General features: G+C 41.8%; 1 protein-coding gene and 2 pseudogenes across 4 annotated transcripts; 1 reads left to right on the top strand and 2 right to left on the bottom strand.

Moving 5' to 3' along the window:
• Positions 1-20202: 20202 nt before the first annotated feature.
• Positions 20203-21822, bottom strand: LOC308513781 (putative E3 ubiquitin-protein ligase UBR7; annotated as a pseudogene). Its single transcript has 2 exons — positions 20964-21822; positions 20203-20653 (listed from the first exon to the last, which is right to left on the bottom strand). The product of its transcript is annotated as a putative E3 ubiquitin-protein ligase UBR7 (transcript).
• Positions 21823-23678: 1856 nt separating this feature from the next.
• LOC308510756 lies at positions 23679-24379 on the bottom strand (annotated as a pseudogene). Its single transcript has 2 exons — positions 24061-24379; positions 23679-23982 (listed from the first exon to the last, which is right to left on the bottom strand). The product of its transcript is annotated as an uncharacterized misc_RNA (transcript).
• Positions 24380-30171: 5792 nt separating this feature from the next.
• SUCLA2 (succinate-CoA ligase ADP-forming subunit beta) lies at positions 30172-105581 on the top strand. Of its 2 annotated transcripts, XR_013995513.1 has the most exons (12): positions 30172-30285; positions 34956-35136; positions 45747-45846; positions 46033-46195; positions 63434-63562; positions 64435-64573; positions 91282-91443; positions 91539-91681; positions 98468-98588; positions 100362-100450; positions 104554-105014; positions 105256-105580. XR_013995513.1 is itself a non-coding variant. In XM_081083005.1 (11 exons), exons 1-11 carry the CDS (start codon positions 30196-30198, stop codon positions 104626-104628), a joined length of 1392 nt encoding a protein of 463 aa, XP_080939131.1. In that variant the 5' UTR covers positions 30172-30195; the 3' UTR covers positions 104629-105581. The 2 variants fall into 2 exon arrangements, 1 of the variants encoding a protein (XP_080939131.1); XM_081083005.1 differs by having other exon boundaries at positions 104554-105581.
• The last annotated feature ends 3052 nt before the right edge of the window (positions 105582-108633 follow it).

The raw sequence follows: 108633 nt of genomic DNA on the forward strand, positions 1-108633 counted from the left end.
AGAGGACTGCAACGTTCCCCGCCTGCCTTGCCGGCCTCTGAGCTTGCAGTTTAAGAAACATTGTAACAAATATAGAAGCTAAATAAAACCCCAGAAACCTGCTTTCAGCAAGCCCGGGATCTCAGAGCTGGAGTTATACATTGTTTCGATTATAGAACCGAAACAAACCAGATACCTGCTTTCAGCAGCAGAGGCCTCAGAGCTGGAGCCAGAGCTAAACCTGGCCCAGAATTAAAAAAAAAAAAAGAAAAAAAGAAGCAGTTGGGAGCTTCAGTCCCAACCTGAAAACAGCCCTCAGCCCCTCACCCAGACTGGCCAGGCACCCCAGTGGGGACCCCCACCCTAAAGGGTGTGTGACCAGCTGCAAACAGCCATCATCCCCTCACCCAGGCTGGCCAGGCCCCCCAGTGGGGACCCACACCATGATCCGGGACAGCCTTCAGGGCAAACCAGCCAGCCCCACCCATGCACCAGGCCTCTATCCTATACAGTAAAAGGGTAATATGCCTCCCAGCACCAGGATCAGCAGAGCTGCGAGGCCTCCCAGCACGGAGATCAGTGGAGCCAAGAGGCCTCCCGGCACCGGGATCAGCGTGACAGGGGGCAGCGCCCAAACCCCCTGATCGCCCTGCAGTTCTGTGTGTGACAGGGTGCAGCGCCCCAACCCCCTGATTGGCCCTGCTCGGTGTGTGGCAGGTTGCGGCGCCCCAACGCCCCCCTCCACACGGGCCCTGCTCTGTGTGTGATGGGGTAGAGCCATAACGTCCCCATCTGCCCTGCCCTGAGTGTGAGAGTGGCGGCGCCCCAACCCCCTGGTGGGCCCTGTCCTGAGTGTGACAGGGGGTGGCACCCCAACTCCCCTATCTGCCCTACTCTGTTAGTGACGGGGGGGGGGGGAGCTCCTCAACCCCCTGATGGGCCCTGCTCTGTGCGTGACAGGGGGTGGCGCCGCAACCTCCCCATCCACCCTGCCTTGAGTGTGACAGGGGGTGGTGCCCCAACCCCCCAATCGGCCCTACCCTGAGCGTGACTGAGGGTAGCATCACAACCTCCCAATCCGCCCTGCTCTGTGCATGACAGGAGGTGGCGCCCCAAATCCCCAATTGGCACTGCTCTGAGCCCGACCAGGGGCTGCACCTAGGGATTGGGCCTGCCCTCTGCCACCCGGGAGCGGGCCTAAGCCAGCGGGTCTTTATCTCCCAAGGGGTCCCAGACTGCGAGAGGGCACAGGCCGGGCTGAGGGACCCCCCCTCCCCCCCCCAGTGCACAAATTTTTGTGCACCGGGCCTCTAGTCCTTTCTAATAATAGAGAAACATGGTAATTAGCGTTTGTCCGCTACCCTTTTCATTGGCTAATCAGGGCGATATGCAAATTAACCACCAGCCAAGATGGCGACTAATTTGCATACTGCAGGCAAGGCGGGACAGTGCCAACGCCAGCTCGCCTCTATCAGGGGGTGGTGGCAGAGGTCCCTGCCCTCATCCGGGCCTCCTGCGGGGGACCCAGGGCTGGCGGGTGGGACCCAGTGATCTGGCACCCACCCCGCCCTCATCTGGCCCTCCCGCGTTGGACCCGGGGTTGGCGGGTGGGATCCCGGTGATCAGGCACCTGCCCCGCCCTCATCAGGCCCTCCCACAGGCGACCCGGGGTTGGCGGGTGGGACCGCAGTGATCGGGTACCCGACCTGGTATCCCCTGTGTGAAGGGACACGGGACGGCAGCAGCAATCTGCCGGCCAGCGCATCCTATGTGCCACCCAACCCGGGGTGGGTAGGTCGCCAGCAGCCTCCGTCAGCAGCAGCAGCAGCAGTGGCAGTGCCCTCGACCTGCCCGCCCAGGTGTGAGCGGCCCCAAGCGGGCAGTGCGTTCCATCAGCCCGCCGGGCGTACATGCATGCAGTTGAAGTCACCGGCGCCTGTTTTCCCACAGGCCTGAGAGCCTCAGGCCTGTGGGAAAGCAGGTGCTGTGAGCTGGTGATCCCAAAGGCCTGATAGCCCGGCAGTGGAGGCGGTGTTGGGACTGGGGAGTGGTGAGCGGGCAGAACTTGGCCCTGATTGGGCCAGTTGCTATGACACCCACTGTAGCCAGCACACGGCCTGATCAGGTGGTGGGGCCAGCAGCCAACTTCGCAGCCCCTCCCCGCTGCAGGCCTTCCCCTGATCAGATTCTCCCATCTACATCAAGAGCAGGGTGAACAGAGCCTGGACCCTTCCTGGCAGCCCTGAGTCCCTGGGGTTGAGAATTCTGATGGCCCTGCCCAGAGAGTAGAGGTGCCTGAGGGGCAGGGACAGGGACCACAGGCCTCCAGGGAGCACTGCAGAGTTGGTGATGAGAGGAGAGGGCCTGTGAAGGGGGAGAAGGTGAAGCCAGTGGACATCAGCCCAGAATCCAGCACTTCCCGTCCAGAGGCAGCAGGATCTAAACCCAGAACCCCAGCCCAAATTGGAAGAGCCTGAGGGAGCTTCAGGAAGCTCTATGCAAAGCTGCACATTGAGAACGAGAGACTTCGTGAGGCCCTGACCCAGACCATGCTGGGGCTGGCGCAGCTCAAGGTAGAGCTGGAGCGCACCATGCAGAGGCAAGAGCGCTTTGCAGAGAGGCTGGCTATCCTGGAGCTGGAGAGATTTGAGTGCAGGGCCCTGGAGTGCAAGGCCGCTGAACTGGAAGAGGAGCTAAAGGGCCTGTCCAGTCTCCGAGCTGACAACCAGCGCCTCAAGGATGAGAATGTGGCCCTGATCTGCGCCATCAGCAAACTGTCCAAGTGACCCCAGAGGACTTGCCCCTGCACTCGCATTTATACAGCTTCTTTTGCCACATGCACCCCTTACCTGTGTGAACATGAGTGACAGGGCTGTCGAGGAGTCTCTGAGAAGCCATAACCTTCCTTGAGATCTCCAGGTTAGGAGGGGAGGACAGAGCCCCCAGGAGCCAAGGGGGCCATCTGAGTCCAGGATGGAGACAGGAGGCTGATCCAGGTAGGGGAACCAGGGCTGCAGGAGGGACCAGAAAGGAACTGGGGACCAGGAAGTGCCAAGACCAGTAGCCAGGACCAGAGTGGTCACCCAGAGGTCCCCTCTCACGTGTGCTGCCACCAGTCACCCCTCCAGCCCCTGAGCAGGGATCCTAGAATGTGCCAAGCATCCTGCCGGCCTGGGCCAGGTGAGCCTGTATATAGGGCCCGTGTGCAATAGGAAGGGATGTCTTCTATTTTTTGCTGCACCCTTCCCATCGTTGTCCCGGGAAGGGGGAGAAGGTATTTTTCAGACATAGCACAGGCACCACAAGTAAAAGTTGTGAAGTTGCCAAAAAAAAAAAAAAAAAAAAAAAGAGCAGGCCGGCTGGCCAAATACCCCCTCTCTTCCCACCACCACCCCCCCACCAGCCCCGCCCTTGATCAACCTGCCCCACCACAATAGGCCCACAGCCCCTCCCCGTGGCTGTCTGCCCCTGATTGCACCCCCCCACCCCAAGAGGGGGCAGGGCTGGGGGCCAATGTCCGGCAGCCCCTCCCCTTGCCCAGCCTGACCCCAGATTGCCCCCCCCACCACCACAATCAGGGGCAGGGCTGGCTGGCCAACCACCCATGGCTCCTCCCCCAGGCCACTGGCCCTGATCGCCACCCCCCAACCCATTTGGGGGGGGTGGCTGCCCAGCCCACCAACCACAGCCCCTCCCCATGGCCAGCCCCTCCCCCAATTGGCCCCCCAACCCCAATTAGGCTGGCGAGGGGGGGCAGTTGGGAGCAATCAGGCCAGTGACAGGGGGTAGTTGGGGGCAAACAGGCTGGCAGGGGAGGCAGTTGGGGGGGATCAGGACGGCAGTTGGGGGTGGTCAGGCTGGCAAACAGAGTGGTTAGGGGCAATCAGGCAGGCAGGCAGGCAGGTGAGTGGTTAAGAGCCAGTGGTCCTGAATTGCGAGAGGGATGTCCGACTACTGGTGCAGGATCGGGCCTAAACCGGCAGTCTGACATCCCCCAAGGAGTCCCAGATTGGAGAGGGTGCAGGCCAGGCTGAGGGACACCCCCCCCCGCCCCCCAGTGCACGAATTTCGTGCACCGGGCCTCTAGTCCTATATAATAAAAACCTAATATGCAAATTGACCAATACTGGTAGAATAAGCAGTCGCTATGACACACACTGACCACCAGGGGGAAGATGCTCAACACAGGAGCTGTCCCCAGCCCATAGGCCCCAGGCCAGCCAAGGTGGGTGCCAGCGGGGGCCCAATTGCCCCGCTGGTTGCCCCACAGATTGGCTCTGATCGCCGGCCAGGCCTAGCGACCCTACCCATGCATGAATTTCATGCATCGGACCTCTAGTATGGTATCAGTTTCAAAGTCTAAAGCCCATGTGGTGTCTTCACATATCCATCTTATCTGTTCAGGTTAGAGTTGCCTTTGATCTCCCTAATGGTTGCTTTAACTGCTCAGGCCAGAGATACCTCTGTCCTTGATGTAAGGTTGTTTTAATTGCTCAGGCCTCCTGGACCCACCCCCCAACCCCTTCCTGTCTGCCTAATTAAGCTAGTTAGTTAACCCTTATCAGTAGTAAATAAAGATTAAGCTTTCTTACATCATCTCTTTCTACTCCCAAACACATCTTCAGTGTGTGGTGCACCACAAAGGCATTTTATAATAATTTTCCAAATAAAAATTGGCAACAGGTAAAAAAAATAAATAAATAAGATAATATATAATGACTGAATGGATTATTCTCAGAAATACAAGTTTGGCTCAAATTTTGAAAAATCAATTAGTATAATTTACCATATTAACAGATGAAAAAAGGGAAACACATATAATCATCTTAATAGATGCAGAAAATATTTGACAACAGTAAGTACGCATCCATGATTTTTTTTAAATTTTAAGCAAACTAGAAATAAAGGGAATTTTAATAACCTGATACAGGGCATCTATGAAGGTCTGCAGTTGACTTCATATTTAATTATTGTTATGGGCTGAATCATGTCCTGCCCCAAATTCATATGTTGAAATTCTAACCACCAGAGAGCATAATGTGACTGTTTTTATAGATAGGATCTATAGAGGTAATTAAATAATTAAATTAAAATGAGGTCTTTAGGGTGGGTCTTAATCCAATAAGACTGGTATCCTTAAAGAAGAGGACATTAGGACACAGACACAGAAGAAAATACCATGTGAAGACACAGGGAGAATACAGTCATCTGCAAGCCAAGGAGGCAGATCAGAAAAAAACAACCCTGCTGACACTTTGTCTTAGACTTTTAGACTCCAACATTGTGAAACGAAATTTTTGGACTGGAACATGCGGTGTTCTCCTGGACTGGAACCCAGATTCTTTGTCCACCGTAATCGAAGAATGAATCCATGGATAGAGGGTGGTATAGCAAAGGTGGAAATTTGCTAAAGAACAAGTACAGACTCCCACGTGGAGAGGGGGAAAGGGTCCACTGAGTTCCTTTTCCTATGATTTATAAAAGCTGCAGTATTACTCTGAGATTATTTGACAAGAATAGTTCTTTAGCTATTTCCACTTTAGTAACTTGTCATACTGATTTCTTAAAATGTGTATCTTTCTTCTATTATTGGTAGCAAACTTTCTTGTAGCCTTGAATTTTTCCTCATATTATGGTATACTAGAGGCCTGTTGCACGAAGAGATTCGTGCAATAGGCCTTCCCTTCTCCTGGCTGCTGGCACTGGTTTTCCTCCGGCACCCGGGACCCAGGCCTTCGGTGTTCATTGCGGATGTCAAGGCCAACAAGCTCCAGATCAAACAGGCTGTGAAGAAGCTCTATGACACTGATGTGGTCAAGGTCAACATCCTGATCAGGCCTGAGGGTGAGAGAAGGCATATGTTCGACTGGCTCCTGACTATGATGCTTTGGATGTTGCCAACAAAATTGGGATCATCTAAACTGAGTCCAGCTGCCTAATTCTAAATATAAAAATTTTACACTGGAAACAACAACAAAAAAAACCCCACAAAGTTACATATATTAAATATAGAAGATGCAAACATGAAAAAATGTATAGTAAAAAAGAAGGAGCTCTGTCTGGCCAGTGTTGCTCAGTGGCTGAGCATCGACCTATGAACCAGGTGGCCATGGTTCGATTCCCACTCAGGGCACATGCACAGGCTGCAGGTTCAATCTCCAATAAGGGGTGTGCAGAAGACAGCCAATCAATGGTTCTCTCTCATCATTGATGTTCCTATCTTTTCTCCCTCTCCCTTCCTCTCTCTGAAATCAAGAAAAAAATATTTTTAAAGAAAAAAGGAGTTCTTAGCTGTTGATACAGCATTGATGGACCTATAGACTATTATGCTAAATGAAATAAGCCAGATAGAAAAATACAGATATCACATGATCTCACTAATATGTGGAATCTAATGAACAAAATAAACTGACCAACAAAATAGGGCCCAAGGTATGGATGCATGGAACAGAATAAACAGATCTGTTATTCTGGGGGACAGGAAGAGACTAACCAAAGAGCATATAGGAATGTATACATAACCCATGGACACAGATAATAGTATGGGGAAGACCTGGGGTGGAGAGAGGGTTGGGTGGAGAGGGGCTAAAAGTGAGGAAATGGGAGACATCTGTAATACTGTCAACAATTTTTAAAAAAATGCTGTGATCACAAAAGTAAGCAACCCTCCATAAATATCTAAAATGTCATAAACATTTCTAACTTTAAAAAAAAAAAAAAGAGCCCAGCTGGCATGGCTCAGTGGTTGAGCTATGGTTCGATTCCTGGTCAGGGCATATGCCTGGGCTGCGGGTTAGATCCCCAGTAGAGAGCATGCAGGAGGCAGCCAATCAGTGATTCTCTCTCATCATTGATGTTCCTATCTTTCACTCCCTTTCCCTTCCTCTCTCTTAAATCAATAAGACTTTTTTTTTAAAGAAATGTACAAAGAGGAAACAAGTTTACCAGCCTAAGATAACTAATGTTAACATTTGCATATTTCCCTGAGTCCTTTCCTAAGACACCAGAAAATTAATAAATGTCTTTTCTACTGCTTCTTCTTCCTTCATATAAAACCTAGAATACAGTTAATTGGGGCCTGAGTTTCTACCTTTGCATTTAGGTGAATACTAGTTGTACCTTCTTCTAACAGAAACAATCTCTCTCTCTCTCTCTCTCTCTCTCTCTCTCTCTCTCTCTCTCTCTCTCTCTCTCTCTCTCTCCTTTCCCCCTTCCCTCCATCCCTTTATTTCAGCTACTGCTCAGCCTCTACTGTAATGTTGAGAATTCACCTTAGGAGAAGGCATTCTAGGTCACACTCCATTTCTCGAACAATGACTTTAGAAGGACAAGGGCACTTTGGAAAGCTGCTCTTTAGGGCATAGACTTTCAATTACTTTTGTGCTTTATGTCCACCTTTTTTCCACTAATGGAGGTTTGAAGTGCATATCACTGTTTCCTTCACTCACTGTCCTTCTATATTACAACTCTAGCAACAGGATATTCATTCCCACTTTTAACAAATGTACTTCAAGAACTTGCTATCTGCTAGGGTCATAGAGCTGGACCCTAGGGATACAATGGTGAACAAGACGTCTAGTCCCTGCCTTCACGCAGCTTTCAATCCAGAGAGCAGATAACCTCAGTTTTCTCTTAAATGAATGCTCATTGCTTCTGTACCCTTGGCTAATCCATAACCAGCCTTTCTCTATTACCCTTTCCACCTCCTTGTCTTAACTAAAATCTGACTCTTGCTGGTGTTAGCACTTTTTCAGCCAAGTTAACAGGTAGCCTGTAGGGTACATTTGACAAATTTGAATGACAAACCTTTTGGGTTGATGCAATTCATTGGGGCACAGCATATGGAAAGATTCTTCTAATGTGTCCCTTCCTCTAAGTTAAATTTTGGCTGTCAATGCCCTTATACTGACTTAACCTCAGGAACCAGCATTAGTTTGTGTCCACCTGGCTTATCATTTCTTCCGAACTGTTACTCCCTCACACTTGCAAAAACTTCTCCATTACTAAGGGTCATGCCTTTTGACCAGCTATGTTTTCCCTCTCCAAGTCCCTGTCATATACCCACCTTATGGTTACACTTCATCATTCAATAAAGACAGATGCACAGCCTTCTCTACCAAGTGAGCCATCACCCTCAATGTACTAGTATGACCCTCCAAAACTCTCTGACTTCTGCATCTCCACTGGCTTTCTCTTTACTTCTGCTACCCACTCCCACAGCCACATCCTGGATCTTGTCATCATTTAAAACTGCCATCTCCAAAAAAAAAAAAAATGTAAGCATTTTTATCTATAGTTGAGTAGGTAGGATATGGATTGAGGTTTGGGGCTTATGCTAATGGTTGGTGGAGAAGCAAAGATGATGCTAAAAAGGTGCAACCCTTTACTACTTTATGTGTATTAACTCTCACTCCATTGATTTCATGCTCTTCACCTTTTCATTATAATTTAAAAAAAAAAAATTGTACTGGCCTGTGTGGCTCAGTTGGTTGGGTATTGTCCCATGCACCAGAAGGTCATGAATTCCTGTCAGAGCAAATGCCTGGGTTGCAGGTTTGATTCACAGTAGGGGTGTGCAGGAGGCAGTTTATCAATGTTTCTCTTTCACATCGATATTTCTCTCTCTCAATAAAAACATAGTACTCCCAAATACATTACAGTTTTTACAATATTATTGACTATATTGCCTATGCTGTACTTTACATCCCATGAGACTATTTTATTACTTCCAATTTGTAAATCTTAATCTCTTCATCTTTTCATACAGCCCCCAAACCCCTCTCCCTCTGGCAACCATCATTATGTTCTCTGTATATATGGGTTGTTTCTTCATTTATGTCATTTTTAAGATTTTATGTTTAAGTGAAATCATCTGCTATTTGTCTTTCTCTGTCTGACTTATTTGCTTAGCATAATGACCTCTAGGTCCATCCATGTTGTTACAAATGGTAAGATTTCATTCTTTTTATGGCCAAGTAATATTCCATTGAATATGTGTATCATTTATTCTTCTTTTATTTTAATCCTCACTGGAGGAGATGCTTAGAGAGACAGAGAGAGGGAGAGAAGGAAATGTCAATGTGAGAGAGAAACATTGATCTGTTGCCTTCCATATGTGCCCTGACCAGGGATCAAACCTGAAACCCAGGTATGTGCCCTGACCAGGAATCCAAATGGCAACCTTGTGTATGGGACGACACTCCATCCAACTGAACCACTATAGCCTGGCTGTACCATTTATTCTTTATCCAATTATCTAGGTACTAGAGGCCCGGTGCACAAAAATTTGTGCACTCGGGTGAGGGGGGGGGGGTCGCTCAGCCTGGCAGTCTGGGACCCCTCAGGGGATGACCACCTGCTGGCTTAGGCCTGATCCCCGGGGGATTAGGCCTAAGCTGGCAGTCAGACATCCCTCTGGCAGCCCAGGAGCCCTCGGGGGATGTCCACTTGCCAGCGGGGAGCAGACCTAAGCTGCAGTCGGACATCCTTAGCACTGCTGAGGAGGCAGGAGAGGGTCCCACCACCACCGCTGTACTGACAGCCATCAGCCTGGCTTGTGGCTGAGCAGAGCTCCCCCTGTGGGAGTGCACTGACCACCAGGGGGCAGCACCTGCATTGAGAGTCTGCCCCCTTGTGGTCAGTGTATGTCATAGTGACCAGTCATTCCCAGTCTTTCTGCTGTTAGGGTCAATTTGAATATTACCCTTTTATCATATAGGATAGAGGCCTGGTGCATGAGTTGGGGATGGCTGGTTTGCCCTGAACGGTGTCCTGAATCAGGGAGGAGGGTCCCACTGGGGTGCCTGGCCAGCCTGGGTGAGGGGCTGATGGCTGTTTTCAGACTGGCCACACCCCCTTCAGGGTGGGGGTCTCTGCTGGAGTGCCTGGCCAGCCTGGGTGAGGGGCTGAGGGCCGTTTTCAGGTTGGCCACACCCCATTCAGGGAGGGGGGTCCTGCTGGGGTCCCTGGCCAGCCTGGGTGAAGAGCTGATGGCTGTTTGAAGGCTGGCCACAGCCCCTTCAAGGTGGGGGGTCCAGCTGGGGTGCCTGGCCAGTCTGGGAGAGGGGCTGATGGCTGTTTGCAGGCTGGCCAAGCCCCACAGTGGGGACCCTCACCTCATGAGGGTGTGGCCAGCCTGGGTGAGGGGCTGATGGCTGTTTGCAGGCTGGCCACCGTCCCCAGGCACCCAAGCTCCCAGTGGAGGCTGGCTGGAAGCAGGTATCTGGGATTTATTTATCTTCTATAACTGAAACTTTGTTGCCTTGAGTGGAGGCCACAGCTGGTCAGGGCAGGCAGGAAGCTTGGCTTCCTTCATCGCTGGGGCAACCAAGCCTCCTGCTTGCTCCAGCTCCATGGCTACCGGCCGCCATCTTGGTTGGGTTAATTTGCATATAGTCACTCTGATTGGCTGGTGGACGTGGCTTGGGGCATAGCAGAGGTGCAGTCAATTTGCATGTTTCTCTTTTATTAGATTAGATGGACATTTCGAATACTTCCATATCTTAGCTATTGTAAGTAAGGCTGCAATGAACATAGGGATGCATATATTCTTTAGAATTAGTGTTTTTGATTTCCTCAGAATGCTCAGAAATGGGATTGCTGGGTCATTTGGAAGTTCTATTTTTAATTTTTGGAAAAACTTCTATAGTGGCTGTACCAATTTGCAATCCCACCAATAGTGCATGAGGATTCTCTTCACATCTTCACCAACACTTTTTGTTTGTTGATTTTTTAATGATAGCCATACTGACAGGTGTAAGGTGATATCTCATTGTGGTGTTACTTTGCATTTCTCTGATGATTAGTGATGTTGAGCATCTTTTCATATATTTATTTGCCATTCATATATGTTCTCTTTGGAGAAATGTCTATTCAGGACCGCTGCCCCTTGTTTAATCAGATTGTCATTTTGTTGTTAAGCTGTGTAAGCTCCTTATATATTTTGATATAACCTTTATCAGATGTATCATTGGCCAGTATCTTCCTCCATTCAGTAGATTGTCTTATCAATTTGTTGATGGTTTCTTTTGCTGTACAAAAACGTTTTAGTTTGATATAGTACCATTTGTTTATTTTTTTCTTTTGTTTGCTTTGCCTTTAGGGGACATATCCAAAAAGATATTACTAAAAGCAATGTAGGAGAGTTTACTGCCTATGTTTTCTTCTAGGAGTTTTATAGTTTTGGGTTTCACACTTAAGTCTTTATATTATTACTATTATTACAGTGTTTTAAGGAAAAACAAGGTATGGTTAGAACAGGAATGAGATGGCCTATTTAAGCACATAGCCTACTTGATCCTTAACAAGTCTAGTTGATCTGAACTGGCAACAGTAGAGTAGCTTCTCTCCAGGCCAGATAGTTAGTGAGGGAGAACCAAATGACTGAAAAGCAGGCTGCTTGGGGTGACCAGGCCAGCAGGGGGGTTAGTGAGGGACGACCAAACGACTGAAAAGCAGGCTGCACGGGGCAACCATGCCAGCAGGGGGGTCAGTGAGGGACATTATCACTTATGTCTTGACTAAGTTTCTTTCTTTCTGCAGAGTTCAATCTAGTGGTTCTCAAATTTGATCAAAAGGCCCCTGGGGGTCACAAGACCCTTTCAGAGGATCTGTGATGCCAAGACAATTTTCATAATACAAAGACTTTTCTTTTAAACATTGTGTTGATATCAGCACTTAGGATCAAAAGCAATGGTGGGTAAACTGCTAGAACTTAGCAAGAATCAAGGCTGTGGCACCAAACCATAATGATAATCATTGAATTATTCACCAACACACACATGCACACACACACACACACACACACAAGCCCAAGCCAACTTTATTTAAGAATGTTCTTGATGAATCAGTATAAATTATTAATTTCATAAAACTCAACCCATAAGTACCTCTTTTTAATATTCTGTGTGACGAAATGGGATGTGTTCATAAAGTATTTTGTGCTGCAGTTGAACGAGGCTGGTTGTCTTGAGGAAAACAACTGTGTGATTGAGTTGTGAGCTGAACTAGCTGCTTTTTTTTCATGAGTCACCATTTTTTTTTTATTTCAAATGACTGATAGACAAGTTATGGTTTTCTGACTTGGGTATTTGATAAACACTGTCTCAAAAAAAGGAACAAAACAAGCTTGTCTTTTCAAGGTAAAAAATTTACACTATTTATTGCTAAAATGATACAAATCAAGCTTTTAATTGGAAGTGAGAATTATGGAAAACTTATGACAGCACCCTGAGCTGGACAGCTTCCCAGTACTCAACGGTTTTTCTTATGAAATAAGCAGTGATATTAACAAATGTCATTGTAAAAGTGTTTTATAATAATTATGTCAACATTTAGAATTGCTACATAACTCAGAGAACCGGTACTTTTTTTTTTTCAAATGATCAACACATGCTAGTACAAAATTATTCCTGGGTAAAGACTCATTCAACATTCAAAGTAGATGAATGGATTTCAAAGTAACAGGATGAAAAGTTCATTGATATGGTTTCAGATTCAACATTGCAGCAAATCTTTTTTAGAAAATATATTTTTATTGATTTCAGAGAGGAAGGAAGAGGGAGAGAGAGATAGAAACATCAATAATGAGAATCATCAATCAGCTGTCTCCTGCACAACCCCTACTGAGGATTGAGCCACCAACCTGGGCATGCGCCCTGACCAGGAATTGAATCATTACCTCCTAGTTCATAGGTTGATGCTCAACCACTAGCCACACTGGCCAGGCTGCAGCAAATCTTTAAGAAACTACCACTGATTGAGTTTTAGTACAGTATCAAAGACAAATATCTATAACTAGTGGCCTAGTGCACAGATTTGTGCACATTGAAAGGAAATTAATTAGAAGAAATATTCCACCCATGGCCAAAGGTGGAATCGCGGGGCCCCATGAGGAATTGGGCTCCCTCCTCTCTGATTCTGGGATGCATCACCCGAGAAACACTACTGCCAAGTCACTGCAGCTTGGCAGCTCCTGCATTGAGCATCTGCCCCCTGGTGGTCAGTGCGCATCATACCTATTGGCCAGTTGGACGGTTGGACGGTTGCTTAGCCTTTTACATATATAGATTATCTGAAAAGGCCAATAAAACACTCCCCTCTTTCCTGAGTATGTATCCACACATATTTTCCTCATATACTTCAACCAAAACACATATTCCAACAGATTCAATGTGGAAACAGATATGACAATCTTGCTGTCTTCTATTAAGCCAGACATTAAACAGATTTTCAAAAATGTAAAACAATGCCACTCATCTCACTAATGTTTTTTGTTTTGTTTTAGTGAAGAAGTATATTTATGCTAACATGTAATATGTTATTGTTATTTTATATGTTTTTAATGATTTTCATAAAAACATATAAAAAGTATATATACATTAACATGTAATATGTTATTATTATTTCTATATGTTTTTATTGATTTTAGAGAGAGAGGAAGGAAGAGGGAGAGAAAAAGAGAGAAACATTGATCGGTTGCCTCTTGTACGCGCCCTGCCTGGGGACTGAACCCGAAACCTGGGCATGTGCCCTGACCAGGAATCAAACCAGAGACCTTTTACTGCACAAGATGATGCTCAACCAACCACACCAGCCAGGGCTTATGTTATTTTTAAAGTAAGTAGCTAGATCTAAATTTTCTCAGGTTAAATGAAAATTAAGATGGTATATTGATAGATATAACCACATAAACCAAAGCTTTTGGGGGTCCTTGACAACTTCAAGGGTGTACTAGTAAAAACATCCTGAGGTAAAAAGTTTGAGAATTGCTGGTGTAACCTGCTTTATATATGTAACCCAGATTCTTTTAGGGATTATGACCTTATCTCGTTTGGAATTCTTAGTGCTTACCAGGACCTGGGCAAAGGAGTCACAGCTCACACCAGCTGACAGCTACTATTCATAGAAGATAGAGTGGACATTGGGCAAAGGAGTCACAGCTCACACCAGCTGACAGCTACTATTCATAGAAGATAGAGTGGACATTGGGCAAAGGAGTCACAGCTCACACCAGCTGACAGTTACTATTCATAGAAGATAGAGTGGACATTGGGCAAAGGAGTTACAGCTCACACCAGCTGACAGCTACTATTCATAGAAGATAGAGTGGACATTGGGCAAAGGAGTCACAGCTCACACCAGCTGACAGCTACTATTCATAGAAGATAGAGTGGATATTGAAGGATACATCACTTTTTTTATCTTTCTCTTAGGGTGCTATGGGCCAAAGAGTGCAACAGCCAGTCACCATGGCCCATAAGCCAAAGGGAAACCATTTTTTCACATTAACAAGATAGATTTCAAATCATAAACCCAGCTGGAACTGTCCTATGGAACTATTTTAGATGAGCCTTTCTAAACAAAGGAAGAATTTAAAGGCTTACTTAGAGTTAGGATTTAGGATAGTTTTGATATCCATATTACAGTGACAGTTAAATAAACCTCATTTTGTCCTTTTGTGGTTGTTGTTGAGTTGTTTGCCTTTTTATTTCCTTTTGGTGAACTTATAATATATATACTTAATATTTATAACAAAATGCACCTTTATAGTTTATTATTGAAAAGGGTAAGATTTCGCCCTGGCCAGTGTGGCTCAGTTGGTTGGACATCATCCAGTATACCGAAAGGTTGCCATTTGATTCCCAGTCAGGGCATATGTCCAGGTTGCAGGCTCGATTCCTGGTAGGAGGCATGCAGGAGGCAGCCGATTAACATTTCACTATCACATTGATGTTTCTCTCTCCCTCTTTCTCCCTCTCTCTCTAAAAATAATAAAAAGGATTAGATTTATACATGTTAGTCTATAATAATTAAATCAAATTTTAAGTTTGAATGGATTTATTTTCATTGTTTAGGAAACAAATTAATTCATCAAGTAAGCTACAGCTTCAAAAAAAAAAAGATAGAAACACAGAAGATGCCCAATTAATTCAGGCATATTTTATCCTCTAGATCTGTTATAGAAATGATACTTCTCTTTCATTTGATGCATACATTCTATATACAATTCCTGAGCAATATTTAAGATGGCTGTAAACCATTTCTTTTTTAAAAAATGTTTTTATTAATATTTTGAGAGAGAGAAAGAGAGGGAGAGAGAAACATTGATAAGAGAGCAGTTGGCTGCTTCTTGCACACCCCTAATGGGCATGTGCCAGACCAGGAATTAAACCAGTGACCTCTTGGTTCTTGGGTCGACACTCAACCGCTGAGCCACATCAGCTGGGCTGAAAACCCTTTCTTGAAAATTTTCGTAATACTTGGATCAAACACACTTTGGTTATAATGCATACATCAAAGGTTTTGTAATGCCATGATGAAATGTTCTGATATTTATCAAAATAATCTTTATAAAATTCTTGCTCAGTTAATAAAAAGACAAGAAATAAAAACAAAAAGTTTTCTTTACCAATTAGTTTCAAGGTAATATTTTTAAACCAAAAATTGATACATTCAAATCAACAATCTGGGAATTATCCATGTGCCTGGCTAACTTGCTGACTAGTTTTAGATTAATTTCATTCATTAATTCATTAAATCATTTAGCGAACACTTACCGAGTGTCCAAAATATGTCATTGACTGTTAAAGGTCTTGAGTGATTACAAAGGCAAAAATATTTGCACTTTTTGTTTTATATTCTAAGCATAATCATGTAATTCCTAAGTGGCTTATTTATTTGGAAACTTAGTACCTAGCAAATAAGAATAATGACAACAATGATAAGGAATACATTTTGAGAGATATGTTCCAGGCACTGTTCTAAATGCTACATATTTAGGAACTCATTTGATTCTCACAACACTTTGAAGTAAGTTATTTATCAATTACCCTCAGTTTGCCAATGAAGCACAGAGAAGTTAAGTAATTTTCCCAATGTCACATGTATTTCATGTGGTAGAGTGGAGATTGCTGCCCACGTTGTTTGGCTTTGTAGCCCATGTATTTACCACTATATTGCACTGTTTGCTTTGGTGGGCATTGAATAGAATGAATGAATGAATGAATGAATGAATGAATGAATATCTAGTTTAGCTCTGCTTCCTAGCCACAGATTGTATACTTAAAACTGGCTGGCAATCTTTCAAATGTATACCTCAAGAATAAGGGCCTCAAGGTATAGAGACTAGCATCACCACCAGAGGATGGGCAGTATGCTCTATTTTCATTAGGCAATGTCATGTTTGCATAGGAAAGAGAACTCATTTTCTGTATGCAACTACTTCACTTAGATATGCCATTCTCCTAGAAAGGCGACATTGTTCTCTCTGCCAGATCACAGGATAGGCTGGTCAGGAAAGAAATGGTCAGTTGTAACGTAATATTCTGGTGTAACTTTTCTGAATTTGTTACAGAAACAAATGAGAGGAGTTTGGAAAACCTTGTATTTGAGGACACAATTGTAGTTTATCCTGTGCTGATTGTTGAGGGAATAGGAAATAATTTATGGGGGTTTATAAATTGATAGCACTTTAGCATAGAAAGAGACCCCAGAGGTCTCTCATATTACAGATTAGAATCTGAACAGAAATTGATCCATGCCATTATGGTCAATTACTATTTGACAAAGGAGGCAAGAACATATAATGGAATAAAGACAGTCTCTTCACAAATGATGTTGGGAAAATTGGACAGCCACATGCAAAAAAATGAAACTAGACCACCAATTAACACCACACACAAGAATAAACTCAAAATGGATAAAAGGCTTAAATGTAAGTAGTGAAGCCATAAAAATCTTAGCAGAAAGCATAGGCAACAAAATCTCAGACATCTCTCATAGCAATATGTTTGCAGATACATCTCCTAGAGCAAGAGAAACAAAAGAAAAAATAAACAAATGGGACTACATCAAACTAAAAAGTTTCTGCACAGCGAAAGAAACCATCATCAAAATGAAAAGGGAACCCACTGTAGGAAGAACTTATTTACCAATGATACTACTCATAAAGGGTTAATTTCCAAAATATATAAAGAACTTATACAATTTAACAAAAGGAAGACAAACAATCCAATTAAAAAATGGTCAAAGGATCTGAACAGACACTTCTCCAAAAAGGACACACTAGTGGCCCATAGACATAGGAAAAAAATGTGCAATGTTACTGATCATCAGAGAGATGCAAATTAAAACTACAGTGAGTTATCACCTCACACCTGACAGATGGCTACCAAAAAAAAGTCAACAAACAACAAGTGCTAGTGAGGATGTGGAGAAAAAGGGAACCCTACTACACTGCTGGTGGGAATGCAGACTTGTGCAGCTACTATGGGAAACAGTGTGGAGTTTCCTCAAAAAATTAAAAATAGCCCTAGCGGGTTTGGCTCAGTGGATAGAGCATTGGCCTGTAGACTGAAGGTTCTGGGGTTCAATTCTGGTCAAGGGCACATGCCCAGGTTATGGGCTCGATCTCCAGCTGGGGGTGTGCAGGAGGCAGCCAGTCAGTGATTCTCTCTCATCATTGATGTTTCTATCTCTCTCCCCCTCTTCCTTCATTTCAATTAAAATATAAACATATACCAGTATTTTAATTAAAAATGGAACTGCCATTTGACCCACTGATCCCACTTGTAGGAATATATCCTAAGAATACCAAAACACCAATCAGAAAGAATATATGCACCTCTATGTTCAAAGCAGCATTGTTTACAATAGCTAAAATTTGGAAACAGCGCGTGCCCATCAGTAGATGAGTGGACAAAAAGGCTGTAAGACATTTACAGTATGGAATACTATGCAGCTGTAAAAAAAAGAAGGGCCACTTATCCTTTAAGACAGCATGGAGGGACCTGGAAAATATTATGCTAAGCAAAATAAGACAGTCAGAAAAAGACAAATATCACATGATCTTACTTACTTGTGGAATCTAAGGAACAAAATAAACTGACCAAGAAAAAGGTTCAGAGGCATAGAAGCATGGAAGAGACTGAGTGATCTCAGAGACAAGGGGGACCGGGAAGGAAGAGAGGTTAACCAAAGAACTTGTATACTTATATGCATAGCCCACGGACACAGACAATATTGTGATGAAGGCCTGGAGTGGAGTAGGGGCTGGGTGGAGGGTTGCAAAAGGGAGAAATCGGGGACATTTGTAACACTGTCAACAATAAAAATATATATTTAAAAAAGAATCTGAAGCATAAAGTGGTTATTTGACTGCTCGATGGTTATATTGCTAGATAATAGAAAAAATGTGTTAGCGTTGCCACACACACACACACCCATTTCCTGAATCTTAAAAAAATTACTATTTCCTCTTTAGACTCCTGGTATAATTTAACAGAAGACAAAGATCAACATGGAAGGAGATCTCCTGGAAGATTTCATTTTCCTATAGTCAAAGAATATGAAAAAGAGCCATTCTGGATAGCTGAGCTGGTTTCAAATGTATGTATTTGTGGCAAACACATTCAGCTCACAAGGAAACCCTTCTCCTAACACATCACTGTACACTGTTATAGCTTAAGCCTCCTCCCAATGCCATGCCCTCATTATATCAGCGTGGGGGATGGAGGAAAGACCTTAACCCTTCTTGCTGTGACTTCTACCCTTTAGAGTGTGTGTGTGTGTGTGTGTGTGTGTGTGTGTGTCTGTGTGTGTGAATTTTTGACATTGTATTCTCTTAATTACTAACTCACATATCTGGTTTTACCAGTCATCTTGCTTCTTGGGTTTCTCTACTATGTTCCATGTAAATCCCCAAATTAACTTGCTTTTAACTTTGCCTAGGACAGCGATTTAAACAGTGTGCCACTGTACATTGATGTGCTGCAAGAATTTTAAAACATGCAAGACCTATTTAGTCAGGGGCATTGACCTCTTTTCCCTTAGATTGTCAAACACAACAATCGTTGTTTGGTGTGAATGAGTCAAAATTATACCTTTTTGGGGGTCAGACTGGCAAAAACTTTATTTTTTGGTGTGCCACAGAATTATAGTAATTAGTTTGTGGACCATGAAATGAAAAAGACTGAAAATTGGTGGCCTAGGAGAAGGACAAAGAGCAGTAAAGACAATAAGAGTGGAGTTATTTTTAACAGGCAGCTCTGTTTAATAACTAAACATGATTTTGTGACTACTAATTTGTACTTCTTAATTCTTTCACCTTTGTGAAAGAACCAGCCTCCTTCACTCTGGCAATCATCAGTCTGATTTCTATATCTATGAGACTTTTTCTATTTTGTTTGTTCATTTATTTTACCCTTTAGATTTCATATTTAAGTGAGAGCATATGGTATTTGTCTTCTTCTGACTTATTTCACTTAGCATAATATCCTCTAGGTTCATCCATTGGTAAGATTTCATTTTTATAGCTGAGTAATATTCCATTGTATATCTGTACCACTTCTTTTTTATATACTGGTCTAGTGATGTGGATTGCTTCCATATCTTGGCTATTGTAAACAATGCTGCAATAAACATAGAGATGCATATATCCTTTTGAATTACTATTTTGGGTTATTTCCCCACTATTTTGAATTGGTTTTATTTAATTTTATAGGGGCCTGGTTGGAGTTTAGTATGTAATTATAAGTCCAGTAACAATTCTACAAAAATGGACATACAATGACAGAATTTCTTCAAAGCAACTAATACTTTTGCATAAAACAGGCATTAACTGCCACATGTTGGCCACAATCAGTCTCTACAAGAAGAGATAGTCCAATACAGTCAATAAGAAAACTAGTTGTGAACAAAAGGTTTTTAAAAAGAGAGATTTTCTGGTTAATATAAAAGAAGGAAGAGCACCTTTCATCAAACTAGCCCTTGAGCACTGGATGATTTGTATTATTGTGTTGCACAGTATTGCGTCATCTCTGAGACCTGATCCTGACCTGTTATAAGAAGTAAGTAACTTTCTGGTAGTTAAATAAAACATTTGAGAGGTTATAAACTTTCAGGACACAAAGGTCCACTACTTGTGTAACCTTGTAAAGAGGGTGCAGAAATCTTGACTTGGAAGAGTTCCCAAGCTGGGGATTGCAAACATCCTCTAAGATACCCTGAGCTTTCCAACCTAGCCTGTTTACCATTTTTCTAGAAGGCCAGTCCAGGCCACACATGCATCTCCTGTGACCGTAAGACCTTCCAGCTCCATACATCACTCTTCAGGAGGATCTGTAATTAGGTGTGAGGCAGAAAAACACTGGATGGACCATTTCTTTGAGGCCTTGACTTCCTGTAGTTCTCATTCATCTCATCCAGAAATCAGTGGACACTTGTCTAAGTGGCGGCCTGTGTGAGAACGCTCCATACTCCACTCTGGCTGTAATAATACTGCATACCATCCACTCTTCTCTTTTTTTACTGAAATTCGTCAAAAAACTGTGGGATATCCTTTCTCTTTACAACCATGCCTTCATTAGCAAATCTCTTGAGATAGTCCTTAAGTTTAGTCTTAAGTCATTATATTCACAAATAAGTTCCACTTGTTAAACTCTGTTAATGCTGTTAAGGGTACCATTAAAGGATTTGCCTTGTCAGCTGCCTGGTCAACCTTGCCCTTATTTTCATAAGCCAGAACTGTATCATACTCATCTGTCAGGAATAGGACATCTAGATCTCCATACATTTTCATGTGCCTTTGCAGGAACATAACTTGCTATGCCAGTTTAGAGGCCAATAGGTGGCAGTGTCTCTCTTTATAAAACATGGTTTTTTCCCCACATTTAACCTAATTTTATTCATGCTTGCCTTGGGATGGGGACTAGATCATTCAGTAAAAATAAAATATGTCATATCATATACAACTTTTAAAGTACAATAATGATATGCCTTACTTCCATGCACATTTGTCTAACATTACAGTTGTTTTTGTGTTTTGTTTTTTTATTGTTGAGGTAATTACAGATGTTCCTCTCCCTAACCCCTCTCTTTGCTCCCCTCCACCTGGGTCCTACCCCACCCCAGGCCTTCCCCTCACTATTGCCTGTGTCCATGGGCTATGCATATGTACATATAAGTTCTTTGGTTAATTAAAACACTTAGTTTTAAGCTCCTGAAGTCTGCAGCCATGCTGTGATTCTGTGTTGAGACATTGATTCTCAAACACTGTCTGGAGGTCAGCTTCAGAAGTGGAGCTGGTCCGTGGTTTATTAGTCTGCTCTGCTTTAACTTCCTTCACAGCATCCTTTGTATGTTATGGAACACCCTCTTTGAACGTAATATCTTGATGATCTTCATTTTCAGGTTTGATAACTTCCTGATCTCCTGTTCCATCGACATTCAGCACTAACCCACCATTCTCAGCAGGTACTTTGGTTACTGCCAATTGTGCAGCATAAGCCCATGAGAAAGAGCAGCGTTTCACACAAGCCTGGCAAACCATTTCTTAGAAATAACCTACTCTCAGGGGGAATGGCACTTCCATGGAACCAGTCTTCATAGACTACATCCTGGATCATCTCATCTGGAATTTCATCTTCACGATACGGTTTCTTACAAATGCAGTACAATCCAAAAAAGTTGTCATTATACTTATTGCCAGAATTTATCTTTGCATTGTCAGGAAATAATTTGCATTCTAAATTTTTAAACTTTCTGTTTCCACAATCACAAGGAAAATTTATTTTTGTGAATAGCTCAAATAGTTTATGACTTCCATGACATTCAAGACTGCAAGGTAGGCAAATTCCGGCTTGTTTCTTCTCTCTCAGGGGTGCAGGTACTAACTACAGGTGTATAGTGCTTGTCTCTTTATTGAGCTGCAAGTAGGAACACTTCTTGGGGTCGCTGCCGCCCAGTATGGTGCATCCCTCATTTTCAAACTCTTCCTCGACCAGCCATCAATACCACGGGCTCCAGCTCCCACTGCTGTCCAGCGTGACCCTCAGCTCCAGCCATCCTCAGCTGTCACGGGACTGCAGCTTTGCTCTAGTGGAGGCAGGAAAAGAGACAACGAGAGGCTTTGAGTTTCTCTTATCTAGAAGTGGAATTGGTGGGCCATAAGGCAATTCTAATTTTAATTTTTTTGAGGAATCTCCATGCTGTAGAGGCTGCATCAATCTGCATTCCCACCAACAGTACACAAAGGTACACATTGTATTTACCCATAGCTTTGCTTGCCATGGTCTTCTTTCCTTCCTGATGTTCCAAGGTTTCTTCTTTGATCTTTTCCCTTATGTTTAGAGACCTTCTTTTAGGTATTAAGTTCTCTGATGACCAATTCTCTTAGTTTTCATTCATTTGAAAATGTCTTGATTTCTCCTTATTCTTGAAGAATATTTTCATTACATTTAAGATTCTGGGTTGCCAGTTCTTTTCTAATCAGGACTTGAAATTTATTGTGCTATTTTCTTCTGGCCTCAAAGATCACTGATGAGAAAATTTAGGTCACTTGAATGTTCTAGCCCCTACAGGTAAAAGTCATTGTTCTCTGATTGTTGTCAAGATTTTTTCTTTGTCTTGGTTTTCAGAAATTTAGTTATGTGTCTACAGGAAGCCACCACTTGCCAACACTGTCATGAGTGTGCACCAAGGAACACGGGAGGCCAGTGAACCTTGAGCGTCATCAGGGCTGACAGTAGGCACTGATTGTTCACGTTGAGATAGTGGTGGCTCGAAGCAATCTCCTGACCTTATTGCCTCCAAGTAAATGTTTACTGGACTCACTGATCTTTACTGACCTTTGAGACGGTCTGTCTGCTACCTGTTTGCCATGCTTTACTGAGGGCAAGATGTGTATCTAAAACTAAATAAAAAGCGGATAAGGCTAGGTCTCGGTGTGTCTCTTCAAGAAAGAGACTCCACCTGGCCCCCAATGCCTTCTAAATTGATATTTCTTGTATAGTATTTTCATTTGTGAGTCGGCCCCTCCTTCAGATCCTGAACCTCGCTGTGAAGGTCGCGGTGTGTGTCTTCTGTGAATTTCTTTTTTTTTTTTTCTTTGTTTTTATTTTTTTTTTCTTTAGAGGAAAGGACTACATCTATGTTCTTTTATCAATCTTGAATATACAATATAGTAATGACACAAAGTGATGTCACACACAAAAAAAAATTATGTAATTTAAAAAGCTGGCTTTAAAATATGATTCTAATATCTGTGATAAAAAATCACAAATATATGCAAAATATAAAATACATCCTAACATATTTTTATATAAGAATTGAAGTTTACCACTTTTAACATAAAAATTGAGATGAATTAATAAAAAACAATTTTCATATATACCACAGAGCAATAAGTTTAAATCAGACTATTTTGAGTTGTGTAGCCCTTTATTAGCAACTAAAATAGAAGGCATCTTTTGTACAACACGGGTAGTAATTGACTATAACTGGAGAATTATTATATTCTAATACAGATCATTTATAAATGCAATTTCTTTATTAAAAAGCTTCCACCTTTTTTGTCTGTGTACAATTTGCAAAACTATTCTGAAAGTGGAATATATGTGCACAAGTCTTCAAAGAGTGCAAATTTAGAATATGGTAAATGCTTTACAAGTTACTTTCAAAACACTGCCACAACTGGGCCATTACATTGCCATCTTCTTTGATCAAAATATTTGATGCCAGCCTTCCTTCCACTGCCCTAAACTATAAAGCATTTTTTAATGAGTTGAAATTAAGGAAGGACTACACCTACTAGAAAAGAAGAGAAGAAAGTTCTATTTGTTTGAGGTTTCAGAATCCCCCCAAACCAGGATCTGGGTCTTGGTAAGGTCTAGGCTGGGACCCCGAACAGAGTATGAGTATGTGCAGGTGGCATCCCTGAGGATTCAGAGCGTCAGTGGACCGTGAGTGCTCCAGCAGCGTAACTCACTGAACTGTCTTGCCAGTTTCTGCACTGGCTTGACTGAGCATAATTCAAAAAGGAAAAGCTCATATTCATTCCATTCTTCTGGAGCTCTGTAATAGCATTTAATAACACTCCGATGGGATGTCTTCCACATATAGTATTATGGTATTTCTTCAAGTAATTACTAAAAGATACAGGATCTAATTGTTCTATAATACTCATACCCCCAATGGCAGAAATCAGAAGAAACCACAAAGAGATTACTAGGATCCGCTAGATATTTACTGAAGAGTTTTCCGAATTCCTGTTTTTTTTGACTCACTCAGAGCTCCAACCAGTACAGGAATAATGGTAAACTCATCCTTATGACTTTCCATGGCTTTAGCTGTATAAGGCAAATGCATTTCAATACTGTGTTCATCTTCATCTGTCTGCAGAGACATGCGTTCAAACATTCCTGTCTTACATAGTTCTCCGTAAATCTTTTGGTCAATACAAGGTCATACAGAGGTGTTCTATATATACCCACACTGGAAAGTGCACATTGAGAGGGGGGCACATGATGAGAAGGCCCAAGGATGAAAATTCTCTGGGTAATAGATGGGTCCACTTGTTTGTAAGCATGAGCAGCACAAGACCCACAGTATGTATATCCTGCATGGCTTAACTCAATAGAAGTCATAAAAGATGCTGCTGTGAGAAGAAACTCCACAAACTCCAACTTTTACTCTTCTCAGAAAAATGTTAACATGTGGGTGCAATTATGGCTCTAGCAGGTCTTTTTGTAGACTGTACTTGTGAAAGCCAACTTTCCAGCTGTGCATTCAGCTGCGGTCCTGAGGCTGTGTACCACCTCCCGGTGTGGCTGGCTTCCCGGCAGACCACTCAGTTAGACATCTTGGTGCCTGTGCCGCTTGCTGCTCTAACGGGTGCTGCCCACTGAGCATGCCCAGCTCCGCGGCCAGGCCCGCCGGGGACTCGCGTGTGAATTTCTTTGACCTGCTTATAGTTTGCCCAACTTCTTGATATATAAGTTTATGTCTTTTGTCAAGTATGGAAAGTTTTCAGCCATTATTTCTTTGAGAACTCTTTCAGCCTTGTCTTCGTCATTCTCTTCTTCTGGGATTCTGATGACATGAATATTGAATCTTTTTGTTATAGTTCCATAGATTTCTGAGTTTATTTTACTTTTCAGTTTATTTCCTCTCTATCTTTATTTCTATTCTTCTATCTTCCAGTTCATGGATTCTTTGCTCTGTTTTCCATTCTGTTATTTAGCCCATCATTGAGCTTTCTTATTTCAGTCATTATATATTTTTCAGTCCTAAAATTTCTATTTGTTTCAAGCATGTTCATAATTGCTCATTGAAACATATTTATCTTATTTAGCATTAAAGTCTTTGGCAGATAATCTAGCATCTGTATGGACTCTGTGTTGGCAGGTATTGATTTTCTTTTTTATTCAGTTTGAGATTCTGGTTCTTGGTATGATGAATATTTTTAAAATGAAACCTGGAAATTTTTGTATTATGTTGTGAGAATCTGTTTTAGCCTGATACATTTTTTTTTTTTACACTGCTTTAACAAGGAAAAGGGGGAAGTGCTGCTTAGGTACAGTCAGGTAGAGGTGGAAGTCCAGTTTCTCCTCGTGGCCTTCATTAACCCCCAAGGTGGTTAATGCAGGTTAGGGGTGGGAGTTCCCATTCTCACTGACACCACAGTGGTGGTTTTGTTATCACTGAACAATAGTGAAAGTAATGACTATTAGGCCTCTCCATTAGGCCTCTTCTGGCACTACCCCAGTGGGGAAGAGGAGAAGTGCCTCATTACTTCTGGGTTGGGGCAGAAGTCCAGGCTCCCCATGTGGTTTTCACTAAGACTGTGGGAGGAGGGGCACTCATTGACAGTCTCTGGGAATAAGATTTTCAGTGTCCTTCTCTGACACCACCCTTCCTTAAAAAATTATTTCTATATCTATCACTACATATTGAAAACCATGAGTTTATACCAATAAATTGTAATTAAGAGAAAATTCTAACTTTCTCTTTTTTCATATTTTAACTCCTTCCTTAATATAGAGAAATCTAGTTCCCACTATTTTTAATGTATTTACTTATTTGCTCAATATCCCTTACAAGGTTTTGAGAGATGGTAGAATATATGTTGTTAATTTTCTACAGAAAGAAGTGTCCTGAGGATAGAGTCACTTCCCGTTCTAATTCTCACAAGGGCCTGTATAAACTTAGGGTAGCCCTGGCTCTGCCTCAGAGGAAATTTTCTGGGCAAACCTATGGGAAGCTGCTAGGGTTGCCAGGGTTACAGTACATGTCACTGCGGGGGGGTGGGGGGGGGCGGGGATTTAATAGGTGAGTCATGGAAAGTGGCAATGATGATTATAGCTTACACTTGCATAATATTTTCAGGTGCTTTCACTTACTTACCTTACTTGTTCCTAACTATAACTCTGTCAGATGGTCAGGGGATTCATTATTAGCTGTATTGTGATAGGCTCAATTATGCCCCTCTGAAAGATATTTAGTTCCTAATCCCTGGAACTTGTGAATGTTAGCTTAGATAGCAAAAGAACTTTGTAGATGTAATTAAACCGAGGACCTGGAGATGGGGTGATTATTCTGGATTATGTTGGACCCTAATGTACATGTATCCTTATAAGAGAAAAGATTTGACGGAGAAGAGAAGGAGGCAGAAATTAGAGTAAAGTGGCCACAGCCTAAGGAGTACCAGTAGCCACCAGAAGCTGGAAAAGGAAAGGAACAGATTTTCCCATAAAGCTTCCAGAGGAGTGTAGCTGTACTTATACCTTGAATTTGGCCAGGTGATAACAATTCAATTTTGGGGCTCCAAAACTGAGATTTTTGAAGATGGCGGCATAGGTAAACACCGGAGTTTGCTGCCTCGAACAACCACTTCAAAAATACAACTAAAAGATGGAACAGACATCATCCAGAACCACAGGAAGGCTGGCTGAGTGGAAATTCTACAACTAGAAGGAAAGAGAAAAGCATACCGAGACTCAGAGGAGGCGCAGTGTGGAAGTAAAATACTAAGGTGCGGAGGTGCATGCGGAGTGGGCTGGCGGTTGAGGGCGCGGTTGTCGTTTTCAATCGGGAGGGAGTCTCAGGCTCTGAGCTCCAGTTCCGGGCGCATCTCTAGGGACCCAGACTCAAATGGGAGAAGCGGGACTGTCCGGCATCAGTCGGAACTCGAGGGAAGCTTCCTCTCTGAGGGGCTTGCAGTGATTACCGGGACACTGAGAAGCAGAGCCTCTGAGGGCTGGACTGAGAGCAGCCATAACTGCTAGCCCCGCCCTGTTGATCCCATGGGACCCACCCCGCCCAAGCACTGCAGGGAGGCTTTTGCTGGATAGCCTCAGGCAAAGGCTAGATTAGCACCTCCCTAGAGATCCAGGAGCCAGGAAACCCAGAGGTCAGAGTGGAACCATCCAGTTAGCAGCTCCGTGGAACCATAAAGTACACACTCAGGGGGCAGACTCAGTGAGCACCAAAGCCCCATTGAAGCAAGTCTTGCTACAGAGGGGTGTCTCCAGCACAGAAGTTCTCCCACTGCAGACACAGCTGATTCTCACAGCCAATTGGCCTGGAGGTCAATTCCTCCCAGTGATAACTACTACAGTCAAGGCTTAACTACAACAAGACTGTGCACAATGACCACAAGGGGGTGCACCAAGCGTGTCCTCCTCAGGTAATTGGGGAGGCTGAACCACTGGGCCCTAGAGGACACTCAGCACAGAAAACCACTTTATCAACACAGGGAAGCATAAAAAATGCGGAGACAAAGAAACAGGACACAAATGACAGAAATGGAGGAAAGCAAACTACTGGATATAGAGTTCAAAACCACACTTTTAAGGTTTTCCAAGAATTTTCTAGGAAATGCCGATAAACTTAATGAGACCTACAAGAAATCTAATGAGACCCTCGAGGTTCTGATAAAGGACCAACTAGAAATTAAGCATACACTGACTGAAATAAAGAATATTATACAGACTCCCAACAGCAGACTAAAGGATCGCAAGAATCAAGTCAAAGATTTGAAATACGAAGAAGAAAAACACCCAACCGGAAAAGCAAAATGAAAAAAGAATCCAAAAATACGAAGATCGTGTAAGGAGCCTCTGGGCCAGCTTCAAGCGTACCAACATCCAAATTATAGGGGTGCCAGAAGAAGAGAGAGCAAGATATTGAAAACCTATTTGAAGAAATAATGACAGAAAACTTCCCCTACCTGGTGAACGAAATAGACGTACAAGTCCAGGAAGCACAGAGAACCCCAAACAAAAGGAATCCAAAGAGGATCACACCAAGACACATCATAATTCAAATGCCAAGAGCAAAAGACAAAGAGAGAATCTTAAAAGCAGCAAGAGAAAGAAACTCAGTTACCTACAAGGGAGTACCCATACAACTGTCAGCTGATTTCTCAAGAGAAACTTTGCAGGCCAGAGGGAGTGGCAAGAAATATTCGAAGTGATGAATGCCAAGAACCTACAACCAAGATTACTTTATCCAGCAAAGCTATCATTCAGAATTGAAGGTCAGATAATGAGCTTCACAGATAAGAAAAAGCTAAAGGAGTTCATCACCACCAAACCAATATTATATGAAATGCTCAAAGGTATCCTTTAAGAAGAGGAAGAAGAAGAAAAAGGTAAAGATACAAATTATGAACAACAAATACACATCTATCAACAAGTGAACCTGAAAATCAAGTGAATCTGATGAACAGAATGAACTGGTGATTATAATAGAATCAGGGGCATAGAAAGGGAGTGGACTGACTATTCTTGGGGGGGAAAGAGGTGAGGGGGATGCGGGAAGAGACTGGACAAAAATCGTGCACCTATGGATGAGGACAGTGGGTGGAGAGTGAGGGGGGAGGGTGGGGTGGGAACTGGGTGGAGGGGAGCTATGAGGGGAAAAAAGAGGAACTAATGTAATAATCTGAATAATAAAGATTTAATTAATAAAAAAAAAACAGAAAAAAACCTGAGATTTTTAAAGCCACCAAATTTAACACCAATTTTCACAAATGTGGAACTTGAAATTTCAGACCATACAGCTAGCAGGTGGCAGAGCTAGAATTCAAATCCAAGTTCATTGACTTTAAATCCAATGCTCAGTCATGGTGACTGCCTCCTCCCTTACTGAACCACCACTTCCCCCACTCCCTAACACCCCACTCTCCCTTGAAACAGAGAGGATAGTAGAAAGAGTAAGACAGGAGTAGTTGTCATCTTTGGGTGTTCATTAAAAACAGGGGAACTTGTACAAAACACCACTCTAAGTTCCATCCCAGACAAAACTGAATTATATTCTTCGGTGGTGGGGCCCATGCAAAGGTATTTTTAAAAGCTCTCCAGTAGTTCTAGGGTGCAGCCAAGGTTGAGGACCAACGGTGCACTGATGCCAAGTTCATTCATATGTTCATGTGTATGAGAACCATGACTATTTTCCTAGTCCACCTCTTCCTAGATTAAGGTCTTGCCCACTAACACATTTTGAAGCCCTATGTTTAGGGCAGAGTGGGCGTCTAGTCATTTGTCCAGTGGTCAGGTCCTTGGTGGGGCACACATCATATCAGGGTTTTCAATGCAGTGTGTGCATCTGATTAATCTACAGAACCCCAAGAAATACCGATGTCCTGACTCCTCTCCTCAGACAGAGTCTGGTAAAGGTGTTTTTTAGAGAAGCTACCCAAGTCACTCCGGCGTGCGTTCTGCATTGATAACTAGTGGCGACCCTCTTTTCTTCTAGCTCAGGAATCGCTGTTTGTGCGTGTTTTTTCCCCTCACCTGACGATATGTTTTTATTGATTTGAGAAAGAGAGGCAAGGAGAGAGACATCGATCTGAGAAACATCCACCCGTTGCCTCTAGTTCCCGCCTAAGGAGGATGAACCCGCAAACTGGGTATGCGCCCCAACCAGAATAGAAACCTCAACCTTTTGGGCGTAGAGGACGATGCTGGGACCAACTCAGAATTGTGCTGTTTTACTCACCATTGTATCCCAAGGGCTCAACTTAGTGTTTGGCTCAAAGTAGAAATTCAGTACTCATTTTTTGAATGCAGCCCACCTTACATATGAAACAACTGAGGCTCAGAGGAGTGAAGATTGCACAGGTGGAGACGCTGGTTGTCCTTCCATTACATTTCACTAGGAAATATACAGGTGCTTGCTGGCCGCAAGTCGGATATTGAGGCTGCGGTGCCCAGTTCCAAAGGTCAAAGGGTGCTGCACACCCGCCCAGTCCCGCTTCTGCAGCGCAAGCAGATCCTGCATTTGCCCTCTGCAGGGCGTGCGGCAGCGGGCGGGTTAACTCCGGGCCCGCCCCGAAGGAGGGCCGGAGGGCGGGGACGCGGCCCGAGCAGCGGCGTCGCCGGCCGCCTCGCTCCGCTGCGCCTGCGCAGGCGCCGAGGGGTCGGGTCGGACTCAGAAATGGCGGCCTCCATATTCTCCAGCCGGCTGCTGGCCGCCGCCACCCTGAGGAGCCACCCGCCCCGGACGGCGCTGCGGGCCGCCGCCCAGGTATGGAGCCCCGGCCTGCTCTGGCCGTGGAGGGTCGGTAGGAGGAAGGGCGAGGCGGGCGACTCGGCTCCTGTGGGCGAGGCGGGCAGGGATCCGAGGCCCGGCTCGGGGTCACTTCTCCGTCGGTGACATTGGTTGACACGGGGCGCCCGCCGGGGAGCGCTGGCTGCCAGGACGGCGAGCCGGCTCAGTCCGTGAGGAGCCCGGCGCCCCGGCGGCAGCCGCGCCCCCCGTCTCCGAGGGTCTGCAGCCGCGTCTCCCGCCTCCCGACCCGCGCGGGGCCCCGGCGCCGGCGGCCGGCTTCGCGGCGGGACGCGCCCTTGAGACGAACTTTGTGTTCCTTGGGGCGCCGTGGGCTGCGTGCCCTCGCCAGGGCCGCGGCGCTCGCTGACTGGGCTTTTCTGGACGCGGCCGGGAAGTGTCCTCCCTCCCCCGTCGCCGCGTTTGTTCACCGTGGTAATAAGATGGTGTGTGCTGGGTTTCCAATTGGGGAAGGGATCTTTGGAGCACTTCAGCTTTGGGTAGATGATAGCACAATGGCCTCAGGTTTTGTTTGGCTTTTTGAGTGTTTACCGTGTGCCAGGCAGTTTTACCAGGCTTTTCAGCAACACAGTAAGGGAGCCGGCTACATTTGCATCATTGATGAGGAAACTGTTGCCAAGAGAGCAGGTGATTTGGGTTGGGCCAGGACGTCAGGGAAGGTCAAAGCTTAGCTTTAATTCCAGAACCGAATGGCTCCAGAGCTTGTGTGCTTGAATCTGCTCTACAGGGTTTTCCAGAACATAGGAATTGGCCGATTCTTTTCAAGGATAAAACTCGGGGAAGGGCATCATTGGCTTTGTAAGCCAGCTATGTTCTGAAGTAACTCTTCAGACGTGCCATAAATGAATCGATTTTAACCATTATTTTTCTTTTAAAAGCTATTCACACTTAAAACCTACAGGTAGTGAGTTCCATGAGTTTGCTTCCTAATAAAAGTGTTGTTGTTTGGTCTTGAACTTTCTTGTGAGTTGTAAAGGGTGCTGTCTAGTTTTTAGAATATATTTTCATTCTAATCATAACCTTTAGCCTTTTGGAAATTCCTTTGTCAGCCTTGGTGTCTCCATATGGAGATGCCTAATCTGTTGTCTTAATAGCATCTCTTCTACTCTCACATTAAGTAATGTAGCTTTAGAGTTTGGAAGGACCTCAGTAGTCTGTCCCCTTGCTTTTGTAGATGAGGACACAGAGGTGCAGTCAGGGTCTTAGGAAACTTTTTCAAGATCACACATTGAATTTAGTTGGAAAGGATTATCAAAGTATTTTAGAGTGGTATAAATACTTAAAGTGGTATAAAAGCTATCAGCAGTATCCTATGTGTACTACTAATTCTTTGTAAATATGTGTTTGAAAGAAACCATACAAGTATACAGAAGTCTCCTCTTATCCATGAGCAATACGTTCCAAGACCCTCAGTGGACACCTGAAACAATGGATAGTACCAAACCCTTATATATATATATATTGTTTTTTCTTTTATACATACACTAGAGGCCCAGTGCATGAAATTCAAGCACGGGTGGGGTCTCTAGGCCTGGCTGGTGATCAGGGCCTATTGGGGCTGTCTCACCCAGGCCCTTTGGGGGGTGGGGGGGGAGGGGTCCTGTGAGCTGGGAGGGAGGGACTGGGGGAGGTTGGCCGTGGGAACGCACTGACCACCAGGGGGCAGCTCCTGCATTGAGCATCTGCGCCCTGGTGGTTAGTGTGTGCCATATTGACTGGTCGTTCAGTCGTAATGGTTGTTTAGGCTTTTATATATATAGATACCTACGATAAGTTAATTTATAAATAGGCACAATAAGATTGACAACAATAACTAATAGAACAATAGAACGGTTATTAAAAAAAAACACTTAATAGCAGTTAGGTGAGAGGTTTTGGAGCCAGTATTAAGTAAAATAGGAGCTACTTGAATGTAAATGCTCTGATACCATGGCAGATTTGATAACCGAGATGTCTACTAAATGACTAATGGGCAGGCACTGTATGCAGCATGGATATGCGGGACAAAGGGATGATTCACATCCCAGGCTGGATGGAGCTGGACAGTGTGAGATTCATCTTGCTACTCAGGATGGCAAGCAATTTATTTATTCATTTATTTTATTTTAGAGGAAGGGAGAGAGACATAAATTTGTTGTTCCACTAACTTATGGTTTCATTGGTTGATTCTTGTATGTGCCGTGACAAGGGATGAACTTGAAACCTTCGGGGAATTGGGAAAATGCTCTAACCAATTGAGCTACCCAGCCAGGGCTGAATGGCGAGCAATTTAAAACTTAAATTGTTTGTTTCTGGAATTTGCCATTTAATATTTTCAGACTGAGCTTGACCATTAGTTTCTAACTGAAACTACAGAAGGTGAAACCACCGTGGATAAGGGTTGACTGCTGTGCCAGTTAAGGGAATTGTTTAGAAAGTATGTATTACAGTTGATGTTGCAGATCAGTTCTCTGATATGATACTTGTAGGCTATTAGATGGAGAGATCCTTGGAGAAAGTCTACTGGAGAGTGATCTCTGGGCCAACTCCTTTGGGAGAGTGAAGAAAAAAGGGTTGAATAAAAGGAGAAGTAAATTTGTGCAATTGCAGTAGGGGCCTCTGCTGTTACCACAGGAGATCTGCAACTAAGATGATCTTTCTGCATTGTCACAAATTGGGGTGAGGTATCAGATTTTTTATATCCCGCCTTTAATCCCCATTGACCAGTGATTGGATGCAGGCTGACATTATAAAGGAGGTGTGACTTTGGGTTAGGATGCTCCAATGACAGGACTCATCAGAGAGCTGCCACAACCAGCACTCCCAGCAGCTGGGGCAGTGAATGCCTTCGTGCTGAAGGGAGGATCTGGACAATACACCACAATATCTAATACATGGCTTTGACTCTTTTAAAAAACAAAACAAAAACAACCACATATTTTTTATTGATTTCAGAGAGGAAGGGGGAGGGAGAGAGGGATAGAAACATCAATGATGAGAGAGAATCATTGATCGGCTGCCTCCTGCACATCCCACATTGGGGATCGAGCATGCAACTCAGGCATGTGCCCTGACCAGGAATCGAACTGTGACCTCCTAGTTCATAGGTCGATGCTCAACCACTGAGCCATGCTGGCCAGGTGGCTTTGACTCTGCAGTGTATAAAAGAGTAATGGTACCAAGTCATTCAATTAATCACATATCTAGTGCCAGGTACTTTGTTAGGTGCTAGAGCTGTGGTTCTCAACCTTCCTAATGCCGCGACCCTTTAATACAGTTCCTCATGTTGTGGTGACCCTCAACCATAAAATTATTTTCATTTCTACTTCATAACTGTAATTTTGCTACTGTTATGAATCATAATGTAAATGCCTGATGTGCAGGATGTATTTTCATTGTTACAAATTGAACATAATTAAAGCATAGTGATTAATCACAAAAGCAATATGTAATTATATATGTGTCTTCTGATGGTCTTAGGCGACCCCTGTGAAAGGGCTGTTCGACCCCTAAAGGGGTCGCGACCCACAGGTTGAGAACCGCTGTGCTAGAGGAATGGTGGAGAGAAGAAAGTTGGGAAGGATTTTTGGTTTGTTGGGAAGATAAGATTGGTTTTACATCTACTGAATTTGGCCTTGAGGTAGAAATGCTTTGAATATCTTTAGAGATATGATAGTAAAACTCAAATGAAAGGTAAGGACTAGAGATGATGAGGAAATAGTTAAAACTACAAGGGTAACATTTGACATTTAGCTGGCAGATTAGCTTTTAATTTTAAATTGTAATTTAGGTACTGTGAATGTTATATTTTATTTAGTGTAGTGTTATGCCCAGATTTCAAGGTTCCCAAGAGGCCACCAGGGAGCCAGCCAGTCTGATGCAAAAGCAAAGAGTCCTTTAATTCAAGCTAGCTTGTGCTCCCCGTTCACCACACTCACCGACACAGCAGCAAGCCCAGTGGCCAAGAGAGCGAGGTCTGATGGGATTGTGGGTTTTATGGTAAGGGCAGGGGAGGGGACCGTGGGCCCCGCCGATTGGCCAGGTGCGAGTCGGGTCTTGTTACACAGGATGTGGTCATCTCTATGGCACGCACGTCCCTTGATTGTCATTGGTTAGTTTAAAGAAATCCCGGGTGTGGCCAGCAGGGGCCTGGGCTTCCGGGAAGAAGGTACTCTCCTGAGCACATGGCGGCTGCCCCCAAAATGGAGGACCCAGGGCAAGATGGAGGGCGCAGTCCCAACCCCCCCCCCCCCCCCCCCAGGCGAGCTGAGCCCGGGCTCCAGGAGCCAGTCCAGTTTCCGGGGGTCCAGCAGATCGACCAGTTCCAGCCCAGACAGGAAGTCCACGTCCTCTGTCTCGTTCCCGGGGGCACCGGCGATCGCCTCCTCCTCCATCTCCTCAGGCGAGGGCATGCTCCCCGCCCCGCCGCCGTCGGTGCCCGAGGCCGCCAGCAGCGTGGTCAGGCTGTGCCTCATGGGGCCCGGTGGCCGGCCCACGTAGGCCCCGCGATGACTCGCCCTTTCAGTAGTAGGTTTATTGCAGTTATGAAGAACCAAGTACTATATAGAGACAAAGAATTTTGAGAAGGTGTTTTTAATAAGAATAACTGCCAATTTAGTATCATATAATTATATCCCCAATTTCTTTAGGTTCTGGGAAGTTCTGGATTGTTTAACAACCATGGACTCCAAGTACAGCAACAACAACAAAGGAATCTCTCACTACATGAATACATGAGTATGGAATTGTTGCAAGAAGCTGGAGTCGCCATTCCCAAAGGACAAGTGGCTAAGTCACCAGATGAAGCTTATGCAATTGCCAAAAAATTAGGTACTAATTTTAAAAAACTCATGCTACCTTGACATGGCAGTTCTGATAAGATGTGAACTGTACTTTTGGTTTAATAACAACTTTTAGTTTTTATTTTGTTAATAAAATAAAAAATAAATTTTATTTACTTAAAAGAGAAGGCAGAACTTTATGATTCTTGACATTCTAAAATTATTATGAACTCCCATAGTGCTAGTGACTTAAGAATCACTTATGTTGGCATTTGGAAGCTGAAGTCCTATTTTAAGTTGGAATATAATGTATTGAGAAGGAAATTATACTTCTCCATAGTTTAAAAGTATTGTGGCTGTGATGATTCTTCAGGGAATTGGTGAAGGATAATCTTGCTGTTTATGTGATAGTAAAGAGTGGTCCAATATCCTCCCTCCCTTTTTTGACATTAAAAAAGAAGGGAGCCAAAAGGGAAAAAAAGCCGAGCCCTAGAATGTAAACTCTATGAGGGCTGCTTTGTCTAATTTTGTTTACTGATATCTCCCAAACTCAGAGAAGAGTAAGAATACCTGACACTTAGGTAATCAGTAAATATTAACATTTGTTAAATGAATTAGGCAGTTACCTATGTTTATTAGTAGGTCCTTTTATTGATAACAGAAATCTTCGTAGCTTATATTATTTGAATTTAATCTCTGAATTAAAAAATAATTTTTGACTAGAAAATATGCTTCAGTTTACATTTTTTATAATTTAATATGAGAACTTAATAATAAGTAAAATACTAGCTATATAATGCATTTTCTTTTTAGCAGTATTTAAAATTCCACCAATATCTTAGTGGGTTAACACAATTGATTACTCTTTTATGTGCCTTTGATTAATATGGCTTACAACATGCTTTGGTGAAGCCTTTGTTTTTATTAATTTCTTAAGATGTGGAACATTAAAAAAAAATTTTTTTAAGTTAAAGTTTTATCTAGGTTTGTACTTATTTGTTTCTAGAATGGGTTTTGTTTTTTTCAAAAGTGAGGGCATGTACAAGTTTCTAATGTTGTATATTATAAACTATGTTTTTTAAATGTGATTTCTTTGACTTGAAAGCATGATTTTTTATTTACAGTATTTTTTTGTTAATCTGAAAAAAATTCTTTATATTCATATTACAAGCAAACTTCTTTTTATTTAGCAGAAGCCTTTATAAAAGTTCATACTGATTTTGGTGAAATTTTTATTAATTAATGGTGACCTGTAGTTTGAACTTGCACATGGTAAATGATGTTCCTCATTTTTACCTTTGAAACAATCTATGCTAATTAGACTGGGAGACCTTCTGGACGTCCTTCTGGACAAAGCCATCGTGGTGGGGCTGAGGCAGAGGCAGTTAGGGGCGATCAGGCCAGGAGGGGAGGGCAGTTGGGGGGGTGCTGTTGGGGGCAAGCAGGCCGGTGGGGGCGCCAGTTGGGGGCGAGCAGGCCGGCAAGGGGAGGCAGTTGGGGGCAAGCAGGCCGGCAAGGGGGGGCAGTTGAGGGCGAGAAGGCCGGTAGGGGGTGGGGGCAGTTGGGGGCAGTCAGGCTGGCAGGCAGAGTGGTTAAGGGCCAGCAGTCCCGGATTGCGAGTCAGACATCCCCCGAGGGGTCCCAAATTGGAGAGGGTGCAGGCCGGGCTGAGGGACACCCCCCTTCCTCCATGCACGAATTTCGTGCACCGGGCCACTAATAAATATATATATGTCTCTTAAGGGTCAAGGCTTAAAGAAAACTAATGATTGTACTTCGTATGTCTATAGTATTTCTTGCAAGGATTACTTTTTAAAAATATATGTATATTTTATTGATTTCAGAGAGGAAGGGAAAGGGAGAGAGAGTGATAGAAACATCAGTGATGAGAGAGAATCATTGTTCAGCTGCCTCCTGCACACCCCCTACTGGGGATCAAGCCCGCAACCCAGGCATGTGCCCTCGACTGGAATTGAACCTGGGACCGACCCTTCAGTCTGCAGGCTGATGCTCTATCCACTGAGCCAGGCCAGCCAGGGGGCAAAGGTTACTTTTTAATAACTACTTTGAGATTCAATCTTATATGTATAACCTAAATGTTAATTTCTAAAGAAGACCTAGCTAAGAAAGAAGGAAAACTTAGAAATGTAATTGAAAAAGTGTAAGTTTTTCTAATTCTATCCTGTGTCCTTAAGGATGACTTTCCAATCATTTGATTTTATTTTTCTATTTTTGTTAGTCTAATTTCTTGAGTGATTTTGTTGTTGTTGTTGTTTCTTTGTTTGTTTTACCAATGTTTTCCTTCATAATAATGCTGAATGTTTCCCACATCAATATTATTAGGGCCTGGTTTATATACAGTGAAGTCAGTAAAAGTTATTTCTTTTTCTGTTTCTAAATTATTATAATTGGTTTTCTGTAGTTTTCCATATACTTTCACATTTAGTCTAATTTCACTGTTTTGTTAGAAAAAATAATTTGTATAAACTTGAAATGAATAGGATTTATTCAAATGCCAATCTTTTTATTTTTTTATTCTTTGTAAACATCTTTAATGATTCCTACCTATGGAAAAAAGAATAGTTATGTTTAAGATATAATAAAACTATGATTATTTCTGGAAAGTTCTCTTGGACTAGGACTTATAAGTAGTAAGGAGTAGGTAGGCTGCTCTAATTTTGATCCCCCCTTGCTACAGAAAGCATCTTGTTCATCTAGAGAGTGTGCTTTTTAAAAAAAAAATATATATATATATATATTTTTTATTGATATTTTACAGAGAGGAAGGGAGAGGGACAGAGTTAGAAACATCGATGAGAGAGAAACATCCATCAGCTGCCTCCTGCACACCCCCCACTGGGGATGTGCCCGCAACCAAGGTACATGCGCCCTTGACTGGAATCAAACCCGGGACCCTTGAGTCCGCAGACTGACGCTCTATCCACTGAGCCAAACCAGCCAGGGCGAGAGTGTGCTTTTTGTTGTTAATTTTCACCCAAGGATATGTTTTCTGTTGATTTTTCAGAAAGAGTAGAAGGAAAGGAGAGAGAGAGAGCAAGAAAGAAACAATTGATGTGAGAGACATATCAATTGGTTGATTCCCGCATGGGCCCCAGCTGGGCCCAGGGATCGGTGTGTGGGCTGACGCTCTAACCAATGAGCCATGCCAGCCAGGGCTAGAAAGTGAGTTGTTCTTAAAGAACACTACAAATGAAGATTATAGTGGGATTAGTAACTAATAAGGACCTTTAAACCTAGAGGAACAGAAGCTACTTTTTTTAAATCATCACCTGAGGATATTTTTATTGATTTAAGAGAGAGAGGAAGGGAGAGAGAGTGAGAGAAACACCTATCAGTTGCCTCCCATACGCAACCTGACGGGATCAAACCCAAAACCTGGGTGAATTGAATTGAACCCACCTTGGAGTGCCACCTTTCGATGTATGGGGTAACACTCCAACCAACTGAGCCACACCGGCCAGGGCTAAGGGGTAGAGACTTTTAATAGTATACAGTAGGATTTTGCCTTCTTTTTTCTTGTTTTTAAAATAATTTTTAATTCTTCAATTACAGTTGACATACAATAGTATATTCATTTCAGCTTTATAGCACAGTAATTATGCATTTATATAGCTTACAAAGTGATCTTCCTGATAAGTCTATCATCCATCTGACACTATACTTAGTTATAACAATATTGACTATATTTGCTGTACTTTACATTCCCATGACTTGTTTTTATAATTGGCAATATGCACATCTTAATTCCTTTCCCCTTTTCACCCATCCTGCAAACCCCCTCCCATATGGCAACCATCAAAATGTTCTCTATGAGTTCATTTCTATTTTGTTTTTTTTTGTTTTTAGTTTCTGTATATAAATAAAATTATATAGCATTTGTCTGTCTCTGACTTATTTCACTTAGTATAATACCCTCTAGGTCCATCCACATTGAAAATGGCAAAATGTCATTAGTTTTTTATGGCTGAGTAATATTTCATTGTATATATGTATCACGTCTTCTTTGCCTATTCATCTATTGATGGCCGTTGAGATTGCTTCCATACCTTGCCTATTATAAATAACTAGAGGCCCGGTGCACGAATCGTGCATGGGTGGGGTCCCTAGGCCTGGTCAGTGATCAGGGCCGATCGGGGCCATCTTGTTCACTCCCAATTGGGGCCGGGCTGATCGGAGCCTGCTAGCCAGAGGGAGGGACTGCGGGAGGTTGGCCGACCGAGGGAGGGACTGCAGGAGGTTGGCCAGCCGACTATGGGGAGGGAAGGCTGGGGGGAGGGACTGCAGGAGGTTTGCTGGCCAGACCCAATCAGGGAGGAGGGGCTGGTTGGGGAGGAGGGACTGTGGGAGGTTGGCCAGGTGGCCTGGGGGAGGGACCAGAGGAGGTTGGCCGACTGGAGGAGGTTGGCTGTGGGAGCGCACTGACCACCAGGGAGCAGCTCCTGCATTGAGCGTCCACTCCCTCGTGGTCAGTGTATGTCATAGTGACTGTTTGACTGGTCATTCAGTCATAACAGTCGCTTGGGCTTTTATATATATGTACTAGGGACCCGGTGCACAAATTTGTGCACTTGGTGGGGGGGGGCGCAGTCCCTCAGCCCGGCCTGTGCCCTCTTGCAGTCTGGGACCCCTCGGGGGATGACCACCTGCTGGCTTAGGCCCACTCCCCAGGAGATTGGGCCTAAGTTGGCAATCAGACATCCCTCTGGCAGCCCGGAAGCCCTCAGGGGATGTCCACTTGCCAGTGGGGAGCAGGCCTAAGCTGCAGTTGGACATCCTTAGTGCTGCTGAGGAGGTGGCAGAGGCTCCCACCACCACCGCTGTACTGGCAGCTGTCAGCCTGTCTTGTGGCTGAGCAGAGCTCCCCCATGTGGGAGCACACTGACCACCAGAGGGCAGTTCCTGCATTGAGTGTCTGCCCCCTAGTGGTCAGTGTGTGTCAAGTGACCAGTCATTCCCAGTCTTTCTGCTGTTAGGGTCAGTTTGCATATTACCCTTTTATTATATAGGATAGAGGCCTGGTGCATGGGTGGGGGCCGGTTGGTTTGCTCTGAAGGGTGTCCCGGATCAGGGTGGGGGTCCCTCTTGGGTGCCTGGCCAGCCTGGGTGAGGGGCTGATGGCTGTTTGCAGGCTGGTCACACCCCCTTCAGGGTGGGGGTCCCCACTGGGGTGCCTGGCCAGCCTGGGTAAGGGGCTGATGGCTGTTTGCAGGTTGGTCAAGCCCCCCCCCCCCCCCAGTGGGAACCATCACCCCATGGAGGTTTGGCCAGCCTGGATGAGGGGCTGATGTCTGGCCACACCCCCTTTAGGGTGGGGGGGTCCCCACTGGGGTGCCTGGACAGTCTGGGTGAGGGGCTGAGGACCATTTTCAGCCTGGCCAAGCCCCTCCCCCCCCGGCGACGGAAGCTCCCAGCCTCTCCTTTTTTTCTTTTTCCTGTTTTTATTCTGGGATTTATTTACCTTCTATAGTTGAAACTTTGTAGCCTTGAGAGGAGCTCAGAGCCGGCCAGGGCGGGCGGGAGGGAAGCTTGGCTTCCTCCATCGCCAGGGGCAACCCAGGCCTCCTGCTGGCTCCAGCTCCTTGGCTGAAAGCAGGTATCTGGGGTTTATTTACCTTCTATAATTGAAACTTTGTTGCTTTGAGTGGAGCTCAGAGCTGCCGCGGCAGGCAGGAAGCTTGGCTTCCTCCATCATTGGGGCAACCAAGCCTCCTGCTTGCTCCAGCTCCATGGCTGCCGGCCACCATCTTGGTTGGGTTAATTTGCATGTACCCACTCTGATTGGCTGGTGGACGTGGCTTAAGTGTAGCGAAGGTACGGTCAATTTGCATGTTTGCCTTTTATTAGTGTAGACTAGAGGCATGGTGGGGTCTTACTGGCCCGGCCCCAGTTGGGGCGGATCAGGGCTGGGCCTGTCGGGAGGAGACAGTGGGAGGTTGGCTGGCTGGCCGCCCCAATCGGGGCCCAATCAGGGCTGGGCTGGCGGGGGAGGGGGGAGTCCATGGGCAGTTGATTGACCAGCAAGCTTCACCCTCAATTGGGGTAGGGGGGCCAATTGGGGGCAGGGCCAGCTGAGGGGAGGGGCTGTGTGTGGTGGGCCAGCCAGCCCCACACCTAATTGGTGTGTGTGTGGGCGGTTGGGGGCGGAGCTGGAGGGGGGAGGGGCTGTGGGCCAATCGGGGTGGTGGGGGCTAATCGGGGGTAGAGCCGTATGGGGTTGCAGGGCCGATCGGGAGCCAGCAGCCAGAGGGAAGGGCTGTGGGTGTTGACTGGCCAGCCCTGCCCCCGAATGGTGGTGGTGGGGGCGGTGGGGAGGCAGGGTCAGCCATGGGGAAAGGCTGCAGGCAGTTGGCCAGCCGGCTCTGCCCCTGATCAGAGTGGGGGGGGTGGGCAATCAGGGGTGGAGCTGGCTGGGAGAGGGGCCGCAGGCAGTTGGCTATCTGGCCCCGATTGGGGTGGGGCCAGCTGGGGGAGGGGCTGCAGGCCAATCGCGGTGGTGGGGGCCCATCAGGGGTGGGGCTGGCTGGGGGGAGGGGCCGCAGGAGGTTGGCCCCCAGTCCCACCTATAGTTGGGCTGGTTCGCTGGCCACAGTGGGCATCATGGCAACCGGTCATTCCTGTCATTACAGTGTTCCGGTCCCTTAGCCTGACCTGCACCCTCTCCAATCTGGGAGCCCTCAGGGGAGCCCTTTCCAATTGGGACTTTCTGTCTGTCTTTGCAATCATATGAGCGAATTGTCTGAGACCCCCCAACCCAGTTTGGTTTGTTGCTCACAGAATAATAGAGGCATTTTTTTTCTCTTTGCTTCATTGGTGGAGATTTCCTGAAAGTTTTTGGATATCTTCCCTTTAATTTTTGCTAGACACTCTGATTTTATGTCTCTCACCTTGGCTTTCCCTCCATCCCCCACTGCAACTGTAACTTGCTCCAGGCTCACTTTGCTCTAGTGTCTAGGACAGGGGTGGGCAAACTTTTTGACTCGAGGGCCACAATGGGTTCTTAAACTGGACCGGCGGGCTGGAACAAAAGCATGGATGGAGTGTTTGTGTGAACTAATATAAATTCAAAGTAAACATCATTACATGAAAGGGTACGGTCTTTTTTTTTTTAGTTTTATTCATTTCAAACGGGCTGGGTCCGGCCCGCGGTCCGTAGTTTGCCCACGGCTGGTCTAGGAGATCCGACATTCCTAGATTCCCAGCATTCCTGGTGCTCCCTGTGCTCTGGGCTTCAGCTTCTGATCCTGGGGCTGCCACCAGAACTACTATTCCCAGAATTCCTGGTGCTCCCTGCGCTCTTGGTTTTCCCTTCTTGCTTTGTCTCCGTCCCGCAGCCTCCCACTCTGCCAAGTCCTCCAAGCCGCCAGCTCTCCCTCTCTGCTCTTGGTCTAGTGGCTTGTCTCTGCCGGCCCTCCCACTCTGCTCTCCACCTGGCGCCTGTGTATGCAAATTAACCCACCATCTTTGTCGGGTTAATTTGCATACTCCTGATTGGCTGGTAAGCGTAGTGGAGGGATGGTCAATTTACATGTATATCTTTTATTATATAGATCCTAGTAGATCCTGCAGTGAACATAGGGATGTATATGTCTTTTTGAATCAGTGTTTTTGGTTTCTTTGGGTAAATATCCAGAAGTGGAATTGCTGAGTCCTTCTTTGTCTCTTGCTATAGCTTGTTTTGTAATCTAATTTTTTTGTGGTATAAGTATTGCTACTCCAGCTTTTATTCCATTTTCATTTGCATGAAATGTCTTTTTCCATCTTTTTACTTCCAGTCAGTGCATTGTTTTTTTTTTTATTTAATCTGAAGTGGGTCTCTTGTAGGCAGAGTGAGCGTGGGTCTTGTTTTCTTATCCATTCAGACACCCCATGTCTTTTGATTGGAGCATTTAACCCAAATACATTTAAAGTAATTGTTAATAGACATGTAGAAATTGCCATTTTAATATTCATATTTTGTAATCTTTTTTTTCTTCTTAAAGAAGTTCCTTCAACATTTCTTGTACTACAGGTTTAGTGGTGGTAAACTCCTTTAGCTTTTTCTTGTCTGGGAAGCTCTTTATTTGTCCTTTCATTCTAAATGATGCTTTGCTGGGTAGAGTAATCTTGGTTACAGGTCTTTACTTTTCATCACTTTGAATATTTCATGCCAATCCCTTCTGGCCTGCAAATTTTCTGATGAGAAATCAGTTGACAGTCTTATGGGAACTCCCTTGTAGATAACTAAGTTATTTTTCTCTTGCTGTTTTTTAAGATTCACTCTTTGTATTTAACCTTTGGCATTTAAATTATGCTGTCTTGGTGTGGGCCTCTTTAGGTTCATCTTGTTTGGGACTCTGCTTTCTGGGCTTGTATATCTATTGACTTCGCCAGGTTAGAGAAGTTTTCTGTCATTATTTCTTTAAATATGTTTTCAACATTTAGCTCTCTCCTCCTCCTGGCACACCTACAACATGAATGTTTTTACACTTAATGTTGTCCCAGAGTTTCCTTGAACCAGGGATTGCCAACCTTTCGGACCTCACGGCCACCAGTGCTCCGTGGACCACCGGTTGGCAACTGCTGCTCCAAAGGTTTCCTTAAACCAGCGGTTGCCAACCTTTTGGACCTCACGGACTACCAGTGGTCTGCAGACCACCAGTCGGCGACTGCTGCCTTTAACTATCCTCATTTTATTTGGATTCTTTTTTTTTCTCTCCCCTGTTCTGATTGGGTGTTTTCTGCAACCTTGTCTTCCAAATCACTGATTTGATTCTGTGCTTCACATAATCTGTTGATTCCCTCTAATATAGTCTTTATTTCAGTTATTGTATTCTTAATTTTTGACTGGCTCTTTTTTATGTTTTCCATCTCCATTTTTATGTTTTCTGTCTCTTTGTTAAAGTTCTCATTGAGTTCATCTGTTCTTCTCCTAAGTTCATTGAGCATCCTTATGACCACTGATTTGAATTCTGCATCTGGTAGATTGTTTGTTTTGGTTTTGTTTAGTTCTTTTTCTGGAGTTTTGTTCTATTTGTCTCCTCCTTCCCTGTGTTTGTTTTTATGTATTAGGCAGATCTGCCATATCTCCTGATTTGGGCAGGTTGGCCTTATGTAGTAGGTGTCCTATGTGGCCCAGTGGCGCCATATCCCTGGTCACCTGGGCTGGGTGCTCTGGGGTGTCCCTTGTGTGGGTTCTTGGGCCCTCTTGTTGTTGAGCCTTGATTGCTATTGTCAGGTCAGTGGGTTGGATAGACCCTCAGGCTAACTTGCTGTGAGGACTGGCCATGAGTATAATGGACAAGCTGTTGTTTGGGGCATTGGTGTCTGCTGAGTCTGCCCTTTGGAAGTGTTGTTTGTGGAGCCAATTGTGGGGGTGCTCTGGACACTTGAATTTGCTCTGGGGCCTCTTGGAAGGGGCTCTGATGCAATCTAAGGTCAGCCACTGCCTGTGCCTGGCTCAGGGCCACCTGGTATGAGCTACAAAATGATCTGTAGATAATTGCCTTGTACTTGGAGGTGCCTAGGAGAGGTTAAGCTGCCAACTGAGGCCAGCTGCCATTAGTACTTGTCTTTGGGCTGCTTAGAAAGAGGTATGGGGCATGCCATAGCCAGTTGCTGCTTGTTTGGAGTTGGGAACATTTGAGAGGTTTTGGGAAAGTTTGCAGCAGAATGGAGACAGGCTGTATTAAAAAGTTGCTGGAAGTCACTTGGTTGGGCCTGCAAGTTGGGTTGGATGGAGTCTCTGAGAATCAGCAAGGTAGTGCAAGTGGTGTTAGCCAGTTTAGACTCAGATTTGGTGCCTGTCCGTGCCTGCAGGCTAGGTGGACGAATTGCTTACCTAGGAACAACAGGGTCTGCATTTCTGTCAGGGAGAAAGCTGTTAATCCAGTCCTCACCTTGAAGCCAGACAATTCATTTCTTACCTGGGTCGCCCTGGCACTTTTTGAGCTGCTGCCCCATTGCCGGAGCTCAGAATGAGTGAGTCCAGCAAATAATCCTTGTGCCTAGGACTTCAGCAGCCCTCTGTGGAGCCCTGGGCTGGGGAGCCTTGTTGGGAGGCGTGGGGACTCCTCAACGAGGATGTGGATGGTGAGGAGATTCTGCAGCCAAGCTATCCCTCCTGATTTTTAATCACCACACCATGGATGTGGGGCCTTCCTGATTCATCTTTTTGCCCCTCCTACCAGTCTCTGTGGCTTCTTCTGTACTTCTTCATTCCTTTCCTTCCCCTTCCCTTTTCCCTTTCCCCGCCCCGCCCCTCCTTTCCCTTCCCTCCCTTTCTTTTTTTCTTTCTTTCTTTCATTATTTATTTATTTGATTGATTAGAGAGAGAGATGGATTTTGTTGTTCCACTTATGTATTTATTGGTTGCTTCTTGCTCGTGTCCTGACTGGAGATCGAACCCACAACATTGATGTATGGAGACGACGCTCTAACCAACTGAGCTACCTGATCAGGGCCTGCATATCCTTAGTTACAGGACTTCCCTTCAGCTAAGAGTTAGGCATTCTCATACATGGAATGGCTATTTTTTGACATTGTGGATAAATGACTTTACTGCATTTTTAACACCACTTAATATGTATGCTTAAATAACAAAATATTGTGTCTTGCATGCTCCCCCATGCTTTTTATCTAATAGAAGTGTTTTTCTTCTAGGTTCAAAAGATGTTGTGGTAAAGGCACAGGTTTTAGCTGGTGGTAGAGGAAAAGGAACATTTGAAAGTGGTCTCAAAGGAGGAGTGAAGATAGTTTTCTCGTAAGTCATGTTTTTTGAAGAAAAACCATTAATGAAAAAAAAATCATTGTAAAAAATTCCCCTATTTATTGAATTGATGAAAATACTGAGATTTAAGTATTAGATGAGATGAGATTTTGTCTATCATGTGCTTTTGTTTTACTCATTTGGAGGAAAAAAGAATTTGAGTTGTTTTTCTTATTTCAGTCCAGAAGAAGCAAAAGCTGTTTCCTCACAAATGATTGGGAAAAAGTTGTTTACCAAGCAAACAGGAGAAAAGGGCAGAATTTGCAATCAAGTGTTGGTTTGTGAGCGAAGATATCCCAGGAGAGAATACTACTTTGCAATAACAATGGAAAGGTCATTTCAAGTGAGTAACTGTAGTCATGATATATTTAGGACGATTTTAATACATTCAGTTTCAGAAGTTGATTATTCTGTTTATATGTATCATAAGCACAATACTTATTTAAAGTGTCATTTTTTGAAAATAGCATGGTTAATGCTATAAAGTTTAATATATATTATCGTGGCAAAAAAAAGTTATAGGCAAAACCCTGCTGTAATAAAATCCACAGGATTTTTAAATTGTTAATTTGCTAAGAACACCTTAAATCATCTCTAGATTTTATAGACTGAGAAAATAATTTCTAACAGAGAAAAATATCTAACCAAAGAGAAAATCCCAGTAAGAGAATGTGTATCCCTGGCTTCATCATTTTCTTTTTCATCCTGTTGGTATTTTTTATAGTTTGGGGTTTCTTTCACTAGATAATTTGGTACTTGGTAGGTTGGAAGGTAACATTCAATAACAAACGATATGATTCTAAGGAGCATAACCCTAGTTATGCTTCCCTCTCTTACTGGAACCTAAAATGTTAATTGTGAACTTAAGTCATCAGATGAAGAGAAAGCTTTTCATAGACCTGGTGCTTAAAGAAGGCATTGGTAATCATTTTGTACTGTAAATATTTGGCTTTTTGCATGCATTGGTTAAGTTTTATGAGCTGAGTCTGTGTAGCTAGCTTGTCTTCTGGTATAAGCTAGATATGTATTTGGAAGCCCTGGTAAGGATTTGCTATAATCAAAATTTTAAGTCATGAAAATATTTTTCTTATATAAAACAGCTTTTTAAAAAATAGTTATTTTCTATATTGTGATTTTTGTTCCTATAGTTAATTAAATCTCCTATTAATGTTTGAATGATATTTTCAAGTGTTTTTGTAACTTTTAAAGGAGTATTTCTTAAAGTGACATTAGACAGTAGTAAAAACTACTCCGGATCTGGTATAATAAAAGGCTAATATGCAAATCGACCGAACGGCAGAACGACCGGTTGCTATGACACACACTGACCACCAGGGGGCAGATGCTCAACACAGAAGCTGCCCCCTGGTGATCAGTGCGCTCCCACAGCAGGGAGCGCCACTCAGCCAGAAGCCCTGAGCCGGGCTCACAGCTGGCAAGCGCAGTGGCGATGTTGGGAGCCTCTCCTGCCTCTGCGGCAGCGCTAAGCCATCAGTCAGACATCCCCCGAGGGCTCCCAGACTGCAAGAGGGTGCAGGCCTGGCTGAGGGACCCCTCCCCCTTGCGCCCCCCCCCCCCGTGAACGAATTTTATGCACCAGGCCTCTAGTATAAGATAAAAATCACTGATGTCTTTACCTCTATAGGTGTCTCTATATAGGAGAATTTAGTTTTGTAAGTTATTTTAGAAATCTCATGACAATATCCTTATATATTACACACATTTGCAAAAATTGTATTCACTACATTTTCATTTCCTTTTTATATCAACATCTATCATTTTGCTACTTATTATGTTTTCACTTTTGGTTATAGCCAGAAACAAGGTATAAATGCCTGAACAAATTGAGATATGAGTCCCATTATGTTGTACATTCAGAGTAGCTCATATTGATTTCAGTAACTGTAGCAAATTGAATCTGCATTATTAAAGATATTATAATACTCTTAATTGTATTTTATTAAAGACATTAACATTAGGGGAAAGGATGACATTTGAATTCATTTTAAGAACTTGAATAATCAGAGAACTATTTTAGTCTCATTAAGGAAATATGTTTTTATTTCATTTGCAAAAGTATTGCATAGTTGTAATAATCCAGACTAAAAATTTCATCATACTAGTGACACCATTTGGCCAAAGATATTATAATGTTAAAATAATGTGGAGTTGGTTGGTGTTACTTTTGGGGATATAGTGAATTGTTTTTTTGAATCCCTGTGGACAGGTCCTTATTAAACAACAAAAAAATTAGCTATTGATAAAAAGAGCATTTTTTATTGAATTAAATTCCTGTACATAGGAGTTAACTGATTATTAAAAGTTGCTTTTGTTGTTTATCTGTTTTTAGGCGATGAATCATAGGTTTCTTTAGTGTGTATTCCGTCAGGAAGCCGGGGGCAGATACTACCATTGAATTGGTGTTCTAAGAAAAATCAATTTAAGTACCTACTCTATCTTGGCACTTTTTAAAAGTCAGATTTCTTAACATTTGCTCAGTGCCTGTTGTATACATTTCTAATTTAAAAGGTCACATTTGCTACTTTATTTTTCTAGTAGAACATTATAATTTGCTGCAAATTGGTGGTACTATATCAATTTTCTATTTTGCCTGGGATAAATATTAAATGTGTTATAAGAATTATATATTTTATTTTTCATGTTTTTACTTTTTAAAAAGAGATCTTTATTAAGTGGCTTCTCTGTCATGTTATTTTAAAGTAATTTATTTTAAGGCAAACCTTTCTGCAAGCTAAAAGAGAAGGGAAATGTAGACCAAGAAGGTGAAAATAGCATTATTAATTTATTTGAAATTATAACTGTTTGCTACAACTTACATTGTTCTGAAAGTTTATTACTAAAATTTAAAAATCAGATTGTTTAAACAAAAACAGCTATTCACTCAGCAGTCATGATAGAATTCAGAACTGTAGTAATTTTTTAACTGATCTCTATTTAACCCATGTAAGCTTTCTTCTGACCAGCTGGCTACAAATTTTGGGGTTTCTTTCTAATTTGTCAGGGAATTAGTACATTAAAGCCTATTTATTCATTTTTTTATATATTATTATTTCATATGTTTTTTTTTAGCTTTTTCTTTAACTTATAGCCAACTCTTAGAGATCTAATCATTACTTTAGTGAGAATTTTATCTTTTTTCCCCTAGAAGTGTTTCCTTCTGTATAGATATAAGTATATATTTTTATTGTTGATAATATTACAGATGTCTCCCATTTCCCCCCATTGATCCCCCTCCTTCCAGCCTCTACACACACTCCCAGGTTTTCACTACCCTGTTGCCCGTGTCCATGGGCTATGCATATAAGTATATAAGTTCTTTGGTTTATCTCTTCTCATTCCTCCATCCCCACATCAATGTATGTCAATTTGTCCCATGCTTCCATGCTTTGGGTCTTATATTGTTGGTCAGTTCATTTTGTTCATTAGATCTACAAATAAGTGAGATCATGTGATATTTGTCTTTCTCAGACTGGCTTATTTCACTTAACATAATATTTTCCAGGTCCATCCATGCTGTCCCAAAGGGTAAGAGATCCCTCTTTTTTACAGCTGCATAACATTTCATTGTGTAAATGTCCCACAGCATTTTTATCCACTCATCTACTGATGGGCACTTGGACTGTTTCCAAATCTTAGCTATTGTAAATTGTGCTATGAACATAGGGGTGCATACATTCTTTCTTATTGGTGTTTTGGAATTTTTAGGCTAAATTCCCAGAAGTGGGATTGCTGGGACAAATGGCAGTTGCATATTTAATATTTTGAGGAAACTCCGTACTGTTTTCCATAATGGCTGCACCAGTCTGCTTTACAGCCAGCAGTGTACTAAAGTTCCCTTTTCTCCACATCCTTGCCCACACTTGTCATTTTTTAATTTGTAATGCCCATCTTTGAATTGGATTGTTTGTCTTCTTTTTGTTGAGTTGTATGAATACTTTATATATTTTGGGTAGTAATTCCTTATCAGATGTATTATAGGTAAATATGTTCTCCCATTCAGTGGGTTCCCTTTTCATTTTGATAGTGCTTTCTTTTGCTGTTCAGAATCTCTTTATTTTGATGTACTCCCATTTGTTTATTTTCTCCTTAGTTTTCCTTTGCCCTAGACCAGTGGTTCTCAACCTTCCTAATGCCGCGACCCTTTTATACAGTTCCTCATGTGGTGACCCCCAATTTCATTGTTACAAATTGAACATAATTAAAGCATAGTGATTAATCACAAAAACAATATGTAATATATATGTGTTTTCCGATGGTCTTAGGCGACCCCTGTGAAAGAGTCATTTGACCCCCAAAGGGGTCGCGACCCACAGGTTGAGAACCTCTGCCCTAGGAGATGTGTTGTCAAATATTCTGCTACTTGAGATGTCTGAGATTTTACCACCGACGTTTTCTTCTAAGATTTTTATGGTTTCATGACTTAAACATTTTAAGTCTTTTATCCATTTTGAGTTTATTCTTGGGTGTGGTGTAAGTTGGTGGTATAGTTTCATCATTTGCATGTGGCTGTCCAATTTTCCCAACACCATTTGTTGAAGAGACTATCTTTACTCCATTGTAGGTTCTTGCCTCCTTTGTCAAATATTAATTGAGCCCTGACCGGTTGGGCTAAGTGGATAGAGCATCAGCCTGCAGACTGAAAGGTCCCAGGTTCGATTCCGGCCAAGGGCATGTACCTTGCTTGCGGGCACATCCCCAGTAGGAGGTGTGCAAGAGGCAGCTGATCGATGTTTCTCTCTCATCGATGTTTCTAACTCTCTATCCCTCTCTTCCTCTCTGTACAAAATCAATAAATATATTTTTTTAAAAATTAATTGACCGTAATGGTGTGGGTCATTTTCTGGGGGGGGGTCTCTGTTCTGATCCATTGCTCTATATACCTGTTCTTGTGCCGGTACCGGGCTGTTTTGGTTACAATGGCTTTATAGTATAGTTTAATATCTGGTATTGTGATCATTCTAACTTTGTTCTTCTTTCTTAAGTTTGCTGCAGCTATTCAGGGTCCTTTATTGTTCCATATAAAGTTTTGGAGTATTTGTTCTAGTTCTGTGAAGTATGCCATTATTATTTTAATAGATTGAGTTGAATTTGTAGATTACTTTGGATAGTATAGACATTTTGATGATGTTAATTCTTCCAATCCATGAACATGGTATACGCTTCCATTTGTTTGTATCTTCCTCTATTTCTTTATCCAATGTCCTATAGTTTTCTAAGTACAGGTCTTTTACCTCCTTGTTTAAGTTTATTCCTTGCTATCTTATTTTTGTTGTTGCAATGGTAAATGGGATTTTTTTTAAGTTTCTCTTTCTGAGGGTTCATTATTGGTGTATAAAAATGAAATTGTAGCCCTAACTGGTTTGGCTCAGTGGATAGAGCGTCGGCCTGCAGACTGAAAGGTTCCACGTTCGATTCCGGTCAAGGGCATGTACCTTGGTTGCAGCTACATCCCTAGTAGGAGGTGTGCAGGAGGCAGCTGATTAATGTTTCTCTCTCATCGATGTTTCTAACTCTCTATCCCTCTCCCTTCTTCTCTATAAAAAATCAATAAAATATATTAAAAAAATAAAAATGCCATTGTATCCTGCTACCTTGCTGAATTCATTCATTTATTTATTTATTTTAATCTAAATTCTTTACTGTTTAAAGTATTACATGAATCTCCTTTTTCTCCCATTGACCTCTCCCTGGCCACTCCCACCTCCCAGCACTTGCCCTCACCATCCTACTGTCTGTGTCCATTGGTTATGCTCATATGCATGCATACAAGTCTTTTGGTTGATCTCTTACCTCACCTCCCCTCCCCTGCCCTGTTGGTCACTTAATAGCAATCTTGGTTATCAGATTGACTGTTCAGGGTATCACAGTACTTGTGTTCAAGTAACCCTTATTTTATGTATTAACCCTGTAAACTGCAAGAGTACTGATGTATATTAGCAGTTTGGATATGCCAGGGAGAAGTTATAAAATGCTTCCTTTACGTGAAAAATATGTTTTTATAGAAAAAAAATATAGTATATGTAGGGTTTGATACTATCTGCATTTTCAGGTGTCTATTTGGGGACTTGGAATGTATCCCTGCAAATAAGGGGGGACAACTATATTGCAAAAAATTAGAAAGCTATTTCTAATGTAGGGTGTGGACAAACAACCATTTAATAAGGAGATTAGTATGCGTGTGAAGCATGAACTACGAGAAATGTCTGTTAGTTAAGCCACAAGGTTTATGGTATTTTGTTATAGCATCCTAAGCTGACTAAGACATATCTCCTTTGGGAAAATGTCTATTCAAGTTTTTTACCCATTTTTAAATTGGATTGTTTGCTTTGTTGTTGCGTTGTAGTTTTTTATATATTCTGAATATTAATCTCTTTTTTAAAAAATATATTTTATTGATTTTTTACAGAGAGGAAGGGAGAGGGATAGAGAGTTAGAAACATCGATGAGAGAGAAACATCGATCAGCTGCCTCCTGCACACCCCCAATTGGGGATGTGCCCACAACCAAGGTACATGCCCTTGACTGGAATCGAACTTGGGACCCTTCAGTCCGCTGGCCGACGCTCTATCCACTGAGCCAAACGAGCCAGGGCTGAATATTAATCTCATTAGATATATGGTTTGCAGATATTTTCTACTCTGTAGGTTACCTTTTCACTCTGTTGATTTTTCTTCCGTTGTATAGAAGTTTTTGTTTGATATAGTCCTATCTACTTATTTTTGCTTTTGTCACCTGTGCTTTGCTATCTTATCCAAGAAATTACTGTAAAATCAATGTCATGAAGCTCTTCCCCTATGTTTTATTTTAGGAATTTTATAGTTTCAGGTCTTACATATCTTTAATCCATTTTGACTTAATTTTTGAATATGGTATAAGGTAAAGGTCCTACTTCATTATTTTACACGCGAATATCCAGCTTTTCCAAGACCATTTGTTGAAGAGACTATCTTTTACCCATTGTGCAGCCTTTGTCACCTTTGTTCAAGACCAGTTGACATGACCAGTACATGAGGGTTTATTTCTGGGTTCTCTACTCTGTTTTATTGTTCTGTATATCTGTTTTTATGGCAGAACTGTACTCTTTTGATTGCTATAGTTTTGTAATATATTTTGAGATGAGGAAAGATGAGACCTCCAGCTTAGTTTTCTTTCTCAAGATTATTTTGGCTATGCAGGGTCCTCTGAGAGTGAGTTTTAGGATTTTTTTTCCTTTCTGTTTTTTCAAAAACAACAACAACAACAAAAAACCGAAGGAGGGGGAATGGAAAAAGATTTTATTGGGGAAAAATACCATTGGGGTTATAGTGGGGATTGCATTGAATCTGTAAATTGCTTTAGGTAGTATTGGACATTTTAACAAAATTAGACCTCTCAATCAATGAACACAGGATGTCTTTCTATTTGTATCTTCTTCAGTTTCATTCAGCAATGTTTCATAGTTTTCAGTGTATAAGTCTTTCATTTCCTTGGTTAAGTTTATTCCTAATATTCTAGTCTTATTTATGCTATTGTAAATGGATCATTTTCTTAATTTCCTTTTTGGATTATTTATTGTTAGTGTATAGAAAGCAAAACATTTTTATGTTGATTTTGTATCCTGTAACTGCTGAATTCATTTATTAGTTCTTAAATGGATTTTTTTGATTCTTTAGGGTTTTCTATATGTACTAATAGATCATGTCATCTATAAATAGTAATTTTTCTTTTTCCTTTCCTGTTTGGATGCGTTTTACTTTCTTTCTTGCTTGGTAGCCCTGGTTAAGACTTTTAGTACTGTGTTGAATAAAGTGGAAAGAGTGGACATCCTTGCCTTTTTCTTGACCTGGGAAGGCAAGCTTTCAGTTATTCACCTTTGAGTATGATGTTTATTGTGAGGTTTTGTATATGGCCTTTCTTATATTGAGGTAATTTCTTTCTAGTTTAAGTGTTTTTATGAAAGGGTGTTGAATTTTTTCTAATTATTTTCTGTATCAGTTAAGATTAACAGACTCAAGGTCATGTGGTTATTGACCTTGAATCTGTTAATGTGCTTTACATCAGTTTTTGTATGTTGAATCATCCTTGCATTCAAGGAATAAATCCCATTTGATCATAATGTATAATTCTTTTAATGTGTTGCTAAATTTGGTTGGCTAGTATTTTGTAGAGAGTTTTTGCATCAATATTTATCAGGATATTGGTTAGTACAACTTTGGTGAGCGTTGTCTTTCTGTCTGCAGTATTACAAGTTCTCTGGTGCTGTCACAAGCTCCTGAGATCTTTTTTGTACTCAGTGGCACCCCAGCCATTCAGAGTATGCAGGTTTTTAGTTAACTCTCTAAGTCAGGTGAGACTGAAACCAGTTTTTTGAACATCCCTCTGAAAAGCAGTAATTATGGATGCACATTCTGCTTTCTCTTTCCCTCTCAAGAGAGAAGCCCAGCATGGGCTGATTCTCCTATCTTGAGCTATTTTTACTTGTTGAGGTTAAGAGGGTTGTGGGACAACATGCTGACCTAGATGAAATGAAACAGCTTTCATACTTGTTTCATTGCAATTGAACTTGCTGATCTACAACTTCCCGACTCGTTTCTGGTAGTCTTACCCAGTATAAAGGCTACTAATATATTTAGATCACATATTGTTGTAAAGTTAGTGTTTCTGTAGGAGAGCAAGGCCTGGGGGTTCTTATTCTGCCATCTTGCTGATCCTGATGTGAGTTTTCTTGGGTGACTTTATTAAGTAGATGCAATTGATTAAATCATTGGCCACTTAGTTAAACTTAATATCCAGGCCCTTTCCTTCCCATAAGGGTGAGCTGATATGTAACTCAAAGCTCCAACACTCTAATTACATTGTTGGTCTTTCTGGCCTGACCAGCACCCGACTGAATCACCTTTGTATTAGGAACCCACCTGTGTCACCTCATTAGCATAAACTCTCAGATGCAGTGGAGGGTTTGCAGCCATGGGCAAACTATGGCCCGCGGGCTGGATCCGGCCTGTTCGGCTGTTCTATCTGGCCCGCGGAGCCGAAAGAGCGGAGGGTTCTCTTGCTCTCCCCTCCGCTCCTTCAACAGCAGCAGTGTTAACATGTATTAGTTCACACAAACACTCCATCCATGCTTTTGTTCCGGCCCTCCAGTCTAGTTTAAGAACCCATTGTGGCCCTCGAGTCAAAAAGTTTGCCCACCCCTGGTAGAGGTTGCTTCTCAGACAATGGAGACAAAGGCCAGCCAGTTTTTATTTTACACATGTATATTGAAATCTAATAACATAGTATAAAATTTAAAAGGCACAAAAAATGTACAGAAAATAAAAATTTTTCACACACCCTGTTCCTCAGTTTTTCTCCTTGGAGGCTGGTACTTTTTTCTCTAAATCATTTTCCCCCCTACATAATCATTAAATCTCTTAAAATGTAATGGATATTTTTCTTCCCCTTTGGCTATTGACTTATTTTGCGGATTTGACGGTCTGCTTTGTTTTCTAAATAGTAATGACTAAAATACTATTCCTCTCCTTTACATTATATCTTGAAATGAGTTTGTTACTGAAATACTGGGTGCTGGGATAGAAAAGTGAAATTAGTTTCTCTTTTTTTTCTTTTTCTTTTTATCAAAGCAATACTTTTTTTTGGATTAAGAATAATAATATGTTCATGCCTTGGCAATTAGAGCATCACCTCACCATCATCTCCCCCTCCACACCGAAGGGCTACCAGTTCGATTCCTGGCCAAGGACATGTACCTACGTTGCATATTCAGTCACCAGCCCCATTCAGGGCACATGCAGGAGGCAACCAGCCGATGTGTCTCTCTCACATTGATGTGTCTGTCTCTCTCTCTCTCTCTCTCTCTCTCTCTCTCTCTCTTTCTCCCACCCAACTCCCTCCCTTCTACTCTTTCTAAAACAATACCAATGGAAAAAATATCCTCCAGTGAGGATAAACAACAAAAAAAAATAGTATGTTCATCAATGCAATTCCTGTCAAGATATCAATGACATAGTTTATAGAACTAGAAAAAATATTCCAAAAATTTATATGGAACCACAAAAGACCCCAAATAGCCACAACAATCTTTTTAAAAATATATATATTTTTATTGATTTCAGAGAGGAAGGAAGAGGGAGAGAGAGATAGAAACATCCATGATGAGAGAGAATCATTGATCAGCTGCCTCCTACAAGTCCCCCACTAGGGATTGAGCCCACAACACGGGCACATGTCCTTGACTGGAATCGAACCCGGGACCCTTCAGTTCGCAGGCTGACGCTCTATCCATGAGCCAAACTGGCCAGGGCCACAATAATCTTGAGAAAGAACAAAGTTGGAAAAATCATGCTATCTGATATTAAACTATACTACAAGGCCATAGTAATCAAACATCATGGCATAACAACAGACATATAGGTCAATGGAACAAAGGAGGCAAAAAATACACTGAAATAATAGTCTATTCAATACATGGTACTGGAAAAATTGGACATATATATTGGACATGCAAAAAAAAAATGAAACTAGACCACCTTACACGATACATAAGAATAAAATTGATTAAAGACTAGCCGGGCTGGTATGACTCAGTAATTGAGCATCTACCCATGAACCAAGAAGTCATCAGTTAAATTCCTGGTCAGGACATACGCCCAGGTTGCGGGCTTGATCCCCAGTGGGGCATGTGCAGGAGGCGGCCAATTGATTTTTCTCTCTCATCAATGTTTCTATCTCCGTATCTTTCTCCCTTCCTCTCTCTCTAAAAAGTCAATAAAAACATATTTTTAAAAGGATGTTAGACATGAAACCAGAAAAAATCCTGGAAGAAAACATAGGCAGTAAAATCTCAGACATTTCTCATAGCAATATGTTTTTCTGATATATCTCATCAGGTAAGGGAAACAAAAACAAAAAAAATTAACAAATGGGACTACATCAAATAAAAGATTTTGTACAGCAAAGGAAACCATCAACAAAATGAAAAGACAACCCAGTGAATGGTAGAACATATTTGCCAGTGATATATCTCATAAGGGATTAATATCTAAAATTTATAAAGAACTTATAAAACTCTACATCAAAAAAACCCCCAAACAATCCAATTAAAAAATGGGCAGAGGTCCTGAATAAACACTTCTCCAAAGAGGACATACAGATGTCCAATAGACATATGAAAAGAAGCTCAGTGTCATTAATCGTCAGAGAAATGAAAACCACAAGATATAACCTCACACTTGTCAGAATGGCTATCAATAAATCCACAAACAAGTGTGGCGAAGTTGTGGAGAAAAGGGAACCCTTGTGCATTGTTGGTGGGAATGTAGATTGGTGCAGCCACTGTAGAAAGCAGTATGGAGTTGCCTCAGAAAATTTTAAATGGCACTGCCTTATGACCCACAAGTTTTATTTCTGGGAAACATTTGCACCCCTATGTTCATTGGAGTGTTATTTACAACTAGAGGCCTGGTGCATGAAATTTGTGCACTTGGTGGAGGAGCATCCTCTCAGCCTGGCCTGCGCCCTCTCACAGTCCAGGAGCCCTCGGGATATTCCATGGGGAGCGGGCCTACACTGTCAGTTGGACATCATTAGCGCTGCCATGGAGGTGGGACAGGCTCCTGCCTCCACCGCTGCGCTTGCCAGCCATGAGCCCAGCTTCTGGCTGAGCAGCCCTACCCCTGTGGAAGCGCACTGACCACCAGGGGGCAGCTCCTGCATTGAGCGTCTGCCCCCTGGTGGTCAGAGCGCGTCATAGTGACCCGTCGTTTCACCGTTCGGTCAATTTGCATATTAGCCTTTTATTACATACTAGAGGCCCGGTGCACAAAAATTTGTGCACTCAGGGGGAGTGGTGGGGCCCCTCAGCCCAGCCTGTGCCCTCTCACAGTCTGGGACCCCTCGGGGGATGACCACCTGCTGGCTTAGGCCTGCTCCCCAGGGGATTGGGCCTAAGATGGCAATCAGACATCCCTCTGGCAGCCCGGCAGCCCTCGGGGTGTCCACTTGCCAGCAGGGAGCAGACTTAAGCTGCAGTCAGACATCATTAATGCTGCTGAGGAGGCAGGAGAGGCTCCCACTATCACCGCTATACTGGTAGCCATCAGCCTGGCTTGTGGCTGAGCAGAGCTCCCCCATGTGGGAGCGCACTGACCACCAGAGGGCAGCTCCTGCATTGAGCATCTGCCCCCTAGTGGTCAGTGTGTGTCATAGTGACCAGTCATTCCCAGTCTTTCTGCTGTTAGGGTCAGTTTGCATATTACCCTTTTACTATATAGGATAGAGGCCTGATGCACGGGAGGGGTCTGGCTGGTTTGCTCTGAAGGGTGCCCCGGATCAGGGTGGGGGTCCCTCTTGGGTGCCTGGCCAGCCTGGGTGAGGGGCTAATGGCTGTTTGCAGCTGGTCACACCCCTTTCAGGGTGGGGGTCCCCACTGCGGTGCCTGGCCAGTCTGGGTGAGGGGCTGAGGACCGTTTTCAGGCTGGCGGGCGACTGAAGCTCCCAGCTTCTCCTTTTTTCTTTTTTTTTATTCTGGGATTTATTTACCTTCTATAATTGAAACATTGTTGCCGTCACTGGCGCTCCCAGCTCTGAGGCCGCGGCCGGCTGAAAGCAGTTATCTGGGGTTTGTTTAGCTTCTATAATTGAAACATTGTTGCTTTCAGGCTCAGAGCCGGGCCGTTGCAGGCGGGGAACCTTGGCTTCCTCCATCACTGGAGCAAGCAAGCCTCATGTTCACTTCAGCTGCGTGGCTGCCGGCCACCATCTTTGTTGGCAGTTAATTTGCATATCCTGCTGATTAGCCAATGGGAAGCATAGTGGAGGTACTGTTAATTACCCTTTTTGTCTTTTATTAGATAGGACTAGAGGCCCGATGCACAAAATTTGTGCAAGGGTCTCGGTGCCCGCCGCAGCAGCCAGAGGCCTCTGCTGCCTCTGCCTAGGCCCCTGCCACTGTGGCTTCATCCAGAAAGACGTCTGGTCTAATTAGCATATTACACTTTTATTATTATAGACTAGAGGCCTGGTGCACAAAATTCGTGAAGGGGAGGGGGGGTGCCCTCAGCCCAGCCTGCACCCCCTCCAATCTGGGACCCCTCAGGGGTGTCTGATTGCCATTTTAGGCCCAATTCCAGGGATCGGGCCTAAACCGGCAGTCGGACATTCCTCTTACAATCCAGGACTGCTGGCTCCTAACCGCTCACCTGCCTGCGTGCCTGATCGCCCCTAACGGCCTCTGTCTGCCTGCCTGATCACCCCTAACTGCCCCCCTCCTGGCTTCATCACCCCTAACCGCCTCTGCCTACTACTGGCCTGATCGCCCCTAACTGCCCCTCCCTGCCAGCCTGGTCGCCCCTCAATGCCCCTCCTGCCAGCCTGGTTACCCACGCAGCCTGCTGTTTGGTCGTTTGATCACACCTCACTACCCCCCCTGCCGGCCTTGTTGTCCCACGCAGCCTGCTGTTCGGTCGTTTGGTCACCCCTCACTGACCCCCCAGCCGGCCTGGTCACCCCACACAGCCTGGTGTTCGGTTGTTATGTGAGGGTGTCCCAACCAATTTGCATATTGCCCTTTTATTAGTATAGATAGCCAAGATTTGGAAGCAGCTCAAGTGTCCATCAGTAGATGAGTGTATAAAAAAGCTGTGGTACGTTTACACAATGGAATACTACTCTACCATAAAAAAGAAGGAAATCTTATCTTTTGTAAGCATGATGGACCTGAGAGCATTATGCTAAGTGAAATAAGCCAGTGAGAGAAAGAAAAGTACCATATTATTTCACTCATATGTGGAATCTAATAAACAAAATAGAAATAGACTTATAGAGAATAGACTGACATCTGTCAGAAAGGAGGGATGTTGTGGGGCTGGGTGAAAAGGGTAAAGTGATTAAGAAAAAAAAGTTAAAATAAAACCCCGAACTCATAGACAACAGTATGGTGAATACCAGAGGGAAAGGGGGGCATGTAAAAAAGGGAGGAATAAATGTCTATGGAAGGAGACTTAACTTGGGGTGGTGAACACACAATATAATGGACAGATCGTGCATTATAGAATTGTACACCTGAAACCTAGATAATTTTATTAACTAATGTCACCCCAATAAATTCAGTTAAAAAATAAAGTTCAGGTACTGAGAGCCGTTACTCTTTGTATGGGTGGATGAGTGAAAGATCAAATATGAATAAAATAAATAAATAAAAAGGATAAGAAAATTTAGGCTAGGAAAAAAAAGAAATCCCACTGGATACTCATAAGTAAATGGAACTGAAGGGACCACATACTTCATTTCTTTTCTCTTTATGATTCAAATCATCTCCTCCTGTTTAGACTATAGCTGGTTGAAACTAATATGTGACCAAAATATGTTAGATGATTAACACTAATAGAGGCCATAGGGAAATATTAACTATCTCAGCCAGGTTTTCCCATGATGCACAACCTGACCAATTATATAGCTTTGTTTCTGTCCAAAAGCACATCCCCGCTCTGTTCATTCCTATTCTGGTCAGAAACACAGAACAAACATTGGTCACTACAAAAAAAAAAAAAAAGAAAGGAATAATATGTTCATTGTAAACAAAATTTGGGTGGAGGGGGCATAGCTGGTGTGGCTCAGTTGATTAAGCTCCAGGAGTTCGAAGTTCAATTCTCAGGTCAGAGCACATGCCCAGGTTGCAGGGTGCAGGCTTAATCCCCGGTAGGTAGCATGCAGGAGGCAACAATCATGTTTTTCTCCCCTCTCCCTTCCTATCGCTGAAATCAATAAAAAACATTTTTATTTTTTTTTTAACCTGGCCAGGCCTCTGAATTTGTTTATTAATTTCAGAAGCTCATATGGGATCTTGACAAATTTCTCCATGAAGGGTCATGTCTTCTAACATCAACGTCTCTTTTTTTTTTTTTTAATTTTTTTTTAAATTTTATTAAATCTTTATTGTTTAGATTATTACATTTGTTCCTCTTTTTTCCCCCCATAGCTCCCTTCCACCCAGTTCCCACCCCACCCTCGGCCCTTACCCCCCCACTGTCCTCATCCATAGGTGCACAATTTTTGTCCAGTCTCTTCCCGCATCTCCCACACCCCTTTCCCCCCCAAGAATAGTGAGTCCATTCCCTTTCTATGTCCCTGATTCTATTATAATCACCAGTTCATTCTGTTCACCAGATTATTTATTCACTTGATTCTTAGATTCACTTGTTGATAGATGCATATTTGTTGTTCATAATTAGTATCTTTACCTTTTTCTTCTTCTTCCTCTTCTTAAAGGATACCTTTCAGCATTTCATATAATACTGGTTTGGTGGTGATGAACTCCTTTAGCTTTTCCTTATCTGTGAAGCTCTTTATCTGACCTTCAATTCTGAATGATAGCTTTGCTGGATAAAGTAATCTTGGTTGTAGGTTCTTGGCATTCATCACTTTGAATATTTCTTGCCAGTCCCTTTTCGCCTGCAAAGTTTCTGTTGAGAAATCAGCTGATAGTCGTATGGGTACTTCCTTATAGGTAACTGACTTTCTTTCTCTTACTGCTTTTAAGATTCTCTCTTTGTCTTTTGCTCTTGGCATTTTAATTATGATGTGTCTTGGTGTGACCCTCTTTGGATTCCTTTGTTTGGGGATCTCTGCGCTTCCTGGACTTGCAAGTCTCTTTCTTTCACCAGGTGGGGGAAGTTTTCTGTCATTATTTCTTCAAATAGGTTTTCAATATCTTGCTCTCTCTCATCTTCTGGCACCCCTATAATTCTGATGTTGGTACGCTTGAAGCTGTCCCAGAGGCTCCTTACACTATCTTCGTATTTTTGGATTCTTTTTACCATTTTGCTTTTCTGGTTGGGTGTTTTTTGCTTCTTCGCATTTCAAATCTTTGCCTTGATTCTTGCGCTCCTCTGGTCTGCTGTTGGGAGTCTGTATAATATTCGTTCTTTCAGTCCGTGTATGCTTAATTTCTAGTTGGCTCTTTATCATAACATCGAGGGTCTCATTAGATTTCTTGTAGATCTCAATAACTTTATCGGCGGCTTCTAGACAGTTCTGAGAGACCTTGAAAGTGTGGTTCTGAACTCAATATCCTCCATTGACAGTTTTGTCCTGTTTCTTTGTCTCCGCATTTTTTATGCTTTCTTGGTGCACCCCCTAGTGGTCTTTGTGCGCAGTCTTGTTGTAGTTAAGCCTTGATTGTTGTAGTTGATACTAGTGGGATTTGACCTCCAGGCCAACTGGCTGTGAGAATCAGCTGTGTCTGCAGTGGGACAACTTCTGTCCTCTAGGGAGGTGCTAATCTATCCTTTGCCTGAGGCTATCTGGCAAATGGCCCTGCTCAGGGCTTGGGCGGGGCGAGTCACACAGGATCAACAAAGTGGGTGGAGGGAGCAGTTATGGCTGCTTCAGTCCCGTCCCTAGAGGCTCTGCCTCTCAGAGTCCCAGCAACCGCTGCAAACCTCGGAGAGAAAGCTGCCCTCGCGTTCCAACCGATGTCAGACAGTCCCGCTTCTCCCGCCTGAGTCTGGTTCCCTAGAGACTCGCCCGGAACTGGAGCTCAGAGTCTGAGACTCCCTCCCGATTGAAAACTACAACTGTGCCCTCAGCTACCAGCCCGCTCCGCGCGCACCTCCGCACCTTTGTATTTTCCGCACTGCGCCTCCTCTGAGTCTCGTATGCTGTTCTTTTTCCTTCTAGTTGAAGAATTTCCCCTCAGCCAGTCTTCCTGTGGTTCTGGGCAATGTCCGTTCCATCTCTTAGTTGTATTTTTGAAGTGGTTTTTCGAGGCAGCTAACTCCGGTGTTTACCTATGCCGCCATCTTGGTTTTCCCAACATCAAAAAACATTTTTTTTAAATTGTTGGGGGTGGGAATAGTGACATAAGAAATAACAAAAGTATTATCATTTTTTGCTTTATTTGCCATGTTTTTTCTATTTATATGAATAGTGAGTGTGTGCACATTTAAACACACTTAATGTTAAAAAATATACCTGAGAATAACCTTTAGTAACATCCTTTAACCATTTCCTTGTTTTTGCATAATAATATTTCTAGTTTTGTGCATAAATTAGCAAATCTATTAGATCATTTTGCCTTAAGTTTTTTTTCTTGATTGATTTTAAAAGACTTAACATTTGATTAATTAATATTTATATCTTCTTATATTGTTAATGGTAGTAGTCTGAGATATTCTTTAAGGTAGGTAGCTTTCTGTTTTACTGACTTATAAGCCTGGAGCTTATAAAATCTGGAACTTTAGTTTATTAGATTTGTTCATTATTATTTTTCAAAAATGCATAGGTTCTGTTTCACATATACATGTTTATATTGTTAGAAGTTTTGTATATATTTTTAACCTTTTTCCCTCACAAAGAACTATTTTCTTTCTCTTCCTTTTCACTTCTTTTCTATAATTTCAGTTGAACATTTATTATAAGGGGCATTGTGCAGGAGATACTAAGATAAATTCTCACGAAATTTAAAAATAGGAATGGGGAGTGATAGATGCATAAGTCTCATAGTGTTCACATAGAGGTTTTAAAATTTTATTGACCGGTCCAAATAAAATCTAGATGTTTTAGCTGTTTCCTCTCCTCCTAGGGTCCTGTATTAATAGGAAGTTCTCAAGGTGGTGTCAACATTGAAGATGTTGCTGCAGAGACTCCTGAAGCCATAGTTAAAGAACCTATTGATATTGTAGAAGGCATCAAAAAGGAACAAGCTGTCCGGGTATGTTGCATTCCAAAAATTTCTAGCTTTTGATTAGGTAATTATAATACTTGAAGAAAGAGAACCTATTTTGTACAAGTGAAATTATTGACAAAAATTTTTTTAATGTTTTAAGTGTCAAGGCATGTTAATATCTTGTTTGAAATGGAAACTTAAAGAGGTATCTACAATATTTTTCTTTATATCCTCCATAAATATCTCAGTATGTATCTTTAAAAGATAATTGCCATAACTAGTGGAACTAACAGTAATTCCTTAATATCATTACTTATCCTGTCATTCAAATTCCCTAATTATCTCTCTTTTTTTTCCACTTTGAGTGGGGATCTATATAAGGACCTTCATTGGTATTGGTTAATGTTTCATAGGTTCTTATCTAATTTATAGGTTTCTTTTCCCTCACTCTCTCCATCTTTTTTCTTTCTTTTATTGAATAAACTAGTCTGGATATTACATCCCTATGGTGGCCTTTAACTGTTCCTCTCTCCCTTTTCCCCCCCTGAAAATTGGAATGGTAGGGGTACTATCTTATACAAACCAAATAAATCAGTGGTTTTACTTTTATGGATGCTTTTAAGAATCTGATGAAAGTTATAGATTTTCTCTGTGTACACCCACTCGTGATAATTCTGTTTACAATTTCACTAGTTTTCTGTACTGTTCTTGTGTGCTTCTTCCACCTGCCTTATGATGATTTTGGGTAAAAACTTTTTAACCATTTATTAATAGCTGCTACTTCAGTAATTAATGTTTGACTTCAGATGATTCGTGCTTATTTAAATAATAAATTAACAAGGTTTTTTATTTACAATAATTTAATGTTGATTGGATATATGTGGCATTCATGTAATAAAGAGACAAATTGCTTTCAGCTTGCACAGAAGATGGGATTTCCACCTAATGTTGTGGATTCTGCAGCAGAAAACATGGTCAAGCTTTACAACCTTTTTCTGAAATATGATGCCACCATGGTAGAAATAAATCCTATGGTAGAGGATTCCGATGGAGCTGGTAAAGTATCTTCTTTTATCAAACATTGATTACATATTTATCCACCTAGTGTGTGCTTTACTAAGGAAGTTGAAGTCATAAGGAAGTGAACTCATTCCTGTATAGAAGCTTATTTTATATTTATTTATTTATCCTCACCTGAGGTTATTTTTTCTATTGAGTTCTAGAGAGTGGAAGGGAGAGGGGGAGAGCAAGAAACATTGATGTGAAAGAGACACATCAATTGGTTGCCTCCCACATGAGCCCTTACCAGGGCTGGTGAATCTGCAACTGGAGTACACACCCTTGACTGGGAATCGAACCCATGACCCTTTGGTCTGTGGGCCGATGCCCTAAGCAATGAACCAAACAGGCCAGGGCAGTATTATAATAAATAGAATCAATGTAAACAAATATTATAGAGGCCCATTAAATCAAACACCTTAAATATATATTTAGGTACACACAGAGGGCTTAAAACTGCATTGTCCAATATGGTGGCCACCAGTATATTTGGGGATAAAATTAATTAAAATGATATAAAAATTAAAATAATTTCTCAGTCACACTACTCACATTTCAAATGCTCAGTGTAGGCACATTGGTTACCATAATAGCACACATACAGAACATTTCTATCATTTCACAAAGTTCTTTGGGCAGTGCTGTTTGGAGTATACAGTGTTGTAGTCAATAAGTAGTTGTAGCTCTGGGGAATTAACCATCTTAATCTTCACAAATTTTAGACTTTAGAGACATCATAGATCTTTATTTTTAGCTACTAGAGAAGCAAGATTAGCTTGTCACTTTGACGCTTTTCTTTTACATGTGTTTAAAAGGTAAATCATATTCTGAATTACCATGCCTTCCATGTATAGTTGTTTTTATCGCTATTTTATATTGAGTGCTTCTGTTGCTATGATTTATATGATTTTGTTTTAGGTCTCTTTGGACATTTCCAGTCTTAAGCATTTGTAGGTTATATTTCACCTTTATACTTCTAATTAGCTATATTCTTTATGACAGAAATCAAGTTTTTTGGTTAGTCATTTATATGGCTATATAAAGAAGAATGAGTAAATTCTCTTATGATAGTAGAGGTGGTTTGTAAAACTAATAGTAATTAAATTTTTAAGGTGAAGGCTGAAGCACATTTTTATTTTTTTATTTGTATTTTTTTATTCAAGCTTTATTCAGATTATTACATTTGTACCTCTTCCCCCCCCCACAACTCCCCTCCACCCAATTCCCACCCCACCCTCCTCCCTTACTCCCCACCCACTGTCCTCATCCATAGGTGCACAGTTTTTGTTCAGTCTCCACATCCCCCTCACCCCTTTCCCCCGCAAGAATAGCCAGTCCACTCCCTTTCTATGCCCCCCTGATTCTATTATAATCACCAGTTCATTCTGTTCATCAGATTATTTATTCACTTGATTTTCAGGTTCACTTGTTGATAGATGTGTATTTGTTGTTCATAATTTGTATCTTTACCTTTTTCTTCTTCTTCCTCTTCTTAAAGGATACCTTTCAGCATTTCATATAATACTGGTTTGGTGGTGATGAACTCCTTTAGCTTTTCCTTATCTGTGAAGCTCTTTATCTGACCTTCAATTCTGAATGATAGCTTTGCTGGGTAAAGTAATCTTGGTTGTAGGTTCTTGCTATTCATCACTTTGAATATTTCTTGCCACTCCCTTCTGGCCTGCAAAGTTTCTGTTGAGAAATCAGCTGACAGTCGTATGGGTACTCCCTTGTAGGTAACTGAGTTTCTTTCTCTTGCTGCTTTTAAGATTCTCTCTTTGTCTTTTGCTCTTGGCATTTTAATTATGATGTGTCTTGGTGTGACCCTCTTTGGATTCCTTTTGTTTGGGGATCTCTGCGATTCCTGGACTTGTAAGTCTATGTCTTCACCAGGTAGTGGAAGTTTTCTGTCATTATTTCTTCAAATAGGTTTTCAATATCTTGCTCTCTCTCATCTTCTGGCACCCCTAAAATTCGGATGTTGGTAGGCTTGAAGCTGTCCCAGAGGCTCCTTACACTATCTTCGTATTTTTGGATTCTTCTTTCATTTTGCTTTTCCGGTTGGGTGTTTTTCTTCTTCGTATTTCAAATCGTTGACTTGATTCTTGCAATCCTCTAGTCTGCTGTTGGGAGTCTGTATAATATTCTTTATGTCAGTCAGTGTATGCTTAATTTCTAGTTGGTCCTTTATCACAACCTCGAGGGTCTCATTAGATTTCTTGTAGATCTCATTAAGTTTATCGGCATTTCCTAGAAAATTCTTGAAAAACCTTAAAAGTGTGGTTTTGAACTGTATATCCAGTAGTTTGCTTTCCTCCATTTCTGTCATTTGTGTCCTTTTTCTTTGTCTCTGCATTTTTTATGCTTCCCTGTGTTGATAAAGTGGCTTTCTGTGCTAACTGTCCTCTAGTGCCCAGTGGTTCAGCCTCCCCAATTACCTGAGGAGGACACTCTTGGTGCACCCCTTTGTGGGCTTTGTGCACAGTCTTGTTGTAGTTAAGCCTTGATTGTTGTAGGTATCACTGAGAGGAATTGACCTCCAGGCCAATTGGCTGTGAGAATCAGCTGTGTCTGCAGTGGGAGAACTTCTGTGTTGGAGACACCTCTCTGGGGCAAGACTTGCTTCAATGGGGCTTTGGTGCTCACTGAGTCTGCCCCCTGAGTGTGTCTTTTATGGTTCCATGGACCTGCAAACTGGATGGTCACACTCTGACCTCTGAGTTTCCTGGCTCCTGGATCTCTAGGGAGGTGCTAATCTAGCCTTTGCCTGAGGCAATCCAGCAAAAGCCTCTGTGCAGGGCTTGGGTGGGGTGGGTCCCATGGGATCAACAGGGCGGGGCTAGCAGTTATGGCTGCTCTCAGTCCAGCCCTCAGAGGCTCTGCTTCTCAGTGTCCCGGTAATCGCTGCAAGCCCCTCAGAGAGAAAGCTTCCCTCGAGTTCCGACTGATGCCAGACAGTCCCGCTTCTCCCATATGAGTCTGGGTCCCTAGAGATGCACCCGGAACTGGAGCTCAGAGCCTGAGACTCCCTCCCGATTGAAAACGACAACCGTGCCCTCAGCCGCCATCCCTCTCCACACGCACCTCCTCCCCTTTGTATTTTACTTCCGCACTGCGCCTCCTCTGAGTCTCGGTATGCTTTTCTCTTTCCTTCTAGTTGTAGAATTTCCACTCAGCCAGCCTTCCTGTGGTTCTGGATGATGTCCGTTACGTCTTTTAGTTGTATTTTTGAAGTGGTTGTTCGAGGCAGCAAACTCCAGAGTTTACCTATGCCGCCATCTTGGTTTCTCTCCTGAAGCACATTTTTAAAATGGCATGTTCAGTGAAGGAGAATTACCTGTATAAGACAGATATTTCTTGAATTATTTTCTTCATTATATTAAATAATGATGTTGAAAGCAAGACTCTTGAATTCTTTCTAGTTGTGAAATTCTACAGCCATATTCTGTTGCTAAGGGAATGTCTTTGTTTTTTTAATTTAGTAACTTTTTTCTTTGTATTCAATTTTTCTTTTCTTCGTATGCATTTTTATGTTTCTAAGCAGTTTTTTTCCTCTAAAGGCCCTGAATATGTATTATAGAAAATTTTCAAAGTGCTAGAAAATATAGGTTAGAAAAAAGAACTCATTACCCAGCACTCTTTTAATATTTTACATAGATTATTATAATCTTTTTTGTAACTGGAATCATAGTCTATTCAAATTATATCTTTCCCTTTTTAAACTTAAAAGTATATAATAGCCATTTTCTTCATGTAAAATATTTTTCAAAGATAGAGTTTTTCAGGGCCTGTATTATATCCTATCTAATAAAGGGGCAGTATGCAAATTAACCATCACTCCGTCACAAAAGATGGCCGTGTCCAGTCCTCTCAGTTCCAACAGAGTCCCCCAGTCCCTGGGGGTGGGAGGGGGGCATGGCCGCTGAGAGCGGGCAGTGTGAGCGGTCAGGCAGAATGCTTGCTTTGAGGCCCTGCCCAAGCCATGGCGGAGGCTTGAGCAGAGCTGAAGGGCCCTGCCCAAGCCTTGTTGGAGGCTTCAGCAGGCCCGGAGCAGAGTCAGGGGGGCCCCAGCCCAAGCCGTGGCGGAGGCTTGAGCAGGCCTGGAGACGGGGTTTTGCCAGCCATAGCTTGCCAGCAGTCCCACCTCTGCGTGTGAGCTGCAGAGGAAACACCTTTTCTGACTGCTCATTGGCTAAGCTCCCTGTATGCCACTGGCAGTGCTCTTGTTGGGTAATAAGAATCCAAGAAGGTGATTTCCTCATTCCTGGAGGAAAAAATGAAGGTCTGCTGCTGGAGGGCTAAGAAATGTCATATCCTGCCCTAGCCGGTTTGGCTCAATGGATAATGCCTCAGCTTACGGACTGCAGGGTCCGGGTTTGATTCTGATCAAGGGCATGTACCTAGGTTGCAGGCTCCTCCCTGTCTGGGGCCCTGGTCAGGGCTCATGCAGGATGCAACAAATTGAAGTGTCCCTCTCACATTGATGTTTCTGCCTTTCCCTCTCTCTAAAAATCAATAGAAAAATATCCTCAGGTGAGGATAAAAAAAGAAAGAAAGAAAGAAATGTCATATCCTATGAAAGACAAATCTTGAAAATGCCTAAAGAAAGTTGTCATTTTTTGTGGTGAAGGAACTGGAGTCCGTGTTGATGAAAACACCTTAGCGGCTGTGGCAGCCATCAGTGGCAGCAACAGCGGGGTGGTGGGGGTGGCGCCTTCCCCTGATCAGCCTGATCGCCTTCTGCAGAAGGAGACCAGACTGCGGCTTAGGCCAACTCCCTGAGCGGGTCTAAGCCGTCAGTAGGACATCCCCTGAGGGCTCCTGGACTGTGAGAGGGGGCAGGCTGGGCTGAGGGACCCCCTCACCCGCCGTGCACAAATTTCATGCACCAGGCCTCTATCTATAAATCTTTAATAGAAATTACCTTTTATGTAGATTCTTAGAATTAGATATTTTGGGTTGAAGAGTAATAATATTTTTAACATGTTTTGATTATTGGATCAGAATAACAACATTTTGAGATGTATTTTGCCAGATTGTTGTTCTGACATACCATGTTTATTTCATTGCCTACCTGTGCCAGTAGTGTTGCATTAGGTTTAATCTCTGTCAAACTGATGATCAGGAAATGGTATTTTATAATATTTTCAGTTTTTTTATTGCTAATGATGTTAAGAATTTTTCATTTTTTTTAAATTAAATATTTATTGTTCAGATTATTACAGTTGTTTCTCTGTTTTCTCCCCATAGCTTGCCCCCACCCGGTTCCCACCCCACCCTCTGCCCTTACCTCCCCCCCCCACCCCCAGTGTCCTCATCCATAGGTGTATGATTTTTGTCCAGTCTCTAACCGCACCCCCCCACAACCCTTTCCCCACCGAGAATAGTCAGTCCACTCCCTTTCTATGCCCCTGATTCTATTACAATCACCAGTTTATTCTGTTCATCAGATTACTTATTCACTTGATTTTTAGATTCACTTGTTGATAGATGTGTATTTGTTGTTCATAATTTGTATCTTTACCTTTTTCTTCTTCTTCCTCTTCTTAAAGGATACCTGTCAGCATTTCATATAATACTAGTTTGGTGGTGATGAACTCCTTTAGCTTTTCCTTATCTGTGAAGCTCTTTATCTGACCTTCAATTCTGAATGATAGCTTTGCTGGGTAAAGTAATCTTGGTTGTAGGTTCTTGCTATTCATCACTTTGAATATTTCTTGCCACTCCCTTCTAGCCTGCATAGTTTCTGCTGAGAAATCAGCTGACAATTGTATGGGTACTTCCTTGTAGGCAACTGACTTTTTTTCTCTTGCTGCTTTTAAGATTCTCTCTTTGTCTTTTGCTCTTGGCATTTTAATTATGATGTGTCTTGGTGTGGTCCTCTTTGGATTCCTTTTGTTTGGGGTTCTCTGCGCTTCCTGGACTTGTAAGTCTATTTCTTTTACCAAGTAGGGGAAGTTTTCTGTCATTATTATTCAAATAGGTTTTCAATATCTTGCTCTCTCTCTTCTTCTGGCACCCCTATAATTCGGATGTTGGTACGCTTGAAGTTGTCCCAGAGGGTCCTTACACTATCTTCATATTTTTGGATTCTTTTTCCTTTGTGCTTTTCCAGTTCGGTGTTTTTTGCTACTTCATATTTCAAATCTTTGACTTGATTCTTGTGATCCTCTAGTCTGCTGTTGGAACTCTGTATAATATTCTTTATGTCAGTCAGTGTATGCTTAATTTCTAGTTAGTCCTTTTTCATATCCTCGAGGGTCTCACTAGATTTTTTGAGGGTCTCACTATGTTTATTGGCGGTTTCTAGAAAATTCTTGAAAACCTTATAACTGTGGTTTTGAACTCTATATCCAGTAGTTTGCTTTCCTCCATTTCTGTCATTTGTGACCTGTTTCTTTGTCTCTGCATTTTTAATGCTTCCCTGTGTTGATAGAGTGGCTTTCTGTGCTATGTGTCCCATAGGGCCCAGTGGCTCAGCCTCCCCAATTACCTGAGGTGGACACTCTTGGTGCACCCCTTTGTGGGCTTTGTGCACAGTCTTATTGTAGTTAAGCCTTGATTGTAGTTGGTATCACTGGGAGGAATTGACCTCCAGGCCAGTTGGGTGTAAGAATCAGCTGTGTCTGCAGTGGGAGAACTTCTGTGCTGGAGACACCCTTCTGGGGCAAGACTTGCTTCAATGGGGCTTTGGTGCTCACTGAGTCTGCCCCCTGAGTGTGTCCCTTAGGGATGTGAGGAGTTGTAATCTGGATGGTCCCACTCTGACCATTGGGTACACTGGCTCTTGGATCTCTAAGGAGGTGCTAATTTAGCCTCTGTCTGAGACTACCCAGCAGGAGTTATGGAGAGATCTTCAGATTCCTCTTCTTTGTTTGGGGTTTGGAGGTGCCCAGATGAGGCCCAGCTGTGAAGCAGTGCAAGCTGCTGTGGGGCCTTGGGCCTTCTTTTGGACGTTCTGGGTCTCTCTGACCCAGCTGCAGTTTGTTAGGTAATTTTAGATCTCAAAGGGCCAGCCCATTTATATGCAAAAGCCTCTGCACACAGCTTGGGTGGGGCGGGGTTTCAGGGAATCAACAGGGTGGAGCAAACAGCTATGGCTGCTCCTCAGCCCTACCCTAAGAGGCCCCAAGTCTCAGTGTCCCGGTAATCGCAGCAAGCACCTCTGAGAGAAAGCCACCCTCGAGTTCCAACTGATGCCAGACAGTCCAGTTTCTCCCTGTATGAGTCTGGGTCCCCAGAGACTCGCCCGAAACTGGAGTTCAGAGCTGTCAGGAGCTTGTGACTCCCTACAAATTGAGAAAGACAACCGCCAATCAACCGTGTCCTCAGTTGCCAGCCCTTTCCGCGTGCGCCTCCGTATCTCTGCACTTTACTTCCGCACCTCCTCTGAGTCTCAGTGTGCTTTTCTTTTTCCTTCTAGTTGTAGAATTTCCACTCAGCCAGCCTTCCTGTGGTTCTGGATGATGTCCATTTTGTCTTTTAGTTTTATTTTTGAAGTGGTTGTGCGAGGCAGCAATTTCTGGTGTTTACGTATGCCGCCATCTTGGTTTCTCTCAAGAATTTTTCATTTTTGTTGGGCATGTTTTCCTCAGTAGACAGAATTTTCTGTTGATATCTTTGCTACCTGTTTCCCATAGCTACTATAACAAATTGCTACAAACTAGGTGGCATAAAATAGCAGTCTCTCACAGTTTTGGAGACCAGAAGTCCAAAATCAACATCACATCAATTCAAGGTGTCAGCAGTTGGCTGCTCCTTCCAGAGCCTCCAGGGAAGAGTACAGTCCTTGCCTTTTCTTGATGGCATTTCTTGATTGTGGCCACCTCTTTCCCTTCTCTGCCTCTGTGGTCACATTGGCTCTCCTCTCTGTATCTAATTTCCCTCTGCCTCTCTCATAAAAACACTTGTGATGTTATTTATGGCCCACCCAGGTAACTCAGGATAATCTCCTCCTTTCACGATCCTTATTTTAATACATCTGTAAACATTTTACCATAATAAGGCAGTAATTTTCAAACTTTTTCATCTCATGGCACATATAAACTAATTACTAAAATTCTACAGTACACCAAACTATATATATATATATATATATATATATATATATATATATATATATTTTGCTGATCTGACAAAAAAATAAAAAAGGGTATAATTTTGATTCATTCACTCTAGACAGCTGTTGTTGTGTTTGCTTTTGTCATTTTTTTACTTGACAATGTAAGGGAAAAGAGGCCAGCCAGTCCCCCTGACTAAATAGTCAGGTATACATGTTTTAAAAATTCTTGCTGCACACTAGTGTGCTCTTGGAGCACATTGGTTGAAAATTGCTGATATAGCCCTAGCTGGTTTGGCTGAGTAGATAGAGCGTCAACCTGCAGACTGAAGGGTCCCGGGTTAGATTCCGGTCAAGGGCACATGCCCGGCTTGTGGGCTTGATCCCCAGTAGGAGACATGCAGGAGGCAGCTGACCAGTGATTCTCTCTCCCCCTCTCCCTTCCTCTCTGAAATCAGTAAAAATATTAAAAAAAGAAAAAAATCGCTGATATAGGATAACATTCACAGATTCTATGTATTAGGATGTGTTATCTTTGGTGCCCAATGTTCAGCCTACTAAAGTACCCAAAGGAAACATGGATAGATTTTCTTATTAATTTGATGAGGTTTTTGTTTATTTTTTAAAAATTTATTTACATGGGTCAAAACTTAGAACAATAGGCCAATATATTTCTACCAGTTTCACTCATTTATCTTGAAATTTTGTTTTCTCTCCATCCTTATCTAGTCCTGTTCCTTTCTCCTCATTTTTTAGTTTCTTATGTGTTTTCCCCACTGTTTTGTGGTTTTGTTATTTGCAAACAAAAACAAATATGAAAGTAGGTCTTAACTCCCCCTTTACAGAAAAGATTGTGTACTCTATATACATTTCATATTTTCCTTATTCACCTAATAATACATTCTGGTGGTGTTCCCATGTGTTTATACTCTTTATATATTAAAGATGCTACTTAACTGGCATTTGTTATTAATACTTCCCCAAGTTTGTCTATTGATCAATTTGGTTTGCTTTTTTGGACATACTAAAGCTTTTTGTTTTTCATCTAGTCAGGTCTTATTTTAACTTCCATTGCTTCTATGCTGAGAGATTTTTTTTTTCCTCTAAGAAAATATAGAATTATTTTCTTTATGTGGGTATTATATTTTTTCATAGATTTGTTTGTATAAGTATATTTTTGGTTGCTATTTTGAATGGGAACTCTTCTGCAATTATATAAAATCAGTAGATATTTATCTGTAGTTTGTTCTGTTCTTTATTATTTTGCTTTTTGATTTTCAGTCTTTGCTTAATCAAGATTTTACTTTAGCTTTAATTCTTTTTTTCCAAATTGTCAGTTTTCCTAAATTCATTAAATATAATATCCTTCCTTACTGATTTTTATACCCCTTTTTACCATATTCACATGTCTGATTCCATAGGTCTGTTTGTTTTTATTTCAATAATTGTAAGTTTCAAGAATGAAAAAGTCTTTCCTCATATGCTTATTTAAAAATGCCTTTTTTAAAGAGGCAGCTCTTATGTTTTTTTAGACTTGTATTACAGAATTCTTTGTAAGTCCAAGATCTTTTAAGAATGCAGTGAAGGCCCTAACCGGTTTGGCTCAGTGGATAGAGCGTCGGCCTGCAGACTGAAGGGTCCTAGGTTTGATTCCAGTCAAGGGCATGTACCTTGGTTGCGGGCGCATCCCCAGCCGGGGTTGTGCTGGAGGCAGCTGATCGATGTTTCTCTTATTGATGTTTCTAACTCTCTATCCCTCTCCCTTCCTCTCTGGAAAAAATCAATAAAATATGTATTAAAAAATAAAAAAAAAAGAATGCAGTGAAGGATAGCACAGCCTGCCTGGAGGCACCAGGAAGAGTCTGTGGGTTGCTTTGGAGCTCCTGCAGCCTATTTGTCTAGCTAAAGTTTTGATCAGTTTTCTTATACTTTTCTCTTAAACTTCTTTAAAAATATATTTTTATAAATTTCAGAGAGAAAGAGAGAGGGAGAGAGAGATAGAAACATCAGTGATGAGAGAGAATCATTGATTGGTTGCCTCCTGCACGCCCACCACGGGATCGAGCCCGAAACCTGGGCAAATGTCCTAGCCGGAATCTAACCCGGGACCCTTCAGTCTGCAGGCCAGTGCTCTATCCACTGTGCCAAGCTGGTTAGGGCTTATACTTTTCAAAGATCAACTTTTGAGGTGCTTCCAGTCAAGTTGGCAGAATAGGAAAACACTGTGCTCATCACCTCCCACAACCACGTGAATATTATAACTAAACTGTAGAACAACCGTCATTGAGAACTGCCTGAAGTCTAGCTGGACAGAAGTCCTATAACTAAGGGTATACAAAAGAAATCATATCAGCTGGTGGGAGGGAAAGAAATTTAATGGGCTGGTCCCATACTCATTTGTGGTAGATACAGCTTGGGAGGGATATCTCGGTTGTCGAGGTCTCCCCCAAGGTACAATGGGTTCCCGTTTTGGGAAGTGAAGTCCCCATAACTTCTGTCTCTGAAAACCAGTGGAGATTGTGGCTCCTGTTGTTCCATGCATTCCTCTTAAAGGAACCATGCTTGGATGCAATCCCCCTGGACTCTGGTGCTAGGGAGGCAGCTGAAAAGGCACCAGAGACTTTCAGGAGAAACTGAATTGACTGCTTTTAGGGCGAGGGCTGGAGGAGCAGTTTTCTCCAGACAGAAATGCTATCAGAAGCCATTTTTCCTATTTTGAGCCTCCTGAAACCCAACCTACATGCTCAGACAGGCACCTTATCTGAGTTTCCATCAACCTTGCTAACATAATATATTCCACCCTAGTGATTCTCTGAGACTCCACCTCACCTAGCTTGCTGGCCACCCAAACCACTTAAACTACGTCAAGTACCTTTTCCCTTCAAAGCACCTTGTCTAGTCTCATGTTGTGGACTTTCCTAAAATCTCTCAAAGGTTTACAGGTCCCAAACCAGCATCTGGCCTCAGCATGCTCCAATACCTCTTGCTAAGCAGCCCCAAACCCAGCACTAGTGGCAGCCAGCCTCAATTTGCATCTTAGCCTCTCCCAGGCACCTCTTAAGCCCAGCACAAGTGGCAACCATCTGCAAATCACTTTGTAGCTCATACCAAATGGCCCAGAGTAGGGCACAGGCAGCAGTTGATCTTGGCCTGCACCAGAGCCAAGAGGTCCCGGAACCAACATATATGATTGCCAGCTTCAGATCACACCAGAGCACCACCCATCCCCCCTGCAAATGACACAACCAAAGGGCAGACTCAGCTGGTACCAGAGCTCCATTATGTCAGCCCCTGCAAAACAGCACCTTCATCATAATCTCTGCCAGTCTTCACAGCCAGTCAGCCTGAGGGTCAGTCATCTCATTGACATTTGAACATCAATCAAGGTTCAACTACAACAGGAAGACACATACAACCCACACAAAGGACATACCTGGAGCACCCGGTTCAGGTGACCACTGGGCCCCAATGGACACCTACTACATAAGGCCATTGTACTAAGACTAGAAGACATAACAGCTCTACCTAATAGAAACAGACACAGGGAGGCAGCCAAAATGAGGAGACAGAAATGTCCCAAATGAAAGAACAGAACAAAATTCCAAAAAAAGAACTAAAAAAAATGGAAACAATCTGCCAGATGCAGAGTTCTAAGCTCTGGTTATAAGGATACTCAGTGATCTCAGTGAGAACTTGAGCAAAGAGATAGGAAACATAAAAATGGAAATAAAAAAGATGAAAAAGAACTAGGCAGAAATGGAGAATACAATAACTAAAATGAAGAATATATTAGAGGGAATCAACTGTAGATTACATGAAGCTGTAGATCAGCGGTTCTCAACCTGTGGGTCACGACCCCTTTGGGGGTCAAACGACCCTTTCACAGGGGTCGCCTAAGATCATCGGAAAACACATATAATTATATATTATTTTTGTGATTAATCGCTATGCTTTATGTTCAATTTGTAACAATGAAAATACATCCTGCATATCAGATATTTACATTACGATTCATAACAGTAGCAAAATTACAGTTATGAGGTAGCAATGAAAATAATTTTATGGTTGGGGGTCACCACAACATGAGGAACTGTATTAAAGGGTCGCAGCATTAGGAAGGTTGAGAACCACTGCTGTAGATTGAATGGGCAATTTGGAAGACATGGTATCAGAAAACACCCAAGCAGAATAGCAAAAAGAAAAAATAATTATCAAAAATAAGGCTAGTTTAAGGGACCTCTGGGATAACATCAAGCATAACAACATTCATAGGGGTACAGAAGGAGAAGAGAGAGCACAAGGGTTTGAAAGCCAATTTGTAGAAATAAAGATGGAAAATTCCCTTAACCTGGTGAAATCAATAGATATATAAGCCCAGGAAGTACAGAGAGTCCCACACAAGGTAAGTTCAAAGAGGTCCACACCAAGAGCCTACATAATTAAAATGCCAAAGGTTAAAGACAAAGAGCTCTCCTAAAAGCAAGAGAAAAGTAGTTATCTATCAGGGAGCTCCCAATAAGACAGTCAGCTGATTTCTTATTAGAATCTAGGCAGGCCAGAAGGGATTGGCGTGATATGCTCAAAAATGATTAATAGCAAGGACCTAAAACCAAGAATACCCAGCAAAGCTGCCATCTAGAATCAAAGAACAGATAAAGAGCTTCACAGACAAAAAAAGCTAAAGGATTTCATTACCACCAAACCAGTAGTACAAGAAATATTTTAAAGGGATTTCTATAAGAAAAAGAAGGGGGGGGGGGAGGGCATTAAAAATGGGAATATTGAAATGGCAATAACTGCCTGTCTATCAGCAATTACTTTAAATGTAAATGGATTAATTGCTCCAATAAAAAACAAGACACATACTGCCCATAAATACTTTCAGTCAAAAAGATAGTCACAGACTGAAAATAAAAGAATAGAAAAAGATATTTTGTAAAAATGGAAACAAAAAATCTGGGGTAACAATACTTATACCAGACAGAACAGACTTTAAAAACAAAGGCTATAGCCGTAACCGGTTTGGTTCAGTGGATAGACCATCGGTCTGTGGACTGAAGGGTCCCAGGTTCGATTTCGGTCAAGGGCATGTACCTGGGTTGCGGGCACATCCCCAGTGGGAGGTGTGCAGGAGGCAGCTGATCGATGTTTCTAACTCTCTATACCTTTTCCTTCCTCTCTGTAAAAACTCAATAAAATATATTTTTAAAAAAACAAAAACAAAGGCTATAAGAGACAAAGAAGGACCCAGCGATTCCACTTCTGAGTATTTATCTGAAGAAACCTAAAACACTAATTTGAAAAGACATATGCATCTATATGTTCATTGCAGCATTATTTACAATAGCTAAGTTAGCAACCAAAGTATCTATCAGTGGGTGAATGGATAAAGAAATGGTGCATATATACAATGCAATGTGATGCAGCCTTCAAAAAGAATAAAATCTTGCCCTAACTGGTTTGGCTCAGTGGATAGAGCATTGACCTGCAGACTGAAAGGTCCCGGGTTCGATTCCAGTCAAGGGCATGTACCTTGGTTGTGGGCACATCCCCAGTAGGAGGTGTGCAGGAGGCAGCTGATTGATGTTTCTCTCCTATCAATGTTTCTAACTCTTTATCCCTCTCCCTTCCTCTCTGTAAAAAAATTAATAAAACATATTTAAAAAAATTAAAAAAAAAGAATGAAACCTTGCCATCTGCAGCAAAGTGGATGGACCTAGAAGGTCTTCTGAGTGAAGTCTGACATTAAAAGACAAATGCCATATGATTCACTTATATTTAGAATCTAAAAAACAAAATAAAGCATAGACAAACACAGATACAGAGGACCTTTTGATGGTTGCCAGATGAGAGGGGTACTGGAGGGATGGATGAAAAAGGAGAAGGGATTAAGAAGTACAAATTGGTAGTTAAAAAGTAGTCATCAGGATGTAAAGTATAGCTTGGGGGATAAAGTAATATTTTAATAACTGTATGGGTCAAATGGGTATTAGATTTATTAGGATGATCACTTCATAAGTTATATGTCTAATCACTATGTTGTACACCTGTAACTAATATAATATTGTATGTCAGCTGTAATTGAAAAATAAGAAGTAATTAAAAACACTAATGCAGTGAGAATTGAATGAAAGCAAGTTCCTTCATCCAAGGAAAGTGCTCTAGTGTTTCCATGGGAGCATGTGTACAGGTACTATTTTTCTTTCTTTTTTTTTTAACTATGTTTTTACTTATTTTAGAAAGAGGAAGGGAGAGGGAGAGAGAAACATTGATGGGAGAGAGAAACATTGGCTGCCTCCTGTACACCTCCTACTGGGGATCAAGCCTGCGACCCAGGCATGTGCCCTGACCAGGAATCAAACCAGATGATGCTCAATTGAGCCACCCAGCCAGGGCCACAGGTACTATTTTTCATTCAGTCTAGAGCTTCACAAACTCCTTGAAACCTTTGGTTCTGATTTGGGAACTTGGATGTCATACTACTGAGTCCTATTGTTAGACAACGTTTAGAATCCTTTTGTCAAAGTTCAAAAAAATTATGCTGGAACTAGAGGCCTGGGGCATGAAATTTTTGCACAGTGGGCGGGGGGGTCCCTCAGCCTGGCCTGCACCCTCTCCAATCTGGAACCCCTGCCTGCCTGATCACCCCTAACCGCCTCTGCCTGCCGGCCTGAACCCCTAACTGCACTCTCCTGCCGGCCTGATCTCCCTAACTGCTCGCCCCTGCCAGCCTGATTGCCCTAACTGCTCTCCCCTGCCTGCCTGATCACCCCTAACCACCTATGCCTCGGGCCCCGCCACAGTGGCTTTGTCCAGAAGGACGTTCAGAAGATGTCTGGTCTAATTAGCATATTACCCTTTTATTAGTATAGATCAGCGGTTCTCAACCTGTGGGTTGCAACCCCTTTGGCGGTCGAACAACCCTTTCACAGGGGTTGCCTAAGACCATCCTGCATATCAGATATTTACATTACGATTCATAATAGTAGCAACATTACAGTTATGAAGTAGCAACAAAAATAATTTTATGGTTGGGTCACAACATGCGAAACTGTATTTAAAGGGCCAGAAGGTTGAGAACCACTGGTATAGATTCTATTGGGATTGTAAAATTGGGGGGAGGGGGCAGTTAATATCTTAGTAATAGTCAGTTTTCCCAACTAGAAATACATTTTTTTTCCATTTATACAAGTCTTAATTTATAAGACTTACAAGATTGTTTTTTTTCATATTCCACATATAAGTGAATCCCTATGGTATTCATCTTTCTCTGCTTGACTTATTTCACGTAACATAATACCCTTTAGATTTATACATGTGGTTGCAAATGGCAAGGTTTCATTCTTTTTATTTCTGCATCATAGTCCAGTGTGTGTGTGTGTGTGTGTGTGTGTGTGTGTGTGTGTGTATCTTTATCCATCTATTGATGGACACCTAGGTTGCTTCTATATCTTGGCTATTGTAAATAACTAGAGGCCTGATGCATGAGATTTGTGCACTCGGTGGTCCCTCAGCCCAGCCTGCGCCCTCTCGCAGTCCGGGAGTCCTCGGGGATGTCCGGCAGTCGGACATCCTTAGCGCTGACGTGGAGGCGAGTGAGGCTCCTGTCTCCACTGCTGCGCTCACCAGCTGTGAGCCCGGCTTCTGGCTGAGCAGTGCTCCCCCTGTGGGAGCACACTGACCACTAGGGGACAGCGCTGCATTGAGCATCTGCCCCCTGGTGGTCAGTGTGTGTCATGGTGACCGGTCGTTCCGCCATTCAGTTGATTTGCATATTAGCCTTTTATTATATAGGACTAGACGTCCGGTGCACGAATTCGTGCATGGGTGGGGTTTGGCTGGCCTGCCCCAGTGGGGGATATAGGGCTGGGCCAGCAGGGTGGAGGGACCTCAGGTGGTTGGTTGGCTGGCCTCGCCCCCAATCAGGGCTTTGGGGGTTGATTGGGCACTGAGCCGGCAGGGGTAGAGGGTGTATTGGGGCCCAGATCAGGCTGGTTGGCTGCCGCAGTGCGCATCATAGCCACCAGTTGCTCTGGTCATTCTGGTCGTTCCGCTGTTCTAGTTGCTGGGCTTTTATATATATAGACTAGAGGCCCGGTGCACAAAAATTTGTGCACTCGGGGGGGAGGGGAGGGTCCCTGAGCTCGGCCTCTGCCCTCTCGCAGTCTGGGACCCCTCGGGAGATAACGACCTGCTGGCTTAGGCCTGCTCTCGGGTGGCAGAGGGCAGGCCTAATCCCTAGGTGCAGCCCCTGGTCGGGCTCAGAGCAGGGCCGATTGGGGAGTTGGGGCGCCACCCCCTGTCATGCACAGAGCAGGGCGGATTAGAAGGTTGCGATGCCACCCTCAGTCACGCTCAGGGTAGGGCCGATTGGAGGGTTGGGGGACCGCCCCCTGTCACACTGAAGGCAGGGTCGATGGGGAGGTTGCGGTGCCACCCCCTGTCACGCACAGAGCAGGGCCGATCAGGGGGTTGGGGAGCTCCCCCCTGTCACCCACAGAGCAGGGCTGATCAGGGGGTTTGGGCGCCGCCCTCTATCACCCACAGAGCAGGACCGATCAGGGGGTTGGGGTGCCGCCACTGTCACACTCAGGGCAAGGCCGATGGGGAGGTTATGGCTCTACCCCATCACACACAGAGCAGGGCCCGTGGGGGGGGGAGGGTTGGGGCGCCGCCCTCTATCACCCACAGAGCAGGGCCAATCGGGGTTGGGGCGCCGCCACTCTCACACTCATGGCAGGGCCGATGGGGAGGTTATGGCTCTACCCCGTCACACACAGAGCAGGGCCCGTGGGGAGGGGGGTTGGGGCGCCGCACCCTGGCACACACAGAGCCGTAGGACGATCAGGGGGTTGGGGAGCTCCCCCCTATCAGGCACTGAGCAGGGCCGATCAGGGGGTTTGGGCGCTGCCCCCTGTCACGCTGATCCTGGTGCTGGGAGGCCTCGTGGCTCCGCTGATCCCGGTGCTGGGAGGCATTACCCTTTTACTATATAGAATAGAGGCCTGGTGCATGGGTCGGGGCTGGCTGGTTTGCCCTGAAGGGTGTCCTGGATCAGGGTGGGATATCCCCACTGGGATACCTGGCCAGTCTGGGTGAGAGGCTGAGGGCTGTTTTCAGGCTGGGACTGAAGCTCCCAACTGCTCCTTTTTTCCTTTTTATTCTGGGCCAGCTTTAGCTCTGGCTCCAGCTCTGAGGCCTCTGCTGCCGAAAGAAGGTATCTGGTTTGTTTAGGTTCTACAATCGAAACTCTGTATCAACTCCAGCTCTGAGATCCCAGCCGGCTAAAAGCTGGTTTCTGGGGTTTTGTTTAGCTTCTGTATTTGTTACATAGTTGCTTAGATTTGCAGCTGAGATGCCGGCAAGGCAGGCAGGGAACGTTGGAGTACTCCATCAGTGAAGCAAGCAAGCCTCATGTTAGTTTCAAGCTGCCTGGCTGCCTGCCGCCATCTTGGCTGGCAGTTAATTTGCATATTGCTGATTAGCCAATGGGAAGGGTAGTGATTGTACGCCAATTACCATGTTTCTCTTTTATTAGATAGGATACTGCAGTAAGCATAGGAATGCCTGTTTTTGAATTAGTGTTCTTATTTTCTTTGGATAAATACCCAGAAGTGGAATTGCTAGAGTGTATGCTATATCTATTTTTAGTTTTTTGAGGAATCTTCATACTATTTTTCATAGGAGCTGCAATTTCCAGCCCCACCAACTATATACAAGAGTTTTCTTTTCTCCACATTCTCACCAATACATGCTATTTGTGGACTTTTTCTAATAGCCGTTGTAATAGACTGGTGTGAGGTGATATCTGATTATGGTTTTGATTTGTATATCCCTGATGATTAGTGATGTTGAACATCTTATATGTGTATTGGTCATCTGTATCTCTTCTTTGGAGAAATGTCTTTTCATGTCTTCTGTTCGTTTTTCGATTGGATTGTTTATTTTTTTTGTTATTGAGTTGTATGACTTTTAAAAATATATTTTGGCCCTAGCCGGTTTGGCTCAGTGGATAGAGCAGCCTGCAGACTGACGGATCCCAGGTTTGTTTCCAATCAAGGGCAAATGCCCGGGTTGTGGGCTCGATCCCTGATAGGGGGCGTGCAGAAGGCAGCTGATCAATGATTCTCTCATCATTGATGTTTCTATTTCTCTCTCCTTCTCCCTCTCCCTTCCTCTCTGAAATAAATAAAAATATTTTATATATATTTTGGATATCAACCCTGCAGGGATGGGGAATTTTTTTTGCCAAGGGCCATTGGATATTTATAACATCATTAGAGGGCCATACAAAATTATCAACTTAAAAATTAGCCTGCTCTATTTGTCAAATATTTCATTAACTCACCCTTTATGCCTTAGCAGGGCCAGACCAAATGATAAGGCCCACGAGCCTGACGTTCCCCACCCCTGCCTTCTTGGTTAATATCATTTGCGTATATATTCTCCCAGTCAGTAGGTTGCCTTTTTTGTTTTATTGAAGGTTTTTTTTTCACGGTGCAGAGCTTTTTAATTTGATGTAGAATCATTTGTTTATTTGTGCTTTTGTTTCTATTGTCTAGAAAGATATTACTCAGATTGATGTCAGATAGTTTACTTTCTATATTTTCTTCTAAGGTTTTTTTGTTTTCAGGCCTTTCTTTTAAATCTTTAACTCATTTTGAGTTTATTTTTATATATGGTATAAAAGAGTGGTATGGTTTTATTATTTTGCAGTTATCTGTCCAGTTCTACCAGCACCACTTGTTGAAGACACTGTCGTTATTCCATTAAATGTTTTTGCCTCCTTTGTTATAGATTATTTAACCATATAAGTGAGGATCTGTTTCTGAGTTCTCTGTTCTGTTCCATTGATCTATTTGTCTGTTTTTGTGCCAGTAATATACAGTTAGATTAATACAGCTTTGTAGTGTAGTTTGAGATCAGTGAGTGTGATACTTCCAACTTTGTTCTTATTTCTCAAGATTGCTGTAGCTATTCCAGGTCTTTTGTGGTTCCATATAAATTTTAGGATTATTTGTTCCTGTTCTAAGAAGAATGACATTGGTATTTTGATTGGAATTACATTGAATCTGTAAATTGCTTTGAGCTTTATGATCATTTTAGCAATGTGAATCCTTTCTATCCATGAGCACAGTATATCCTTTCATTTATTTGTGTCCTCTTCAATTTTTTCCTTCAATGTTTTATAGATTTCAGAGAAGAGGTCTTTCACCTCCTTGGTTAAATTAACTCCTAAGTATTTCTTTTTTTTTTTAATATATTTTTTATTGAGTTCAGAGAGGAAGGGAGAGGGAGAGAGAGGTAGAAAATTCAATGACAAGAGAGAATCATTGGTTGGCTGCCTCCTGCATGCCCCACACTGGGGATTGAGCCCACAACCCGGGCATATGCCCCTGACCAGAATCGAACCTGGGACCCTTTGGTCCAAAGGCTGATGTTCCATCCACTTTGTCAAACCGGCTAGGGCTTTTCTTACTTTTTATTTGTGGTATACAGAGACTATTTGCTGATTTTATTCACTTGTAGATTTTAATTCTATTGTTGTATTTTTTCCCTTAGTCTTTTAAAAATGTCTCTGTTGTATTTCAGGTTGTCTCTCATGTTCAGCTTATTTTCAGTTTCTTATTTCATAATACATAGTTTTGAATTTTTCCCCTCTATTTAACAAAAACATCCTATATAATAAAAGGGTAATATGCAAATTGACCCTAACAGCAGAACTACCAGGAATGACCAGTGCGCTCCCACAGGGGGAGCTCTGCTCAGCCACAAGCAAGGCTGATGGCTGTGAGTGCAGCAGCGGTGGCGGGAGCCTCTCCCACCTCCTCCGCAGCACTCAGAATGTCTGACTGCTAGCTTAGGTCCAATATCCCAGGGAGTGGGCCTAAGCTGGCAGGTGGACATCCCCTGAGGGGTCCTGGACTGCAAGAGGGGGCAAGCCAGACTGAGAGACCCCTCTCCCCCAAGTGCATGAATTTTTGTGCAGTGAGCCTATAGTAGCAAATAATGTTTGTTAGGCATTGTTGTAAGCACTTTACAGATATGAACCCGTTTACTTCATTTGGTGTTTATAACAGTTCAGTGAGGTAGGTACTACTACTACTAACCTTATTTTATAGGTTAGGAAAATGTGTTACCAAAGGATTAAGTGGTTGCCTCAGGACTCATGGCTAGTGGTGAAGATTTGATCTCACTAACACTCCTTAGTGTTTTCTTGACCCATTGAGCTTAACCATCAAGCCTATGACCTATCAAGGGTAGGTAGACATGGAACTCTTGAGGTATGAGAGTTTAGCTGTCTGGGTAGTCCTGCTCTGACTTTGAGGCTGCCATCCTGTTCCCAACTACGGTTCTTTTGGATATTCTGGGGACACCTGTATGTAGTTTGGATGTTTGTTCTCAGAAGTTTCTGAAATGGGTTAAAATAATATGCTAATATCAGCTGTAAGAATGTATTTTGCTCAATTCCATAAATTCATTCTTTCCTGTTTTGTTTTGTTTTTTCTTGAATAAAAAAGAGCTGTTTTAATGTGGTGCTTTTGAGATGGAAGGTCTTGCTCCTCTGTGTAGAATATTCTTTTGACAGATAGCCTTATCACACTTATAAAGTAAGCACATGTCAAATACAGTTTTATTAAATTTCTATTATGTTAGCAAAATATTAATTCATTTTCATTGTTTAAAAATATTAAACATTTTATTTTTTTCCTTTTTTAAAATTTAAATTCTTTATTGTTTAAAGTATTACATAAGTCTCCTTTTTCCCCCATTGACCTCTCCCCAGCCGCTCCTACCCCCAGCACATGCCCTCACCCCCCTACTGTCTGGGTCCATTGGTTATGCTATAGATTCTTCACCATAAAATACTCTAATAGTAAACTCTGCATAAAGACACACCTGGAATTTAAAGCCCAAATGTAATAAAGTCCAAATGACTTAGAGAACTGAAGTACCAAGTCAGATTTTTCTTCTGAGTTAGGAGTCCAAAAAATTAATGTGTTAAAACTTATTGAATATTTTTATAATATTAGCTAGACAGGTTATGAATTCTGGATTAAGTCTGGATTATTTTAGCCATGGCAGTTTGGACTGTTTCGCATAGTAAAAGGTATAGTTTCCTCATGGTTTCAGAAGTTATATTGTTTGAATATCAGGTCTTTTATGGGCCTCACTTTTTTTTTTTTTGAATCCCTAAAGGAAGGTCATTTTCATGTTTGTCTTCTATTTAGGCGAAAAGTTATATTTTTTGGATTTGTTATTTATAACTTTATACATCTAAGTCTTCTAGTTTTTTTTATTTTTTAAAATTTATCTTTATTGTTGCAAGTATTACAGATGTCCCCCCTCTCTTTTTTTCCCATTGACCCCCCTCCACCCCAAACCCATCCCTCCTAGGCCTTCACCACACTGTTGTCTGTGTCCATGGGCTATGCATATATGCATATAAGTTCCCCAGTTAATCTCTCCCCACACCCCCACCTTCTCTCTGAGATTTGTCAGTTTGTTCCATGCTTCTGTGTCTCTGGATCTGTTTTGTTCATCAGTTTATTTTGTTCATTAGATTACACATACAGTGGGGCCTTGACTTATGAGTTTAATTCGTTCCGAGACCGAGCTTGTTAAGGAGCTCATTAACTCAAATTACTCTGTCAACTCAATGCAAAAAATCGGCCGAGAGACAGCTGGTATCTCAAAAAACTCGTTAGTCGGGACACTCATAAGTCAAGGACCCACTGTATAAGTAAGATCATGTTATACTTACCTTTCTCTGACTGGCTTATTTCACTTAACATAATATTTTCCAGGTCCCTCCATGCTGTCTCAAAGGGTAACAGATCCTTCTTTTTTATTGCTGCATAGTATTCCATGATGTAAATGTACCACAGCTTTTTTATTCACTCATCTACTGATAGGCACTTGGGCTATTTCCAGATATTAGCTATTGTAAATTGTGCTGCTATGCACATTCTTTCTGATTGGTGTTTTGGGTTTCTTAGAGAATATTCCTAAAAGTGGGATCACTGTGTCAAATAGCAGTTCCATTTTTAATTTTTTGAGGAAACTCCATACTGTTTTCCACAGTGGCTGCACCAGTCTACATTTCCACCAACAGTGTACTAAGGTTCCCTTTTTTCCACATCCTTGCCAGCACTTGTCATTTATTGATCTGTTGATGATAGCCATTCTGAGAGGTGTGAGTTGATACCTCATTGTCATTTTAATGTGCATCTCTCGGATGATTGGTAACTGAGCATTTTTTCATATGCCTCTTGGCCATCTGTATGTCCACTTTGGAGAAATGTCTATTTAGGTCCTTTGCTCATTTTTTAATTGAATTATTTGTCTCTTTTTTGTGAAGTTGTATGAGTTCCTTACGTATTTTGGAAATTAACCCTTTATGAGAAGTAACATTGGCAAATATGTTCTCCCATACAGTGAGCTCACTTTTCATTTTGTTGATGGTTTCTTTTGCTGTGCAGAAGCTTTTTATTTTACCGTAGTCCCATTTGTTTATGTTTCCCTTAATTTCCCATGCATGGGCCTCACTTTTAAAGAGGTACGCAAAGTTAATAATACAAATGTATCATATCATTAACACCTCAGTTATCAAATTTGTAAAAAACAAAAGTACAAGCCATTCCCATCATCAGGAACAACGATACCAACACAGTTATGTTCCTAGAACCTTGTACTTAGTTTTATCAAAGGTCATGGAAGAAACTGAGTGGAAGCTGAGTGAAAGAGAGTAGACTGTATTAGTCTCACCAGGATGCCATTTTGTCCTGATCGTATTACCTGTGAACTTAAAATCGATGCATTTGTGATTGTGGGGTTGAGGGTTGGGACATGACTAATATATCAATCTGTAGTCTCTTTTCAAATTTTTCCCCTTTTGAGAACCATGATTTTGGCACTGTAGTATGGGTCCTGTTTACTGATACTGCACTCACCCTTGCAAGCATTGTCCGTGGCTCTTTCTACTGACTGTTATTGGGGGGAGGGGGGGCCTAAGAATTCAGGCCTAAGAATTCTGTTTCCTAAGGATTTCACCCCAAGTATATTTGCATTGGAGAAACATCTTCAACTAGCTCCTGAGTGAATCTTCAGGAGTCTGTACCCCGAAGTACTAGTAAAGATTAATGCCTTTGCTATATGTTCCTCATTTTTTTTTGAACAGCACATTAAATTTTTTAACATAATGGAAAATGCATTTAGAAAAGCATTTAGGAAAGCATTTTTTTTTCAAATACCAATTAAAAAATAAAATACAGAACCACAAATGAAAGTCTCAATAAATATTTAAGAATTAATAACATAGTTAATAGTCTTTATACACAAAGCAATAAAACTAGAAATTCATGTTTTTTAAAATTTAAAGAAAATATTTTAATTCATAAGTTAATGTAGAAATCATAATGGAACCTGCAACATGAGTATGTGCCCTGACGGGAAATCAAACCCGGGGCCCTTTGGTGCATGGGATGATGCTCCAACCTGAGCCACACTGATCAGGGTCCAATTTATTCCCTTTCAAACTGGAGGCCTGGACATGTGGCATTGCAGCAGGTGCAGCCCATAACTCTTGTTCTGTTTCTCCTGCTCGGGTGCCCTCACCTGGCCCCACATTGTTTGAATTCTACCAGGTGGTCAACGGGCTCCCGGAGGTTCAGCGGCAAGCCCAAGAGGGGACATTTTTCACCATTTTTTAAAAACCTTCAATCATTTTTGTGTCCATGTGTGTATGTATAGATATGTGTATGTATACATTTAATTTTATCCCACACATAGATTTGTGTAACCACCAGCACAGTCGAGATACAGACCTGTTTCATTACCACTTCTCATGTAGTTCTTTTTATTCACATCCTTCACACAATTCTTCCCTACCCTGTCCTGTGCCCTGGAAACCACTAGTCTGTTTCCATCATTTTGTTATTTTGAAAATGTTATATAAATGGAATTATACTCTGTGTAATATTTTGAGAACCACCAAGAGAGAGAGAGAGAGAGAGAGAGAGAGAGAGAGAGAGAGAGAGAGAGAGAGAGAACGAGAGAGAACGCGCTCAGGTGGTGTAGCTCAGTGGTTGAGTGTCAACCTATGTACCAGGAGGTCACGGTTTGATTCCCGGTCAGGGCACATGTCCGGGTTGCAGGCTTGATTCCCAGTAAGGGGCATGCAGGCGGCAGCTGATCAATGATTCTCTCTCATCATTGATATTTCTATCTCTCTCTCCCTCTCCCTTTCTCTCTGAAATCAATAAAAATATATTTAAAAAAAAGAAAAGAGAATGTGATAGAGTGTGTATACATACATAAAAATACACCTATATTTTTATGCCTATCTTTTAAAATCTCTGAATTTATACTGGTACCTCTAATTTCACTCCAATACCACAAAATCCATTCTAGTTCTTTCCCTTTCCATATTTGAAATTCTTTTAGCCAACATTGCTCATATAGACATATATTTATGGTATTATTTTCCTTTCTGTAGACCATGGTTTCTTAACGTTGTCACTGTTGTCATTTTGGGGCCAGATCATTGGGAGGGTAAGGATGGGAGAAGTCTGTCCTGTGCATTGTAGACTCAGATGCCAATTAGTGACCATTAGTTGTGACAACCAAAGATGCCCCTAGATATTGCCACATGTCCCCAATGGGACAAACTGCCTTGTTGAGACCACTGCTCTAGATTCTAATTCCACATGTTACATTCCTTGAGCCCGAGGAACTCCCTTTAGCATTTTCTCTTGATGTGGTCTGCTAGTTATGAATTTTGCCTCCATTTCTCTGAAAATATCTTAATTTTATATTTTTAAATATATTTTCACTGGGTATAGAAATCTGGCTTGACATATATGTTTTTTATCTCTCCAAATATTTTTTTCTGCTACATTCTCCTCCCTGTCTCCTTCTAATTTCACATATTGTAAGATGACTTTATATTATCCAATAAGTCATTGAAGTGAGGTTTTTAATCATTTTCAGATTGGATGACTTCAGGATCTGACCTGTCTCCAATTTGTTAAGCCCACCCATAAATTTTTCATTTCAGATATTGTGGTATTTAAAAACCAATACCTTTTTAGATTTTCTAATTAGTTCCTTTTTATAGTTTTATTTTCTGCTGAGATTACTTATCTGGTGCTTTATTATCATCTTTTCTTTAAATCCTTAAACATTTTTAAAATAACTGTTTCATAGCCCTCTGATAATTCCAAATCTGTGTCATCTTGGATTGGGTACTGTTGATTGCTTTTTCTCTTTACTCTTAGTAACATTTTCCTGTTTCTTCACAAATGTAATAATTTTTCATGGTATATTGGACATTTTTGGAGTTATGGTGTAGAGATTTTGGATTCTGTTATCTTCCTCTGAAAGAATGTTTATTTTTGATATTAGTAGTTAACTTAGCTGGACTCCAAATTGTCTCTTGTGTTGGGCAGCAGCTAAAACTGCTCAGTTTTTTCAGCCTCTGTTCAAGAACTGCAAGGAGAATGTTATAGTTAGTTGGATTGGAGCAAAGAATGTGGTAGAGTACTGAAAGATGAAGTTTGAGAGGTGAACTACATATGAGCCTTGTAGAGCACTGTAGGCTAAAGCCTGATTAGAGTGGATTAAAGAAAGGAAGGCAGAAGAAAAATTTGGTACAATGAATTTAATCACAGGGATTGGGAGATAAAATTTTGGGCTTTGTGGGGCACATATAGTCACAGTTGCTGCTGCTTTTCTTCTTGTTCTTCTTCCTTTGTCCTTTCCCCTTTATTCTTCCCAACCTATTAAAAATGTAAAACCCATTATTAGTTCACAGGACATAAAAAATAGGCATAGGCTGAATCTGGCCCTTAGCCACTTTCCTGATCCCTGGTTTACACAGACAACTCTCTCCATGAGTTTTGCTGTATAGAAAGAGAAGAGTAAGGGGAATATAATGGTTAAAGTGCTTTTTATTAAGTTGGAGGAAAGAACAGCATTTTTTGCAAGTCAGTTTGATTTAGCCAATAGAAAAGGGAAGGATTTATAATGTAGGAAAAACAGAATTGCTGGAACAATGTCGTTGAAGGCGTGAGAGGGAATGGAATCTAGGGCCCAAGTGAAGGGTTTAACTAGGAGCATCCATAGTTAATTGGTAATTTTTAAAATATTTAAATGTTTTTCAGGGATTTCCCCTCTCCCCCTTCTTTATCTGTTGCCTAGGAGAGATATAGACCCAGTAACAGGTAGCACTTCAGATTCAATTCCCAAATTCTTTTTCAAGAAACAGTTTGAATTAAAAGTGAACATATATTGAAATACTTTCAATAAAGTAACATTGTCAAACTGCAGCAGGAAGGCCGGGGAGGGTTGGGGGGCAGGAGGGAAGGGGGTAAGAGATCAACCGAAGGACTTGTATGCATGCATATAAGCATAGCCAATGGACATAAGACACTGGGGGGTAGGGGAGGCCAGGGGATTGTCAAGGGCGGGGGAAAAAAAGGACACATGTAATACCCTTTGTAATCTTTAAGCAATAAAAAAAAATAAAAAAATTAAAGTAACAAAATGTGTTTTTCCCCTAAAATGAAAAATGTTTGATTATTGGATAGTTTGTTGCGTCTATCTTGAAATTAAGATCATTTTCTATTCTTTTTTTTCTTCAAAGTGCTGTGTATGGATGCGAAGATCAATTTTGATTCGAATTCAGCTTATCGCCAGAAGAAAATCTTTGATCTCCAGGACTGGACTCAGGAAGATGAAAGGGACAAAGATGCAGCTAAGGCAGATATCAACTACATTGGCCTAGATGGGAATATAGGCTGTCTAGGTACTATGTGTTTTTATGTTAGAGTTGGATTGGCTAAACTTAATTTATTTTTTGTGTGTTTGTTGCTTATACAAATCATTTTCCCCTCTTGATAGTAAACGGTGCTGGTTTGGCTATGGCCACAATGGATATAATAAAACTTCATGGAGGGACTCCAGCCAACTTTCTTGATGTTGGTGGTGGTGCCACAGTCCATCAAGTAACAGAAGCATTTAAGCTTATCACTTCAGATAAAAAGGTAAGGGCAGGGCTTATGTTTTAGAATTTGAATGGTGAGAAGTAACTTGATTAATTAGCAGATGTGATTGTTACACTAGTTGAACATTAAAATTTAAAAGTCTTCCATTGTTTGAAAACAGTGCAATAACAGTTAACTACAGAAAAAGATAAAGTTCTGCATAGTGATTTAGAAAACAAGATGAAGAAATGTTACATTATGTTAGACAATTTTTTAAATGGTATGATTTGATATGGGAGCACATGACTATGAAAAATATTATGAAGATGTTAGTTGACCACAGATGCCCAGAAATCTGATAAGTCTGTAAAGCTAAAAAGATGAAAATAAAAAATAATCTTTAATTTTATCCAGAGATAACTTTTGTTACTATTGATTTGATCTATTTTCTTTAAGATTTTTTAATGATTTCACATACACACACTCACACATGCTACTTATTAAGATACTAGAGGCCCGATGCACGAAAATTTGTGCAAGAGTAGGCCTCCTTCCCCTGGTTGCCGGCACCGGCTTCCTTCTGGCACCTGGGACCCAGGCTTCCCTCCTCTGCTGCTGGCTGCTTCCCTCCTCTGGCCACCTGCAGGCACCCGGTACCTGGGCTAGCTTCCCTCCATCCCCGGCTTCATCAGGAAGGAGTCCAGAATGACATCCAGAAGACATTCAGTCTAATTAGCATATTACTTGTAGATAACTTACATAGTTCAGCCATTCATGTATATGTCTTTTAATGTACATATTTTGAGTCTTATTTTTGCTGACATATTATGAGTACTTTTTGCATTTACTAAGGTACTCTTCTAAACCACCTATTTTAATGTTTGCATAACCTGTCATATGCAGATATGCCATAATGCAGATTTATGAATTTATAAGTGATTATCAATATACAAGGGATGTGAAACATCATTATCTAAAAGACATACATATTATCAGTCACCAGATACTTTTTAAGCAGTATAGCTACTGTGTGGCCAATGTGGGTTTAAAGGCTCATGGAAAAATAAGATAATGGCCACCCTGGAACTAGTCGTATTGAATTAAGAATGAGAATTCCTCATTGATAGGATCATATCTTACTCATTGTTGCCTCTGGCAGTGGTTGGCATAATGTACAGTACATGTATAGGTCATTTATAAATACTTATTATTGATGATGTTGACAGTGTACATTTTTGTTTTAGACTCTAGAATTGTTTGAAAAATTATTTTACTGCTCTTTGACTTTGAGCTTATAGACTTATTTGCCATCTTCAATTTCATAAAGAGAATTAAACTAAAATGAAACACAAATTGCTTTATTCTCCTTGTTGAATAATATTTTTTAAAAGTAAACAAATTTTATTGGAACTATATTTGTATAGCTTTTTTTGGCATAAACTCTAAAAGAGAATTATGTAATTATCTAACTGTTGAGTCCTTTTGAAGGTGAACTGGAATTTTTGTTATATTTTTAAGCATGGCTTTTAGGGCCTAGGTACAAGTATAGATAAATGCATATAAAGAATTCCAGTGTTAGGGACTGACATTAAGAGCATTGGAGTTGGAAACAGTCCCATAGCCCAGGGAGACAATGTGGATAGCATTGAAGTAGCTGTATACATATTATAACTCTTTGTATTGGACACTGTGCTTGGATTTGGGAATACATCGTCCCTCCCTTCAAGGCATTTACTAGTATAGTCTGACTGGGGTGATAAACTGAATGCAGTGCTGTGGAAGAATACAAGACAACCAATAACTGTGAGAATCACAATGGCCTTCACTGAATGGATGATACCTTGAGCTATCTTGAGAATTGAATAAGTTTATTTAAAGGCATGGAGTTTAGAGATAGCCACTATGTTCATGGAATAAGATGCTTATGTATAAGAATAACATTTTGGGGCGAATAAGAGATAATGTTGCGTCCATATTGTGAAAACACCTGTACCTATTGTTAAGGAGTTTAGAATTTAACCCCTCTACTCCAGCATATATATATGTGTGTGTGTGTGTGTGTGTGTGTGTGTGTGTATAATATATATATATATATATATATATATATATATATATATATATATACGGATATATATATATGTGTGTGTATATATACGTATATATATATATGTGTGTGTATATATATATATATGTACTAGTATATATATATATGTGTGTTCCTTATCTTTTTATTTTCTAAAAAAGGGTAACTTTGCTAGTAGAGTGTGAAATGTAGAGCACGGAGGCACTGGTAGGATAGATCAATTTGGTTGTTATACCTCATTGTTAAAAAAGACGAAGAGGTCCTGGCAAAGGTAGTGTAAGAATAAAGTAAAGATATTTAGAGGCATTTCTGAGATACAATCATTAAATTCATTTCTCTTCTTTTTTGGGTAGCTGGGGGGTGGCATTGAGAGAGCTTAGTTGGATTAACCAACCAGGGGTTGGTTAGGACTTTTGGCTGGGGACAATCATCCTTTGTGCCATCAAGAGGCAAAATAGAGAAATATGTATTTCTGAATGTGTTAATTTTGCACTGTGGGGACTATCTAGTTTATGGTTATAAAGATATATTTCGTATAATGGTTAGATATATAATTGAGAGTCTTCAGTATATTGAGAAAAGTTGAAGTGTTAGAAGTTGGTGAGATGACTCAAATGAGTGAGATGAGGAAACTAAGAATGGAACTATCTCTTCACCTACCCCTCTCCTCCATGTTGAAGGACTGAATAAAGAAGGAGCGATAAAATCTACATATATAAAACCCTAATAATCAGATAGACCAAACGGCAGAACAGCAGAACAACCAGTCGCTATGACATGCGTTGACCATAAGGGGGCGCGCTTGGAACATGACAGGTGCCGGCCGCAGCAGGATGGTGGAGCAAGTCAGTGGGAGCACCAGACCAAGGCGAGGCACTGGTCGTTGTCATTAGGGCGAGCCTCTGGTGGTTCCTGAAAATTCTTTGCTCCCTTGTGCCACGGTCTCGCCTGGCGCTTGCACCCGCTGCTGGCGCTGGAGCCGCTGCCAGTACCCAGCGCTGGCCCTGATTGCTCAACGCGGTCGTCAGCAGGTGCGAGTGGCGGCTGCCGGCCCTGATCGCACCTCAGGGCTTCTCCACCTCCCCCTACTCCTGAGGGGTGATCAGAGCCAGCAGTCACCTCTCACACCCACTGCCAGAGACGGCCCCACTCACACCCACTGCTGGCACCAGAGCTGCCACTCGCAACCACTGCCAGCACTAGTCCCGCACAGCCGGAGCTGCTGCTTGCACCCACTGCTGGTGCCCGGCGCCGTCAGTGGGTGCGAGCGGTGGCTGCCAGCCCCAGTCACCCGTGAAGGCTTCTCCACCTCCCCCTGCTCCTGAGGCGCAATCAGGGCAGAGGTTGCCGCTCACATCCGCCGATGTGCCAGCCCCACTCACACCCGCTGCTGATACCAGCCCCAGTCGCTCTGCGCTGTCAGCGGGTACAAGTGGGGCTGGCACTCTCAGCGCGTGGGAGCAGAGGTGACAGGAACAGGGCTGCTGGCAGAGAGGAGACCTGGGGTCGCAGCAGCAGGGGCTGGGCAGTGGCATGGAGGATGGGCCAAAACCTGTTCCTGTGCCCACCACAGCCTCACGGCCCACAGTTCCTTTCAAGGTGCACGAATTCGTGCTCTGGGCCCCTAGTCTACATTATAAAGACCAGGGGCCATCATGTCCTAAACGACCAGACAACCAGTCACCAGACGGGGGGAAGCGAGGTGGGCGCAGCGAGGTTGTTAGCCTCCAGCCCAGGCCAGGTGGAGGCCTAACAACCTCACCACTGCCTTGGCAGCTGCGGATCAAGCCCGGAGACAGGCAGGTCCTAATCAGCAGCCACAGCGGCTGCTCGCAAGGCCTGGAGAGAGAGAGAGAGGCAGGGCCTGATCAGCAGCTGTCGAGTAGGCTGCAGAACAGGCCCAGAGAGAGGCCTGGAGGCAGAGGCAGGCGGAGGGGTTAAGAGCAATCAGGCAGGCAGGCAGAGGCAGTTAGGGGTGATCATGCAGGCAGGCAGGTGAGCGGTTAGGAGCCAGCGTTCCCAGATTGCAAGAAGGATGTCCCCCAAGCGGTCCCCTATTGGAGAGGGTGCAGGCTGGGCTGAGGGCACCCACCCCACCCCTCACCCCCCCACCCCCGTGCACAAATTTCGAGCACCAGGCCACTAGTAGAATAATAAGAGAGAACAAATTGACAGAGATAGTTGCAGATCAGGTGAGAGTGGTGACATTAAAGGACAGGATGAAGAGTTTTGAGAATTAAGTGGATGGGCAACAGTGTCAGATGTAGGAGCAATCAAGTACACTAAGTACTAAATGAAATGATTAGGAACCTTAGTAAGAATCGTAGAGGAGAGAGGACCAGCTTCCCGTCAGGCTGTAATGGATTGAGTTGAGATACTTTTTCAGGGCCTTTTTTGTGAAGGCACAGAAGGACACAGTGCTAACAGTTGAATGAAAGTAGGGTTGAAGAGAGCTGTGTGGTATATGTTTGCTTGCTTGTTTGGGAGACTAAGAAGATGAGCTATGTTTAGCTGCATGGAGATGTGTATTGGAGAAAGGAGGCTCATGAAGAGAGTGAAAGGTATGAGGCAGATTATTCAGGAAAGAAATGCTGATGAATCATTATTATACTGCTCTTTGGTTTATGCTAGTGTTACAGGATGGTTTTTTTGTTTGTTTTTGCTGTTTTGCTTTCCTTTAAAGTAGGAATGGATAAATTAACAGGATAGAAACATCCAAGAATGCATTAATTGAATTGGGGTAGTGGAGGTAGACTTGGTATGAGAGAATTGAGCATGCACATGGAATTATCATTGAATTGCTCAGCCATAGGTTCCAGGCTCTCTAGCAGGAGTGTGTAACGTCTGGCCCGAGGACCGTATAAGGCCTGCGAAATTATTTGGTTTGGCCCTGCCAAGGCATAGGAGTGAGTTAATTAAATGTCTGACCAAATATAGCAGGCTAATTTTTTTTTTAATATATTTTATTGATTTTTTACAGAGAGGAAGGGAGAGGGATAGAGAGTTAGAAACACTGATGAGAGAGAAACATCGATCAGCTGCCTCCTGCACACTCCCTACTGGGGATGTGCCCACAACCAAGGTACATGCCCTTGACCGGAATCGAACCTGGGACCTTTCAGTCCACAGGCTGACCCTCTATCCACTGAGCCAAACCGGTTAGCAGCAGGCTAATTTTTAAGTTGATAATTTTGTATGGCCCTCGAATGATGTTATAAGTATCCATATGGCCCTTGGCAGAAGAAAGGTTTCCCCACCCCCACTCCCTTGCTATAGTGAAGAAAGTCATGTTGGTAGAGAGCTGATACATCCAGTGATTAGAAAGGGGTTTAGGGACCAGAGGCTTTAAGAGGAAAAGATTGGGTTTGATATTTAGTGATAAAAGGAATTAGAAGTGAAAGAGGAGGCTGGACAGAAAGTGGGATTTACACATTTGATATTGTAGAGATTCTCTTTCTGGTCAAGGGTTTGTCCTTGGTAAGAATTAGTTGAAATGGACTGGAGATAACAGTAACTTTAAGGCTAGGATGTCAGATGATGCCCTGTAGTGCATATTGTAGCTACCTAGAATGAGGTGGGAGGAAGAGAGCTAAGAAGGTGCCAGAGTCCACTATGAATTCTAGTCCATTATAATTTCTAGAAATAATAGTGGTAAATATGAGGAATGTGTAGTATAGCTCAGTGTGTCTCAACCTTTTTCATGTCATGGCATTCACAGATGTATTTCAGTGGGGCCTAGAAGGTATATGGAGAAGGTTGCTTGTGGTCAGAGGCCACTGGCCCAGAGGTGACAGCTGTCCTAGAACCTTCCTAGCTTCTCTAAGGGTCGAGGGAACAATATCTTGGTGTCTATAAGCTATTTATATTGCACTGGTTGAGGAACTCTGGTGTAGGTGAATGAACTACACCAAAGTAAAGTGCATTAAAAATGAAATGTAGCCTGGCCAGTGTGGCCCAGTGGTTGAGCATAATCCTGTGAACCAGGAGGTCACGGTTCAATTCCCTGCCCAGTTATCGGCTGGATCCCCAGTGTCAGGTGTGCAGGAGGCAGCCAGTCAATGATTCTCTCTCATCATTGATGTTTCTCTCTCTCTCTCTCTCTCTCTCTCTCTCTCTCTCTCTCTCTCTCTCCTCTCCCTCTCTCCCTCCCTCTCTCCTTCCCTCCCTCTCTGAAATCAATAAAAATATTTTTTTAAAAAATAAAAAGTGAAAAAAAACTTTTTGTACGTGATAGAAGAACAATGATTCAGATTATTGGTGTGATGATGAAAAAATACTGACCCAAACAGAGGTTTGGATGTGATGTGTAGCTAATAGTGGGCAAACAGAAATTCAGTGATTTTTGAGGGCCTGGTTTGTTTGAAGAGTTTGTTGAATTGGTGGGGCTAAGTGAAGAAGAAATGATAGTCAATGAACATAAGTTGGAGCTCTTTATGTGACATTGTCTTACAACATGATCTGGGATATCATGTTGGTGAATGGCTGTGTTTAATAGGAAACAAGTAAAGGAATCAGGTCTTATTCATATGAGACAGAAGAGAAGAGAATATGAGCCAGGTGTTGGAATTAATTACCTGAAGAGGGGAAAATAAGTTCTGGTGTGTGGTGGACTACACAGACTTCAGTGATGGCTGTTTTGTTTGAAAATGGTTCCATGGAATTAAATTTCATCATAAGGTATAAATACGAATATTTTCTTGAGAAGGAAGGACACATACTCATTTCTTTAAAATTTTAATCAACCAAAAACATTCTGTTCACAGGTACTGGCTATTCTGGTCAACATTTTTGGAGGAATCATGAGGTGTGATGTTATTGCACAGGGTATAGTCATGGCAGTAAAGGATTTGGAAATTAAAATACCTATTGTGGTACGGTTACAAGGTGAGTGTAACAGATATCTTGTAATTGTTATATGAACGCTACTTGCTTAAAAGTTCATGATTCTACTGTAGGTGGTGGGAATAGCATCAGGTGACAGTTGGACCAGACCTGAGTTCAGCAACCTCCATACTTGAGTTCTGTGTGGGAAAGAATTCAGAGACAAGACTCAAGCTATAAGAGAACATTTATTTATAAAATCACAGAGATAGAAGTAATATTTGTAGAGGAAATGAGTTATAGAGGTAAATAAAGGAAGGGCCCTTAGAGCTTGGGAGTGGGGAAGCAAATGGTAAGGTGCTTGGGTGAGGGGGAAGGGAAAGGTGCAGGCATGCTCCTGGGAGGGAGAGTGCTCTGGGTCCTCTATCTTAAGGATTGTTAAGGTTGGCGATTTTAGATGCGGTCCCAGGGGAAGATTTCAATGGATATTTAGCACTTTTCCAGGTTGCTCTTTCAGGGTTGGGGTCTCCACTGATAGATTGGTCAGTGCCAGGGCAGGGTCATTACCCAGTGCAGCTGGTCCTGAGATTAGCTTGTCTGGTTTTGCTGCTTTTCTGGGCTTGGAGCTTAAATACAGCTGAGGCCTCGATATTATCTAGGGAGGAAAGGTCAGTGTGTCCAAACTGCATGACCATTGATATGCTAAGGGAGGAAAGGTCCTCTGGGGGTAAGGTCCCACCCTACAATTGTCCTTTGCACCTGGGGCTTTTCTTCCTGGTGACCTTCTGTACCAGGCCCATTGTCCTTGCTCTGCTCATGTCTCTCTAACTGCCTACCACAATTCCAAGGAGTTTAGTTCTTTTAAATACAGTTTTCAAATAGCTGTATCTTTTAAATGAAAGTGTTAATATAAGAAACATTCAAACCTGTGAAGGATTTTTGTAGTTTATTTGAGCCAAACTGTCAACAAATGCTGGGAAGCAGAATCTCAATGGATTGAGTTAATGCTCAGGAGAATGGCAGTTTTTCACCTTATTTTATACATTACAATATAGGAGGTGATTGATGTAAGTGGGTTATTATGAAATCCATTGGTGATAGATTAGGGAGGCAGGAGAAAGCAAAGCAGGGAAACCTCTAGGATTGGATAAAGAGTAAAATGATAGACACACACTTAGATGAGTGCAGGATAGTTAAGTCAACAATTAACATGGTAATGATAACAATGATAATGAAGGTATTTGTGGTCTCAACTCTGTACTTTGAGGGCTCTGAAAAAGGGAAATTACTTTGTTTTTGCAAAGGCATAGTATCCTAGATGCCAAAAGACAAATGGACAGGCTTAGTTAAGGTGAAGATTAACCTTTGTTAAGGAAAAATACTGCCTTAAGACATGACTACACACCATAAATTGCTTTTATTTTTAAAAAGTTTTAATTTTAGACAATGCTTTGTAGTTACTTTAGGTCTCTGAGTTTGAAAGGCCATCACGCAGGCCTTCCCTGAGCTAGTCACGTTAGCATGTGGCCCCTTTTTGTCCACAAAAGTATGTAATTGGAAATTTTTAAAACATGGTATTAAAAAATTTCTAACATTGGGGCAAAATTGCTCACAGTTTTGGTTCGTATGATCTGATACATTATTTGTTGTGCTTTTTCGTGAATTCTAAATTGCCATTGATATGGTACTTCACGAGGTAACTAGGTTTTTACAGTATTTTCTTGCTTTAGAGAATGTATTATATTAAATAATGAAATATTCTTATGATGAAATGACTTATGTATGATTTTGTGTCAATATTTAAAACATCTTTATATTTGCATATCTCATTTTCAGGTACACGAGTGGATGATGCTAAGGCACTGATAACTGACAGTGGACTTAAAATTCTTGCTTGTGATGACTTGGATGAAGCTGCTAAAATGGTAAACAGGCTATGTTTGCAAAGTGTATAAAGGATGTATAAATGTTCCCGATTGGGGTTATCGGCTGGTTCCTGGATTCTTCTCATTGACAATGAAAAGATTTTAAGGTCAACAAAAATGAAAGTAAAGCAAAGTGGGGTTTATTGAAGATACACTCCAAGCGAGGAGCAGGCCATCCATCCAGGAGAGATAATGGCCCCGAACTCCTGGGTTTAAATGAGGGATTTTCTGGGTGGAGACTCATTTGCATTCAGGGATGATTGACAGAAACGGGTTATATAACTATATTTCTTCCGCACATGCCCTTACCCACAATGCATACAGAAACCCCCAATGCTAATTTTATTATAATTAGTCCAGGGCCCTGGTAAGGTTCATTGGCATTGAATTCATGTTGTTTTCCTCTGATCTTGGGCCAAGAATTGGCTGGTTCTGAACCTGCCCACTGGTGGACTGCTGACTGGGTTCGCCCATAGAGAGGAGGTCTGAAGGCAGTGTTGGCCCGTCCCTGTTCAGAACCCCAGGGCAGGCCTCACCCCAGCCACTCGTGTCTAACTTCCTATCTAATGTAAACATTTAGATTCTCAAACGAACCAGCTAATATCACTAAAAATGTGTTTCAGATAAATAGTAGTATTTACTTTCTATCACTTAGTGATAGAAAGTAAAGTACTATCTCTTAGACCCAAACTCCTATCCCAATATTTTAAGTTGAAATTTTGTATTTAAAAAACAAACTTATTTAGATGTGGTTTTCATTTATTTAGATGTGATTATAACTATCACCCATCTTAATTATCACCAATATTATTTCATTTGTACTTCCTTCCTTGCCCGTGATTATTTTGAGGCAAACCCCAGACATTATTATATCATTTCATACATGTCATCATGTATCTATAAAAGATAAAAGTAATGATACTATTGATAATGATATAAAGAAATTATTTGTTTCAGGTGAGATGGTAATATTATGTTTCTATTTTATAAAAAAGAATCTAGTCAGTGTTGACATTTTTGGGATTCTCTGAAATATATATATATATTTTTTTTTAATATATTTTATTGATTTATTACAGAGAGGAAGGGAGAGGGATAGAGAGTTAGAAACATCGATCAGCTGCTTCCTGCACACCTCCTACTGGGGATGTGCCCGCAACCAAGGTACATGCCCTTGACTGGAATCGAACCTGGGACCCTTCAGTCCGTAGGCCGACATTCTGTCTACTGAGCCAAACCGGTTAGGGCTGAAATATATTTTGTCTAGGTTCTTCATTAGTATTAGGATCACAGTAATTGTATGCATTGCAGTTGGTTAATTATGTTATAAGTTTCTGTTAATCTATAAGTTCACTTTTGTTTATTTTCCTGGAGTTTATTTTTGAAAAGACAAGTTGATGATCTTACAGTGTTTCCCATAGTCAGAATATTAATGATTTTAATCCCTGGGGTGTCCTCTACCCCTATATTTCCTGTAAACTGGTAGTGTTGGTCTGTAGGCTTGATCATATATGTATTTGATTTGGGGGAGCAGGGAGCAAGAATATTTTATAGTTGATGTTGTGTAATTCTATAAGGAAGTATATAGTTAATGTCAGATTATTTCTCTTTTTGTGATACTGCCTATCATTGACAATTATAGCTTAGGTATAAAATTTCATAAATGCAAAGTGGTGATAATCTAATTCTGTCATTTATTAAATGGAATACTTAAAAAGAGTGAAAATCCTTTATATCAACTACTTATTATGAAGTAAATTTTGCATAGGAAAAGCAGGACAGTTACTTGATTTTGCTTTTATTGATGAGTTTTCAAAATAATGGGTTTGTTCCCATTAATGTCCTACAGTAGTGACGTAGGCTTTTTGTTTCTTTTTTTAAAGTTTTTAGTGTGTGTGTGTGTTGTTTGTGTTGTGTGTGTACGCACATATGCACATATTATTTTTCACTCGGTGGATTTAAACCTATTTGATGTGCTCAAATGATCCCATCTTTAGTCAATGGAACCTCTTAAAGTTGGCTCCTGAGTCTTCCTGACATGCCCTGTGATATACTTTCTGGTTTGATAGATGTCCTAGGCTCATTTTTACATTTTTTGCTTAAGATCTGAAATCAGCAAAATGGTTTTTAGAGATCATAAGGGTACTTACAGGTACAGGGTTGTTCGTTGTTTCCAGGCTTTTAAAATGGTAAATCTAGGAAAATATGTATTTTTTAAAGAGATAAATACATGAGTACATACTGATATTTCCAGTGCAAATCCAGTAGTACAGGTCTTTTCTTATCTCTCCCATGTCATATTGACATACATATAAATATTTATTTACTTTGTCCCTCAAAACAGACATTATAATTGTACAGAAATAATACCAACAATATGATTACTGAAAGCAACTTAAGATTTGTATGTGCAGTTCTTTCTGTCCTTTGAAGTATTTTTCATAACTTACTGGATTTTAAAATTCATGTAAAATAGCTCTGTTTTATCCCAGCTTGGTATATAATTAGTATCATTTAATTTTTTTAAGAAATTGCTCTTAAAACCAATTTTTGTTTTGTATTATATAAGTATTTACATGGTTCCAAAGTCATAACTATAAAACAAAGTATATTCAGAGAATCTAACTTTTATACCTGTATCTGTTTCTTCCTTCCCCATAGGTAACCAGCTTTAAAAAAAAAAAAAAGAATTTTAGTTCATTTTTAAAGCAAATTGTGTGTGTATAACACATATGTATGTGTGTAGGCACACACATATATCTGTCCACTTTCCCTCATTATCTGATTATTACGTATATTTTACCTCATTTATTTTACTTAACATTATATTTTAGTGCACAGTCCATAGTAGATATAGAGATGTTCCTAAATGAGAACTTTTCCCACCTATATTTAAAGACAATTCGTGGAAGAGCTGTATGGTTTAATCAGTAACAGGCTTTTGAGATTTGCTGCGTTAATATATCATTTCATAAGAATAATCAAGTGTTCTGTTTTTCTTTGGGACATACTCTAGGAAAGTACCTATTAGTAAATGAAATTCAACTGCTGTTTAGAGACAGAGGGTCTTATACTCAATCCTGAGTTTAAATTAAGATTTTGAGCATGGGAATGGCAGGGAGAAAGCCTGTTTTGACTTTGAGATGTGGTATAAACTGTTGAATGGAAAAGTGGAGGATAGTAGGAGTCTGTCTAGGGCAATAATTAGATGTGATGTGAGGTGAAGGTTATGGATAGGTTATAACTTGTCTCTGAAAATATGCTTGTTTTCAGTGAGAGCTTGAATTAAGAAAAGCTTTGTGGACATGGAAAGGAGAAGACTCAGATAGACGATGAAAGATAAAACAGTTGGTTTAAGTTGTGACTGCTATGTTTTCTACTGACTAAGAGATTATGGAAGTCATGACAATATTAATAATAATGTAATGATATTAGCAGCTGCTACCATTTATCAAGTATTTATTGTGCTTGCAATACTAAGTTGTTTTCTTCAAATATTATTATGAGTTTGGTGATATAATCTCATTTTTATAGATGAGGGAACAGAGGCTAGATAAATTAACATATTCAGGATCATAAGCATTAGAGATGGAATTTCAAACCAAAGTGGCTAACTAAAACCTTCTCTTATCTACTCTATAGGAGAGGAGAGAAGCTGAATTTATTATTTGGTTTTAGACGTTAATTGTCTATTTTGTATGGTACCAACAATAAAATACTAACTTCTAGAACCAAATTCCTATCCAATATTGTTAAGATTGTATACTTTAGAGAAAAAAAAAGACAAACTTATTTATATGTGATTTGCATTGTGTAGTACTTAAGATACGATTTTTGTATTTAGGCAATAAAAGCAGGTATATACATATATTCAATACTTTCTAATTTTATAGATATTATTGAAAGTATTGAAGTGTGGGTTTTTAAGAGTGTTAGATTTGAATGGCAAATGCTTATAAGAGTGTGAAGTGATTGATGTCAGAATAGCTCACATTTCAAATGAAAAAGACTGAATGTGCATCAATTTCACGTTGACCAATAGTTCTTATTTTTATGTTTTAGTGAAAATAGAGACAAAGATGGTTGTTGTTTTTTTCTTTCAGGTTGTAAAGCTCTCTGAAATAGTGAACTTAGCCAAGCAAGCCCAGGTGGATGTGAAGTTTCAGTTGCCGATCTGATCTGAGAATCCAGTGGACGGCTGAAGGTTTTAAATGTGCTGTAATCATTAAAAATACTGTGTTCTGTGTTATTATTGTTCCTTTTCTCATTCATGTGTGAAAACTATAATTGCCGTCTAGGCATAAAAACTTTTAAAAGCATTTGTTCTGCACTTAATTCTATTGAGAATGGGCTGTTTGTATAAAGAATGTGTAATGCAGTTATCTAGTTTCTTTTGTTGCAGCCTCCTTTTTCACTTCTACAGAATGCCATTTGCAATATGCCAGTTTATTTTTGTTGGATACATCGTTCTTCATTAATATGAGTCCTATGAATAAAATAAATCTGAAGATAAAGCTTTATTCTTTAGTGTTAGAAATATTATATCTAATAACTAGCCTTATTAGTAGAGCAATGTATTAAAACAGTGATGGCAAACCTATGACACGCGTGTCAGAGGTGACACGCGAACTCATTTTTTTTGGTTGATTTTTCTTTGTTAAATGGCATTTAAATATATAAAATAAATATCAAAAATATAAATCTTTGTTTTACTATGGTTGCAAATATCAAAAAATTTCTATATGTGACACGGCACCGGAGTTAAGTTAGGGTTTTTCAAAATGCTGACACGCCGAGCTCAAAAGGTTCGCCATCACTGTATTAAAACAATGTTTTATATAAGAAGTGTTTATCTTCAACACCAAATACCTAACTAAGTATATCAATCACTATTTATAAACAGAGCTTTCAAACACTCCTCAGAATATTCTTTTAAATATTTCAGTGAAGTAACTTAATTATTTGAACATTATCTTAATTGTTACAAAACACCGATAACTGCAAGTCTTTATGATCCTGTGGTATTGAGAAGAACCTATAGGTTTTCACCAAATAAAGGCATATATACTAAGGACTTGTCATACTAAATTAACAATGTCAATTTAAGTTAATAAAAATCTGGATAATGTTAATAAATAATGGATTAATGTTTTCTTTTTTAAGTAAGCACAGTAGAAGGAAGGTGTTGTGTTTATTATTGCACCAAACACCTCTAGGAACTGATTTGTAGATCATGTACTGAGGCATGACATTACCTTACATATTATTAAGCTGCCTGTGGATATTTCACTTGAATACTGTTTATGTGTGCCGTCTCATACCTTCTCCAAAAATAACACTTTGTGTCTCTATGTGTGTATATATAATCTTTTTTCACTGCATAGAACAGTGATAACTATTAATAGTGTTAATACTATGTGATATTAACAGTATATATACCATGGAAGAAAATATCAGCCAAGCAGTAGACTATGAATGTAGTAGTGATGAATTTGAGAACTTCTATTTATTTGGATGGTCATAAAGTGTGATCAGATATACTGTGAGAGGTATCATACATAGCATAGTGATTATGAGCACAGAATTTGAAAGTCGACCGTCTTGAATCCTGGCTCCACTGCTTACTAGCTATATGAGTTTGAGCAAGTTTCTAAATTTCAGTGTATCTCTGTTTCCTTAGCTCCTTTCTCATTCTCTGGAATTATTTAATGGGGGAGAGGAGAGAGAAAATTATTCAAGAGAACATACAAAATATATACTCAAACCGAATATCATTATCTGTCCAAGTTGATTATGTATTTACCTACCTACCTATCTTCCCTACCATATTAAAGACTAAATGGAACCACGGAACTGTTTGAAATTGTGATAAAGGTATAATTAAAAGTCTAAGCCTTTAGCTTTTAATTTAAAATTTTCTTTTTTAAAAAATTCATTCCAAGGAATGCCAGACAATGAATGATTAGTTCAGAAAAGATTGGCGTTTGTATTTGTCGGGATCTAGTCAGGCATTAAAAACAATGCTTGGTCTTTCAGAGAAAATATAATACATGCTGTTGGTGATATTAGTGTTTTAGTTATCTATTCTTGCATAATACAGTCATGGGTTGCTTAATGACAGGATACATTCTGAGAAATGTGTCCTTGGGGGATTTTGTCGTGCCACCATCAGAGTGCACTTACACCCATCTACATCTACCATGGTACAGCCTGTTTATTGCTCCTGTGCTACCAACCTGTACAACATATTGGTGTTGAATACTGTGGGCAGTTGTACCACAATGGACACTATTTGTGTATCTAAACATAGAAAAGGTACAGTAAAAGTATGGTATAAAGATTAAAAACTTACACACCTGTATAGGGCACTTACCATGAATGGAGCTGGCAGGACTGAAAGTTGCTCTGGGTGATTGGTGAATGAATGTGAAGGCCTAGGACATCACTGTACACTTAGGCTATGCTCAATTTGTAAAATAGTATGAGGACTCCTGGACTTACCCATACTCCAACCATGTCAAACTCGCAGCCCATGGGCTGCATGTGGCCGACAACAAATATTTTTGCGGCCTAGCCAATATAACGGTATGTAAGAAACGTTTTAATAAAAATTTCGTAATTTAATTTTTACAATGCCTGTTACACATAATTATTAATAACGAACTACAACGTTTGCTAATGACTGATTACTATAATCGCATTGCATTCATTTCCCTTACGCATCTTATGTGCAGGCGCACCATTTCTCTCCACTAATACTAGCAACGAATACTTTAGCACCGATTGCCACATCAGTCTTGTACTGACTTGTAAGGTGTGCGCAACAGGAAATATTTCACTTTCGGTAAACAAGAAAAATAGGTTTATTTGTGTTACACTTATTAATACGTGGAGTTATTCAGTGTCTGGTAAGTTAATGTTCAAGAAAAAATATTTTTATTAAAATGTTCTATTTTATGTTAATGATTACTCATTTATTTCAGCCCTTTGTATTCATCATGGCTTTATCAAAATAAACCTACGTTTCTATGGAAATTGAAGCTTTTGTTTTGTTGCGGCCCACATAAACTTAACCCTTGTTTATTTGGCCCGTGTTAGCCTTTGAGTTTGACATGCTTGCTATACTCTATCTATGGTAGGCAGAATAAGGCTCCTTCACGGAGGTTCACACCCTAATACCTGGAACCTGTGCATGTGTTATATTACATGGCAAAGGGACTTTGCAGATGTGATTAAAGCTGTGGACCTTAAAATAGGGGAATTATCTTGTATTATCCCCATAGGCCTGTGTTCGTCTCTGGGCTTCTGTACCAAAACACCATAGACAACAAAAATTTGTTTCTCACAGTTCTGAAGGCTCAGACATTTAAGATCAAGGCACCAGCAATTCAGTGTCTAGTAAGAGCCTACTTCCTGGTTCATTGACAATGCCTTCTTACTGTCCTCATGTGGTAGAAGGGACGAGGGAGCTCTCTGGAGTCGCTTAGAAAGAGCACGAATCCTAATCACGAGGGTTCCACTCATGATCTATCAGCTCCCAAAAGCTTCACCTCCAAATACTATCATGTTGGGCATTGGGTTTCAACATAAGAATAGTGTGTGTGTGTGGGGGGGGGGGGGGGAGGGTTGTACAAATATTAAGTCCATAGCAAGACCCCGTCTAATCACATAAGCCCTTAAAAGCAAAGAACGGTCTCCAGCTGGAGGCAAGAAAGATGCTGCGGAAGGGGGCAGTTGAGCAATTCCAAGCATGAGAATTCAGTGCACCCTTGTGCTGCTGAGATGTGGGAATACGTGTGTTAAGACTAGAGAGAGACAGAAAACCAAGATGGAATAGGTAAACACCGGAAATTGCTGCCTCCCACAACAACTTCAAAAATACAACTAAAAGACAAAACGGACATCATCCAGAACCACAGGAAGGCTAGCTGAGTGGAAATTCTACAACTAGAAGGAAAGAGAAAAGCACTGAGACTCAGAGGAGGTGCGGAAGTAAAGTGCAGAAGTAAGGAGGCACACGCGGCAAGGGCTGGCAACTGAGGACTCGGCTGTCTTTTTGAATTGGGAGGGAGTCTCAAGCCCCCGACTGCTCTGAACTCCAGTTCCGGGAAGTCTCTGGGGACCCAGACTCATATGGGGAGAAACTGGACTGTCTGGCAGTGGGCAGAACTCAGAACTCGAGG

This window comes from Myotis nattereri (genome assembly GCF_964212035.1).
Source record: "Myotis nattereri genome assembly, chromosome: 2".
Classification (NCBI taxonomy): domain Eukaryota; kingdom Metazoa; phylum Chordata; class Mammalia; order Chiroptera; family Vespertilionidae; genus Myotis; species Myotis nattereri.

What these genes read in the sequence shown, in the direction of transcription:
- SUCLA2 (XM_081083005.1), top strand. Translation starts at nt 30,196, where the DNA reads ATGGCGGCCTCCATATTCTCCAGCCGGCTGCTGGCCGCCGCCACCCTG. An exon ending in TGCAATTGCCAAAAAATTAG is followed by an intron (nt 35,137 to 45,746) that starts GTACTAATTTTA and finishes TTTTTCTTCTAG; the next exon opens with GTTCAAAAGATGTTGTGGTA. An exon ending in AGAGGATTCCGATGGAGCTG is followed by an intron (nt 64,574 to 91,281) that starts GTAAAGTATCTT and finishes TTTTCTTCAAAG; the next exon opens with TGCTGTGTATGGATGCGAAG.